This window comes from Desmodus rotundus, chromosome 8 (genome assembly GCF_022682495.2).
Source record: "Desmodus rotundus isolate HL8 chromosome 8, HLdesRot8A.1, whole genome shotgun sequence".
NCBI classification, from domain to species: Eukaryota; Metazoa; Chordata; class Mammalia; order Chiroptera; family Phyllostomidae; genus Desmodus; species Desmodus rotundus.
The window spans coordinates 132,486,805-132,626,399 of NC_071394.1; the positions used below are offsets into that span (position 1 = coordinate 132,486,805).

The 139,595-nt window shown below is 54.5% G+C and overlaps 2 protein-coding genes across 5 annotated transcripts; one reads left to right on the top strand and one right to left on the bottom strand.

Moving 5' to 3' along the window:
- Positions 1-1,901: 1,901 nt before the first annotated feature.
- Positions 1,902-64,458, top strand: SUMF1 (sulfatase modifying factor 1). Of its 3 annotated transcripts, none has more exons than XM_071222169.1 (9): positions 1,902-2,191; positions 9,879-10,052; positions 12,790-12,864; positions 25,199-25,281; positions 27,265-27,387; positions 28,065-28,179; positions 32,892-33,005; positions 36,364-36,423; positions 62,925-64,458. In XM_071222169.1, the coding sequence occupies exons 1-9, from the start codon at positions 1,940-1,942 to the stop codon at positions 62,934-62,936; spliced, it is 1,008 nt and encodes a 335-aa protein (XP_071078270.1). In that variant the 5' UTR covers positions 1,902-1,939; the 3' UTR covers positions 62,937-64,458. The 3 variants fall into 3 exon arrangements, with proteins under 3 accessions (XP_071078270.1, XP_024421571.2, XP_053785342.1); XM_024565803.3 differs by lacking the exon at positions 62,925-64,458 and adding an exon at positions 43,467-44,493 and having other exon boundaries at positions 1,903-2,191; XM_053929367.1 differs by lacking the exons at positions 27,265-27,387; positions 62,925-64,458 and adding an exon at positions 43,467-44,493 and having other exon boundaries at positions 1,903-2,191.
- Positions 53,788-59,255, bottom strand: LOC112309943 (histone-lysine N-methyltransferase SETMAR). Of its 2 annotated transcripts, none has more exons than XM_024566182.4 (2): positions 58,955-59,255; positions 53,788-54,894 (listed from the first exon to the last, which is right to left on the bottom strand). In XM_024566182.4, exons 1-2 carry the CDS (start codon positions 59,069-59,071, stop codon positions 54,040-54,042), a joined length of 972 nt encoding a protein of 323 aa, XP_024421950.2. In that variant the 5' UTR covers positions 59,072-59,255; the 3' UTR covers positions 53,788-54,039. The 2 variants fall into 2 exon arrangements, 1 of the variants encoding a protein (XP_024421950.2); XR_008427459.1 differs by lacking the exon at positions 53,788-54,894 and adding an exon at positions 55,350-58,325 and having other exon boundaries at positions 58,955-59,092.
- Positions 64,459-139,595: the final 75,137 nt, after the last annotated feature.

A 139,595-nucleotide genomic window follows, 5' to 3' on the forward strand; every position in this document is an offset into this window, starting at 1 on the left:
AGGGTGAACAAATAGACAGGGTCCTTGGGTTCACAGAGCTTATTGTCTAACAGCGTAGCAGGACCATGCATCCAAGGACTTCGGGTCTTGAATGGGAGCAGACACAGCAGGTGCTGACACTGAGCTTTTGCAGAGACTAGCAAAGATTATCTTTGACCTAGACCAGAAGTGTCAAACTCATTTATTTCACCGGGGCCACATCAGCCTCGTGGTTGCCTTCAAAGGGCCGAATGTAATTTTAGGGCCGTATAAATGTAACTAGTCCTTAACAGTTAAGTGAGAGCTCAGGGCTGCCGCTGGGTAGAAACAAGGTGTCTGGCTGGTTAAAACAAGGTGGAGGGCCGGATTCGGCCCGCAGGCCTTGTGTTTGCCACCTGTGCAAACCCTAGAGTGCACCTGTGGAGACCCTAGACTCTCCAGTAAACGTATAAAACCTGGGTTAAATCATTGACCTTTTAGCCCCATTGCTTGGGTATGGTAATTATAGATTTCTTGCCAAGTGGCTGTGATCTCAAATGAGAAAGCGTGTGAAAGCCCTTGGCAAACTGTAAAATAGTCAATATGGAGGAAATGTTTAATTTTTTTTTTCATTTTTCAAAAATTCAAGTATAATTGACTTATTATATTAGACTTAGGTGTACAAAATCATGATTATATTTGTATGTATTGCAAAATGATCACCACCAGATTTCTCTTTATATTAAAAAATTGAAACATAAAATTCAAACATAAACTAGAGAAAATAGTACAATAAACACTCAAATACCCATAAACGAGATTGAACAATAATCAACTGATGGCCGATCATTTCATTTCTAGCCAACCCCCACATCACCCTATATTTTGGGAAGCAAATCCTTGAGAGCATATATTTTTATCCATATATATATATTTAATTCCTCTATCTCAAAGAAAGAGATTCTTTTTGAAAAAACATAAATAACATGATCACTCTTAAAAAATTAAAAACAAAATCGACAGTAATTCCTTAATTTTATCAGATATCTTAATTTGAATCAGTGGTCACATTTCCCTGATTACCCTAAAAATGTTGAGGTCAGTAGGTTTGAATCAGTGTTAAATGAGGTTCATATATTGCACGTGACTGAGATATTTTTAATTTATACATTTCTGCCTTCATCTTTTTGCTTTCATCTTGCTCCCCTCACCCCCCTTTAAGAAATTGGATTCTGTAAAGCAGCGGTTCTCAGACTTCAGTGTGCACCAGCGTCATTAGAATCATCTGGAGAACTTGTTAACTTCCCGTCCTGGCGATTCGGACAGAGAGTTGCATTCCTAACAAGCTCCCACGTGCTGCAGCTGGTCTGGGACCACGCCTTGCTCGTCCGTGTCCTCACGTCCCACAGTCTGGATTCCTCTAACTATCCCTCGGTGACATGCCCTTCAACACGGTCATGTTCCGTTCTCATCTTCAGGGAAGTTCACTGAATTGCCAACAAACAGTACAGCCTGACGGTTACAACTCAGGGCTTGGAGTTTTGTGTTACAGACACCGACACCCAGTGCGGAGGGGTTTAAACCTATTTTTGACACTTCTGATTGCCATGTGACCTTCGGCAAGTCAATAGCTCTGTGTACCCAAGATGTCAGGGTCGTTGTGGGGATTACATGCGTTTTCAAAAAGTGAAGGGCTTACTTAGTATGGTGCCTGGCACATAGCAAATGCCAAATAAACGTGATGGCAGTGTTTTCAAACAAGAAATAATCATGGGCGCATAGTCTCTGGAAGGCCGGGAGTTTGAAGAGCTTTGTCAGGTTGTTAAGGGCGGCAGAGCCCGGGAGCAGGGCAGCTAAAAAGAAGCCTGGAGAGAAGCGGAGAGTGAGAAAGTCACGTCCAAGGCGTGTCCACTCGCGGCTCGGCCCCTTTAAGGAGGGCGGGGCCACGTGACCCGTAAGGTCACATGGCTCGCGGGACAAGATGGCTGCGCCCGCGCTGGGGTCGCTCGGTGGGCGCCGCGCAGCGCTCGCGTTCCTAGTCTTTTTGCCGCTGCTCGTGCCGCGGGGCGGGGCGGCGATGGTCGAAGAGGCCAGCGCGGGCGCGGGCTCATGCGGCTGCGGCGCCCCCCAGCGGCCCGGGGCCCCCAGTAGCTCAGCGGCCGCGCACCGGTACTCGCGGGAGGCGAACGCCCCGGGCCCGGGTCCCGGACAGCGGCCGCAAGCGCCCGCCAAGGTGCGCTCTCGGTCCTCGGGGGGGCGGTGGGGGGAGGGCGCCCCGCGGTGCTGCGGGGTCGGCCTGGTCCAGTCCATGGGTCGGCAGGAAGGCAGGTCACGGGGTCAACCACACCCCAGGGCGCGCACCAGCGGATCCGATCCGAGGACGAGTCCTCCCTCCCCGGGCCCTTCGTCTGCGGCGCGGCGTCCTTCCGAGCACTGGGAAGTTTGCCTGCAGGACAGTTGAGCCCCGTTCTTGCCTCTTACCTTCCATTTGCCCCCTTCACCCTACCTTGTTAATGAATTCTCAGACATGGAGTCGCATGGGTGGGGCTTTAAGCCAGCGCTCCGGGTCTCTGACTCTCGCGAGCTCCTCGGCAGCCTCTTCCCGAAGACTGCGCGTCGTCCCGCGGCCCCTGGCGCTCTAGCACCGGGCAGGTTCCGTCAATGGCGGGTGCTTGCTCACTGTTCCTGATGGCTGACTTGCGCAGGGCTCGCACGTGTTAGGTGCTAGGAGATAGAAATAACATCAACGACGATTGCTTCCTCCTGCCACTTTCCAGGCACTTAGAGCAACGCCAAGGTTGTGGAGGCAGCTTCTGGGGCTGGGACCAGGCCCTCTGACTCCCGGAGAAGGGCGCCTTCCTGCGTTTATCCAGGGCCACACCCGTTCTCCGTTTTCCATCCCAGTGTTCTTTCCTCCCGGCTACTCTGGGCCGATTTTCAGGCCTTACCCAACCGTCTCCCTTTCCTGCTACAGCAGCCCGGGCTTCCTCTGAGCTAACAGTCATTAGAGGTGCCTGTCTGTTAGTGTCTCTCCCCAGCCAGGCAGTGAGGGTGCTGGGGTCAGGGCCATTTTTGTGTCTCAGGTATAGATTGTTAGGAGGCTGGTAGCTTCTCCTGGTTCTCCGTCCTGTATGTTTATTGGCCTTTTAACTTTTTCTTCCCGTTGTTCAGAGGATGACCTGCTTTATTAGGGTCTAGCTGTTGTGGGGTGGGGAGCCCTGGCTCCTGCTGAGTGTGTTGCCACAATTGATTTCAGCTCCTCTCTCCCTTGCATGCTAGGGAATAACCAATTTCTCCCGCCTAAGGAAGAAGCCCTAGTGTCTGTTTATCCGCCTTGCAGCTAACAGCACGGCTGTTGTCTTCGCACGTGCACATTGGTCTGTCTCAGAATTTCACTTAGAACCTTCCGGCCAGTGCTGAGCACCGCTCATTTAAGTGCTCCATCTTCCTATTGGCTCCACATTTATAAGATGCATCTTTCATCTCTTTCGAGTGGTTTTGTGTCCTGGCTGGGCACTGCACGGATCATCTTTGGCTGCTTCTTGCGTTCACTTTCTATATTCTTCGCAGGCATCTCCAGCTGGTAGTGTACCAGCGGTTGCGACAGCTCCGTGCTCGAGCCCTCAAGGACTTGTAACCTAATGATTGTACCCGAGGCAGCCTTGTCACCAGGACAGGGTTCCACAGGTGGTGGTGCTTTGTCTCTGTTTCCCTTGGTTTCCTATAGTTCACTTCCTGTGCAGGTGACGTGGGTCTCATTCCGACTCGTAGCCATTTTTCCTAAGTTCAGAAAGTGCAGCATCACGGCGCAGGCGCTTGATCGTCTTGATGGCCCTTATTTCTTTTCTTTTTTTTTTAAGACTTTTGTTTGGAGCAGTTTTAGGGTCACAACAAAATCGAGAGGAAGGTACAGCAATTCCCCACATACACCCTGTGCGTGCTCACACATGCGTGGCCTCCCCCAGGGTCAACATCCCCCCCCAGAATGGTACGCGTCACCGCTGATGAACCCACGGAACGTGTCGTAATGTCTCCTCGTACCTTGTTCACGCATTTCTTTTCAGTGTTGAATAACATTCCATTGCATTATGTACCACAGTTTACTCAGTTACTTACTGAAGGCTTCTTGCTTCTGAGTTTTGCCAATTGTGAATAAAGCTGCTATAAACATTCGTGCGCAGGTTTTTGTGTGGGCATAAGCTTTCAGCTCCGTAGGGTAAATGCCAAGGAGCCTGGTTGCTGGATCAAAGGCCTGAGCGCGCTTAATTGGCTAGGAAACTGCTAACCTGACTTGCGAAGGGGCTGAGCACCTTGCATTCCTAGAGCGGCCTATGAGAGCCCCTGGTGCTTCACACCTTGCTGGTTTGGTGGTGTCAGTGCCAGGTTTTGGCCCCTCTAGTAGGTGTGAAGTGATGCACCATTGTTTGAATTTGCTTTTTTGTTTCCCCCTCTGGTTAACGTAGCATGTGGAGGTCCTTTGCCCTCTGTAAGGTGAGGTGTTTCTTAAGGTCCTTGGCCCTTTTTAAAAGGGTCGCTTGCTTTCTTACGGTTGCGTTTTAAGAGTTCTTTGTGTATGTGGGGTAACAGTCCTTCCTCAGGTGTGTGTTCTGCAAATGTTTCCCAGTCTCTCACTGGTCTTCTCACTCTCTTGATATTGTCTTTTGGAAAGAAGTTTTAAATTTTAATGAGGTCCAGCTGAGCAGTGTCTTTCATGGATGGTGCCTTTGAGGCTTTATCTAAAAAATCACCATACCCAAAGTCTCCTAGGTTTCCTCCTGTGGTGTCTTCTAGGGGTTTTACAGTTTTGTGCTGTGTTTAGGTGTATGAGTTAACTTTTGTGGAGGGCGTGAGGGCTGTGTCTAGAGTCACGTTTTTGCGTGTGCACGCCCAGGTGTTCCAGCACCACCTGCTGAAGAGGCTCTCTTTGCTCCACCTCGTTACCTGTTTGCTGCTGCTGCTGTTTTGTCAAAGGTGAATGGACTGCCCTTCGGTGGGTCTGTTTCTGGGCTCTGTGTTCTGTTCCATCCATCTCTCTGCTCTTTCTCTCAGACCACACTGTTTTGATTACTGTAGTTTTACAGCAGGTCTTGAAGTTGGGTAGAATTGGTTCTCCGCCTTTCTAATTCTTCTTCAACGTGTTGGCTCTTCTGGGTCTTTGCCTCCGTGTACACTTTAGAATCAGTTTGTTGATATCCAGAAAGTAACTTTCTGGAATTTTTAATGGGGTTGTATTGAATTTATTTTTTTCTTTGTTTTCTGTTTATTTAGTTTAATTCAACAGATGTGCATTTAGCACACCTGTAAGTATCCTATGTCCTGGGCATAAAGGCAATGAAAAGACCTTTGTCCTGCCCTCCAGGCCCCCACCCTCTGGTAGACCTGTTCCACCCTCCCCCTCGCCCCCAGCTGTCATGGAAGCCTGGCTTTCCTGTGGTGGCAACGCTGTAGGAGGAGAGCGCACAGAGCACTTGCAGAGGAAGGAAGAGTTCATTTCTTCCTGGACCCGCCAGGAAGTGCCTCAAAGAAAAAGGTTGCTTTGGAGCCAGGCCTTGGAGGAGCTCTGCCCCGGGGCTAGGATGGTGAGCAGGTTCTGAAGGGTTGGGCCCAAAGCAGGCGCCAGTGGAGGCCAGTGTGGTTTTGGGGGGGGGGTGTGAGTGTGAGAGAGAGATTTGTCACACTTTTAATGTAACACTTTTCAGGTGTGTCTTTTTGTAGGTTAATTTGCTTAATGAGCATTTAGAATCCTGGCAAGTTGAGGGATGCCAGGAAATGAATAGACCGGGCTTCCCTGGGGGATTTACTGATTGACTGCAGAGTTAGGGCCGTAGCAGTTGTCCCAGAAACAATGTAGATGTTTTCACATTGTAATTGAGTTCCCTGTGGTTAAAAAGTATTCAGTTCTCTTTGAGAAAATGATCCTGACAATTTTCTACACGGTGTATTTTGTGACAAAGTATCAGAATGTTTTAATCTCCATGTATTTTTCTGAACAGTTGATTGAAAGGCATGAGGCTGGTGATGATGCCATTGTATGTGGAGTCTCTGTGTGTTTGGGTGAGCTCCGTCCTGACTTCCTGTCTGAGGCGTCAGGGCGGGATTGAACACCCTCTCTTGGTGAAAGCCCTCCGCCAGGAGAACTAGCTTTGCCGCCCTGCACACCCCGCGGCATTTGGTTGGCGTGCAGGCACCTCGAGTCTTGTGATGTGGTGGTTGGGTGGTTCTATGACATCTTCTTCTGCGGGGGGCTGGGGGTGGGCGCTTTTGGACCTGTTTTCATCTCTGTGCCCTCCAGGTGCCTTACACTTTTAGGCATTCCATAACAATCTTTGAATGATCTGTTACCTTTTTTGATGGATACAATATTAGAAACTTTTAAAAGAAACCTTTGCAAAATATTCTTTTGTTGTAACTCACCCTCCCAAGATTCCAGTGAGAGATTATTTCCCCCTTCACTGTAGAGGCAACTGTGGCTTCATGGGATTAGAAATCCCAGGGCTTGAGGGGAGTCTAAAACCATTCCGGTGCCCTAGTCTGCGCAGGTGGGGAGCGGGGAGTGGGGAGTGGCGGGGAGGGGAGCCTGCGTGGACAGGTGGGCCGTGGTTCCGGACGGGGAGCTGGCTGCTCCTGTTACTCACCGGCTCTCTCCCAAGCCTCCAGTTTTTAGGTTCGGGTTTGAGGAGAGGAAGGACGGAACAGGGAGAGGAGCTACACAAGAGAGTCGCAGATACACTCACTCCATTTTTGTGCCAGAGTCAAAAATCTCAGGAGCAAATGCAAGGAAAGACAGAACGACTTCCGCAGAAACAAAGGTGGTGGAGGAGTCCACCCTTGGGGGCTCTGGTCATGGGAGTTTGGGGGTGGATCTGGCCGCAGGCAGGCACAGCTGGGGGCCAGGCCTGGGGTGGGTGGCCTCTCGGGTCTCCCTGGGCTCTCCTCCGTGCTGGCTTTGTTTTCAGGCAGTGTTCCTCCTACTGATTAAACAGCTGGAAGGGAGAGAAGTCCGTTTCCCCCGGAGCTCCAGCAGAGGTGCGGAGAATGCCTTTGGTCGGGTTGCGGGCCTGGCCCAGTCACAGCTCTGGTGAGAAGGATGCCGTGATGGGCCAGGCCTGCATCCCACGAGGTGGCCGCGAGCCACCTGCCTGAGCTGAGAGCTGTAGCTGGAGACGTGGTTCCCACAGGGGTGTCAGGGGCTGTTCAAAAGGACAAGGGGAACGGGTGCCAGGTGGGGAGAAGTAAGAGGTGCCTGCCGCACTTGCTGGAGTGCGTGGCCCACATGAGCTCGTAGTTATTCTGACGTCCCCTGAGCCTCTGGCTTCAGCAGTAGCAGCGGCAGAGACGGGGTGGCAGGGGGCAGGGGGAACTTGCTCTTAGGGAGGAAAGGACCGTCTGAACCTGGCCCGTCAGGGAAGACCTGATGCTGCCAGTTCTTTCGTTTGGCTCTGGGGCCGTCCGATAGAGTGGCCACCTCGCCCTCTGGGTTCAGCAGAGGGACGTTCTGCATCTGCGGCACAGAGCGCTGTGTCGGTGCGCCCTGGGGATTGCGGCCGCTCAGAGCACTGGGCTACTGTATCTCCAGCCTCCAGAATGGGAGCGTGGCCTGTTCAGGGCTGGCCGTCTCTGATGGTGGACGAAGGGAGAAAGAACGAGGCCAGGAATCCACAGTGGGAGTCGTGACTGGCTCTGCACGCGGGCGCTCGCCTTGCGGGTGGGCCGGGTGGAAACGAGGTCGCTGCGAGGCTTCATCAGGGACAGTGCGCAGGGCCTCCTTGGGCTCGTCTGTGCCCCGAGGGGTGGATGGCCGTCCCCGGAACAGGACCTGCCTGTCTGCGGTGGGAAGCCTTTTTCCCCCGTAACGCCCTCCGTGAAGCCTTTCGTCAGGTTGTTTAAGTAATCACTGTAGCTGCACTGGAAGCTGTGGTCCGAGGCCTTCTGTCTGTCTGTCGTCTGCAGAGCTGTGTGCAGCTCTGACCTCTCTCCTGCAGAGGAGCGGTCCTGGGTCCCGGGCGCCTGCGGGGGTGGCGAGCGCGCCGGGTGAACGCGGTGCGGGCTCCACGCTGAGTCTGGGGGACAGACCCTCAGTGTAGATGGGCTGTTGTGTCTGGGGTGGTGCTGGAGAAGAAATGGAGTGTTCACGTCATCGTTTTGAGTCATTCAGATGATGAAGTCTTCGTTACATCCACAATCTCTCTTGGTCCGTCAACAAAGAGGGATTTTTTTGTTTTGTTTTGTTTCGTTTTTAGTGTCTGCCATGAACTATGTGCCTCCACAGGTGCTGAGACAGAGACGCGGAAACTGCATTTCTGGTTCCCAGGGAGCCTGGGCGCTGGGGAAGGTGAAGACACGCTGCTAACGTCCTGTGTACACGTCACGTGTCAGGACGGGTGGAGGAGTTTCTCAGGGGAGCCACGTGAGGGGCGTGGGAGGGGGGTGCCCGTGGACGCAGACGCTGTTGCGGAGAGATGGGGTGCAGACGGGGTGCAGTGGCCTTTGCTTGGGTGCGACGGCGGGAAGTCGGGGTGACGTTGTGTCTTGCCCTGAGAGGCGGTGGGATGCGCGGGGCATTTGGGTGGGAAGGCGTTAACAGTGTGACTGCAGTGACACTTAACTTACTGTTGCTCTTTGAACAGTCAGGGCCTTCGAGTGGCTTAGAAATAAAGACCAGTAATGTAGGAGGGGCGTGGTGTGACATTTTCTGCTTGCTTAACACCCTTCCCCTCGAGCAACAGTGCAGAGTTGCTCGCGTGTCTTCCCAGGGCTGCGTCCGCAAACCTCGGCAGATACAAAAACGCGTGGCTGTGCGTCTCCCTCGCCCCCTTCTTGTTCAGGGAGCGCTTCGCCTTGGCGAGCTCCCTCCACGTCAGCATAAGGGCATCAGTTCTTTCTCTTGTTTGCTCACGGCGGCTTGGCGTTCCATTTTATGGATTGTGGATGGCCCGCGGTTCCCTTAACCAGTCCACGACTGGCGAACATTCAGGTGACTTCTCATCTCTTCTTCCCTCTTACAAACAGAGCTGCCGTAAATTGCGCTGGGTGCGGCAGACTGGCGTTTCAGAAAGTTCAGGAGGGCTTCTGTGGCGGGGTGAAGGGTGGGCGCGTGAGTGAGGTCGATGGCTCAGGACCAGGGAGCGGGGCCGGATGGGGGGCCAGGCCACCACAGTGTCTGGGAACGGAGAAGAGGGGGAGGCTGGAGGGTGGACGTTTGGGGGATCCAGTAGGACTGGGTGCCCTCTGTCGTGGCGGGATTAGGGGACGGGAGCAGTCAGGCGTGACTTCTCAGGACAAGTGATAGGACACTTGTACCACGTGTGGGTGAACGTGGCTCCTTGTCCGTTGGGAAGCGCAGGCGCAGCGCTGGAGGCAGCCACTGGCAAAGACGGTGGAGACACAGAAGGGATGTTGAAGGGACCCAAGGAGTTGCAATTAGAGTCTCAGTGAGGAATTAATTAAGGACAAGGACATAACAAGGACAAGATGTGGTCCCCTGGTAAATGCTTCAGATTTTCTGTGGCATTGATTTAAGACTTCCGTTCTCCCTGGAGGCCCATGTTCATTCGGTGGGTTTTAAAAGATACTGTGTGGGGACGACTTTTACTTTTGCTTTTAACCATAATCCAAGGAAACGTGATAACAAGCACACACGTGTGTGAAGCGGCCTGTCCTCCCTGCCCCTGCACCCGGCTGCTTTCCACGGCACACTCTTGTGTGCGTCCTGTGGAGTTTTGACCAAAGACACCCCTTTTCTAAAGAATCTGCCCTTCCTCTTGTGACCGGTCCCTCACTTCCTTTGGGAGGACGTGACTCATTAGACAGGGGGTCCCGTGTGGGGTTCGCTCCTGGGTGCTTGCTGTGTGCTGGGCGCTCCGCCCGTCCCTCAGGTTCACACTGATGGCCGGACCCCCGCGTGTCCCCTCTCACTGCAGATGGTCCCCATTCCTGCTGGCGTGTTTACGATGGGCACAGATGACCCTCAGATCAAGCAGGACGGGGAAGCGCCTGCGCGGAGAGTCACCCTGGACGCCTTTTACATGGATGCCTACGAAGTCAGTAACTCGGACTTTGAGAAGTTCGTGAACGCCACCGGCTACCTGACCGAGGTAACGGGTCCAGTGGGGAGGGAGAGCCCGCTCTGCACCACTTCCTGCTGCGTGCCCGTGCGTGCTAAGTAAGCACTTTGCATGTAGGGCATCTAATTTAGGTCTCCCAGCACCTCTGTGTGGCAGGCTACTGTTTAGGGGGCAGACCGAGGCTGGAAAGGTGGCATGCCCTGCGGCACAGGGCTGCGGGGCGGGTGGGGAGCAGGGCCCCAGCCTGGCAGTGAGACCGGCCGTGTCCTTCCCCGTTCAGCTCTGCTGAGTTAGTGCGTTAGCGGGCCCGACAGCGCCGCCGGCAGACACGGATGCGCAGGTTCTCATCTTCCTGCTCCGGTGTCGGTGGCGGGCAGTGCCAGCCTCCTGCGGCGGTCGCTGACCCAGGAGGCCCGGCTCTGGGAGGGGTGTTCGTTCTCACTGGGTCCAGGAAGAGAGGCTGTGAAGCTTAGAGTTCGGTGAGGGTCCGAACCACTCGTTTTGTAGGCTGCTGCTCTCCTTCTGCCAAAGGACTTTCCTGGCCCCCGTCTGTGGAGTCCCTGGCCCTCCGCTCCCCCAAACCCAAAACTTCTTTTTTTAAATGAAAAAAGTAGCCCAGAGTGTGTGCTGAGAGCAAGACAGCCTTTAGACGGGGTCTCAGGCTGCTCCATTCCTCGGGGATTCCCTAACAGGTGCGAAGCGGCTGTCTTTCTTTGTCTGTTTGCACAGCAGCACTGCAGAGCTGTCCCTCTCCTTCCTGTTTCCCAAGGACGCCCTCAGGTCAAGGTCATCCGCAGGCTGATTAAGGCAGCAGACGGCTTCTGAGGACAGCAGCTCAGACCAGGGTCCCCACGAAGATTGGATACGTGGGAGCAGGGTGCCAGGGGCGAGGGTGGGGAAACCGCATCCGGGCTCTTCTGCCCTCGGACTGAGGTTCCGCACTTCAGCTTCGAGGCCGACACGCAGCCGTAGCAGCAGCAGGACCCGTGGCCTCGTCACCGGCAGAACCAGGCACTGTGTCTCACTGCTGCTGCTGCAGACACTGTGACCCGACCTGCCTCTGGAAGTGAGGAGAGGCGGGAGGCCTGCCGCCCGCTGGCATTTAAATGTTGACGCAGAGCACGCACGTGTGGCTCCGGCACACATCGGTGTAGCGTTTTCATGCTGCAGTCGCACCGATTTCATTTCGTCCTGAGAAGGCGGCCCTCCCGGCGTCGCCGTTCTGCCAGAGGGCCCAGGGCACGGGCGCAGGACCCCTGTTCCGGATGGCGGACAGGCTTCCTCCGTGCGCCACCTCCCTGGACACCGCACTGCTCTTGCTCCCCGAGTCCCTGCCCTGCTGCTCCGGCTTCTTTCCCTGGAAAACTCGACGCTCTCTCCTCCGTGGGGCCCATGTTTCCCCCCTTCTTGGGGCCCCACTGGTCCCTCGTTGTGCAAAGCTGGTGTCCTCCGTGCGTCATCTCGGCTCAAGTGTCCCTGTCGCTCAGAGGTGTCCTCTGCTCACACTGGCCGAGGGGGCCTTTGCTCCACACTCGCCTTATGAGGGCAAGTGAAGCTGTGGTTACTTGCTGTCTTTGTCGCGTTGGTCTTCATCCGCGCCCCCATGAGCACTGTAAGGACAGGGGCCGTGTCTGTCATTGAGCCCAAAGCCGGCGCGTGGAGGAGTTGGAAAGGTGGCTTTGAGTGACGGTCCAGGCAGGTAGGCGGGGTGGGGCCAGGGACCCAGGAGGAGGAGCAGAGGGAAGGGAAGTCGGTGACCCCATTCAGGAGGAGGCCTGAAATGCAGGGCCCAGGCTGCAGGCAGTGCCCCGTGGGGATGGGGCTGGCGTGGAGGTGGAGACGTGGCGTTGCTGGCGCGCTGGCATGCATTAGCGCGATGAGATGGAGAGGTTGTCCCGAGGTCCCTGCCATGTCCCATGGGGTGGCCTCCTGGACGGCCTGCGGTAGAATCATAGGTGGGGCCGTTCTCCAGTGTGGGTTGCTGGCCTTGCCCTGACCTCTAGAACCCCGGGGTGCGGGGCAGTGATCTGTAAAAAGCCGGCCAGGCCAGCTCGGTGCACCAAGCCCGAGGGGCTGTGGGGCACAGCAGGAAAAGCAGGGCCAGGGCCAGAGCCCCCAGGGGGTGGCCATGTTTGGGGGCTGGAGGGGAAGCCTGTGCATTTCAGGAGGTGAGCAGCAGAGTCAGACATGAGGGAGGCATACGGGGGCGCCCCGGAGAGCCAGGTATGCGGATGGGGTCCGCACCCCACAGGGAGCCGGGGCTGAGGGCTCAAGGCAGTGGTGTCCAATAAAGATAACGGGGACGCAGGTGTCTGCCTGGGGCTTGGCGTCTGTGAGCACCGAGGACACCTTCACAGGGTTGGGAGGGGTCGGCGTCAGCGAGCAGTGTGTTTTAACTCTTTCGGTAGGCTCTGGGGCCAGAACGAGGGCAGTGATCGATTACGGAGTCGCTTGTGAACAGATGCTGTTACGTTGCAAAGTCACCTGTGGTGCTGGGGGGGGGGGGATGTCTCTCCTTCGTTCTCAAAAGCTACTGTCTTCCCGTCTGCAGACGCGTCGGCTAGACGCGTGGACGTGGTCCCTGTGAGTGACACTCTCCTTCCACGGGAAGCCAGGCGCTTTCGAGTCGCTTCTGAACCCTCTGGGCAGTCATCAGAGGACCTTGGGTTTCTCTGGCAGGAAGAGCCACTCCGACGATGCAGAGACAGTGGCACGTGGGGAGCGCGTCGCCGCAGCCTTTTCTGGACACTATCCCTTTTCCTTGCAGGCCGAGACGTTTGGCGACTCCTTTGTCTTCGAAGGCATGCTGAGCGAGCAGGTGAAGACCGGCATCCAGCAGGCAGTAAGTGACTCTTAGCAGGCTCCGTGGTCCTCCGCCCCTCCACGGAAGGGGCTCGGTGAAAAGCCACAGGCGAGTGCCCCTGCCCCTCCCCCCATCCTCACTGTGGATGTGCCCGGAAGAACTTGGGGCCAGGGTGGTGGCAGCCGTGCTGGGGCTGACTGGAGTGTCTGCCCGGCGCACCTGGGTAACACCCCGTGGTGCAGAGTGGGGCCCAGCCGGGCTGTAGGCAGTCCTGGGTCTTTTGCTCATGGCTGGGTCTAGAGCGGAGGATTCATGTGACACTTTTTTAACCTGTCCGTAAGGTCGTGATGTCATTAGGTGCAGTGTGGAGAGAGCTTCCTGTGTGATCGTGAACTCCCGAGAGCACAGTCGGGTTCTTCCTGGGGAACTGAGCCGCAGACCTGGCCCTTCCCTGGGGTGTGCCCTCTGTCTTGGGGGCAGGGAGCGGTCCTGGAATGGGGGATTGGTGTGTGTCCACAAGGACACTGTGGCAGCGGCGAGCTGCACCTCCGCCAGCTCCTGCATGGGAGCGGGCCGTGGGGTTTCTGTGGAGACAGTTGGCAGGGCCGTGCATGTGTGGGTTTTCACACGCCTCCCGAGGAAGCAGAGGAGGTGAGACCGGGAGGGGGAGTGGGTAAGCTGGGAAGGCAAGCGCTCACCAGACAGAGGGCCGAGAGTGCTGGTGCGGGCTGGCTGGCGACAGGGATGCAGTGGGTCAGCCCCTCGAGGGCGAGGATGGCAACATGGGCACCAGAGACAGGAACCCAGCCCCGTCTTCCTGTGCCCGCTCCCGCCTGAGCCCTGTCTCCCTGGGCGGCAGTCTCCCCCTGGTCCGTGCAACAGCTGTCCCGATGCACAGCCTCTTTGTCTCCGAATGAACGTAGCAGGATGTGGGGGGCAGGGGCCAGGGCAGGGACGGCCAGGTGGACCTGGACTTGCTCTCAAGTTGCTTGGAGGAGAACCCGGCCCCCTCCTTGTGTGCACTGTAGAGAAATGTTTAGAAACTGGCGGGCTCCATTCGAATGTCACAGTTTTCCTGACTTGCTACAAGCCCGTGTTACAGTCTATCACGTGTCTGATACAAGTGTTTTTTAAAGGGCTTCGAGGTCAGATTGGCCTCGCTCCCTCCCCGGGTGTGTCCCTGCCCTGTCCCCAAAGTAGCTTTTAAAGGGGACGCTTCCCCACAGTTCTTCACACGCGGTGCACACAGCTGCATATCCCAAGACGTCTGTGGTTTCGTCTTGTCCGATTCAGGGAAATCGGTGTCTTTTCAGACTCTTACCTTTAGGTTTCCCTTCCATTGCTCACCCCTCCCCCATTTTCCCCGCTAACGGTTTATCCCTGGGAGAGTCCAGGGCCGTGGCTGGCAGACTGCCCTCACCGTGACCTCTGCTGCCTGCCCTGTCAGGGTGCAGCTCGCCCGCTCCCTCTGTATTCCCACACACGGGTGGCTGGACCCCCAGGCCCGGCCAGGCTTGCGCCTGAGCCCCTGCAAGCCCTCGCGCCAGGGCAGCTCTCGCCCCAGCGGGCTCCTGGAGTCTGCCCCGTCTCTCTGGGGTGTTACCTGTTCCTCGCGCTCAGTGCTGGGTCCCTGCACTCACTGGGGGCTGCGAGATGCTGGTCGTTAATAGTCTTTCCCCTTATTAATTGAGGTACTTTTATACAGACACGGTTCCCTCCGTCCGCTGTTTTCCCACCTGTGGGTACAGGGCACGCAGGAAAGATAGGATGTGGCAGAAGCAAGGCCGGCCTGAGTGTGGTTGGGAGGGTAATGATGTGGGTGCGATGACTTACAGTTTTCATGTGAACGGTTCACCTGAAATGTCCTGTGCTGTGCTTGAGTGTGATGTTGTTATGTTACAGAATTACATACTCACGACTTTGTAATAAAAAAGGGGCTTTATTTGTGCCAGACCATGTATTTTCCAGCTTTTATGATTATGAATTAGTCCCCTACTGCTCTCCAGAAGTGACCAGTTAGATATATTTTAATTAACATTTTGTAGCCATGGCTGGTGTGGCTCAGTGGATTGAGCGCCGGCCTGCAAACCAAAGGGTCAGCGGTTAGATTCTCAGTCAGGGCACATGCCTGGGTTGCCGGCCAGGTACCCAGTAGGGGGCGCGCGAGAGGCAGCTACACACTGATGTTTCTCTCCCTCGCTTTTCTCCCTTTTCCTCTCTCTAAACATAAATAAATAAAATCTTTAAAAAAATAGAGATAGTTATAGGTTTACACACAGTTATGAGAAATAACACAGCAACCCTGCGCTCCCTTCCCCGCCCCTCCCGCGCTGACATCTTATGTAACAACGGTAGCTCCCAGCCAGGGGGCTGACCGTTGGTAGGGCCCACTTGTCTTTGTCTGATTTCACTAGTTTTATGTGTGGATTTGTATAATCGCCATTTTTAAAAAAATCTTTATTTATGGGTTTAAAAATATTTTATGGACCTTTTGATGGTCAAATTTTGCTATTTCTGGGGGAGTGCCTCTTCAAGTTCTTGTGAGTCTTTTTTCCACTTTATTTATTAATGATACTCATACACATTTTCCCCCACAGTCTCCTGTGGCAACTATTAGCTCGTTTGCTGTGTCTGTCTGTCTGTTTCCGCTTTGTTTATTCGTTTGTTTTGTTTTTTCAGATTCCACATGTAAATGGAGTCGTATGGTACTTGTCTTTCTCTGTCTGACCGACTGCACTTAGCACGGCACCCTGTAGGTGGTACGATACTGTATTACTCATGTTGTCGCAAATGGCCAGATTGCGTCCTTATCATGGCTGAGTAATATTTTGTGGTGTAACCACGGCTTCTTTGTCTGGGCCTCTGTCGATGGGCGCCGGGGCTGTGTCCCAGCCTGCATCCCAGCCTCGGCGGTTGAGGATCACGCTGCCGTGAGCACGGGGTGCACACGTGTTTTCGAATGAGTGTTTTGGGTTCCTTCGGATACATGCCCGGCAGTGGCATCGCTGGGTCATGAGGCGGCTCTGTTTTTAATGTTTTCAGGGACCTGCACCCTGTTTTCCACGGGGGCCCCCACGGTGCTCTCCCAGCCCACACCCTCACCAGCCCTTGCTGTTTGTGGACTTTTGAACGACGGACACTCTGGCAGGTGTGAGGTGGGATCTGCACTCACACTGCGTGTATATACAGTTCACTCTAGAGGTAACATTTTAACAGTTCAAGGACGTACAGCCACCTTGTAGCTGCCCGTGGGCTCCGTCCCCCGCCCGCGTGTTACAGTTGTCGTGGGTGGAACGTCTGCAGACACCGCAAAGGCCCAGGACAGTGTTATCTTTTTTGCTTGTCTCATTCCTGCTTTTTAAATGGAATTTAAAGATGAAAACTGTTTCCGCACACTCACCGGCGCCATCGCTGTTGCTCTGCTCGTTCCCAGGCCCCGTGTTGCCCTCTGGTGCCCGTTCTCTTCAGCCTAACCACTTGCCTCCGAGCAGCCTTGTGTCAGTGCGTTCCCATGGGTCCTCTTCCCCTGAGAAGGTCTCTGTGTCACCTGCGTCCCCGAGTGGCATCTGCACCGGGGACAGAGTTCTGGGGTGACCGCTCGCCACTCTGACATGTCCTCGGCCCTCTTCCGCGCTGGCGGTCTCCTCTGGGTTGCTGTGCTCTCCTGCGCATCGCGTCATTTTCGTCTGGCTTCTCTCAAGGTTAAAGAAGTCCTTCGTCTTTTTACTTTAGTTTCGGCAGCTTAATTTTGATGCGTTGGACGTTGTTTCCTTAGAGATTATCGTTTCAGGGTCCGTGGAGGCTCTTGTGTCTGTACATTTATGCCTGTGCCCACATTCAGGGGGTTTTCAGCCCTTATTCAGATGTTTCCTTTCAACAGCTGTCTCTCCTCCCTTTGGGGGCCCCGGTGCGTGGATGTCACATGTCTTGCCTGAGGCCTCTGAGGCTCTGCTCACTGTGTTGAAGTTGTTTTTCCCGTCGTTCCTGCCGATTGTCTGCGCTCTGTTGATGTGCCTCCAGTTTCCCAACTTTTCTCCGTCATTTTCATTCTGCTCTCGAGCCTGTCTAGCGCATTTTATTTCAGATGTTGTGTTTTGCAGCTCTCGCATTTTCTTTTTAAAAAATCGCTTGTGTTTCTCTGCCGAGGACTCCTGCCTTTCTCCCCCTCCCCCTGTAGCTTCAGAGCCTTCACCTGTTAACTCCAACGTCTGGGTCCCCCTGGGTGGCGCCTGTTCATTCTCTCTTCCCTTCAGCATTGCATCTGTTCCCTTTTTCTTTGTTTTAAGTTAGTCAGCCTGATCACCTGGTCGGGTTTAGACCCCAAGGTTGGTCTCACACCTGCTGGTGCCGATTTTGTGCCTGTTCGCTCACGCTCCCAGGCCAGCACAGCCGGTTTTTTCTTCATGGAGACTTGCGTTGTACTTGTTTCATCCACGTCTTACAGGGATGGCCATGCCCGCCTAGCGGAGTGCTGCACACCCCAGATGAAGAGTGCGTGAGAGCCACCTGCCGCATGAAATGCCCGTCACTGAGTGTCACTGTCCTGGCTCCTGCCAGTGTGCCTGCCTTTGCCCAGTCCGAGCGAAGCTGAGCGAATGTCCCTTGCCCTGCGCTCGCCCGTTTGGAGGAGCCCTCTGCCCCATCGCCCAGGGGTTTTAAAAGGGATCGCTGTGGCGCAGTAGATCCTCTCCAGGTGGCTGTGCCGAGCCCCAGGCTGGAGGAGCACACCAGTGGCACAGTGTGACTGTGTCTCGCCTGCACCGGGTGGAGGTGGCCAAGCACTCGTGACGCCAGAGTCACCATTTTCATCGCTGTTGGCGGGCACACCGCTGGCGTGAGCGCATCCCCGCGCTGTGCGGCTGTCACAGCGCCCATCTCCGGAGCTTGCTCGCTGTCCCAGACAGAACCTCTGTCCCGCTGCACAGTGATGCCCCTTGTCCGTCCCTCCGTCCCCTGGTAACTTGGTGTCTCCACACCTTTGCTGACTCTCGGTGCCCCACGGAGGTGGAGTCTCGCAGTGTCTGTCCTCCTGTGCCTGGTGTGTTCCAGTCGGCAGGGTGTCCTCCAGGCCCACCCGTGCCGCAGCCCGGGCCGGGCTCGCCTTCCTCCTCGAGGCTGAGTGCGGTTCCGTTGCCTCTGTGTCCGCATCTCGCACTGGAGGGGCAGCAGTGAGGGGTGGCTGGTGGCCGTGTGGGGTGTGTCAGTGGGCTGCAGTGGATACTGGGGCACAGCGTCTTCGCGGCCACCAGCCTTTGATCTGTCGTTTGGGTTTGTGCCTCCTGGATGCCCGCCACCACTTGGGGGCTTGTTCTTCTAGCTCCCTCCGTGTGAGGGTTTGCTCTCTGGCTGAGGCGGGGTCTGTCTGTTTAGCAAGCCCGCGGAGGTGCCTTGCCGCTCCTGAGAACACGGGGTGGGAGACCCCGCCCTGGCCTTCGGTGGCTCAGTGTCTGGGCAGTGCCGTGATGTCACTCTGAATCCAAATCAGGTGTATGTTTTTTACCTGACATACAAATATTTTATATCAAATGCGTTAGAGAAATGAAACAAAAATGAAAACTCATATGGCATCTGTTTGAAAGTCATTAAAAAGAGTATCTACCACCTGCAGCATCCCGGAGGCCCAGGAGGTGCGATGTGACAGCTGACAGGAGTGGAGCGGGTGCTTGGGAGACAGCACGGGCCAGGGGTGGGGCAGCACCCAGACAGCCGGGTCTGTGAGTCCTGGGAGGAGGAGGCAGGAAGGGGAGCCCTGCAGACCTGGAGGAGCTCCCTGTGGGGTCCCGAGGGCAGGGAGCTTGGTGGCTGGCAGGCTGTGGCCCTGGCCGCCGTGTGGTCAGGGCTCAGCCAGGTTCCCTCTGGCAGCCCTTCTGGTGTCCCAGGGTCCGGATTCAGGTGGTCCTGTCTGTCTGTGTATGGCTTCTCCTGCCTTCCTCCTGGGAATGTAGCGTGCTCACAGTGGCTTGTTGCCGTCGCCTTTACTGGACCCGCTCCACGGAGGGGGTGGGTTTGTGTGTGTCATTCCTCAGTGTCCCCAGCAGAGGACCTGTCACTCATGGTCACTTCGTGAGTGTTTGTCCAAAAATGAAAGGATGCTGGGGGGTGTTACCTGCTGGAGCCTTTAGGTTTGAAGCTGCAGGGCTCAGGGCTCAGACCTGGTGTGACCTGCCTGTGTTGGAAAAGCCAGCTTTTCCCTGGCACGGACGTGCTGGCCGCATCAGGGTTGGGGGTGAGCGAGAGACTGGGGAAGGGCGGTCCAGGGCAGGCTGATGGGATCAGATAAGAAGGGAGCTCGGGCCCAGCGCCGTATCTCACCTCCGTGTTTGAAAGGGGCCCGTTGTCCTCCTGACCCAGGAGCCGGGTGTGGCGCAGGCCCAGGAAGCCAGAGCATGATAACCCTGGACGGTGAGGAGCCAGGAGGCCCGTGGAGCAGGCCCGCTTGTCCCCACCTGCCCCCAGTGAGTGAGCGCGAGTCCATACGCTGGTCCCCAGGCTCCGATCTGCGCCATCTGCCCGGGTGGCCTCGAGTTCCTTTTCACGTCCCGGGTCTTGTGAGGTCTGACTTGGATTGAGAAATAACAATGATTCCGACATCCCTCCCTCCAAATGCTGGTGTGGGCATTGTGAACCCCTGTGGGGATTCAGGTAGACCGTGGAGTAGGGGTCATGTCCAGGGGTGGACAGCTTGAAGAGAAACTCATGCAAAAACGATAATTTAGAAGGGTGAGCCTTTCACCTGGCACAGTGCGGCCCCGCAGGGAGCCTCGGTGCCAGGTGGAGTGGAGGGGACACCTTTGCTGCCTGGGTCCCTGCCCCACTGCAGAGCTGTGGGAAACCCACCAGCCAGGCCGACTCTCTCTACAATGGGGATCCTCCTCCGAGACCCTGTTAAAGTAGTTTGTCCAGAAGAGGGTCTCCAGGGTGGGAAGGGGCTGGGACACGTGAGACCCCAGGGACAGGTGCCCCATTCCTTTCACAAATGCTTCTCCGGGGTGTGCTTCAGGCAGCGGCGGTCTGGGGGCACGAGGCGGTCGCCATCCATCTGCCACTGGCCGGAGTGAAGCAAAGCAGAGGAATGGGGTGGACAGTGCTCGGGGTGAGCTGGCCTGGGGATCTTCTTGCTCTTTTATTTGTGGGGTCTGGGGTGACTTCTCTGAGGAAGTGACCCCGAGCTGGAGCCCAAATGAGTAGGAGCCAGTGGGATCCGTGATGAGGAAGTGAGGACCTGGGATTTGTGGGGTTGGAGGCAGGCTGGAGGAGCAGGTGGCAGGGGTCGGGGGATGCAGGGCTCTGCAGGCCCCTGCAGACCCCAGGGGTTCGGGTCTCAGTCGTGTTTTAAAGAGCCCACTCCTGCCTCTGTGCAGTTGTGAGACGGGAGGGGCCTTGGCACTGAGTGGTGGGAGGAGAGACACCCCCAGCAGTCTGATACTGGAAGTTCATCTGAGAGCCCACGGGGAGCGGGGAGCGGGGCCGAGCATGCCTGCCTGCTCTGGGCTTGGCAGGTGGTGCAGGCCATGGGAGGGCCCGGGCAAGGTCCATGAGACACCCTGAGCCTCAGGAAGACTCGGCAGTGGGCACGTTGCGGTGTCCTACGGACGTCGGGAAGGCGACCCAAGAGGGAGTAGATTCGTTCCCTGTTCCTTGGGAGCGAATCAGTACTGGCTGGGTGTCTGGGTGTCGTGCAGTTTGGGGACTAGGAGCTTTCTCTGTGCTGGCGGCTGCCCCTGCAAACAGTCAGAAAGCAGGTCGCCCTGACTGAGGGCCGGGGCTGGGTCCTCAGCAGAGGGCCTGTCCCCTCTGGGGTGAGGCCGCGCCTCTTTTTTCTCTGTCTCAGAGATGACAGACAGGTGGGCTTGTTCCCGTGTGGGCCCCCCTCCCGGGAGAGCAGGTGGGAGAGGACTTCCCCCTCTCGGGGCCTCTTTCTGTGCTCTGTGTTCTGTTTGACCCTTTGTCAGAAGCTTCGGAGCTTGTAAGGGATGGAGAAAGCGCAGGGTGGACCCGACAGCACTCAGACTGTCGGTAACCCCCCGTCCTACCTGGGGACACAGAACAACCAAAGGCGCCTGGATGGAGTGGGGACGGCTGCAGTTGGTGCGCAGGCTCGCCTTCTGTCGGGGGCGGTGGGATCGCGCACTGTCGATCCACGCTGTGGGTTTTTATAGTGACAGTTTTCAGCAAGAGCTGCGGAGACCTCCTCTCGGGACACTCGGCTGCTTCTGGAGGGATCGCAGTAGCCAAAGGTAGAAATGAAGGTGTTTGAGGATGCTCACTGTAGTGTTACCTGAATAGCCAGAAAGACGCCCGAGTTGCATCTACCCTGAGAGGTTCGACGCTGGGGCATTGTTGGGTAAATTACGGCACAACCACGTGGCCAGATAACGTGCAGCCATGAAAAGTGTGTGTTGAGAGTCCAGATGAGACTTAGGGAAACAACGAATACAATCAAGGAAAATAGTACATGATCTGGTAAAACTGTGTAAAAATGTGCATGCTTATTGATGAACCTGGAAGGTGAATATAAAAATAAAGTTTGCAGTACAATGGTGAATATAAGCCATTTACAATTAAATTAATAAATATTTAACGTATTCACTGTTGCTTACTTTTATTTTTCCAATGTGAAATGAAGTCTCTTAGCTCCGTTAAGAGAAAAGACTTTGGACACCTGTGTAAAACCACGCTCCCTGTAGATCAGTGAGAAATTAAAAATGGCCCCAGAAAGACCACCACACGCCCCGTGGTCCCACCGCCGGGCACCCGCAGCAGACACCCCCGGGTGCGCACGCCCACTCGCCTCTCCTGGGGCCGCGTGCCTGTGTGCGTCTGGGCACAGACACCCTCGAACCAGCGTTTCCCACTTCTGTGGCGGGTGACCGTCTCTAAGCCGTCGCACGTTTTCCAGCACGTGACCTCGGTGGCTGCTGTGTTCCCTCTCAGGGGCTCAGCGGGCGGCTGGCTGTCGGGTGCTGTCCAGGCCCTTTCAGCACAGCTCACCCGGGTGCAGGCCGCCTCTTTGCCTGAGAAGGGAGAGGCGGTTTTCAAACGTGCTCTTCTGTTGTTTCTGTTGACAGTGCAGAAGCCCACACCCACTCTGCACGCGCTCATGCCGCTCTCCTCTGAGAACGAGAGAGCGGGGTCACCGGAGGGGTCCTGTGCGCACAGCGGTCCCTTGGCCGGCCTCCGGGCCTCTCGCAGGGACAGCCACCGGGTCTGACCCTACGGCCTGCGGGCCTGGGGGCGCGTCGTGTTCCAACGAGAGCTGTTTCACTAGGAGCAGGAGCAAAAAGTATTGGGAAATCTCGTATTTGCCTTGAGTTTTGTAAATATTTATTTACGCTGTATTTGAAAAGGCATGCGTTTTTTAAGTAGTCAAGGCGCCTGCGTTAGGGTGAATTTGGAATGATGAGCTGTCAGACCCGCTGCCTGCCTGCTCTGAGGCTGACTGTGTTTTCGCTCCGTGTTCGAGCCTTGACGTCTCCTTCCCACACTCGTACTGGGTGCTGCACAGAGGGTTTCCCCGACTGCGTCTGTTTTGTTTGATTCTGTCGGTGGCTCCATTCTCCTCCCGTTTCATTTAAATGTCATGGATTTGAACGGATCTTCAGTTTCGTTCTCCGTGTTCACTGGTGCCCGCTGAAAAGTCCGCCTAGGCTCTTCTTGTAGGCGTAACTGGTGTGTGTACTACGTTTCAGGAAACGTCCATCTTTGCCATCGGCTTGTCCGAGCGCATTTGACTCCTAAGAAGGTGGTAAGGCCGTGAACTTGCCGTTTTTACCCGTGCAAGTGCCCAGTCACACGGCGCTCTGTCCTCAGCCTGCGCCGCCCGTCCTCTAGACCAGTGTAGGAAGCGCCATCCACCACCTTGGCGGAATAACGGCACCTTGCCCTCTTCCCCTTTTCTCGAAGCTGTTACCGCAGGGCTGGCTGTGTCCCCAGGGAAGGGGGGAGCCCCCAGGTCCAGCCTGTTTCTCACCGGACAGTGCTGCTCACCCGGATCCTATTTACATTATAATTGGCCGCTGGCTGTCGGGTGCAGCTGTTTCAACTTAAACCCAAGACAGTTGCTATGGAGATGGGTGACTAAAAATAAGTCACTACAGTCCTTTCCCCCTGGATTTGAGGGAATGCCGTAATTCTGGAGGTGGCTCAGTTGAACAGAAAGTATGGGGGTGAGCAACCACACGGCCCCCAGATTTCCCTGTAGGCTTATCATAGACGCCAGGCAGTCTTGTTGCTGCCGGTCCCCCGCACACAGCGCACCTGAAGACTGCTCCATTACAGAAAAGGACAGACTGACGTCAGAACTGGCAACATGACCTCAAGGCCTAGCTCCTGTGCGACTCTCAAAGGCTGTCTCTCACTTCCCAAACGCAGTCGGCTAGCACTTACTTTCAAGGCACGGCCAGAAGTTCAAGAGCCCGTTCGTGGAAACACGCAGTTGGCAGTGGCAGGTGGAAGCGGAAGGCACCTCCTGACAGGTCTGCTATCAGTTCGGCCAGGAAATGTGGTGGCTTCCCCAGGGCGCCTGGCCGGGACGGGGGACGCCCCCCGTGGTTTCCTCCGTCCTCCGTTGTGGGGCGACTCCGGTTACTTGTCCTCCCTTCTTCATGTGTCAGCTGGGGACATGGCTCCTGGCCCTGCGTCTGCCATCGCCACGGGGACGTGCGGCGCTCCTCCGGGCCTGGGGCTCGGCGAGTGGGTGCCTCCTGCCTGCTTTTACCCGCCCCCCACTGCTGCCTCTCAGGGTCCTGCCTGCTTTGGGGGGCGTTACTTTACGTGCAGGTGAAGTAACACGTCTCGACAGGGCTGCACGGTGGCAAGCACGCGCTCCCCCTGAGAACCCTTTGGGAGCAGCCCGTGTTCTGACCCCCTGGGCCATCGGTCTCCGGAGAAGGGTGAGCTGGCGGCTGGCCGAGGCGGCTGCTGAAGGCGCGTCAGGGTAGATTCTCACCGACTAGAACATGTGTCCTCCGACGTTGCTAGGAGGACATCGCAACACGCAGTCACAGGCCAAACCAGCGATGGCAGCTCACTCTGGTGTAGCTCTTACCGGGCGCCAGGGACTGGTCCAAGCGCTAATTTATCTATCAGGTCGGCCAAAAGGTTAGTTTTTTTCCCGGAAGATGGATCTCGCAGCGCTTAGTGTCTTTAACTTCACTTGAAACAATTTCGCTGGATTGTATTGTGACAGCTGTCATATCAGTGTGCATTTTTTAAAAAAGCTTATCAAAATTGGTGAATTTTTTGCATTTTAATATGGAAGGTGGAGGAAAATATGCAACATTTTCAGCATATTATGTTTATTATTTCAAGAAAGGTGGAAACACAACTGAAATGCAGAAAAGGAATTGTGCGGTGTGTGGAGAAGGTCCTGTGACCGATCACATGCCCCCTTCCCTCTGCCCCTCACACTCGTTTGTCGACCACCCGGGGCAGCCTCGTGTCCACGTGGGCTCAGCCGGGAGAGCTGTCCGAGAGCATCTGCCCCTGAGCTGGTGTCAGTGGCCCTGCTGGAGCTGATTTGCAGTGGCTCTCTTGCCGCTGGCCTGTCCTGGGGCCGAGGGCGAACCCTGTGCCTTCTTTACCAAGGGCTTGCTCTGAGCCAAGCCAGGTTACTACCACTCCTTGTAATTGCCTGGGAGGTGGGCACGGTCCATCCCTGTCTCTGAAATTGAGGAAACAGGTTTGGACAGGGTGGTTAGGTGGCTGAGGGTCACGCTGTGGGTGGCAGAGCTATGGTTCAAATCTTTGGCTCCAAGGCCAGGTTCTTAGCCAGTCACTGACTGAGGACCGCTTGCTGCTGTGTCTGGGCTCACAGGGTCACAAAGCAGGGCTTCACGCTGTGGGAGCCGCTGGCCAGCACCTCAGGGCTGTCTCCTGTGGCCTCCTCCCTCCAAGGCAGGCGAGGCGGGGGCTGCCCCCATCACGGATGGGGCTCCATGGGGCTGGACTGCGGGTGCTGGGCTGGGTGCTGACCCGGGCTCTTTTGAAAACACTCCCCAGCCTCTGCCCTGTGCTGCACCGTGGGCTCTGCTTACCTTGGTTGACCGTCAGCCCGGCACCAGTTGTCAGGTTGACTGTCCCTGTCTGCCACCTGTTAGACATAGAGGCCGGCCTCGGAGCGCCTCTCCCACGGAGTCTTGGAGATGCACCCCATCCAAGCGCACGTGCATGTGGTCGCGGCAGGGCTCTAGGATATGAGTATACCTTTCTGGTAAGGGTTGTTTATACGGAGCCTTTGTTTCCGCTCTCCTGGCCAGGGGGTCTGTCCGGTGGCTGAATCGGAGCCCCGGGTGGGGCGTGTGGGCGCCGAGTCAGCCTTTCCCGGCGTCCTTGCAGCCAGCTGCTAACGTCAGCGTGTTCTGCTTGCTCTGAGGTGGCAGCTGCTCCCTGGTGGTTACCCGTGAAAGGTGCTGACTGGAGACACCCCGAAGGGCCCGACTCGACTGTCATGCACAGGTGAGCTGCCGGGTCCTTCCCCGGGCGATGAGTTTCATTCCAGGACAGACACTGAGAGGGAGCTCGGCGGCGTCCTCACCTGTAAAAGGGTGAGAATGGTAAATTCTGCCGGGGCGTCCAACCTTCGGTGTCTCTGCGCCACACTGGAAGAAGAGTCGTCTTGGACCACATGTTAAATACACTGCGACACGTAATCACGCACACAAAACCCCATAACGTTTTAGGTACATTTAGGGTCCTCTGTCGGGCCGCACTCACAGCCGTCTGGGGTGCAGGTGGGACAGCCCTGCGACTGGTGTGCAGGGAAATAAACTGGCAGGAAGCGACGTGTTTGCAAAAAGGCCCGCACGCTGCGCCTGGCTCGCAGAGGGCTCTTCCCAGTGGGCGCTCTCCTCGTTCGTCCTGTCAAAGAGCTGTCCCTTGTAGGTGTTCCTCCCCTTTGATGGGCCAGCTACCGATCTCATGCCACGTTTAGTCACGGCCACCTGTCCCTTGCTCCTCTCGTGATTGGCCAGTAAGAAGACTGTGGACAAGCAGTGTGTCCGGCCAGGTGGCCTCCGTGGAAGCTCTGGCCTGGGCCCCGGGTCCCAGTCCCCTTCAGCCCTGCGCTGACACACTTCGGAGCCGCCGTCCGGCTGCACACCCGTGGAGCGGCAAGTCGGTCAGCGCGTCTCGGGCGGCAGGGAGATAATTAGCACGAGCAGAAATGGAGTAGCACTCGCCCGGGGGGCAGGCGGGCAGGCGGGGGACAGGCGCAGCCTCTCCGCAGCCCAGGAAACTGTTCTGCTGACCTACTTCTTCAGGTGGGGCCTCGAGCCTTGCTTTTGCTGACGTTCCAGGCTCTGGCCCCCCTGCCAGGGAGCTGGGCGTCCGTGGAGCTCAGCTGCCCGCCGGAGCCCCTTGGCAAGTGGGGGCGGTCCTTCAGGGGCTGGCGGTGCCTGTGCCTTGGAATTGGACTGGGAGGGGCACCTCAGGGTGGGGTTGGGCCTCTTGGCTCCCGATGAACATCTTTCTGGAATTTAACAGTAGGAGACAAAGCTGAGGGGGAAGGGAAACCCGGAGGGGATGCATTTTGTCCCCTGAGTCTGTTCCTGAGAGACTGCACGTCTCCTCGTTCCCACGAACAGTGTCTGGCCCCAGCAGACACTCAGTGAGCCTTGTTGGAGGAACGCGGCCGAGTTCTGTCACTGTGGGGAGCTCAGAGGCGTCCCAGGGCCCGACGAGGGAGGTGGAGCCCCCTGGCGCCGAGCTGGCAGGGGTCAAGGTTATCTGGTGCTGGGTACTTGTGTGTATCCTCTTAATCTCAGACTCTCCTAGCCTTTCCTGCCCCTCCACGTCCTTAGAAAAGAGAAGGACTTGCTTGGACTCCACTAGAGTGAGGCAGAGTAGCTGCTAAGCTGTAGCACGAAGACACAAAGTCAAGGCCAAGTGTCACAGGTTGGGCTCTGTGGACACAGGTGCTGGGACAGCTCGGTGTGCAGAACCCTTGTCTGGGGCATGCCTATGAGGGGTCCAGGTGGGGGCGTGGGATTGGGTTGAGGGGGAACCCAAGGCTGTGTGGTGGGCCCAGGGGGTGGCCGGCATGGCTGGGTCTGCTGCTCCTGCTGTGGTGGGTTAGCCCTTGGTGGCTTTGAGCTGACCTATGGCTGCCGCGGGTGCCTGGAGGGGCCGATACCCCATCAGTGGGAGCCCTGCCTCCTTCATGGGGAGCTGGGGCACCTCCATACCCGCCACCCGGTGCGGGCATGCCGCCAGGTGAGGAAGTGTTTGGAGTGTGCGTCTCAGAGGGCTTGTCACCCCTTTGGGGGCCTGGGGTGTCAGGATCCCGTGGTTGAGGGTGACAGGTGTGGCTTGCCTAGGGCTCGAGGTGGGGACCAGGACCATGTCAGTGTCATCGAGGGAGCTGAGATGACCGGGCGCCTTGCTGAAGCTGGTTCCCAGGCCCTGACCCTGTCCGTGTTCCCCTCACTCCGCTGTCCCCAGGCCAGACCACCCGGTGCTCCACGTCTCCTGGAACGACGCCGCGGCCTACTGCGCGTGGGCCGGGAAGCGCCTGCCCACAGAGGCCGAGTGGGAGTACAGCTGCCGGGGGGGCCTGCGCGACAGGTACTGGGGGCCCGTCCTGCCTCGCCCTGTGCTGACCTTTTCCAAACCTGTGGGCTCGTTCTGGTTGGAAAGTCGATCTGACAACCACTGCTCTTCTGTCCTGGCCTTTCCTCCTGCCCACAGAGTTACTCAGCAAACGACCAGTGGGTCACCACGCGTCAGGCGGGGTGGGCTCCCTGTGGCCCCGAGGCGCCCCCAGCAGGTCGGGCCTGGGTGTAGCACGGCCTCCTTGGAGCTCTTGGTCGGTGGCCTTGCTTCTCTCTCTTCTTACTCTGGTCGCTCCTACTTCTCCACCTCTGGAGCCACGAGGCGGAAAACTTGGCGTTTGGGCCACGCCTAGGAAAGGCTCCTTAAAATAGTGAAGCCTTATAAGCATGTGCGGCCTGACGGTGGCCCATCTGCTGCCACCTGAGTCTGGACGAGGCCGCCTCCCCGGCCTCCTGGAAGCCCTGTGAGCACCGTGGCTTCCTCCAGCCCCTGAGCTCTCCAGAGACTGGGGCCCTGGGGAGCTCGACGTCCCGGTTGAAAGCTTTGATGTTTACACGTTTGTAGTTTAAAACCACATAGCTCGCTCAGGGCAAGTGAGCAGCGTCCCCGCGTCCACTCTGTCACTGCCCTCTTCTGCGGTCCGGAGGCCTGGGCCTGGGGGCGGGCTGACCCTGTGTCTCCTCCCACAGGCTGTTCCCCTGGGGCAACAAGCTGCAGCCCAGAGGCCGGCATTATGCCAACATTTGGCAGGGCGAGTTTCCTGTGACCGACACCGGCGAGGATGGCTTCCGAGGCACTGCGCCCGTGAGTAGTGGGGCTTCGGGCAGTGGTGGCAGCTCTGGGGACCAGGGCGAGGAGGGATGGATGGCCGCCTGGCTCCTCCTCCTTCCTATGCTGCGCCCGCCCCCCCCCCCCCCCGCCCCCCGGCCTCCACTGTGCACAAGGAGAGGATAAGGGAGGAAATCCAAAGGCCCTGAATTCGCCCACCTCACCCTGTTAGTCTCCGGGGCACCTCCTCCCGTTTCCTGTTAACCATGCCGACGGTGGCTAGGGGTCAGCGAGTGCTGGCCGACTGCTGGGCGTGGTGCTGAGCCATCGGCACGGGTGGTTTCTGGGGGGTGGGCGTCATTGCCCCTGCATTCCAGGTGAGCCGCTGGCATGCAGTGCAGGGCGGTTTGAGTCTGAAGCCCCTGCCCACCCCCGCCGTCGGGGCCGGCACAGGTGTCTCTGGACAGAGGTGCCACCCACTCTCCCCTGTTGCTCCTGGGTCAGACTGGACACCGTCCTCAGAGTCCTTTTCCTCCCTGGTTGCCAGCAGCAACACTTTACCTGTCGTGAACAGTCCCTCACCAACACAGGGTCTTTTAGCACCTGCCTCTGAATGGGCCCTCATTTATTCACCTCTTACTGTCGCGGGTCAGGCTGTGCCTTTTCTTCCTGCTGAACATGGCGACGATGAATATCGTGTTTATAAGCAGTCGGTTGTGCCTCTGGTACTATTTTTAAGATGGAGCCCAGCAGGGAAATCAGTGAGTCAGAGACTAGAATGCTTTCTTGGTGAGGCTCTTGGATCTACGGCCGAAGCCTCTTCCAGAGCGCGTGGGCACAGCTCCCTTGGCGCACGCGCTCGTGCTCCGTGTCCCTTCTCACTGTTGCTCCTTTGCCCGTAACACCGCGTGCCACGGAGGCGGGGTTAAAAGTGTCCCTTTTCTCTCCACGCAGTGAGGGGAGCAGCCTTGTGGCGGGAACAGCCGTTCCCGGGTTTGTTGTCGCCAAGAAGGATGTTCTTTCCCTGATCCTCAATCACTTGTCACTTCTTCATATTTGTATATTTGTTTCACACAAAAATGGCTCTTCCAACGTTTATTTGTGAATGTGACCCAGATGCGTTACTTGGAACATGACCAGCTGATTCCATAATTTCAGCTGAAGTAACAAATAATAAACGTGTATCTCGTGTTTCGTCATACACAAGGCATTTTGGAAAAGATGAAGAGCGAGGAGACCCTGGACCTACTCAGAAACTTAAAAACATCTTGTGCTGTAGTGCGTAAAGCATTACGGCTTCATGTCGGGCAGAACTGGTACAAAAAGGTAAATTGCACGAGGATGTGCAGCCCTTTACGCGGGGTGGGAGTGCACACACGTGTTCGTGTGAAGTTCCGCGTGGAGCGAGTGCAGGCCCTCGGGGGGGCTGCTCCGTCAGGGTGGGCCAAGACCCCTTAGGTCGTGCAGCGGTGGCGGGTGGGGGTGGCGGCCCTGCTGTGCCCTCGCAGCCGCATTGGTTCACTCCGAAATGCACGGGTGCGAGTCCTGGGCACCACAGGACCCCTCTCCGACTCCGCCTGGGCGAGAAGCTGGCCAGCGCCTCCTGGCGTCGCAGGGCGGGGAGCGCTTCAGCTAAGGTGCTGGCTGAGGGTGCTCACAGGACCCCAGGGGTGGGCGGCGGGACAGCGGCCATTGCCTGTCACCCATGTACTGGAACAGGCAGCAGCCCCCTGCGGCGCCCCAGCCTGTGCTGGGGGGTGCTGGCCTGTCGGGCCTGTCCCCGGCTTCCTGTGGCAGGGCGCGCTGCCAAGAGTCCGGTACGAGAAAGGCCGCAGCAGCCTGGATGCCCCTCCTGGGCGCCAGCTGGGAGGAGGCGGCTGCCGCAGGCGGCCTTGAAGCCCGAGGACCAGTCGAATGCCTGTCCGTGTTAGCAGAGGCCCTGAGCCGGCTGGTCCGGGCAGGTCTGATATTTGATGGCGCTCACCGCTGCAGTTTCATGTCACCGTTTGAGTGCGTGAGCCTCCAAGGAAAACAGCCCTGGCTTCTCAGGTCAGTGCCCCTTTCAGAAAACAACGTCACCCGTGAAATAAGGACCCTGTAGTGACGTTCGGAGCTGGAACATGTGACTGGGAGCCCAGCCAACGCCCCCGGGGAGGCATGCTGTAGAGCTCCCGGGACAGAAGGAGAGCAGTAACCCGGAGCCCTCGGAGGGCCGGCTTGAGGAACGGGACCCCAGGCGAAAGAAGCCTGCCAGCCCAAGAGGCGACGTCACCGGGTATGGAATGACCCTGACCCTCTGGGACTGGTCTCAGAGAAGAACCTCAGCGCCACGCCCGCAGTCCTGGGGTGCCCGCGTGCTCCAGTCCCTGAGGGCCGGACTTGGCAGACCCGGCAAAAGTGCTCCCTCACCTGCGGTTTCATGAACTTCGCGGTTTCCCATCTGACTTTAAACGGTGCAAACTGTCGTGGCCACGGTGGCCCCAAAGGGGGCTCGCATTCCACGAGGCCGCCGCTGCGTGGCCGTTACCGTGCGGGGCCTGTGCTGCCTCTAGGCCCACTTGCCCAAAACAGGCCTGTGTGAGGTGTTTCTCGTGTTCGCTTGCTTTCTTCAGAGGCCCCTGGAAGGAAGCTTGGCTACTGTGATGAATTTGACGAGCAGCTAAAATTTGTGTGCTTCTTGGTGGCACATCCCACAGGGTAATTTTGGGGGTGGGGACGTCCAGATTTTACCTTGCTTAAGCGTCCAGTTATTTAGAGGGGAGAACAGCGCGCACCTTCGCGTAGATGCCATCTTTCCTCATCGTGTGGTGAGCTGACCAGACGACTGAATTGCGGGCCATGGCAAGGCGCTGGCCGGCTGCTGGGAGCCCCTGCCCCTGCACTCTCCTGCCCCGGAGCTGAGCCCTTCCTCCAGGGTTTCCCATCTCATCGCTCAGGGCCTGGCTCCCTCCCTGCTCTCCCTGAACAAATGAATTTCTGTTTCCCTTCCTGCGCCTTCCAGCTGTTATCTTCGACTCTCTCTGATCTTCTCCAGGTCCCGGAAAGAACAGTCTGTGCCGGTGGCCTCTCCCCTTTACTTCCCTCTGACCTTTGAACTCTGGGCTCCAATTCCAGGTCTGCCTAGATAGCCCACCCTTGCAGAGGAGGGTGCACCCGCACCCAGAAACCGCTCCTGCTGGGGGTTCTGTGCCCTTCGCTTTCATTTTCTTCCCTCGTGTTTTCCCTGCTTGTCCCACTCTGCCTTTTAGAATAGATTAAAACAATTTTTTTGGTATAGTCGTCTTCTCTCCCTCACGAAGCCGCCTGAGGTCCGTGTCACTGAGCTCCTTCCTGCCTCTCGTGGACACGTGTGGAGTTAGCGAATGCACCACTGAGCAGGCGGGACCGTGTCCCGGCGAGGGCTGAGGACCCGGCTGGGCGGGAGCTCCTGCAGCCTCCCACCTCGCAGGATGAGTTCCCGGAGCAGCTTCCCACCTCCAATGGCCCGAGCTCCCCGTGCTTCCACTGCCACATGCAGACCCGGAACCCGAGGCCAAACAGAAAGGAGTTTTAATTTATTCCTTCCTTAGTCCTACTTCAGTAGTATAGGGAAAAGATCTAAAAAAACAAGGATAACTTGATTTTTTTTAGGTTAAGAAATGAAGATTTTTGTTTGATCTTTTTTTAACCTAAAAATGGTGAACAAAGTGATAAGTCACCAAAAGAGAAAAACCGTTCTGCACTTACGGTTGTTCGGTTAAAGGGGTTTCTCGCGCCCCCTCGCCTCCTCCCCCTGCAGAAGCGTCGTAGCTCTGAGCCTGTGACGGCGTGTGGCCGGTGTCCGGCCTGCCTGTCTCGCTGATGTTGGTGCTTGCTGCGGAACCTGGACAGTTTGCCCGTAACTCCAGAGACGGTGAACTCACAGTCTCCTTGTCGGGAGAAGCCCCGTCTGTGTGGACGATAATCGCCTAGGCTACAAATCAGCATCAGGGGCATCCAGCCTTGGGGCGTCTCGGCCACACTGGAAGAACACTTGTGTGGAGCCCACGCTAAGTACACTGTGGCACGTAATCACAGAAATCTCATACCGTTTTAAGTGAGCGTCCAGTTTTGTGTCGGGCTGCATGCACAGCCATCCTGGGCCGCCGGTTGGACACCCCTGGATTAGATGCCGAGCTGCAGGGTGGGCAGTGGGGGGACAGTGTCGGCGTGGGGTCTCGGTTCTAGGTGTCGTCTGCCCCGTCAGACGCAGCAGCGCTTTTGAACCACTGTCTCTCACGCACAAGTGAGCCAATTACCGAAACTGCGGCTCGCCAGCAAACACGTTATTTGCCAATCTGACCAAATAAAAAGCAGGTATAATTTCGATTCATTCACACCTTATGGCCAGTGTTGTGCTGGCCGTTGTCACTTTGTAACCTGACGACCTCAGGGAAGGAGGTCAGCGCCCCTGACTCAGTGGTGAGGCGCTGCGTGCTGAGGTACAAATTCGGTTTGTGATCAGTATTCCTGTTACGGATGATGTTGCTGGCTTCCCGACCACGTGGCATGTATGAACTCACCTTAGATCTCTAAGTGCTTCAAGAGCTCAAAGCCGAAAAGCGTCTGTGTGTGTTTTCTTATGTTTACCTGGGCCAGATTCTAGGTTGACTGCTGGGATGAAAATCAGCACCCAGACTTTGAAGTTACAGCTCTTAGTGCTTTTCTGCACCGATGAGGTTTCCCAGCGAGGTACGCGGCCTGACGGCGCTTTGCCCATGTGGTTTCAGGTTGCCTCCTTCCCCCCGAATGGTTACGGCTTGTATGACATGGTCGGCAACGCGTGGGAGTGGACCTCCGACTGGTGGGCCGTTCACCATTCCGCTGAAGACGCGCGCAACCCGGTGAGTAGTCCTCGGCGGTCCCGCCCCCGGGGCGAGGACTCCCTGTGTTTCTTGGGTACTTATGTGCTCTTGGAATTAACCTTGGAATTCCCCCAGAGGCATACTAAGTACATGTCTCTTAGTTCAGCCCGAAAGCAGCAGCGAGTGAAAGTATCGGAGCGTTCTGTGCTGCTGCATCGTGACGTGGTGACACTGTGAGGGACTCTGCCTATAGGAATGTCTGTTCCGTCTAAATAACTGTGCAGAATGCATCCGTGTTTTGTCAGTGCCTGGTGGGGTCTGCTGCATGGTGTCCGTCGTGGAGCAAGTCGCCTGGATTTTGACTGGTGGAGGTACTGATTCAGGACCCTTCTTTGGAGAACCGAGAGTGGGTGCTTCCTGGTGGAGGTTGAGTCACCCGGTGACGTTCTCCTGAACTTGGCCGAGTGTCAGTTCAGTTCATCGTGCACCTTGGGAATCTGAGACAACCTCGCGTGTCTGAGTTGCGCCTGCTTGGGGTGGGGGATGTTGAATGCAGCTGGTGTACCGCCCTGCTTCCAAAGCCGAGGTCTCTCAGTAGGACCAACAGAAAGCGAGACACTGCGTGGCTGTGTGTGTGGGAAGCACCTCTTTTAAAAAGAACGCGTCTGAATGTTCTTTTGCTGTGTGAACAGACCGGGGGAAAAATACCGTGTAAAAATCCTGTCTCTAGCAAACTAGATATTCGTAAGTCGGGTCGAAGACCGTATATTTATACCAAAGCCAGCTCATCTGGGAACTTGGTGTGCTTAGTTTAAACCTTACCCTTTTGAAAAAAGGCACAAGAGAGAACGATAAAGAAAATTAGTTGTTTCATCTCTTCTCGTCGGAGTGGGTGAACAGCTCAGAGCCATCGAAGCCTCTGTCCGGCTCTGTGCCTCAGGCCGTTGTTCAGAAAGTGGGAGCCTTCGCCTGGTGCGCTCGGCCGCCTCCTCACCGCATAACCGCAGGCGTGCACGTGTAATCCGGACCTCGGGCCTCCTTTTGAGGATGCCGAGCTCTTCCCAAACTGTCCTTTCTCCCTCCTTTTCCTCGTCCCCCTGGGCAGGGCCGGTGGAAAGAGGGGTCAAAGACGGCTCCCGTCTTTAAAACGAAAACAGGTGGGGAAAGTCTGGTGGGGGTGTGGCTGGGAGAGGCTGCTCTCGCCTGGCGCCATGTGACTTGGCCTCGGCTGCTGGAATCAGAAATGGCGCCTTCCCCCAGATAACGCGTCTGCCTGTTTGGAGGGGTGCCCCAGGCTCTGGGCTCTGGCTCGCTGTGAGTGCCGCTATCGGACCATCTGGTGTGGAGCGCGGCGCTCTCGGCTCTGGGCTTCGTGACTGCTGGAGTTTCCCGCTCTGTAGATCGCCCTCACGGGAGGTTGTGTCTCGTGGCCTCGTCTGCATCCTGCTCTGACTCGGACGGACCTCTGCAGTGCTGAGAACTCAACCCCAGCTCCCTGGGAAGCGCACACCCACCGCTCAGCTCCTTGCAGCTTCTCCTCGTTTCTGGGGCCGCCACTGCCAGCAGACGAGCCACCATTGTCCCTTGGCAGGGTCGCTGCGCCAGCCTCCTTGCCGGGCCTCTGCCTGCCTGCTCTCTGCTCTGTTGCAGCTGGAACTGCCTTCCTGGAGAGCAGGCCCGACCCTGTCCTGCCTCCGTGTAGGAGCTTCACAGGCTTCTTGTAGTCTGAAGAAGCAAGTACAAACTCTTGAACGTGACTTCTGAAGGCTACAATTATTCAGCCCTTGCTGATTTTTCTCCCCCCCCCAACATTTAGTTATCAAATGTCCTAAAAATTCAGAAAAGTACAGAAAATAGTAAAACATACCTACCATTTAGATTTCACATATCTTAACAGTTTACTGCATTTCTTTTAACCAAAGAAAGAGAACCAAAAAACCCTTCGAGTCAACCCTCGGCATTGTCAGAATTTTCAGTTTAATCTCCCCCAGTCAGCGTATCTCACCGTGGTTTCCAGCTGCCACATAGCTCTGGTGTTGTGCCATGCAGGCCGCTCCTGTCGCCCGCTGCTGCGCCGCCTCCAAAGCGGTGGGGGGCATTCAGTGCCTGCAGCTTCTCACCTTCCCGATCTTTTACTTTTACCCGATTGTTCTTCAAAGTTACTGATTTGGCGAGTCAGGTCTTGTGCTGAGCGTCTGCCTCGCTAGCGGCCTGCGAGGTTGTTGTCTGCTTCGGTAGCTTTTCCTTTGTGACCCTGTCACGGTGTGGCCCGTCTGTCCTTTCCCTGAGGGTCTGGGAGTAAAGCCGCGCTCCCGAGAAGAGAAATAACAGAACAGTGAAATCATCTCTTTTTACCAAGTTGCTCTGGGGATTCTTTAACGTGGAAGGTGGGCAGATTTATAACAGGTGTACATGTGTCCACACGCGTGATCTCCCTATGAGTGCGTTCTTTCGTCCAGGCAGCAGAATGTCCTGGCAGCCTGCTGGGCGCGGGCCGCCAACGGGCCCCCTGGGCTGGCGGCCGCACCACCCCGACCGCCGCCGCCACCGCCGCCGCCTCACGCGGCTCCCGGTGTCTCTGTGGCTTCTCCCCTGGTGCACGGACACTGGCCACCGGATTTGCGGCTCACCGTGATGCACTGTGGCCGCATACTAACCCAGAAGTACCCACCTGCCATGTCCCCATTTCCAAATAAGGTCACTTTCCGAGGCTCCGGGTGAGTGTGAATGTGGGGACTCTCTGACCCGCTACACCCTCCCAGTAATTTTCCCGTCTTTGGCAAAGTGGTAATCGTTTCCCACAGCGGTGTCTACTCCTGCCTTGTGGTGTTTTCTGGCAAGCGCAGCTTTACCCGTCAGGCCAGGCGCACAGCTCTGTGCTCGGAGTCTGCTCTGATGGGGGTCACGTGACCTTCCATTCGTCAACGCACCAGAAGTCTGCGTTGAAGAAGGTTGAGAAGTTTGCTGTATGTAATCATACGTCAGTGAACCTGACCTAAAATTGGTTTGAAGACACAAAGCAAATCCCTTCCTGCAGTCAGCAAAGGGTTTACAGGCGTCACACAGTAGGATGGCGAACGTGTAATCACGTAATTCAGAGCGGCTGGCCAGTGCAGTGGGGTGCTGGCCAGGACGCAGGGCAACTGCGGATCAGCAGGGGCAGGGGTGGGGGATATGCCGGGTGAGGAACGCTGTGGGGTAGAGGGGCAGGGCTGGGCCTCAGAGGGTGGTGGGAGTGAGGGGGTGGGCGTGGGGAGGGTGCCGGGTACAGGCGTGAGGCCTGGGAGGAAGTGCGCATGGGAGTCTGGGCCTCCACGGGGGCTGCTGGACTCGGTGGAGTTGGTCCCACCGTAGGGGCAGCTCGCGCGCTGGACTCACGTGCTCTCTTCCCCCACAGAAAGGGCCCCCCTCCGGGAAAGACCGGGTGAAGAAAGGCGGCTCCTACATGTGCCACAAGGTAAGCCAAGTCACTGCCCTCTGTCGGGGTTCTGGCAGCAGGCTGTGGGTCCACGGTGCCCTGTAGCTCTGTGGTGCCCCGTCTGCTTCTGCGACTACAGACCTAACCGCGCCGAAGCCGGGAAGAAAGTCTGGGCACCGGCATGCGGAGCAGTGGCTCCAGAGGCAGATGGCGGGAGTGGCCTGCTGTCAGCCTGATCCCACCTGTCGAATCCGGACCCTTGAGAGGCCGGGCCCCGTGAACTGGGGTGCAGCCTATGTCTCTTCTGGGAGCACAGCCTCGACCCGTGCCGGGCTCCCTGGCTGTCTGCCTCCTGCTCAGGTTAGGAGGCCGCTGTGAGTGGGGGGCCGGGCGTCCCTGGCACGGAGTGTATGCCTTGTGAAGTGCGTGTCACCCCTAGAGCGCTTCCGCTCCCTGGGCTCCGAGGCCGTGGCCAGAGCGGACTGCTGTTGCTCAGGCGGAGCGACTCGGAGTTTCGTCAGTGACCACTTGGAGGAGTTTGGAAGGCAAACACCCCTTCCTTCCCTTTTCTTTAAGTTACGTATTTTAGCGTCTCCAGCACTTCACCTTCTGTCTTCCTGCCTCTGCACGAGATGACATTTTGCAAATTGTTGTTACAGGAAGCCTCCCGTAGTAACTCAGTCAGTCCAGGCCGTTAGAGACTTAAAACAACCCGTAAAGGCTCCAAATTAAGTTACTGATTTGACGACGGCAGTGTTGACAAACTGCGCCCAAACACAGTGGCTCTCAGACTTCACTGCACGCTAGACTCATCTGGGGTCCATAGAAAGACTGACACCTGCTTTCCTTCTGCCTCGTTCTGATTTGGTTTCTTGGAACGTGCGGAGGGCACCAGGGTCTTCACGCTGTCAAGGTGATGCGGACGGGGAGGCGGAGCTGCGTCTGGGACCCGTGGGCGAGGGGGACCACTGGTGGAGAGGGTGTGTGCGTGTCTATGGGACTCTGAGTTTTTAGCCCACTTAGTGTGATGGGAGTTCGTGGAGTTGAGCTCATCACTTTCTGCTTTACACCTGCATTTATAGGGCGATGTGGGCAAATTTACCTTTGAAATTCTCATTTTAATTTTAAATGAAAAACATTGTCCCAGGTCATCCCAGTACTTTCAAATGTTTGTATATGCATCAGTCCTTAGTCCCAGATTTCTTCTCTAATTCAGTTACTGCGAGAATATCGGAATCCTCTTGCTGGGGGTGCAGACTTCCCTGAAAACTGGATGAATCTCTCTCCACACGATAGTATCTCCAAACCTTAATTGCCGCCCATTCTGTCTCTGACACATGGTACTTTTCTTAATTGGGAATCCAGTTACTCTGTACAAATTGAGGGCCAGAAGATTTTTTTCTCAAGAAACAATGGAGAGAATGAAGCTTGTAAAAGCAATTTAAGCATGAACACTAGCATATCCCCACACCGTGCATGGGAGTATGTCTGCTTTCACATTTTAGTTTCTTATTTTAAATTTGTATTTTAGAGGTTTTGTAGTTTATTCCTTTAAAATATATTTTAACTTAGTATTTGTTTTTATTTTTATTTTCTTATTTTTTTTAGAGAGGGGAAGGGAGGGAGAAAGAGGGAGAGAAACATCAATGTGTGGTTGCCCCTCGAGCGCCCCCTACTGGGGACCTGGCCCACAACCCAGGCATGTGTTCTGACTGGGAGTTGAACCAGCGACCCTTTGGTTCACAGGTCATTGCTCAACCACTAAGCCACACCAGCCAGGGCCAGTAATATTTGTTTCTAATAAGTACATTACATGGTACAGTCGGTTTTTGTATATTTATCTTGTGTCCTGAAGCCCTGTTAGACTCATCCATGCTAATACTGGTTTTGTAGATTCTCTTGGGTTTTGTGTATAGGTAGTGAATATGGCAGTTTTGCCTCTTCCTTTTAGTCTGGGTGTCCTGTATGGTTTTTCCTGCTGTGCGGTACTGTGTAGAACCTCCACCGAAGTGTTGAACGGCAGTGGTGATAGACATTCTTCCTCATTTCTGAAGCAAGAACCGTAGGGGGTGGACACTCAGCATTTTAAGTTAAATTCGATACTGGCTGTAGTGTCTTCAAGGTCGCCCTTTGTGAGTTTGAGGGAGTCTCTTTCTATTGCTAGTTTTTTGAACAGTTTTTAACAGAAACGGACGTGTATTTTATTTGGCCAGATCCTTTTTCTGTAGCTGTTGAGATATTTGTATGGTTTTCTTTCTGCCTGTTAATATGGTGAATTCCACTCATTGGTTTTAAGTTTTCTAACGTTAAACCATCCTTGCCTTCCTGGAATACACGCACTTACTTATGATGTGTTATCCTTTCTGTATATCTTGGCTTATTTTTGCGCTCGTGTTCACGCTGGGGGTTGGCCTGTTTCGTTTTCTAGTCTGGTTCGGTCTCAGTGAGTTGCTGAGTTCATGGATTGAGTGGGAAGATATCTCCTCATCTTCAATTTCCTGGAGGGGTTTATGTAGAATTGTCTGTTTCTTTCTTAAACAAAAGGTGGGGCAAAAGTAGGTTCCCGGTTGTTAGAGTGGAAAACAACACAATAGTTAATAAGTAATAAATAGTACCAGAGTAAACCCTCTGTTTTGCGCACTCACAACTGGAAACCTACTTTTCTGTCTGACAGACTCCCCGAGGGAAGTGGTTTGGGCCTCGGGTTACAGCCCTGAATTTCATTCAGGTAACGGCTGCAGGGTTATGCGATCATCTGTTTCTTGATTAGCATCTGGGAGTCTGTGTCTTTCGAGGGATCTGTCCGTTTCATCGGAGTCTGAATTCATCGGCTCAATCTCTGTCTTTTCATTGGCTGTCGAGACCCCTTACACTTAATGTAGTTATTGGTGCGGCTGGGTTTGATTTTGACGTCTTGATATTTATTTTTCTTTCTGTCTCATCTGTTTTTTCCTATTTTTCTCCCTCTCTTTATTTTTTTCTTTTTTTGACTTCGTGGGGATTAAGTATTTTTATCACTCGATTTCTCTCCTTTGGTGTATAAGCTATCCCTCTTTGTTTTACAGCTTTAGTGATTTATTTAGAGTGTTAATTTAGTCAAGACTGAGGGACAGAGAAGATGACATTCCAGGAAGGAGAGCACCAGGAGAAGGTCACAGGCTGGCTGGGAGCTACTCCTCAAGCCCTGGCCCCTCCCACTGGGTCAAAAGTGGCAGCCCTAGCTCTGTGATGGAGCTGCGGACCCCAGAACGAGGTCTGGGCTGGGGGCCTGTGACTGCTCCCTGCTCTCCGGGTTCTCCGGACCGAGCCTTTCTGAGCCTCAGTCCTCATGTCTGTTAGGTGCAAATTTGGTCACACCCGTGAGAGGTTTGGAGGAGGGACGGACGGATGAAGCACCTGGGGAAGTAGCGCCTCGCTCAGGGGAGGGTCTCAGTGACTGCTGCTGGGGACGCCAGTGTCCTGGGCGCCATCTCTGTTATAATCAGGCTGTTTCCCCTCCTTTTTTTGCATGTGGATCCAGCTAACGAATTCCTGGTGAGGTGGGGGAATCCTGGAGATGATTCCTAGGGCATAGGTGAAAAACACCAAAAGAAAGAAAATGAACTTTACAAAAAAGAGAGAATAATGTAACTCATTTAGAAAAAAACCACCTTGCTTCCACAGTGGCTGACGTTTGGCCGGAGGCCGGTACCACTGCATGACTGCGGTCAGTGTGATGGTGACTGGTGACCGGTGACTGGTGAGAGGCCCTCCCATGTCAGTGAGGTGGCAAGGCCCAGGAGGGGAAGCGAGGCCACGCGGCCTCTGGGCAGCGGCAAGGCTCTGGGGTGGGGTCCAGAGGGCTCTGGTTCTGCACGCGTCGCTCATCGGCTGTGGGGCCTGGGCACCCTGGGCCTCAGTTTCTCTGCGGGTGTACAAGTCAGAACCTGGCCACGCAGTGCCCGCCTGCCCGGTCACTGGGAGGGCGCCGTGAGTGCAAGCCCGGGACGCTCTTAGAGCCGTTCACCTAGTGAGTGCTCAGCAATACCAGCCGTCGTTGTCGAGTGGGTTCAGTTCATCTCGGTGGGGCCTCCGCTCAACCTGCAGCGGGGGAGACCCCCACTGTCCCCCTACCCCTTACACCAGGCTCTGGAGTCAGTGGCACCGGGAGGCCCGGCGGTCGAGGGTGGTTGTCTGTGATGAGGTTTATAATGAGTGTCTATAACGGGCTGCCGTTACCGGATGCCCTCCTCTGTCCCGGAAAGCCTCCCTCTCACAGAAGCCCCGCTGTGCCCCACTTGCCGTCGAAGCCCCAAGGCGGGTAGGTCATTGTCTCCAGTGGATTGTCCCCGAGTCCAGGATGACATTCTTAGCTCAGGTATTGAGATCAGTTTCACACATAATTAGCCACTTTGATGAAATGTTCTTAATTAGTAAAGTGACCCATATTTCAGCCGCTCAAAGATCTAACCGCGCTAATAATAACCATTTTCGGTTCTAAAAGTGGACTTGGGATAAGGGAGCAGCGAGGACGTTCAAATCAGGCCGCTTCCTCCTCGAGTGCGTGTCCCTTCGTGCCCCAGCCCTGGGGTTTAGACGGGCTGCTTGTTGGTGAGTGTTTGCTCAGGGAGCGCGTGCCCTTGAAATGGGGCCGTGTGCAGGGGTGGTCCGGGCCGCTCAGCCCTGGCCCGCACCGGGCCTTGCTGTCGGGGCTGAGCCCTTCCTCTCCGTCCGGGTGAGTGCCAGGTCTGGGGGGCTGCTGAGGTCCAACAACAGACCAGTTCTTCGTGCTGCTGCTGGTTTCAAGCTTTCCTGTTGTACAAACAAAACGTTTTCATTGCATTAAAAAGTATAAAGTAAATAATACACGTAAACTGAAAATAAAGGAAGGATTTTCTCTGCTTCCTACAGAGAACCGCTGTGGGTATCCTACCAGAGTTTTTGGTGTACTTTTATTTTTTCCTTCCCAGAATGGAATTACTCTGTGTGTACCCGGGGGCTTCAGCCTCTGCTGGGCTCTGTGGTCTCTCTGCTGCTGTCCACGTCCCAGCCTTGGGCCCCCTCAGGCCCCCGGCCATCAGAGTTGTCACGGGTGTGATGCGTGAACAGCATCTGACTTAGAACTGTGTGAGTTCCCTGGAGAATAAGGTGCTTGTGGAGATGCGGCAGCCAGCTGGCCCCCAGCCCTCCGCCTTGTCGCTGGGGGTCCCTCAGCCTCCCGTTTGTGTAGCAAGGCACTTCCCGGTGCAGGCAGCAACTGCATGTTCAGCTGGGGCGGGGACGCTGCCCTCCGGAGCGAGGCCGCCGAGGCCTGTGGGCGCTGGCCGGTGCTCCTGGTCAGTGAGGCGGCAGGTGGACCCGAAGCGCCCGGCGAGACTCAGCCCGGTTCTGCAAAGGCGAGCGCTCTGCCCACTGTAGCGGGGACAGCGCCTGCTGCGGGCCTGGCGCTTGGCTCTTTCCGTGTAAAGGTGAGGTGGGGCATTTTGAGGTTCCTCCACGCACAGCCCGCGTTGCCGGTCAGGGAGCAGGTTCGCAGAGGCCTTGCCCGGCATGAGGCAGCTACGGGTGCGAGCCCAGGGTTCTGCGCGTTCTGTAAGCAGGCCGGCCGGGTGCTGGCCGCGGTCTGCTCTCGCAGCGCGCTGCGCCTGCTCTCTGCTGGGACGCCTGCGGCGGGGTGCCTCCTGCCTGGGAGGGGGATCTTGCCAGGGAGGCAAGCGCTCCCATTAGGCCTGGGTTCGAATTCTACTTCCTCTCGCAAACTGTGTCGTCTCGGGTAGCGTTAGTGCCCCTGGGCTGCGATGACCAAACGGAACACCGGCCCGCACGGGCGGTCCGAGTCTGCGCCCGCGTGCTCGTGCCCCTGCTCCTGCGAAGTACGCATGCAGAACAAGTGCCACGCACAGACTTGTGCAGCTGTACCACTTACTGGGGTGTGAACTCCACAAGTGACGTGTTGAACACGCTTTCCACCGCCCTTCCTGCTCTTGATGGTCCTGGGCTTGCTGCTTAATCGTCACCGATCTGCCGGATGTTAAATAACATCTTGATGTTCTGAATATTTTCTCAATTGCCATTCGGGTTTATCACTTGGTCAAGTGCCAGATACTATTCTAACTGAACAAGTGACTCCTCAGATTACAGTGGTAACGTATACGAGGAGAGCATGCAGGTAGCCGGTGTGTATAATGGCGTCATTCTAACCAAGCTGCTGAAATCGGTGACAAGGTGCAGGCTGAGGCAGGAGGCAGGACGCTGTACTTGCTCTGACTCGAGTCTGGGAACTCAGATGTCTGGGAACTTCCCCTTCCTGGGCCAGGGCCTGCGTGCACGCCTGCACCCTGGGGGGCCCTCTGATCACCCCGCGGGGCTCAGGCACCCCTCCAGCTGGCATCCGTCATCCCCGCCGGGACTGGCCAGGCCCCCGCACCCACCCGCCTGCGGCCTGCCGTGTGACTGGTGACCATCCTGGACCAGTCCTGGGGCTGAGGGTGCAGGGCTGCCAATTCTGGAGAATGTGCTTTTCACTATCAGAACTTGTAACTGTTTTCCTTCTTTGGAACACTTCTGGGTTTTTGCCCAGCCCTGTTACCAGTCTGCGAACTCCGAGACCCTTCTCTGGTGTACTTGCAGCGTGGCCTGCAGACTCGCGGAGTGTGCACGCCACGCCCACTCAGTGCGGGAGACGCGGTGCGTTTGGAATCTCCGGGCTGCTTTTCTCCGCTGTGCGTCGTCACCCAGATTGAGATCGTAGCGCACGAGCAGTTTGGTGTTGCGGCTTGTTCATTTGCGGTTGCATCGCGGGAGTCTCCTGCCATGAAATGTTACCGAAAGACGTGGTTTTTAGTGGCTACTCACCGGTCTGACAGGTGGAGGCGCCCTGAGCCGGGAAACCGAAACCGAAACCGGTGCTGGTTCACGGTTCGTGCGCAGTCGCGCTCGCCGCCGCCATCTCTGTGTGGCGCCGGTCCCTGGCTGGTTGGGGCTGCACTCGGGTGTGCCGCGCTTGCTGCGCGTGCAGGAGGGCTGCTCGTGAGGGTGGCCCTGTCTGCGGGGCGTGGGCGCAGCCCGTGGGTGCGGAGCACTCACCTGCCCCCTCTGTACAGTCCTACTGCTACAGGTACCGCTGCGCAGCTCGGAGCCAGAACACGCCGGACAGCTCCGCCTCCAACCTGGGGTTCCGCTGCGCCGCCGACCGCCTGCCCACCGCCAGCTAAGCGCCAGGAACAGCCTTCCCGGGCCCAGGAGAAGTCGTGTCTAACCCGCGCTCAGCTCCCCGCAACAGGACGGGCCAGCCATGTGCAGATTCCCACCGAGGTGCGGCCGTGCCTGCCGCCCACCAGAGGAACTGCCTGCGAGACCAAATCGCTCACCTGCATCCGCGTGCGGGCTGTGTACTGCACTTCCAGAGCCCGGTGCCCTGTCTGACTTTGGGGGGTGGAGGGAACCGCAGCGAGGCTTCGGAGGCTGCGTGCCACCCAGGCTCTGGATGCGGGGGCAGGCAGACCCCAGGGTCCCACCCACGGTGTCCCGTCTGTCCAGGGAGGGGACACATGCAGGGCCTCGGGCTGCCACTTGCCAGCTCTGTGAGCATATCAGTCTATTGTGATTTCCCAGTGAGACTTTCCGACAGGTTACCTTTGAGCTATTTTTTCTCATCTGTGAACCTCGGGTGATTGTAATCATGTACAATAAGAGTTCTCGTAGGTATTTTCAGAAAAGGACGGGGTGGGAGTGGCCCTGGCCCCGGTCTCTATAGTCACGTGCACTTTGCTCTTCCAGGGAAATGCGTGTCTTTCTCGTTGTTGTGGGGACTCCCTCGGGCGGGACTGTGGGTTCCAGTTCAGCCTGTGAACTCGCAGGGAGGTCGTTGGGTGTTCCACTGTGCTTTATCTTTCAATGTTAAGTGCCTTTGGTTCAGGGGGCAGTCCCCAGCCCCATCTCCCCCTCTCCCCACAGCCTCCGGGGAATGTGAGACCTGCCAAGTTCTAGACGCGGGGGAGGGGAGTGGGGGCCGTGGACGAACTGTATCTGTCCCGGTGTCTGGTGGGGGGTTGGGACCCGGCAGCTGGGGGCTCAGACGCTTTGAGTCACGCACCCGTGGAATAAACCAGTGTCTGTGGCCGGCTTTCACTCCCGTGGAATAAACCAGTGTCTGTGGCCGGCTTTCACTCCTGTCGGCTCCTTTGTACACCCCGCCCCCCTGTGTTTTCTTGTAAAGAAACGACGGGGGACATGAGGCACTTGTTTGCCGGAAAACGTCCCTGTCCGTTGGCTACGTGGTAGCTTTTGGCATGTGAGACATGTGGGGGAACTGTTACTCCAAAGGGCAAGGCTGTCCTGCGGGGGCCTCCCTGTGGCCCTTCGTCTTCGTGCCCCAGGACAGGAGGGGACCCGAGGGGTGGTCCTGTAAACCCTTCTGCGGCAGGAGAGCCCCGTCTCAGAGGGATGGCTCTCCATCATGTGTTCCCATTGTCAGGGTCCCGTCCTGGCCCCCAGGACCCTGGAGACATGTCCACCTGTCACTCCAAAGAGATGGCCGGTCTCTGTTGGTCGTGGGGAGAGTCAGTCAGCGTCACTCAGCCCGCACGTGATTGCCACCTGGTGCCTCGCCTCCCAGCGTCCCGGCGTCCCGGCGTCTGTCTGGAGAAACAGCCGTGCTCCTGGGCGGTTTCCCCTTTATTAATCTGTCAGTTTGTGGATATAGAATGTTTCCCTACAAACCTTCACCAATTGATGATTCATTCCGAGCAAAACAAACAAAAAAAGCTTTTGCTTATTTGCAAAAACTAACGCAGGGAATAAGGTATTTTATTCTCGAAGCTGCTGCTTGTCAAGCGGAGCTTCTGTTTCACTGGTTCTCCCACCTGCTGGTATGTTTGCAGGGTTTTATTTCTGCCGCGCGCACTTTGGGCCCTCCTGTTAGTGAGTGTGGTACAGCATAAATATTTTGGACTGTGTTCTGGCCCAGTCTTTTGAATTGCATGCGGAGCAGCACATTATCAGAGAGTTTGTGAAACAAAACCTCCCCAAGCCCCCCCACCCGAGAGCCGCATCTGCAGGCTGCCAGCAAAGAGCGCACCCCACTGCGGACAGCTGTTGCCGCTCCCCCGTGGAGGGTCCCTACTGACACGGGGCGGACCGATGGGGTGGCAGCTTCAGTGCCAGAGATGCGCTCCTGGAAGACCTGCCCGTCTGCGAAACTGCACGTGAAGAACGGGACCCCGGGAAGAACAGGGCGGATGCTTACACTTCAGGCGTTTTTGTAAGTGGAGCAGGGACGAAAACAACAGTGGTCCCGGCAAGACCAGCAGCTCCGTTCAGTTTCCCGTGCATTTGCGGCTAGCGGCCAGCCAGTCGGCCCTTTGCAGCCGTGAGCCCTGGGTCCCTCTTCCTTCTCCAGGGTGCAGGTCCTCGAAGGCGTCGGCATCAAAGGCAAAAGTCAGGCCTGCAGACTTCAGACCCTTTTTAAAGCGCTCCGTATGGAGCCTTCGGCTCTGCCGCATCTGTATATGCTGCTCGGCTTTTCACCGTGTTTGGTTTGTACGGAGCTGTTCCCCGGGTCTGTGCCGCCAGCCCTTACTCCCTGCCACTGGAGCGGGGAGGGATTGGAGGTCTGCTTCAGACCTGCCCGGGTGCACAGTGTTGGTTTGTTGCCGGGGTGCGCAGATGGGCTGAGTGGGACGCAAGTCCTTTCTTCCTTTTTAAAGCCTCGTCCACATGATTAGAGGGGGTGGGCTGGGTGTGAAGGAGGTGGCCCTCAGGGTGACATTTCCCTGTTGGGAAACATCTAATCACTTCAGTGCCTCAAACTGCGTGTGGTTCAGCCCACAGCTGCAACTGCCATACGGACCTGCACCCGTTTAGCCAGTTTTTTCTTTCCTTCCTCCACCCCACCCCCTTTTTCCTTTTTTTTTTTTTTTTGACAAGGCACCTGTGTTGTTCCTAGGACGACCCTTCGGGAAAATGAGGCCTGGAAGGTGCTGTGTTTTCGTTCGTGTTGCTTGGGCACCGTGTGTGAGGTCACGGCTCCCCACTACTGCACGGGAGGGCTCGGTTTCCCCACCGTGCTCACGGAGAACCCCGTTGTCAGCACACCAGGCAGCGGGCCTTCCTCCGTGGGGCCTTCAGGGCTACTCCTCTCGCTACCACCTGTGGAGAGCAGGTCACGGGTTTCCAGGCTGCGCTGGTATTGTCGTCTGTGGGAAAACCCATGGCTGACTCAGTGGAAGGAGCATCCAGACGAAATGAAACATGGGGAAACAGGTGTTTTCCGTTCCGAGACTTCAGGAGCTGCGTGCAAGAGGCCCGTGGGATTTAGTTCTCTTTATAAAATGATACTGTGCACGCGTTTCTTCCTCCTCCCGTCCTCCCGTCCCACACGGACCTTACCAGGGCCACTATTTCTCCTGGGGCGCCAACCTGCAGGCAGCTCTGGGGAGGAAACGGGAGGCGTGGGGTGTTCTGGCCCTCTGGGGGATGGGGCTGGGGGTGAGGGGTGGGGACAGGACACGGGCCAAGTGTGTGTGTGTGTGTGTGTGTGTGTGTGTGTGAGAGAGAGAGAGAGAGAGAGAGAGAGAGACAGAGACAGAGAGAGCGAGGGAGAGAGAGAGAGCTCGCTGCTGCTCCCCTGTTCCCATGGCTGCCACACGGCAGTGGGCCCAGAGTTGCTGGCGTCTGCGTTTCCACGTGAAGCCTTCTGAGTTTTTAGTGCTGGTGACCAGCTCTGATGTGTGAACACAAGTGCTGTGAAGGCCTCCGAAGCTGCTGCTGCAGCCAGGCTGGGCCTGGGGCGCCGCCTTCAGCCTCGGTCCGGAAAAGCCGACTTGGTTCATGCAGCACAAAATCTCGAGTGTTCCTCTTGGAAAAAGTGACTGATGGGGTAAGTAATGTACCAGCTAGGAATGTCCAGTGTGGGGACGGGCAGGGGCTGCCCAGGGGCTTCATCCTACTGGAAATGCCCTCCCGGCCCCTCCCCTACCCCACCCCTGTCCTCAATCACTCAGCAGGCCCAGGGCACCTCAGTGGCACCATCGAGGACGGTTCAGGTTCATTAGCAGTAGCATTCTGACGAAGTTGGCACAGTGCTATCAGACAGCGGTGGAAGTGTCAGGTTCTCGACTACTGGTTTCATTTCTGTGTTAAAGTGAACTCTGCGATAAAGACCACCCCAGAGCAGGCTTGGTTTTGCAGGCTTGCAGAACCCGGCGGGCTGTGAGGGAAATGAGGCCTTTATTGTTTCAAATGCTTAAAGCCCAGTGGAAACGATGAACCCGAAGAGGCCACGGTGGTGCCGGCAGCCGGCCAGAGCTCCCTCCCTCCTCTCAGTCGAGAGTGGAGACCCCTAGAGCAGGACTTTGATTAATGTTTTGCTGACGCAAAAGCCGTTCCAGACAACACCCAGGGAGGCTGTGTGGGAGCAGAGCCCCTCTCTGATGCCGGCCCTGTTTGGGGGTCAGACAGTTCAGGGAATCAGCACCAAGGGTGGGGATTCCTGCCGGATTCTCCTCTGCCCCCAAATGCCCCCAGAGCCACCCTGCTGAGTGGGCAGTGGCCGCAGCCATCGGCCCCGTGACCGGCCCCAGCTGTGGGGCAGGAAGGGCCCCATGCCCCAGTGAGGGGGGCGGGAGTGTTGTCCTTGCGCCCCTGGGCCTGGGCCATACTTGACAAGCGCTGGTTTCTTTGCTGAGGAAATGGAAGGCCCATCAGAGCGGCTCTTTCCCACCTTGTCCGCGGGGCCGTCACCTGGGTAAGAGGAGCACCACCGAATAGGGAGGTGGGGGGGGGGCGGAACCAGCTGGGACTCTCAGAGGAAGAGAGAGATGCCAAGAGAGGAAGAGAGAGAAGCCAAGAGAGATAAGTGTCCTCCTCAGGTGGCACTGATAGGAGGGTTACCTGCTTGTTCACTTTGGTCCTTGTGGGGGTAGGGCCCTGTGGGGCTGCTTTCGGGAAGTCCGCAGTTTTGCCGCAGGCACTTGCCCAAACCCACTTCATTTACTTTTCAGTGACTGGAAGGAAGCCCCTGTAACCTCTCCAGTTGCTCTGCTGGAGCCGCTTTGATAGGGAGACTCCGCCAAAGGGCTTCGCACAGAGTGGGGGCACAGAGGGGGGGGTCCCCTATCGCAGACTCTGCAGGGAGGTGTGGGGGTGGGGGAGTGACCGAGGGGACCCCGCAGGTCACCCGCCTCTGCCCCCTTGGAAGGTGGTTGTGCCATTAAGCCTGTGAGAAAGGTCCAAGTTACTTTCATGCAGCAGCCGTCTTCCTCCTGGTGGGTTTCGTCTTCACCCTGCGGTTTTGCTCCCCTCGTCTCAGAAACTTGGACCACGAGTGTGCGCAAGGTGCCCAGGTGACACGTCTGCACGGGGCCGAACCAGGGCTGGCTGGGTGACTTCCGTTGTCCGCTGCACCAGTACCTCTGTGGTGTATTGTGAGTTTGGGGTGGGGAGGGATGGGTGGGAGGGGGAGAAGGTGGGGCCGGCCTCCAGGGAGAAGGGGCACAGAGCGCGGTGGTGGGTGCATTCGAGGTCAAGGACACGGGCTCGGGGGCCAGATGGCCTCAGTCTCAGTCCTCGTCCTACCACTTGCAACACTGTGACTTCGGGTGATTTACCGACCCTGTTTGCTGCTGTGGTTTTGGGAATTAAGTGGAAATACTTCTACAGAAGGCAGACCCGAGGCAGGAGGGTTGAGATCGTCAGCGTAGAATGGTCTGCGTGTAAGATGTCGACCTGCTTCATCACGGTCATTCCAAACTTCAAACGTCAGTGCCCTCGTGAATCTGATTGTGCTGGCGAGGTGGCCAAGGTCAACGCTCGGGTCCTAGGCTTTTCAAAAGGCCTGCTCCCGCCCCATTCCACTTCTCTTTGTAAAATGGTTGCCTTCATAAAGAGGTGGAATTCTTAGGGGCAAGGTGGGGAAGGCTGGGTAAATGGGAAATAATGAAGCTTGGAAGGTGCCTTATTAGCTCATTAGCACCAGGCTCGGACCCCTGGGAAGATGACCCCTGACAGCTGAGATCGTGTGTGAAGAGTGAAAAAAAAAAGGGTCCTGCATGGGGCTTGTTAAATAGCGTCTGAGAAGCATGGGGAGGCCTCCCGGTCTCTGTGGAACCGGCTGCAGGTCCTCGCCCTCTGCCCTGACGCTGCCGCCCGCTGAGGACTGGGGGCTGCAGCGAAGGTGCCGTTCAGGGCAGCTCCGGAGGCGGCCGTAGTCTCTGTTCTGGGACATTTGTGGATATTCGGTTCGGCCGGGAGGAAAAAGCCGCATTCCCCTCGGTGACTTTATCCTTATTACTGAACCGTTTTGCTGCAGGACATACTCGGCAAGCCAGAGGCTGAGTCACAGCGATGATTCCGGAGGGCTGACGGCTCTGGACACTCTCTACTGGAGCGGGCCCTACGCCTCCCGCTGCGGAACAGAACAGGTTTTTCCGTGAAATGGCACCTGGAATGGTTTCGTGTGTGATGTCCCCCTCTAGTGGCCAGATTGCTTTCCGCGGTGTTTGTACAAGCCATACCTGGAGTTGAAGAACCTTCTGTCCAGGGGCGATGCGGGCTTGGGAGGGCTCACGTAGCAGAAAGCGGTCCTAAAGTATGTCAGCTCTACTCTCTGGGTTTTTAAAGAGCGGGTGGAGCTGGAGAATGACCTGCGGAGGGGAGGAGAGGCCCGGGAACGAATGTGTTCATACTCTGATTATTTTCTGCATTTCTACTGCCTTTATTAATAATTATTAACTGTCAAGCATCATTACAAAACCTTTGCTCTTTTTATTGTAAGAATAAAATACATAAGGTCAACCCAGAAACTCTAAAACATGTGCACACTATCCTTAGAAGCCCTTTCATCCTGTGACTGGTGTGTCTGCTCCCAGATCTTTGCCAGCAGGTAACGACTCGCCAGTTGGTGTGTCTTCCCAGACTTTTCCCTGTGTGTTCGCAAACATATGGTATACACGTATGTATTGGTACACAGTACAGATCGTGTGTAAGTGTATACATAGACACACAGGAGCCAGGGGAGAAAGCACCCTTTTCAAACAGCTAAAGGGGCTGCCCGCGAGAGCCAGCAGGTGTCGGCCGTCACGGTGTCCTCTGGCGGCCCCGCCTAAGCCGGCTCTGCCTTGACCTCGCCACTGCCCACCGGCACCTCCCAGGATGGCGCTTACACCCTCAGCTGGAGCCCCAGTTTCTGTAACTGCCGCCCGGAGTCACCTACAGGTTGCCTGGTCTGGAGGCCGGTGGGTTGATCGCAGTCCCACGGGAATGAATGGATACATATCTCCAAGTACGCACACACATGTGCAGACTTCAAAGCCGTTGCTTGAGTGCCTCACTCCCAGTCTCGGCACACCTCCAATGCGGGGACCCATCCGGAATAAATCAGGCCACTCTGACAATGACAGGAGAGGGAGGAGCCAGGGCCAAGGTGGAGAACAAGGTGTTTCTGCGCACCAGCCCTCCTACAGGACTGGGAGAGTGGCTGTTTGACCCACCGGAAACAAACAGGGTCAGGCAAGATGAGGGAAGAGAGGACTGCATTCCAGACGCAAGGACAAGGTAACACCTTAGGAGAACACCCTTACCCCACAGAGTTCGAAGTAATGGTTGTGAAGTAATGGCTTACCAAACTCGGGAGAGGCAGAGGGACACAGAACTTCAGCGAAGACAGAGAGAACGTAAGAAAGTGTCGCTCAGAAGTCTCAGAGCCAAAGAACACAGTGACAGAACTGAGAAATGCACCGGGAGGTTTAACGGGCTGGGTGAAGCTGAAGAGGGGATTGGCGACCTGGAAGCCTGGGCAGTGGGCCTCTCCCAAGCTGAGCTGCAAGAAGAATTTCAGAAAGTGAAGGTGGCTTGAGGGGCCTATTTGACATCAGGAAGAATAACGTGGGTGGTTTCCAGTATTTATTGTTAAAAAATATTCCAATAAACTTGTATGTACCTACTTACATCTTTGCCAGCTTATGCAGAAATTTCGGTAGGACAAATTCCTGGGAGTGGAACTCCTGTAGCAAAGCATGTGGTTATTTTAGTTGGTGATGGATATCGACAGCCCTCCACAAAGGCTGTACCAAGTCACGTCCCCCACACAGTGAACGCTTTTCGACTTTTTAAAAAAAATTCTAAAATGAATCTGAGAACAGCCACGGTAGCGCAGCACGGGGGAAATTCTGCAGGATTCAGGAGTAGCTGTCAGGGGAGGTGAGTGGAGAGGCTCAGGCTGCTGCCTGGACTCGGCCCGGGAGCCCTCCCAACCTTCTGTGGCTGAGATACAGCCCGGGGGGGGGGGGGGGGCGGGGGGTGCCAACGGCACATGACTGTGGCCTGCAGAGGCGATTCGCTGTTAATGAAACCAGCCTTCCGGAGTCGACTGTTTCCCCTCGCCAGCCCGGCCCACAACCCGCCATGACTGGTGATTACCATCTTATTTTTGCCCTTGGGGTGGGGAGGTCCGGAGCCCCTCTTTGAACTAAGAACTCTGACCGTTCCTGTGTGTAGCTTGGTTGGGGGTGCTTCACACGCCCCCGAAGTTAAAAAACGTATCTACATCCTAGTCCGAAGGTCAGCAGCGGAATAAGGCTTAAACGAGGCTGGGGATTAGGTCCCTCTCAAAGTCCCTCGTTATCTGAGCTCTGGGACTGGTGGCCGGTTGGGGGCTTTAGTGACCTCATCTGCAAAGGCAGGGGCCGAGCAACGTGAGTTCTCTGTAGAAAGAGGAGGGGGCGGGGCTGTCGGGCCGTTCCACCTGCAGACGTGGACTAGCGCGGCTGCTCCCGGGAGTGAGTGAGTGTGTGAGTGTGTGTGTGTGTGTCGAGGGCCCCGTTCCTGTGGGGCTGCTTCCGCTGCTGTGGGCTCTCTTGGTTGACCCCCTTTGGGGATGGCCCAAACCAGCTGGGCAGGTGAGACCGAAAGCAGCGGTGTGCTGCCCTGGGCACAGGCCTGTGGTGGGCCCTTACTTCACAGTCTTCGAGGACCCCTTCCCTCCGGAAGGCTGTCCCTGGTGTCCCCGGGTAAAGTGCCCAAAGGTGACACCAACCAAATAAAACTAAGGAGCAGCCTTTGCTTTGTCGTACCTTTAAACAGCAGCACCACCAGAAGCTGACCGAGCCCCACAACACCTAAGTGACAGCAGGTCTGTCGCGAGCACTGTGACTGTTGGCCACGAGACCTGAGTGGCTGGCGTGTGTGGGAACTATGGACCTGGAGCCCCCGGCTTGCAGTTTTCTGGGGGCGTGTGGCCTTTGGGTTACTCGTGGCTCGTGCTTTCTCTGGTGAGACCGTGGGTTTGGCACTGGGAGCTTGGAGCTTGGGAACTTTCATGTCCCATAAGACCCACAGGGCTCTTAGAATTGGGTTGGCTTTGTAGCAAGGGACTCATCACTTATTGCCGTGTTTGTCCTCTGAGGGGTACTGTTTATTAACGAGTACTGTTTACTAATGCTGAATCTGCAGTGGAGGGTCCCACTCGAGTCTCTTCTCAGTTGGAAAGAAGTGGGAGGAGCATTCGTTGGCAGTGTTGGGGCGGCGGTGAACTAGGTGTGCAGTCAGCCCCCAGACCAGAGGCAGCAAGCGGACGTAACACGAACCCCGACGATGGAACTTTGAAAGCGCAGGGCCTCCTGGTGCTAGGGGCTAAATGTTCTCAAGGTATTAATTGATTTAAGTTACTAAATAACACTGTGGTGTAGGGCCCAAACAATTATTTTAGCTTTCAAAGGGCCTAATAAACCTCCATAAGTAACTTGTTTTTGCAACGGCCTTGCTTCGAAAAAGGAGCTGAGACACGTCTGCCCCCCAGGAGTTGGACTGGGACGCTAAGACTCTGTCCCCGCCGGGGCCGTGGCGGGCCCGTGGGGTTTTCACGTCACTGACTCGGGAGGAAGTGAGGGTGTGTGGAGGCTTGACGTGCATGGCACACATTTCACAGCTGCTTCCTCTTGTGATTTTCGGTTGTGTGCCTGGTGGGAGGGCCTAGAGGTTTCCAGGTGGCATTGGCTGTGCCCTTCCCTGCTGCCTGCTTAGAGACAGATGGAACTAAGACGCGGACACGAGCCAGGCGGAAATCCAGCCGTCAGCTTTATTACTGACACAGCTGGTCGGGAGGCAGGTGTGTGGCCACCGGGGTTCCCTTGGGTCATTCTGACTCTGCACTGGAGCCGGAAGCCGGCGTACCAATGGCATATGTGGTAGAGGGACCGTTTCTCACCCGGAAGCCCAGAGGTGTTACACCAGCACTGCTGGCGTGTCCCCCCACACCTGGCAGCCACACACCTTCCGACTGTGTTCATGTGCTCAGAGTGGCTTCTGTTTCCATGGCGACCCCAGCGTAGGGTGGGTGCTCCAGCCCCAGTGGCCACATAGCCATCCCAGTCAGCAGGAGGGAGGAGGGGTTAGGGGAAGGGGCCTCCTCACCATTTTTGCTTACCCCTCGTTATCTAGAAGCCAGTCGGCCACACCCACCTAGGACAAGTGCCCATTTCAGCCTGGCGGCCAGACAAAGACGAGAAAGCCATCATGCTTGGGGAGCAGGGCCAGCTGGGCGGCCTGTGGCCTCTGCCACGTTCCCGGGCTGAGGTCACCCGCTGGGCAGAGGGGAACAGACAGTCTGGCCTCCCTGTGGGTGGTGGTACCGGCCCAGAGCTCACTTGGAGGGAATCGCCGGGGCCGCCCCTGACAGGCTCACTCCCTCCCCTCACTCCCTCCTACCGGGGGAGAGCAGGAATGCGTCTCCTGCGCTTTTTCTCCCCGACCCATGCACGGCGGCTCCGGGGCGCAGTACAGAGCCCCGTCATAGGGCAGGAAGGTGGAGCACGCTTTGGAGCCACAGTAACAAGGTTTTCGCAGTTTCCCGTCGTCGGGCCTTTGTCTGTCTTCGCCGTCCACGCGGTTAAGAAATCTGCCTGAATAGTCGTAAGAGAGCTCTTCTTCGGGCAAGATGTCTCTGGCTGCAAAAAGTGCCAACTTGGGCACCATGGAGTCCACGCGGACAGGGACCATGAGCAGGTTGGGCTCACAGGAATGGTTGAGGAATCTTCCCACGTTTCCGATGCGGGCAGGGTCCACAAACGTCTCCATCACCGGCCCGCTGCACACGTGCTCCCGGACGGCTATGATGTAATTCGCATCCAGTGGTGTTTGCAGCTGAGTTCTTCTCTGCGCTTCCGAGAACCCTAACACCTCGCCGGCATACTCGCAGACGAAGCGGCCTCGGGGGATGAACTCCAGGGTGCGCAGCCCCCAGCCCTTGCTACGTGTCCTGAACACCTGCAGGCGGAGCTGCACGCCCCGCTGGACCACGCGGTTGGCACAGTGCTCTGGGCACGGGCACAGGGCGTTGCACTCGAAGACAGGCTGGGCACACCCGGCTGCCGAGCCCAGGGGTCTGAGGCGGGCATCCGCGTCGTAGTTCTCCACGTGGCGGAGGCAGGAGCAGGAGCCGGGGACGCAGGCATGGTGCAGGCATAGGCACCCGGGGAAGGTGACCTCAGAGGGGTCCACGTCCGCTCCTGGCCCAGCCACGAGCTCAGGAGTGTACTGCAAAACCGGAGACAGTGTGTCAGCCTGGTGGGCGGGGCCTCCCGCGCCTCACAAGCATTTGGGGGGGTGCTACTCTTACTCCTACACAGATAGAAACCGACCAAAGAACTGACAAACACAGCGTGTTAAAACACTGTCTGAAAGCAAAACTCTCCAATTTAAAAATTATGTTAGTTGTAAGTTTTCAAATTCTGTGGTTTCACTTTAGGTATAGGAAAAACAAGAAAAGCAATTTTTAAACCAGAAACCGAATGCTTTGTAACCCATTTTGTTTCCCTCAGCCTTGGAAGTCAGGAGCCCAGCTGGATTCAGGCTTTGGATGCAGTCAAGTGTCTGTCCTTGGCTTTGGTCTTTCACAGTCCTCTCTGATGCAGATGCATGTATGTGTATACGTATGCATATGTATGTATAAGGACTTCCACTGTGAGTCGCCTCGGGTCCTTTTTGGAGATAAGAAAGTCAAGATGAGAAAGAAATCAATGAAAAATGGCCTTGGGAGGGTCTTCCATTGATTTTTTTAAAAGGAATTTTTTAATTCAAAGACTATCTAAATTCTTAAATATTCTGATATCTTAAAGACACTTTACAGTTGTATCTGAATCTTCATAATGTTAAACACAGGCACTTGGCACAGAAATTACAGACGGATTTCCAAAAATTGTACTTGTTGCATAGATATTAATAGATACTTAAATTTACTGTAGAAGTAAACACATCAAGACATCCTCTTAGAAAGGGACAATATGAAAGTTTCTTGGTCTTTTAAAATGCACCTGCATTTTCAAAGTGTCCTATTTATAAAGTGTAACAGAGAAAGGAGAAAGTCCTAAGTCTCGGGTCTCCCTGCGAAGCCTGGGTCTCTGGTGACTTCTGGGTCCGGGAGGGCCCTCTGTGCTCAGCGCCAGGCACTCCATCCTTGGAACGCAGAAGCCTCCTTCAGTTCCTGATGCTGCGCCTGGATTTCGTGTTAAAACATCACATATTTCCGGCACAATACTGAGGCTCCCCAGACACGCCCTTTCTGTCTCGCAGGCTGCTATGAGAATCCGCGTACAAAGCTCGCTCTGGCGGCCGGCCCCCGAGTGCTCACTGTGAATTATGCAGGCCGTCTAAGAGGGTGGTGAAAAGCCAGGTGTGGAGTTAAACTTACTCAGACATACTCAAGCCAGAGTCGCGACTAGGAAACGGTACGGTTACATTCCCACTTCCCGGCCTCTGTCACTTGCCCAGCTCCGTGGCGGGGCCCAAGCGCTGGACCAGCCCGGACGCATCTCATTCTCCCACAGACATGGCTACTGCCCGGGCCGTGCACGTGCCGGCACTTCGGAAGCGGCACTCAGAAGAGTACAAAAGGGGGCATTTTAAAAGTCCCCTTTAGAATGGTCACAACATGGGCTCTGCTTCTTCCTGTTACGTGTCAAAGTGTGAGATGGACCACGCGAGAGCTGGGAACAGCAAAACACTCGGTGCACAGCGATGTACTCGAAACCAGATCCTTGAGATCTGGGTAGAGATTTCAAGTTTTCTGTCAGAAAATATAAGAGGATTTAAAAATTTTTCTTATAATCCATGGTCACCCAAGAAGCCAAAATGGACACATGTTGAAGAGCAAATATACCCCCTCGGCTCTTCTCACATGCTATTTCTCCCTTCTCTGAACTGACCCGCACTTGAGCATGGACTCCAGGAACAAAGTGGCATAGACTGCAGGGCTCTCTGGCTGGACTGGATGTGGGCCCTTGACTTTGAGAGGAATCTATGTCTCACGGAGAGGCATGGTCCTGAGGTTTGGGGTGGCACGGTGAGGGGTCAGGCTCCTGTCCCAGCACCAGCCATGCAGCAGGTGACCCAGCAACTATCTTTTGATGTCTTGACTGAAGCTTTTGATAACTTCTGGCTGGAGGTCTGACCTTTCTGAGTCACATTCTGTGCTGAGACCCCAGAATATGAAGTATGACTCCACAGTATCCTGAGCTGAAAACCTGGCCTTCATCTTGAATTTTAAGGAAGTGCTGTGAAAATCTTCATTCCTTTTTTGGTTGTTTGAAACACCAGCTACAAGAATCTTTGTACTTGGCCTCCAGCCCCATGAGTTTGTTTTTGCTCCAAGCAGCTATTAGGAGACTGTGTGCCAGATAATTCTTTTCAAGGCCAAGTTAAGATCTTAAGACGGATGTTTGAAGCTGGTTTCAGGAATCCCCCAAATGGCTAGAACCAACTCTTAGTTCAAGAAAATCAGTTAGTTTTTCTTCTACTTAGGTGTCAGTTCCCCTGGCATTACGATATGCTTGTTTCCAATCTGAACGTGGGAATGTTCTTTTGCCTTTTCATACTGTACTCAAAGCTAACTAGACACAAGGCTATTTTTAACCCGAGTTTTCATGCCTGAATTCTTATGTGTACATGTGCCTGTGAAGGCAGGGTTTGGGGCAAGCGAGCTGTGACCTTTTATGCGACTGGTGTTTGTGCTGCATGAATACATGCAGGCAAACTAGTCGAAGGCGCTGCCAGGCTTGTCACTGAAGCGTTTTGTCAGGCCTTATCTTCTTGGTGAGACTGTGAGCTCCCGGAGGAAGGGACCTGGTCCCCTTTCTGTGACTGTCACTCCGCCCAGAGCCGCGCACAGAGCAGGCCGCGGAGCACTGTGCAGCTGAGTCTGTCTCCGGGTTTCCATTTCTGCCCGGCCGCTGTAGGTGACGGATCAATCACAAGGCTGCTCCCCTCCCCCCCTTTTGTAGCGATGAAGTGCCTTCTGTCCTCTCTTGTAAACTGAAGGGCAGGAACTCTGTTGTCACCATCTTACATGCCTAGCTTACAGGTGCCTGGCCCCTTACAGGCACTTAGTTATCTGGTGAACGAAGAAAACTTATTCATCAGTGTTTCTGACCAGGCAGTCTGCAATGTTTGGTTATGAATAAACGTTTGGGATCAGTGTTTAATGTGGTGCCAGCCAACTGTGTCGTAACCGTAACAGCCTAAGGTAGTTCAAGGCAAAACCACCATTTCTGCTACTGACATTCTGCTGTACTCTTTGAAAACTGCTACTGAGACTGCAGTCCTTTGATCCTCAAACAACTCGAGGAAGCAGGGGGACAGGCAGGGTTCTGTACTGATGATGGGGGTGACAAGGGCTACACATTTTAAAATTATTTTCCTTTTGCAGATGAAGGAACACAGAATCGGAGAAATAGCTGAGAGGCTAAGCCCTGACCCTAGCCTTCCTACCGCCAGGTCCAGAGCTCTATCCACTCCAACATCCTTGTCTTTTTATTTTCTTTGTCGGCCGTTCCTTATTCCTTAGGCAACATGCAGGCCGAGGTCAGAGGGGTGCGAAAGGCAGAAAGGGCTTTGAGGCAGTCATAGTGAATGTTTACTGAGTGCTTTCAGCAAACCGGGAGCAGTGTTTTCGTTGCGATGCTCCAAGCAACCTGGGAGAGAGGTGCCATTGTTTTAATTGTACACGGGAGGGCTCTGAGGCTCAACCGAGGCCAGTTTATTTTTCGCCCAAGAACTCACAGCACGGGGGGAGTCTCAGCTAAGTTTGACTCAAGGGGCCAGGTCACGTTTAACCACGACACTTGGCTGAGGTCCATTAATAGGACCTTTGCCTCACCTTACATATGACACCTGCGACTCAATGAGTTCTAGGGACAAAATCAGGACAGAAAGTCAGGTCCTCAGGCTCTTTCTGGGAGACCTCATGACACCTCTGCTGCTGCCCTTCAGGGCCCTGCCAGTCTAGGGGCAGAAAAGAGGAATACTCCCGTTAAGGTCACTGTGGAATGGTAACAGAGATGGACCGAGACCTGTGCTTTTGAGAGCTGTTCCTGCCGGCAAACAGCTGTGCGACGGGGTAAAATCGTGAGTCTGGAGAGCACCTGGCACAAGAGTCATCCACAAAAGTACGACCACGTGGGAATCTACTCCCGCCCTCTACCTGCAGGGCTCCACCCCCACCCCAGTGGCTGCGCGCGCAGCGCTGTGGCCGTCAAGTCCCGCCCCATGGAGGAGGATGAGTTCCCGGCGGCACTCTGGGAGGCAGAGCCCCACCCCCTACCTGGAAGGGCTCTGGCACCGCCCCCGGGGGCCACACGGTCACAGGCAAGTTCTCCAGGCCGCAGGCGATGTCCAGGGGCTCCATGGGGGCTTCAGGCTCCTCCTCGGATGCGGCCATTCCGCAAAGCTGCTTCGACCCGACACTGAGCGCTTGCGCCCAGAGGAGCCGGAGCCTCGCGGAGCCTGCTGGGAGTCGTGGTCCCGCAGCCCCACTGCCTCATGGGAGATGTAGTTTTCTGTTACAAGTAGCTTGTGAATTCAGGCCCTCCCTTTGTTTTGAGCCAAATGCACAACAAATAACACCAAACCGTTAAGGTACGGACAAAGCTTTGGGGACACAAAATGAAGTACTTGAGATTTCCCAGTGAGCCTCAGGGCGGGCTTCAGAGGTGAGGCCCTGGGTCCGGGTGTCGGAGGGCCCCGAGATTTGAGCTGGGCAGGGGTCGTCGCGTTCAGCGGGGAGGACCGCACCCCGGGGCGCCCGAACAACCGGACCAGGCGAGGCGCTCGGGCGGCGGAACTGCCTGGTGGGGCCTCCCCGGAACGAGGAGAGCGCGCCCTGTCGCCCCGCCCGAGGCCTAGCCTTGCTGCTCCGCCCGCAGCGCCCAGTGCCCCTTCCTCCTCCCGCTGCTGCAGTCTCCCCGCGGTTTGTCGGGAGGCCCGCGGCCGGCCCCTTGCTCACCTCCGGCAGCCCCGGTGACCGCACCCACTCCCGCGGCCTCGGACCCTGTTGTGGAGCCCTGGGTCTCGGGCCTGCCGCCCCGACGGCGGCTCCGACGGTTCTCGGGCGCTTCTGCCTCCTGACCCTCAGGGGCCCCGAGCCCAGGCCCGGGGTCCGGCGGCTCTCACTCCGCGCATCTGCCCTTTCTCCACCGTAAGCCGGGGCAGAGATTCGTCCCGGATCCCGGGGCGCCGGGGCCTTCCCTGCAGCCCTCCCCTCCCTTGCTGAGAATGCGGAGCGCGTCCGGCGGATTCTCCTCTCATAATGGGTTTCATTTTCGTTGCTTTGTACTTAGTCTTTCCTTTGCTGCTTGGGCTCTTGAAATAATTTTATTTTTGAGGTCACACCGTCCCCATGCCCCCCAACCCCCTTACCGCTGCTGTCACCAGGCTCTTGGGAGGAGGCACGTGCAGTGACCAGACCCCGTTGCTTGAAATCCTGCGTGTCCCCGCGTGTCTCTCCTGTTTCCTCGCCAGGCCCAGGAAGATCCAGACCCGACCTGTCTCTCTGGGCTCCTGCTCTGTTTACCTTTTTCTCCACAAGCCATGTGCCTGGGCCTCGGGGCCTTTGCTCCTGCCGCGGTGCTCGTGTCTTGGTGGCCCGTGTCCGTGTCTGGCAGCACGGTCACCCACGGTCACCCTTTGCTCCGTGCACCCACGTCACATTTACTCCCAGACAAAGCCCAGTGAAGTCATAAAGATGATAGAGGGGAAGAAACAGGGAGCGGGAGGGAGACACACATTTGTTTGAACTTAAAACACTTGGGTCCATTCATTTGGAAGTCGTTTGATGCAGGGCCCGGACCTTTGGCTGCTGATTTTTGGGTGTGAGTTTGCTGATTCGGTTCCAGTCCCAGTGTCTTCAAAGTGCAGCAGGAACTGAGAGACGGAACATTTTTCAATGCCTTGTGGCTTTTTTTTCTGTCTTTCCAGAGCGTCTCTCCAAGGGGAGGGGGAGCTCTTCCCATGAGTCCTTCTGCATTGTGTGCTCAGGTGAATCCTAAGGAGGCACCCTGTGGTCACTAGTGTCTCGGCACCTGCTGTTGTCCGGGACACCACAGGCTGGGTGGCTTGAACAGAGACCCTGCGTTCTCACGGCACTGGAGGCCGGCAGCCTGGGGCCGGGGTGATCTCAGGGCCAGGGCCCAGAGGGGCTGTCCTTCTGGTGGACAGACGGCCTCCCCTCCTTTACCTGCATGTGGAGGAGACGAGGCGGCAAGCGCTCTTCCAATCCTGACGAGGACACCGGTCCCATCTTGGGGCTCCCCCCTCACGACCTAGTGACCTCCCAAAGGCCCCAGGGCCAAACGCCATTGCAGCAGGGTGTGGACAGGCGAACTTCAGAGCGATGCCGTCAGCCTGTAGCCTGTAGGTCTGGAGACAGACCCTCAGGTCAGGCTGATCCTGTGTCCGTGGGCTGACAAGATGGTGGCTTGGGTCGGCGTGAAATGCACGTGTCCGATACGAACCCCGTTTTTGAGAGCAGGTTTGGAAGGAAGGCAGTAAGTCTTCCGAGGAGGAGAAAAGTGCCGGAGGACATGGGACAACACGCCTGAGTTCACAGCTCTCCTCGGCCAGCCTCCGACCTTGGGCACCGCCAGCTGACCCTCACGGGGTCACCACTGTGGGCCAGACACTGTTTGAGAACATTACAGGCAGCCATTCATTTAGTTTCCACCGTAAGCTGCTTGAAACCTTCCTGTGCTGACCTACCAAGGGTCGTTTGGTTTCAACTACACGTGCAGACTCACAGGACTCTGGTGGGCCGTGCGTGGCATTCGGGTCCTTGGGAAGGTCACAGGCTGCCAGCAGAGGCTGCAGGTGTTTTGCGGGGATGACACACAGCAGGCCACAGGGCTGCCCCGAGTGGCCTCCGTCCCCCGAGTGGCCTCCGTCCCCCCAGAGGACGCCCACGTATGAGGAACAGAGGTGCTCACGAGGAGGGTGCTGCTGAGAAGCCGCACACCGTGTGGGAGCCAAGGGCCCGAGGGTCGTCACCCAGCAACTGTTTTATCAGACGTGCTGTGCACGAGCCTGTCCTTAGGAGAGAGCCGCTCACGCAGTGCAGTGGGCTTCAGCGTCATTCGGGGTGGTGCAAGGAGGGGTTGGGGGGAGCACTGTGGAGCTTCAGCAGAGGGAAACGTCACTGCTGGCTGGGGAGACCGGCGGAGCCTCCCCAGAAGCAGCTGTTTGCCATGGCCTGGAGGATTGGACAGGGTTTCGGGGGACAGGGAAAGGGCATTCCATGCAGAAGGAGCAGCAGGGGACGGAACTGAGATAAAGGGGTGCATATAGGGGAGACTCATTTTAGATCGGCTGCAGCTCAGATCACCTCTGGGGTTGTAAATAATGAAAGATTTCGCAGGCATGAAGAACACGCTCCTCTCTCAGGTTAAGAGAGGTCTTTGAGCACCGGTTACATGCCCGGTGCCGTGTTCACCAGTTTGGGACCTGTGCCCGTTAGGAAGACAGGGTGCCCGAGGAGCCCCTCCGGGCCAGGCAGCCCCTGGACACCCCAAGCTCACGAGGAGCGCCGCGCTCTATGCTTGTAGGTTACCGTGCTGCTTTCGTTCCCCGACTCTTTCCTGTCCTGTCGTCTGCCCTGTGGAGAAATGTTCTGAAGGATCCATTTTATTTTATTTTTTCTGCACAGTGATGGTGCTCCCAGAATAAGATCTTCAGTCCATATCAGACCTTCAGTTTAATTTTTTCTATCTTGCTGGCAAAAACGTCTGGAAGTATTTTACGTCGTGCGAGATCACAGGGAGGAGAGGCTGCCCGCAGGCCGACAGACGTGGCCTGCAGGGTGATGCAGTCACATCTGCGTCCTCCCCAGGCCGCAGCTGTGTCCCCCCCCCCTCCCCCAGGCACTGCTCGGCGCTGGGTGGGAGCCTGGCTGCTCGCAGTTTGCTCCGAGAGCCGGCCCAGCTACACGTTGAGAAATGTGTTTCCCTGGACTTTAACGAAGTGTCTGAACTGACAGCTGTGAGTAAGCGTTGGACCTGAGTGTTACATGGGTCGTTCACGTTTCTTTCAGCTTTTTCACTGATGGGAGAGGAACTAATTTGATCAGTAACAAAGGAAAAAAATTAAAGAAAAAAAGCAGTACAGTACAACTCTTAACGTTTCACAGGTTCAGTTACCTTTGGCTGAACGACGGGTATGACTGCATGACGTTGCCTTTTTTAAAAAACAAAAATGGCCTTAAATTGTAATGATTTCCTTTGGCTTTTTTTTTTTTTTTTTGCCAGTGTTTTCTGTGAAGCCTCACTGGCGTGATCGAGCATCATCTGGGCCCACGTCACAGCCAGCGAGCAGACGTTGTGCATTTGTTGGAGTTGACGACGAGGGTCGTCAGGGACATCTCAGCTCTTCGGGGATGGCGGTCGCTGCTCCATATTAAGTGGGCACAGCGTGAGCCCCGCGTCCTCTCATCGAAGAACCGTGCGTGAAGGGCATCGTTTTGCAGAGAACAAAGCACGGTGGTTGGTGCTTTTGGGGGTTTCAGGCCAACTGGTTGACTGTTTCTCTTCCAAAACCAGGCCAGCCCCCACACGGCCCATCACGGGGGGCGAGCTCACAGACAGCCCTGTTTGTGTTACACAGCAGCCCCCCCCCCCTTGGTCCGTCGGTGCCCTTGAGCCCTGGATGCACACCCGAGCCCAGCGAGGCCAGTGAGTCTCTAGACGAGCAATCGAGGCCAAAGAACAGTTCACAACTGTGCGCACAGTTTGGGAGCTGAGAGGTGGCTTTACTCAGTAACTGCTGGAGACGCAGGGAGAAGGCAGTCTTCCGAGAGGAAGACGAAACAGACAGCTGACAAGGAGAGAGGACTTCTCAGTTCCTGACACCTGCCCGTTTTCGGCTCCGGTCCCCTTCTGACTCAATGACATATTTGTATTCTTGTAAGAAAATTTTCCCTTGGGTTTAGGTTAAGTCAGTGTGATTTCTGTTCTTTAGTCAAAGAATTTTGACAAGTGCAAATGATGGAATTATTACCATTTTATTATTAGAAAGTGTGGGCTGGATAATCAGCTCCTGTGCAGAGTTAGTTGATGTCTACGAATTTTTGTTCCTCTTAAAAGTTGGTAAGTTATTATGTCTTTAAAAGTTGGTAAGGGTTTTTTTTTTTTTTTTAGCACTTTTCCTTCTAATGCATCTTCACTAAAGAATGCTTCCTCAAAATAATAGGACGATGACCTGGCTGGTGTGGCTCAGTGGATTGAACACCGGCCTGCAAACCAAAGGGCCGCTGGTTTGCTTCCCAGTCAGGGCACAGGCCTGGGTTGCGGGGCCAGGTCCCCAGTGGGGGGCCTTCACAAGGCAACCACATGTTGATGTTTCTCTCCCTCTCTTCCCCCCTTCTCCTCTCTAAAAGTGAAATAAATAAAATCTTTTAAAAAATAATAGGAAGAGAAATTTACATCAAAAGATAGTAAACATAGGAAATTTCTTTTGGTGGAAAAAATAATACTCTAGTGATAATAAATAACAGTTATATTACACATGATATGTGCCTGATTTATAAAAAGATAGCCACGTAGAAGTTAATGGGACAGGAAAATGTCTTTTTAGTGGCTGAAATTTTATGTCAGTGTTTGGCATGTGGACCACTTTGCAGTAACAAAAAATGCATGGCGGTTGGTTACAGTAGCTTGAGAGTTGTATTTTACAAAACTATGACCCTTATTCTTTACACTTTCCAAAAGCAGTAGTTTATGTTTTTGTGTTTGACCGCTAATAAATACATGTGTTCGGCAGAATAAAAAACAAGATTGCAACGTGTCCTATGTTTTATTGCGTTGTGGTTTGATGAAATTCACAATCTTCCTTGTCGCTATGATGACAAAAAGCATCACGATAGAATCTCATTGAGAATACTGGTAGGGGACGTACTTGCGTTGTGACGAAAGACCCAGGACTGGTGATCACAGAGTGACACCTCACACTGGCATGCAGGCAAAAGGGGTGTCGACCGCCGCTGGAGGGGTGGAAGAAGAGGATGATGTGTTCGTGTAGCCCGAAGTGTCACCAACAAGGAATTAATTTCCCTCCCCAGAGACATACGATCGAGTTCATTACCAGGTGTATTCAAACACGGTCACCAAGACTCTGCGAGCAGACCCGCCCTGCTGGCAGCTCGACCTTGAAAGGCACAGTCCCTCACACACTTTCACCTGAACTTGGGAAAGAGGCTTTGCATATTCCCCGGAAAGGGCACTGCCTATACGCAGCACTAGGTGATTTTACAAAGGACTGGATATCCCTTCTCCTCATTTCTAACAAGGCAGGTGGGCCCGCCTCCTCCGCACGAAACGTCGACAGCAAAGATGTGCGTCCTTTGAGGTCTGGCTCCTCAAATACCTTGTTTTGGAGAAGTCTTGTTTGAGAACATGTAAGCCCAGTCTACAGGGGTCTACAGAACAACTTCACCGGATACCCCGACTGTTGTCTGAGACCGCAATTATTCTTAGGGATCACGTTAAATTTCAGCCTCTTAGAATTCTACGTCCCCCCAACTTTGTAGACCCCTATCGGCATTTTCACTCTGGGCCCCGATTCTGGTGTTTGGGAGGAGAAAGGAGATGGAACCAAACAACACTGGTCCCCTCCCACCCCCACCCCCACCCCCACCCCGTGCCCAAGCCACCACAGACAATGCAAAGAATTCTACTCAAGGGTCCACAACTCACTTGGTTAAAGTATCTGGGGACATGTTGATGATTCATATGTATGATTAGATGTTTCATCCAGGGTGAATCGGGTATGAAATAGAAAGAAAAAGGCCCGTTTGTCTTCCATCATCTCCGTGGCAAGGTGTCACAGTTGGTGCTGGGAGGAGGGGGCTCTCCAGGGGTGCACTGGGGAGTGCTGTGGATGCTGCTTATCTCTCGGTCCAAGACGCCCCTCCCCAGGGCCCGGCGGCCGAGTCGTGAGAACTCCTCCGCGCTGTGACCTCCCAGAACCCCAGGACTCCCGGCGGCGGTGGAAAGGGACAGCTCTGCATTGCCATGTGGCTTTCCTCCTTGGTAGGGACACACCTGGGGCAACCAGAATGTAGAGGAACAGGTGAGGAGGACGGAAAAAAAGGCCACTGAACGTTTATTGAGCACACCCTACCTTCCAAGCCACATCCAGAATCGTCCATGGTGACGGACGTGCTGTGCACGCAAGCTGTTCACCAGCCGCGTGTGACTGCTGATTGCTTGGAACACGGCGAGTGTGACTGAAGAGCTAAAGTCGGAATTTGAACGAATTTAAATTTGACTGAAACAGCCACACATAGTTAGTGGCTACCATATTGGAGAACGCATTTTTGGGCACTGCACTAAACACCGTGTAGATTTCTTACTTAATCTTCTCCACAGCTCCTTAAAGCAGGCAATGTTACCTCTGTCGCACAAGATCAGGGAGCGGAAGTGTGAATTAAGCGATCTTTTCCACGTGTCGCACCTGCGTGAGTGGTAGCACGGGACTGGGCTCGGTCTCAGCCACGATCAAAGACTGCTGTGGAGGAAGCAAAGGGTTACAGGAGATTAAAGATACAAACACTATTTCATCTTATTTGAAAGCATAGTAATCTAAGTAGGGAAGGGCATTATGTAACGAGATTTTGTTTCTTTTTTTTAAGGTCTGTGTCCTCAGGCTTTGAGTAAACAATCAGTTACTTAATCAGTCCGCCTCAAAAGAGACCTTGATCTCCTTGCTGGGAGTCCCTGCCCTGGAGTCTGGCTGCTGAGAACAGTCTCCTAGGCTCCCGCGGGCTCTCCGCCTGCGACGGTCAACTGCCATTACTGTGAGTCTGAGCTACCTGTCCTCTGTCTGTCCATCCATCCATCCGTCCGTCCATCCATCCATCAGTTATACTGTATATATAGATCTGAGAGAAGGGGCTGAATCATAGAAATCTAGTGCATATATAATTCTGTCTCCAGTGGTAATGAACATGCAGAGAAGGTCAACAATTTATGAATGGCCATAGCAGCAATTTCTAGTTCTACTCTCTTCATCCGCTAGTTATTTTAATAAGCGAATGGCAGCCGCAAAGCGCTCTGTTCCTGGGGCCGCTGGGAGAGGCATGGCGGGGCATCTTGGACCCTGGAACCTTTCAGCTTCGGAATGGGAGGCCAGAGGTTATTTCTGTGGGAGATCAAACTTCCGTGGCAGGCGTGGGAGGGAGTTTTCCAGGGCCACTGGTCTTCCAGTCTTGGTTGGCGTTACAAGGACGCTCTGGGATTAAGGGATGATGGATGAATGTCGGAGCATCCCGCAGCCCTGAGTCCCCTCCTCGGACCCCTGGTCCAGCTCTAATCCCCACACTCGAAATTTTAACTTGCGGGGTTTTTCAAGTCAGCTATTTTTCAAGCCTATTTGCTTTAGTAAAGTTTCAGCTTTGGAAGAAAAAATATCATTTTGTGGAATTTACCTGTGAGTTCAGCTTAGGAAAGCATTACATCTAATTTGTTTTTTTTCCAGAGCCTGGACATTACCGGTTGGTGACTCAGGAAACCACTTCTCACCAAAGACGAAATCTGTGCATTTTCTCATCACCTCTCAGCAAAATTAATGAAAGCTTTCCCTGAGAGTGGGTTTTTGTTTTCAAGCCAGGAAATTAAACAGGAAGTTCAGACTGTTCTCTCCGGAGCCCAGATTTTGCAGGTATTTTTTGCTGGGACCTTTGTCATAGTAAAGCCTGGCAGTACCCCGCCAGGTGAGACAACTGTTTTTACTCTGCTCGGGCACTGGGTCCTCCCACCTGCTCCAGGCCTGGCTGTCAAACGCAGAGGGGAGATCCGAAGCATCGCCAAGCCGGTGGCAAGAGCTGGGGGGAAAAGCATCGTCGTGTTGGGCAGTGCCCTTTGGAAACAGACCAGGAGGTGAATCGAGTACAGCGTGTCGCCTCATCTTCTGGACGCCTGCAGGTTCACTCGCGTTTCAACTTCTGACTCACCCGCCTCGTTCCCGCTTGGGCCCACGCTGGGTCTTCCACCTGCCCCTGGGTAAGGAAGGGTCCGTGTAGACCAGGATCAAAGCAGAGTGTCCAGAGTGGCTTCAGCCGTGCCTTGCGGCCATGCTCTCTGTTTCCACCTGTGTGTGTTTGCAACTCAGAAATGACCACGGGCCGAACCTGTAACCTCTGAGAGCTATTACTAGGCCAATAATTCATTTTCTCCTCCGTTCAAAAGTCCATGCTAATTACTAATCGGTAAGGAAGGAAACACTTCCTCTCGATGACTGAATTTACGTCGGAGCCATTGGAATTTCGGTCTTACCACCTGGAGCAAGTCACAGTCTGCCTGCTTTTGCAGGGAATTGGTTGTTTCCCTGTTTTGGAGTTGTTTCCCAGCAGGCAAATGAAGCCGCGGCAGGTCCTTCAGTATAGTTACTGGAAGCAGCCTCGTCTCTCAGGAAACGCTGTACTCGGACTGGGAGGGGGCAGGTGAGATTTTGAGAGCCCCATCGACCTTAAAAGACAGGGACATTTCTTGCTTCCTTTTTGGGAAAAGTGTCTGGCAGTCACAGTAATTCAGGGTTCAGCTTTGTGCTTGGAAGCTTAATTTTGTCTTTCCCCAAAGGTCAGTATAAAAACCCATTTTCCGCCTAGGGCCCATCACACGGGAGCGTGGGATCAATGAGAGGCGGTAAAAAGTGACTTCGTCTCCTTCCCTGGTAGAAATAGCAACTGCTTATTCACTAAAATGAACCCAAGTCATCTATTATTCACCAGGGACCTTTTCTGGAACAAAGTGAGGCATGAATTATTAATTCTGCATTATGAAATAAAGGGACAAGAGGAAGGGCAGGAAGACATTTTGGAGGGGATCAGAACGGGGGAGACATGCAGACAAGGATCTGTGTGTGTGTGTGTGTGTGTGTGTGTGTAGAGAGAGAGAGACAGAGAGAGAGAGAGAGAGAGAGAGAGAGAGAGAGAGAGAGAGAGAGAGAAAGAGAGATTGATTTAGGGCAGGACAAGGGAAAGAAAGAAAATCTCTGGGTTATTTGCAGGCACAGAGCTTACATTCCCGCACTGATTTGTCCCATTGTTAACCTGGGACTATTCATGTCACCGTATCTTAAACCCCTCCCCCCCCCACGTTGACATTGTTTATTTCCTGTGCCCTTGAATAACCCAGTGCTCACTCGGTTCCTGCTCGCACAGCCTGGGACGGGGCGTAGGGGACAGTGATCGTGTGTCGGGAGCACACTCTCCATGCCAGGCACTCCATGAAGCCTGCGATGCGGGTCTGCCTAGTTGTCCCCATGACAGACCTGTGAGGTGGGAGCTGCCGCCGCCTGGCCCGGCCCCCTACAGATTGCGTGCAGGGGAAGTGAGGAGCGGAGGAGATGGAGCTGATACATTTTTTTTGTTGGAAGTGTTCCGATGTGCAGTGTTTTCTGCCATCACTGTGTCAGCAGACTCTCCATGGCTGATTCCAGCCTGCGGACAGTTTAGCAGCTGGCTTGCAGAATGGCCGAGTCTACACCTCTCGTGGACAGTGGGTGTGGGCTGCTGCTACTAGTAGCCACGGAAGGCGGTTGCCTGCCTGTCCTCAAAATACAGTCCAGAGGGGCGACGAGACCGTGACTCGCCAACTCGAACCCGAGAGGACCTGGGCGGCGTGGACGTTTAGCGTGGAGATCACTTCTGTTAGCTGTTTTCCCGTGATTTTAATTTGCTGTGAGAGGGGGCTCTGCCGCGGGCCCCTCGCGCTGTGTTTTGAGGAGAGGGTGAGACTGGAGGAGGTGTGGTTGGGGGCAGAAGTGCTGGAGAGGGTGGCAAAGCGCCAGCAGCCGCTGTTCACTGGTGTTCCGTGTGGTCTCATTTATCTGAAGTTCGCAGGGAAGCCGCAGTACCTCAATGGCCCACCAGGCGGCGGGACAACTCCATCCTTTCCTGCGTTTGAGGCTGAGGATAAAATACACAATGTATCAACCCAGCAGCTGGACGGGAAGGTTTCTCTGCGGAAATGAGGAAGGAGTTTGAAAATACTCACGGATTGTGATGAGCAATTTCAGAGAAATGCTTTTTTTTTTTTTTTGCTATGATAAGTTCAGATTCACCGTTACATAGAATCGAAGAGCAATTCATGTTCGAGGGGTAGTTCGAGTAAGTACGGGGTTCTACGGTGACCGAGTGAATACATTTGACAGAGATAGGAAATGGTGTTCGGAGATATGAAACCTGGGGACGGGTTTCGTCTGCCTGAGAGTTGACCGCTGGGTTTGCCCGAGTCTCACTGCGGTCAGAAAACCGAGACGCAGTGTGAATCCGTCCACCAGGCCTGGGTGGCTGCAGGCTCCCAGCCATCGAGCCGCGGGGGACTTGTCCTCACGCCCTCCGCTGGATCTCGTTCTGTCCAGATCCGCCAACAGTTGCGAACGGCAGTTCCCCCAGTTGTGGACACGTGCTGAGATGCGCTGTTTTTAGTGATGGCGAGTGCGTTTGATGTGAACGTCATTTACAACGAGAGCTAGTAATCTTTAGCATTTTTCACGCGGTTATCCCACACACACGTTTACCGAGCACCTGCCATGCCTCGGCCATGGTGCTGGCCGCTGCTCGCAAAGGTCATTTGATTCCCGGGGCCCTCCGGCCAGAAGTTGTACAGCCGGGCACTGCCTCCGTATGGACCACCGCACCAAAGTGAACGGGGGTGCCTCAGAGGGGGCTTTAGGGTGATGTAGTCCACAGCAGCAACACCGGTGTGGGTGACGGAGGGAGGGGGTGTGGGGGCGGAGCCTCCTGGGGAATCTTCCAGAAGGGAAGTGGTGTAATTGCGGTGTGTCCTTGCTTGCAGGCAGGAGCGTGAGCCCCATCTCGTAGGTTCCGTCCAGCCTTACGTCGTGTCTAAATGTCGGAGCGGTCGTGGGAAGACTTGCCCACCGCCCACCGTCTGTGAGCGGCCGGTTTCCCCGCCGTGGCCTGGCGTGGTCCTGGCTCTCACGCGGTGTTTCCTCACCTGGTGATAGTACCGGTCTCCTAGGACAGGCCTGCAGGTCACATTAGGCAGGACCCTCCGGACCTGTGTTAGGAACTGGACACAGCTTCCAAGGGCCACGCAGGGAAGGAGGCCCTGAATTGCCACCCGTGCCCCCAGGAGAAACCTGTGCAGGACACTGTGGCAGAACAGGCAGCGGCAGTGACTGAGGAGGGCCTTCTTGACTTTCACAGATAGACAAGGAGCCCGACAGGACTCAAGGGCAGGGAAGTTCGCAAACCTGAGCAGGCGAGCGCCTACCTGCTAACCCCACACCTCAGCCCGCAGGGAGGCCGGCTAGAGTCCTCTGGCTGCGTTCTCCCACACCCACCGCATGCTTCGAATACTTATTTTTTTAAGGGGAAGACACGCAAAACAGTAACTGCTGTTTCTTCGTCCTTTGCCCAAGTCCGATGACGTTTCTGTGTGGTGCCGAGAGGGAAACCCTGTCCACGGACAGTCCGTCCACGCCAGTCCGTTGGCATCTGCTCCGATGCGCCCCCCGAGGGGGGCTCCTGGCGTCCGGGCGGGACGAGGCAGCGAGCAAGACTCGGCTGTGTCACTGCGTGTCCTCCGCCTTGCCGAGGAGCTTTCTGGTGAGGTGGCTCCGGGTCACAGACCTGTATCAAGGAGAGCAGGTGCCTGGACTCTCGGGGGTCAGGATTTCGCTCTTACGTGGCATCACCTTTAAGTTTTCCATGCCACTGTCATGCTGGAGAGGGACGCTCGGAGGAGGAGCAGAGAAGGAAGCGCGCTGGGCGGCAGCGTGGGTGCCCCCGACCCGTGTGGGGTCGGAAATGCCTCAGAGACCTTTCCCCTGTGGTGGAAGATTTGCTAATCTGTTTGAGGCTGTGCTTGGTTTATCCTGATGGAATTTTCTAAGCACAAAGGACTGGTTAGTGCAAAGCTGACAGGACATAAAAAATACACGAAAAAGTGGCTGTGTATTAATTCATCCAAAGGCAGGTGAAAGTGAGAGAGTGAGGGTTACAACAGGCAACTTAAACTGAAACACTGTTATGAAAACAACTCTGACCTGTAATGGACTCAGAGACCCCGGGGGGCCTGGGTCACGCTTTCAGAACATTCGCAATGCACATGGGTCGACTCACAATGTCTTGAGTCCACGATGGTGCCATACTTGGAATTTTGATCTTCTCTGGGGCCAGCGACACGCGGTGTGATGCTCTCTCGGGATGCTGGGGGCCTGGGCTCCCGGACAGCCACCGGTCCCGGCGGGCAACCCACGGCACCCTGTCCACCGGCGCTGTTTTCACTCTGTGTCCCGAGCACGTTAAGGCCGGCCAGGCTGAGCCGCAGTGCTCGGTAGGCTAGGGGCATTAAACGCATTTAGACTGAGGGTGTTTTCAACCTCGGGTGGGTTTATCGGGGAGTTACCCAACTGCAGGCCAAGGAACATCGGTATCTGTGTGTTTGCAATAAGTGAAAACTAAATCGGAATTGTGGTGATACACCTATGACACTGTCCTTTTCTGTCTTTTTTCTTTTTTAAGTTTTGTGTGAAAATGCTTGATGATTTTTCTTGTATGTGCCCTGACCGGGGATCGAACCCCCGACCTCAGCACGCTGAGACGATGCTCCAACCGAGGGAGCTGCCTGGCCAGGGCCTGCGATGTGTGTTCAGTGTCGTGATGGGATTTGCAAATACTTTTCCTTTGCTTTATGGACACCGACAAATACCTCTGGAACTGCCCACTGTTTTAAATGCTTCCCAGTGCGATGCACACGCAGCACCTCCTGCATCTTCCTCGCGGACTGCATTTCCTCTTTTGGGGCCTTAGGGTTTTAACAGAACACGATCGAACTGTTCTGCTAAGAAATTATACACAACAACAGTTTTAACCTTCCTTTGTGCTCAGCATTTTTGTTAAGAAAATAAGCCAGTCATACTCTCTGTTCAATGAGGTTATTTTTCATCCCAGAAGTAGAATCGGTTTCCACTCAGCATCCGCAGACCTTCTGGTCTGTCTGTGGTCTCTTTGCACAGTATTGGAGGGTGTCCCCAGCTTCGGTTCTTTATTGTTAGGGTTTCTGCTTTGTTTCCCTGTAGATTAAGAAAATCCATGTTTATAATATTCAAAAGGAGCATTAAGAAACTATCCTAACTTTATGTAGTCTTTTTATTTTGAGTGTTTGTTTTTAATTTGTTATTGTAAAGTCTCGCATTGATACATGCCAAGAAACTGTAACTTATCACTTACACAAGAATTATAATGCGCTGACCCCAAAACCGAAGGAAAAGGAAACCATGTAGCAGCTTGAAGCAGCTGCGTAACTTGGGGACCCTGGGCTGGTGGCACTCTGGGTGCGCCATAAAGAAGGTGCAGTGTCTCCTTGCTGCGCACTGTGGGGGTCACACAGGTGGGCACGGCGAATATTTCTTCTCTCTCACTGGTGTGGGAGGCCCGCTGGGGTTTATTTTTATGACAAGCCTTGACGATTGGCTTGAATGAATGAATTGAAGTTATCATTCATATTTCTGGTTCATCTTTCTGCCCATTACATTATTCTTCTAGTATTCACTGATCACTACGGAAGTATTTCCACGTTCTCGCAGTTCTGGTGGACGTGCCTTGACCGCGTCCACCCTAACGTTTGCATTCTTAGAAGTAGTCTTCCTTCCCCAAACAGCTCCTGTCCAATGCGAGGCCTGATGTGAGGGTTCTGGGCTTTCAGACGTGTCTGCAGGGGGCTCGTGAGCTCTGGTGCAGCTGGGTAAGGAAATAGAACACACGGAAGGAATGCTAAATGCCAGAAAAGTATCAATAATGTACAATTTGCCTTCATGGAGAGATGCTAGTTGTGTTTGGGAAATTCCATTGTCAGAGACCGAAACGAGACATCTCTGTTTTCCCTTATTACGATCATGCATCCTTGTTGTGAAAAATTCATAAACTCCAGACAGCTGCAGAGGAGAAGCAACACTTGTAATTTCACGTAACAATTACCGTCATTAATACTTGGGTGTTCGGCTGCAGTCGCTTCATTGTTTTAAGTGGAGCCTTTGGAAAAGTATTTTGTCAAGCTCCTCCTCCTGGGCACAGCTCTAGGGAAAATGCGGATGTGACCCACCTGTCCCCGCTGGGAGTGGTTCTGGAAGACAGATGCTATCAGGTCGAGCTATGTGAAGTGTACAATGTTTCATGGGCCCTGGCGATTTGGCTGTGAAGGTGGGTGCAACGTGGGCCACAGCCACGCCCAAGAGACGGAAAGCAGCCGTGCAGCACCCTCACTTGGCGGCTGAGGGACAGGGCTGGCCCAGCTGAGGAGCTCCAGGGGCGGCGGCGTCTGCTGAGAAGCAGCGGCCAGCCTCAGTCTCCTTCGGAGCAGACAGGGACCGCCCGCTGAGGCTCGGAGACCGCACTGCCCAGGGAGGTGAAGCCCGGCCAGTCGGAAGTGCGTCCACATGAAAGTTACCGGCCACATCTTTGTATTTGAATTACCATCACTTAATAAGATACTTATTCCATTTACGGAACAATCCATGTATTAAACAATCCCTTTCTCTTGCCTTTTTTTTTTTTTTCGTGGAAAAGCGCCACGGCACACGTAACCGAAATAACAAATGACCACGGGCTTCTTTCTACTTCTACTTGGTGCTGGAATCTGTTTTTTTTTCTCCCCTTCCCTAGATTCGTCTCTCCTCTCTGCTTTTTCAAAGTTTAAGTACTTGTTGAGACTAGTGTGAATTTCCGGAGGACCCAGCCGAAAGACATTTTGGGTGGTGAGGAGAATGTCACACTCGAGTGGAAAATATGTCAGGAACAGATGGCTCGCAGGCAGGGAGCAGAGAGTTGCCTGCAGGCCACCTGTGCGCAGGTTGCAGATGCGAAGCTGGCCCAGGTCTGGGTGCCTCCCCTCCCTCTCTGTCCGCACTCCCTGTTTCCCAGGATGCCTTTCTGCTGGGGGACACATGCCCTCCCTCGTTACGGGTGCCCAGAGTTTTGCTTTGCTCACGCTGTGTCCATCATTTCCTCTGTTGTCACGTTGGGGATAAGCCAGTGGACTGATCTCCCCCAAAGATGTTAGTTATTTAAGGTATTTTAATGTGTTCATCTTTCACTCCCATTTGTGTTTTGCTGGAGGATTTCGAGAGATGCAAAGCCAAAAAAGAACAAATATTTCGTGTGACACCTTCAGATGGGTTTCAGGTGGATTTTCAAAGGTTAAAGTTCAGAAGGCATTTGGAGGCGGGGTTCACATTACAGGCCCCTGAGTTTTCCTCCGGACAGACGGTGCCAGCTGAACACATTCCTCGGTGCGGCCGGAATGGAAGGAGCAGAGAACGCTGTTTGCTTTGTCCAGTGCAGAGCCACGTGGGAAGTCCCTTTCCGCAAACCTTACAGACCCCACTGTAAGGGAGTCACATGTGGGGGCTCCCCTCCTAAAGAGGCTTCCACTGAACGGAACAGACTTCTGAGGTTTCTGCATCTAAAGGCCCTCAGGGGAAAGGCACCAAAGCCAGGGCGTCCATGCCTCTGGGACCCACAGCCTGAGCGCCTGACCAGGCACCGTGGGAGATCCGAAACGGAGGCAGCCGACTCGTTCATCTGGTTCCCACAGGAGAGGAGCGCCGCCCGTGATCACAAATGGAGCAGTAACAATAGCCCTGAAGGCCGCTTCCAGTGAAACATTTCTCACTGGGCAAAGTATCGAATCGGTAAATGCATTTTGGAGGTCTTGTTTGGCAGTGTCTTTGGATACTATGTCTCCAGACAGGCGTGGGCGACAGGGAGCCACGGCGGATGCAGGACAAAACACACTTTATTTTTAGAGAAGTGCTTTATGACCTTTGAATTTCAAAATAAGGTTTTATTTTAAGCCCTTTTTCTGATAGAACTGACCAGTTCTTTCCCCTCCCACTGTGCTGGGCTACCGCTGTTTTCACTGGGAGGGCCGTTTAGCACGAAAGGGTCGAAATTGCAGCCACTGCCCCAGGAGCCGCTCCGGCTGCCAGGAGGGTTGTTTCCAACTCTCTGTACCAAGTGGGTCTGTTTCTTTGCGCTGAGAAAGCAAGGACTGGGGAGGAGAGGAATTGTGGAAGGCTTGTGTGAATCGATTTTGATTCTAATTAATGACTGCAGAAATTATACCGAAGCAGCAGTGTATGAACTCTACATTCTTCCCCGGTGAATGTTTCTTCACTTAAGAAAACGAGATTTTGAATTATTAACATTGTATCTCATTTGGGACCGGGTACCGTTTCTGGCAAAACTGTGATGAAGCTCCTCCCTTCCATTCACGTGAATGTGATTTTTCCTTCGGTTAGATAACCACACAGATTTTGCGTTTCACGGAGTTTAGTGGTTTAACAGGATGTGAATAGGGGTTACTGATTCTGCCCTTTTCTACGTTGTTATTGGGTTAGTTGTCTTTTGAACCCCCGCAGAGACTTTCCAGATGTTTTCTCTTTGCCCCAAACACCATGAAATGTCTAGTGATAATGACAAATCAGGCATGTTACAGAAACACAGTTAAGACTGTGGGCTTTTACCAAAAGGCCAAAGCCAGATTCTAAGCGCCTGTATGGTCTGCATTCTGGCTTGCCTTTCCGTTCCACTAACTTGTTTTTTCTTTGTAAGATGCTCTCATGCTGCTTTTTGAAAAGGAGGTATGTTCATGAGGATAAAAAAATCAAAACAATAGAAAAAGCGTGTGGTAGGGATTCTCCGTGCCACTCTCTGCGGCCTGCCCCGAGCCCTCCAGGTAGATGGGGACGCAGGCAAGGCTCTCACTTGACCTGCAGTCGCCCCCTCTGCACCCCACCTCGGGAGTAGTGCCGGATACTCGGTCCGCGGCAGAGGTGGGCGCTCTCCTGAAGGGCCTGTCACTTACCGGCATTTTCTCTCCATTTCTCATGTGACCTATTTTTTTTAAGTTTACACGATTTACTTGATAAAATTAATTAGCTTAAAAACAAAAACAAATGCACAGGCTAAATACAGAGAACAAGTGAGCACGCAGCAAAAGGAAGTCTTCCCGTTCGAAAGCCCGCGGCCCCCCAGCCTTTCAGCACCCTTCCGGAGCAACCTCTGCAGGTTAGCCTAGCACTGCACACTCTCCCCTGCCCCCCACCCCGTCCCCCCTTCTCTCTGGTATGAACGGGGTTGAAGCACAGGCTTTTCTGCGAGTTGTCCTGCTTTCTGCTGTATCTCGGAGACGGCTGAACGCCTGCCCTCACAGAACTGCCGCCTGCTGCTCCAGGGCTCCGCGGTTGCCTGTCGTGCGGATGGGTCAGGATTCACCTCGTCGTCATTGGACAGGTACGTGGTTTCCATTCTCTGTGCTATTAAAAACAAGTATTTGACCTCTTAGAGGGACTAGACCTTTAAAATTTTGACATTTGAAACCGTGAATTAACAGAATAAAAGGTTAAGGGCATTTAGACGATGCTTTCACACGCCTGGTTTTAATGAGCTGTTTTAGGACTTCCACAAAGTGCTTCAGTGTGATACCGATAAACTTCATCTGTCAAATGGCGCGGCTGATGAGTCACTCAGGGTTAAAATAGAAATGCTTAATATCGTCATGCAGGGTCGAATAGCAGCCTATTTGTGGGGAAGATTCAGATTCTTTAAAAGCTTCCAATCCTTTGTAGACCAAAACTTTTGTAAAATGCAGTAAAAACAAATTATCAGCCCTGACTGGTGTGGCTCACTGGATTGAGCGCCAACCTGCGAACCAAAGGGTCGCTGGTTCGATTCCCAGTCAGGGCACATGCCTGGGTTGTGGCCCAGGTGCCCAGTAGGGGGCGCACGAGAGGCAACCACACATTGACATTTCCCTCTCTTTCTCCCCCCCTTCTCTTCTCTAAAAATAAATAAATAAAATCTTTAAATAAGACCCGCATTATCAGGGAAGAGCTGACCCAGGGAATTTCTACTATATCTATAATTTTTTATTGCTCCACCATCACAGCTACACGAAAGGTTAGGAGCGAGACAGGGTTTCCTTGCTTTAAAGGCCCGCATTTGCCCACTTTGAAAGGTTCCCATGTGTGTGAGAACATCGTCGACGTGACCTGCTTTCTGCTGGTAGTTTATTCAGTCTGGGTAGAGTGGACGGTGCTGCTGCTCCACAGGAGACCACGTCTCTCCGACCCGATGCTGCGGGCTGTCTTCGTGGCTGACGCGCTGGTGGAGAAAGCAGCCGTGGGAGTGTTGGGTGGTTATGTGAGAAGAGATTTCCCACATGCGTCAAGCTCAGGGTATTTATTGTTAAAACTTTACCTAAAATTAAGCAAATGATCCTATATTTTCAAAATTCATTTTCGATTTCTCATTAGGAGTTCATCCTAACAATTTATTATCGAAAGTTATCACTAAATCAATGGAAGTAATAGATCCCAAACACATGAATTTTGAAAGAGAAGACTTGAGCGAATTAGCTTTTATGACGACTCACTGTTTTTGCTCTGTCTCTGGAGTTCTGGTGACCCCTTTTTGCAGTAAAGGACGTTCTCCGTGAGGCAGAGGTGTGATGACCCACATTTTGGCTGAAACGCCTTCACCAGAGTGGCCTTTCTGGAGCCCTTGCTGCCGGCGCAGCTGGGCCGCCAGGACACGCTCATACTATGTTGACGACTTGGAATCTCACACAGTTCTGAGCTGCTTGAGTTTATCAGCAGCAAGGCTGGAAAAAATCGCAAATGTAGTTCGAGGTTTCCACGTGAACAACGGAAACACCCCACCGGCCCCACCTGCTCTGTGGGTGGGGCTCTCCCCATCTCCAGCCAGTGCCTGGCTCTATCGGGCTGACGTGCCCTTGAAAAGTGGCATTTAAGCCACTTTCTTTGCCTTAGGTTCACCTAAATTTCTAAGCAAACGTTTTTGTATGAGTTTCTTAGTCCTAGCAACCCAAAGTGCTACATATGTAAATATTAGGGCTCCTCCGCCTTTTTAAATGTAGCCGTTCAGGCTGTTAGGACTAAAAAAACATCCACTGTATCTCATGTAATCCTCACCGCAATCCAGCGAGATTCTGCTAGTGTCTCATGCTGGACTCACAGATAAAACTATGGTGCGGACAAACTCGGGACATTTCCGAGGGCACACAGTCGTCCCGGCTGTGAGGGGTCTGAGCCCAGGCCTGTGGACTCTGGAACCCGAACCCCGAGTCTCCAAACCCGATGGTGGTAAACAGTGTCCAAACTCGGAGGGCGAGTTATCTCGGGGAGAGCAAGGGGGTGGGCTCTGCTCTTGGTTTTGGCACGACTTGGTTGGTGGCCTTCCGGTCTCTATCTGGGGAGAACAGAGGCCCCGGTTATGTGGCCGTTAGAGGTGGCGTGCTGGGGACACCTGGACCAGCCCACATCCATGGATCCTTCGTCAGCTGGCTGCCGTCATCCTGGCAGCTGGAGCCTAGCTACCTTGGGGGCGCTGCGCCATGGGAGTGGGAGTCCTGGAAATTGGTGGACACTGTGAGTCAACGCTGTCCCTGGTTATGACACAGTCGCCGGCACAGCACGGCCTTCAGGTCCCTTTGGGCTAATTATGCTGCTTTCCAGCCTTTCCTTCCAGACGGGGGGCAAGGCCTCTGCTCCTTTGTCTCTAGTACCCAGCGGAGTGAGTGGGCAGCCAGTACCTGTGACGATGATGGTGAAGATGATGATGCAGATGATGATGGTGATGAAGGTGATGATAGTGATGGTTCAATAGCCACGTCGATACCTGGAACCTCTGTCTGGAAGTGAGAAGCTCAGGGGAAACCCTTCCCGTGGCCCCACTGACCTGCCCTCGGCCGCCTTCCTGCCTCTCGCCTCTGCCCCTGCAGCTCCCTCTGTCCCCAGTGGCATGGCCGGGCCTGTGCGCTCCAGCCTCCGTCCTGCGGTGGTTTGCGCACCCTCGTTTCCGTGCTCCCCCTCTCGGGCAGTCTCCTCGGCTCTGGAGAGTCACAGCTGGTTCTCAATCTTACGTGAAGCGCACTATTTTATATAATTATGACTATTTATATAATTATATAATTATGATTTTATATAATTATTTTATATAATTATGATATATAATTATGAATGAGGTGATAGAGAGAACCTCAGGCTTTTGACAAAGGGGACCTTGGTGTTTTGCTTTTGATTCTGTTCTTTCACTATTTGAATTTTAACTGTAAAGTCACTTATTATGTGATGCATTTGGGTTATTTCAGTGGTTCCCAAACCTGCCGGGCTTCAGCCTCGGCTTCCTGGTTCATTGAGTTGAAACCGTCTCCCGTCCCCCCAGACTGTAGTTAAGCAGACGGTCCAAAGTGTGAGGGGTGTCTAGGACAGGGTTGCAATAGCACATCCCCACCAGAGGGGGGCTCTCTCCCCACTCTCACTCCCGCCCTGGCCCCCTGCGAATTGTGTATCTTGGTGAAGTCAAGTTCAAATGAACAGAAATGAGTCACATGCAGCATTATGAAATACACACACTTACATATAAGTGTACATAATTACCAATCAGGGTAAAGCTTAGTTCACCCGATTATAATTCACTGAGCACACACAGGGGAGCGGCACCCTTGGTTGGTGTGGGCGAAGAGGGAGACCCCAGGGCCACCTGGCTTGTGCGTGTCTCAGAGCTCCCCTCCCAGTGCTGGTTTTCAGTGTGACCCACAGGCCAGTCCCCTCCCAGCGGCCCAGGAGGGGCTGTCATACTGCGTGTGAGCCCTGGTCTGTGCTGAGTGCTCCCCAAAATGAGCTTGGTTACTGATGGCGAGGTTCACGGCTGTGTTGACCTGACGTACCCTGATGGACGGGCGAGGCTGTTATTTTAACCACACGGTGCTGTGTTTAGAGAAAAACCCCACTAATCAGGCCAAGCTACCTAGTGCTCAATAATGACTTCCGCTTCCTCTCCCCTCCCCTCCCCTCTCCTCCTCTCCCTCCCCTCCCCTCCTCCCCCTCCCCTCCCCTCTCCTCCCCCTCCCTTTCCCTCTCCCTCCCCCCTCCCTCCTGCTTCACTGAGTGTAACCCACGTGATATAAGACAGACATCTCAGTACACAGTTCGAAGGTTTCAGTAAGTGTGAGTGCTGGCGTCACCGCCACAGTGCGGTGTGGCATGTCCACATCACTGCTGACACTCTGGGCTGGACCCTCTGCGGTCACTCCCTGTCCCACCTGCGGCCTTGGGCCACCCTCGACCTGCTTCCTCTCCCTGGGTTCGCCTTTTCTAGGCATCTCACACAGGGCCTCACGTAACATGCGGTCTGTCGCGTTGGCTTCCGTCGCCGAGCATCACGTTTTTGAGAGCCGTGCACACTGTGGCACGCGTCGGGACTCCGTGCCTCCGACCAGGAGCATCGGTCCCCCTCGTGGGTGCCACACGCCGTGCTTGGCCAGCCACCCGCCGAGGGACAGTGAGTTGTTTCCGCTTTTGTCTGCTGTGCGGGAAGCTGTGGGGGCATTCCTGCACACGCCTCTGTGGACGCGGGTTTGTTTCCCTCCCGCCTGGGGGTGGGCGACCTGGGTCGCGTGGTGGATTGATGGTTATGTTTTAAAGGGACCACCAACTGTGTCCCAAAGGGGCCGCTCTGCTCCCTGTTTTTATTACCTTCGGGCTCTGGGATGGCGTGAGACTGGGTGCACGGTGTCTGTTAGGAAATCGTGCCAAATATACAGCAGATGCTGTGAAGGGCCACCCAGAGCCTCCCTCAGGACCAAGCGTGCTGCTGGCAGATGTCCTCAGACGTCAGCCCTGTCCGGAAATTGGCGAAAGAGTCACCTTTCTCAGGGTCAGGGGCCCTTCTGGGGCAGCCAGTGTCCAGGGACTGGCTGGTGAGAGGCTGTGAAGGCCTAGTGTTGGCTCCGAAGGGCATCCGGTGTCAGCCCACAGCAGGCAGCCCAGGCACTCGCGGGAGGTGCACCCCTGCCCCGCTCGGCCTCTGCTCCCCGTCCATCCATGGGAGGGCTGGTCGGTGGGGCCCTACCTGTTCTCCCTCTTGAGGCTGGCTCCAGGAGAGAGTCAGCCTGGAAGGCAACAAGCTACCACCTTTTCAACAGTGTAGATTCCAGTCACACTGGTCTGATAAGTAGATCCCTCTACTGGCAGAAGAAGAGTATTTTCTTGAAGCCTGAAGCCAGATTCCAGTCCCTGCCTGGAAGCCACGTCTGCTTCCCCAGCACCTACCAAGAGAGGGCGTGGGAGACCAGTTAAACCAGGGGCCCTGTGCTGCCAGCGGAGGGGATCTCAGCAGCCCAGGAATCCCTGGCACCTTGTTCTCCAAAACCCCTTCTGTGGTTGTCTCTTCCTCTCAGACAGAACCCTGCAGGCTGTGTGGGATCAAACTTCACTTCTTGTACTCTGAACAGGGCAGAGTCCCCAGGAGCCTCTTTGCAGGACACGCCTGAGCACATTCCCGTTCGAGTGGGTGGTGTGGAAGCATTGGGACAAAGAGGACCGTTTAGAAAGTTCCAGGGTGACCCGTATAGTCAGAGGATGTTAGATGGCCGAGTTTGCCCAGCTCAGCCCGTGGTGGTGGCGGGGGCACGGGGCGGGAAAGCCCGAGAGGTGGGTTCACAGGCAGCGAGCACAGACGGGGCTAGAGTGCGGTGGAGTGTGTGTGCGCTCCACCCTGCTCCCCTCCTGCTGTTGGAGGGCTGATTCCGTGTCTGGTCCTTCAGGGAGGTAAAGCCATTTATCCACAAGGAACACGCATGGCAGAGGGCCTGGGGCCTGGGGCCGGGCGGGTCGGGCCAAGGACGCTGTGACTTCGAGTCCAGCGTCTGCAGGTGCCGTTCCTTTCTCGGCACTCCAGTCCCTCTCAGGAGCGCCCGTCCTTCCAGTTTCCACCTGTGTGACTCCTCAGACAGAACTGTGTCTACTGTTCGCTCTCCCGACAACTCACAGCGCCAGTGCGGCCGGAGCCAGCCGACCCGTTTCCATTCGCGGGGTTTGGTCCCGCTATGCGGTGCCCGGTAGTCTTCCCCGGGGTGAAATGCTGTTGTTTAAGCCTAGAAAACCCGCTGGGGGAGCCTGAACAGAGCCAAAATCTAAGAACCACTCCCTCGACTTTTGTGAGTATCAGTGTTAAATTATGTAGTGTCGTTGCTTGGCCGAACCGGGAAGCAGCCTGCTGCCCGATCCAATGACGGTAATTTTACTTATTTATTATTATTATTATTTTGATCACGGTAATTTTAAGTACCAGTTACATTTAGGGAGCGTCCCACATGCCGGAGTCCTCTGTGAAAATCAGAGGGGGTGGGGAGGTAGGGCCACTTACTTTTCCCATGACCTTCTTCCTACCGTGAATTAAAATTCCCCTCACACTCCATCCCCTTTGTCCCAGTGAACAGCCCCCCCCCCCCCCCGTTGTTGGGCAGAATTAGGAAGCGTGATCGCACGTGTGATGCTGTGTGATGGCACAAGTTTTCCACCCAGTCAGCAGCGTGCTGTGGGTCTGAGTGGGGTGGGTGTGCGAGAGAGAGGGGGGAGGAGGGGAAGAGACCCTTTCTTGGCCAAGGCCCCCGCTGCTTCCCCCAGACCCAGACCAGGGACCACCTGGTTACCGGCACAGTCCGACACGTTTTGGTGATTAACTCATTCGACACGGAGGTTTTTCTTTTTAAAAATGAATGTACAATTGACTCAGCATCAGATTTGTTCCAAGTGTGCCAAGGAATGACTCGATATTTGCCTCGGTTTCCTTGTACACGAGCGGGTGCGGCTAGGAGTTCCGCACTCAGTGTTGACGTGAGGCGGGACGAGAAGGCAGCGGAGCACACAGCCGTCCCTTAGTACGCGGGGTCTCCCCCTCGCCCTCGGCCCTTCACCTCCCAAGTTTCCCTCCTTCCACTGCCCGTTACCGAGCCCATTGGTGATGAGGAGCTGCTCGTGTTGTGCGCCCCGTGTCTCCCATTGCGTCCCCAGGAGGATGGAAATGGGTCAGGCCTGCTCTTCCAACAGAAGGGACGCGTCTCCGGTGGCTCTCAGGCCATGGCCAGGTGAACGGAAGGATGCGGGCATGTCTGTGAGCGTCTCCACGGCTCCGAAATTATCCCACAGGGCGAGTGGCCGGTTTTGCCTTTGGGCATGAAGTTTTGATGGTCAAGGTGACTCCTTTACCCGTTCACTCTTCCCTTCCTCTCGTTCTGGCTGTTGTCTGTGCCCCTCTCTCTGGTGAGTGATGCCCTATCTTCCGCAGACACAAACTGATTTAAAATACGGCCCTTTTGGTAAAATTGCTTTATGTGTGCATGTAGCCGCTGAACACCCTTTAATTATGATTCGTGCGGCTCGCCGACGGGCTCCGGCGAGCACCCGATTCCTGAAACGGGGCTCTGTAATTCTCCCGTTCTTTCAGGGAAGAAAATCATAGTTCACCACTTGGAAATCAATTGGGAATTGAAAACATGTTTGTCTACGAAGTATCCCTCTTTGGGGGTGGCTGGTGAGCCTGGGACGATGAACAGAAATGCCGCCACCTCTTTGGTGAACAAGTGGTTTGCACGGTCTTCGGTGTTGTTTACATGTGAGGACTCGTAACCGTTATCGCCGAAAGATGGAGAAACCACCCTGGAGTCGCTGCTAAAACCACTGTGGGGATTTTAAAGGAATAACAATATAGGCCAGGGAGTCTGTGCCCCCCGACCCCCCGCCAGGCTAAAGGGTGGTCTCGGTTACCGTTCAGGTCGTCGACCTCGAGGTTCCCTGAAACCGCAGGCAGGGACTCAGAAGTAGCGAGAAAATCCACACAGCTGACGCAGGGGACTCATTTCTCCCGAAGTATTAACGGGTGGGGGGCGGGGTCAGCACCGGCTGCTGCTGCGCTGTCTCTGAAGCGTGGCTTTTGGGGTCTGAGGGAGTCGGGGCCCTGCTTCTCTCACACACCCCTGCGTCTGCAGGGGGGCCGCTTTCTGAAGCCCCGAGTTTGTGCACAGGGACGGGGTACCTGGTAACAGTTTCCACTTGACGAGGCACTTAGTAACAGCACCCGGCTCGTCACCCAGGGAATCGGGCTGGATGGGGAACCTACGTGGGGCGTTAGTGCCCTGCAAGAAGGGCACCCGGAGGAAGTCAGAGGGCAGCTGAGGTGGACGTTTGCAAGTCACCCCCACGGGAGACTAAAACGCGTGGTTTCCCTGGCTCTTTTCCTCGAAGACAAGGGGACGCTTGCTGGCAGGAAGGGGCTGGGGCACTTTGAAGAGGCGCGACACCCCTTCTGAAAGTCTCCCCGTTCTTTCCCGGGGGCTCCCGAATGGGCTCAGGCTGCGCCCTGGGGCCTGTGTGCGCCGTGCTCACCACCTGGGAAGATGCTGGCGCGGCGTCCGCAGCTGGGCCGGACCCTGGCTGTCTTCTGGGACAGAGCTTTCTTTGTCACTCGCCTCCCTGTTTCCACGATTGCCGAAGTCAGCTCAGAGAGAGGAGAGCTTGGTTTCCGTCCCGAGGCCTTTTTTCCTGTTTGGTGGGGTTCATGACCGACTTCCTCTTCCCTTTTGCCTCTGGGAAAAGGGAACAAAATGAGAGATTTCTCTGGAAAGTGGTAGGGACACAACACTAAAGATTTGCTATGTTTTCCTGTCTGTGGTTTGTGGAGGAACAGCTCTTCTTTGGATCTTCTGTCACTCAGTGATAAAATAAATTAAAAAGTACGCAATCCAGTTGCAATCTTCGGGGTGGGAAATGACGTAGCCGCGCCCACTGAGGGCGCAGAGCATCTGTGATAGAAGGCAGACTGGAATAGAGGAGGCGGGTTCATCATAGTTTTTGATTGCTCGGAGAACTTAATAAGGGGATTGGGACTGCTCCCCAGAAAATGTGGGGTGTGGGCGGGGTCTTTAAAGATGAGGAGGGTTTTCTAGGCGAAGAGTCGGCGGGGGCATTTCCCGGCCAGTGAACGGAGTGGAAGAAGACAGGAGCCTCAGGGTGCTGGGTGAGCGGCTGGGACAGAAACGGGCCCTTGGTGAGGAGTGTCTGGCATGCAGCTGGTGACGAGGAGACAGCACAGAGACAGAGGCTGGGGCTGGATCGAGGGGCGTCTTGGGTCTCGGCGAAGGACCCCACAGTCCCGGACCACATCCCACAGTGCCGGGAATCAGCTGAAACATCGTCTGCTTTGCTTTTGAAAGCGGCTGCCACCTGTCCCCCGCGCGGGTTCGGAGCCTGCTCTTGGTTTCAGCGCTGTGGGTTGTAGCGGAGCGGACGCCACCGGGAGACTAGTTCATGACAGCCTTTGTCTCATTTAGTCGTCTTCGGAAGGAGTGACTCTGAAAAATGATCAAATGCGGTAATACACCGGGAGCGGCTTTGGAAAGGATCACCTTCGGCTCCGGCTGGTGTGGCTCAGTGGACCGAGTGCCAGCCTGTGAACCAAAGGGTCGCCGGTTCGATTCCCAGTCAGGGCACACGCCTGGGTTGTGGGCCAGGTCCTCAGTAGGGGGCGTGTCAGAGGCAACCACACACTGATGTTTCTCTCTCTCTCTTTCTCTCTCCCTTCCCCTCTCTCTAAAAATAAATAAAGAAAATCTTTAGAAGAAAAAGAAAGGATCACCTTCTATGACAGGTGGGAAACTCTCTCTCTCATCCCGAGGGAAGCCCTTTTCCGTTGCCTGATCTCATCATGTCCACTCACTCACGCCTTAGCACCCTCTGCTTTTCCTCCACTCCAGGCGCCCCTCCCTCCTCTGAAAAATAGGGGCAACATAGTAACGTTACTGGCAGTTTGGAAACAGAGGGGAAACACACCCACGCGTCCCCTCCTGGTCCAGAGCTCGGGGATCATCTCCCCACGTCCAGGTCCTTAACTGAGTCACATGCACAGAGTCCCTTTTGTCATAGAAGGTTCTAGACCACCTTCGGGTGGGGAGCACCTGCCGGTTAGTTAAGTCTCCGTCAACGTTAAATTCTGTTTTGGGAGCTGCTGTCTCCCCAGCGTGGTCCTGCAAGTCGAGCACAGGAGGGAGGCCTGACCGGAGTTGCCCCGTCTCTGGGCTGCTCACGGCCCCCGACAGGCCTGGTCGGGCTCACAGGCGTGCAGCCTGGCCCACCCGCCTGCAAAGTGTCTGTTTAACTGAATGTTTTTACACAGGGCGATGTCAGTTAAAGACAGACATTTCCAGCTTCTCGAAAGAACAACAACAGAAACAGGAGATTTTGATAACACGAGGGCTTTTTTTTGGTTGTTTTTTGCTTTTTCACGGCAGCAATGAGCTGGAGTCGAGTTGTGCCTGTTGACCGTCTCTTACTTACATCACTTGCTTGGGCGCCGAGGAGGCGTTTGGATTTCCAAGCTCTGCTCCATCCCATGCGGGACTTCACCCTAAAATTCAGTCTAAAATGGATTTTCACCCTGGTGACCCAGAGATGCTACAGGTACCTGAGCCATTGATAACAATTTACTCATTGATTAGGGAGCCAGACGGACAGATGGCCGTATTTCATCGCTACTGTTTTTCTGGTTTGAAAAACATGCACATATTCTGGCATTTCAGGGAACTGTTGAATGTACTGCAACCACACCCTGCCGGGAGCCTTTCGGGTCGTGGAAGTTCTCAACAATAGGGGCTTCATTCTATTTTTAAACACACATATATTAAAAAGGTAGCCCTTTCCCAGCTACCCTAAGTGCAAGTGATACTTTGAAAAACTTTTATACTCTGGAAAACTTAACGGCCATTATTTATTTCAAACACACCCTTCAGCCCCCAGGCTCCGTGCCACCGCTGCGGAGCCCAGGCTGAGAGCGCCGTGTGGAAAGTCACTCAGTGCTCGGGATGCAGCCCCCTTCCTAGATTATCCGGAGTCGTTTATGACCCAACGGCCAGGTGCTGAGATCTGCTGAGAGAAAAAGCAAAGTAGAAATAAAAACCAACCCGTAGTTCAAGAAGCCAGGTAGCCCACGTCGACTGGACATACTGCTCTGTGGGACGGACAGAAATGGGTAAGTAACTCACACTCGAGATGCTCGTATTACGTTGAATGAGCACATTGCCCTGAACGATTACAGAGTGCTCTGAGGGCCGTGGTTTTGCCTTCTGTTTTATAGAGGTCAAGTGGGGCGCTCTTAGTGTTGGTTAAAGTTTCGGTAGCTGTGAAGGTGCAGGAACGATGAGAGAGACTTTGACGGGAGGGGCAAGCGGGGACGGAGGGTGGACCGAGAATTAGCCACGTGGACTGAACGCATGCCGTACACCCCTGTACCAGTGCCTCTTAGCTTGTTATCAACTACAACCCACTGGACACATAAAATGTAGCGGGATTTAAAAAAAATTGAAAGCCTTAATGGAAAAGCTCACAATAGAGTCCAATTGGCGATGGGTTACATTGGGAGTCGGATGGTCTAAATTGACGGCTTCCTCGTTCTGGTGTCGGAGGAGCAACGAGCCAGCGGAGAAGCTGGCATTTTGGGTAAGAACGCGCCACGAACACCTTTGTTCTGGGTGATTCTCGCCTTTGAATACGAAGAAGTGGGGGTGCAGGTTAAGGTTGTCTATTGCCTGAATTCTCACCGAGTCAGGCAGTTTGCAGGCTTCTCTCCTCGAGGCGGAGTCCTGTGACTTCCCATCGTGCCTGGGTAGAGAGCAGGCTGTCCCCTCCGGCAGGGGCCGGCTGGGCCCACGGGCAAACTGGGCAGACAGCAGTGTGACGGAAGCTGCCGGAGGCCATGATCCCGTTTCCCTAGCTGGTCTCTGCTCCCCAGGAGCTTCGGGCCCATCACGCCTGTCGGAAAGGCAACTGGGCAGGCTGGCCATGGGCCGGCTGTGGGTGCGCCCCGCTGGCCATGCAGGGTCCCGTTTTTCAGTATGTGAAGGTTCAGCAGTTTCAAAAAGGAGAGTCATTTAGGGCCGACTTCATTTTTGTATTCGGGGATGGTAGATGTGGGTAGGTGGGGCAGAGTTCTTAAACACTCACTGTGTGTGCACGTGGGTGCGTGTGTGTGGGTGTGCATGTGGGTGCGTGTGCACATCTGGAGGCGAGCCCAACACCTGCAGAACTGCCTTTGCTGTGTTCTTGTTGACCTTTCGGGGGACTTGCTTGCCCGGGAAATGGCACTTCTGTAGCCGAAGGGGGAAAAAAAGCACATAGTTCAAACATTTAATTCTATCTCCACTTTGCAGGTACTTTATATTTGGTAGATTAGGATCTTTGCTACAAAAACTCACTGGAGTTTCCTGATGAAACCGCCCAAACCCCCTCCTTCTCTTGCTCTGTCAGCGGAGGGACAAAAAATAAAGGTCGGAGGGTAGCCACCAAAACACCTTTACAATTAATCTTCTTCTGTTCAGTCCTCCATCCTGTGTGTGTCTCTGATGCTGTCCGCCACCGGCTTGGCCCTGGGGCTCTGTGTGATGTGGGTGTGTCTCCCTTTGGGGACATTTAATTCAGGTCGGGAGCGGTTTAAGGTTGTTTTTAAAAAAGCAGCAGGGATTTAGGGTTGATATACTTCAGCTGCTTCTTTTGCCCATCACTTGAGCAAGAGGTGTGAGTTTGGAAGGAAAGACTGCACAGGAGGGAAAGGGGCATCATGTGAGACACAGGGAGGGTCACAGGGATGTGCAGACCAGGCAGCCTGGCGTGTGCTGTGTGGGGGACCGAAGCCGGAGGTGCCCCTGGGTGGAGGGAGCAGGCGTTGGCAGAGAGAGACACGGGGGGAGCAGAAGTGCGTGGGCATTCGGCCAGGATCCACGTCCCTTCCTTCCCACTGCCCTTGAGCACCATTGCCGGCCCAGCTGTGAGAAGTGGCCTGTGTGTCCTGTGTCCAGAAGGCTGCGGAAGGTGCAGAGGCCAAATCGCTGGCCTCAGCTGAGCTGTGGGTAACAGCGGCAGGAACTGAACTCGGGGTGATTCCTTGTTCCCCCATCTGGAGCTTTCCCCGTTGATCTCTCACTTTGTAGCTCCCCCTGCCTGAGTTTCGTGGAGTCTCGAGGTCAGGTCTCCTGAGAAGGGTGAACTCCAGTCATGGAAACTCATGCTCCTCGGTGGCTACCTGCACCCCCTTTGTCCTCCCGTCCTGCGCCAGGCGCGCCATGCAGGCTGGCGGCTCCCTCGCTCTGTTCTTCAGTCCAGTTGTGTACAGTCGCCCTACAGCCTGCGAAGTCCTGCGTTCCGCACTCTCGTGTGGGCGGGGGGCGCCTGGAGTCTGCGTGTCGTTGGGGTCACCACCGCCGCATCCCCTGGACGCTCTCGCCTCTTGCTTCTTGACCCTCACCATGTCTCCCTGCCTGTGCTGTGCTAGAAGCCAGCTGCCGAGACCCCAGGGGCCCCTGCCCCTTCTCACCTGGGCTGGCTGCCGCCTCTCCCCACCGGCTGCCCACTTCCCTTCGCCTGCCTGGGCCTGGGACACCAGGTTCCCTGACCTGGCCTGCTTAGCCTGGGACAGGTGCTGGTCCCATGGCCATCACCCTTCTGCACGTGCACCCAGATTTGATTACAAAGAGTCAGTGAGCGAATAGAACCACCAAGGTGTATGGGTTTGGCACGGCCTTCAGGAAGAAACCGCGCTGGCATGTCATCAGTGAGACAGCTCACCAGCTTTATAATCTCAGCATTAATTTCCCTGGGACAATCAATTAACGTGACTAATCCGACCTTCATCTTCACTGCCAGAGTTGTGTTCTGGTCGGTCATGGAGGGAGCACAAGCCACCCAAGGGCAAGCGGAGTGCTCTATTTATGGTGGTGCTTGTAAGGCCGATGACTTCAAGATGCTCAGCGTTAGCGTGTGACGCGTGTCGCTGCGGAGCGCGCTTACGCTGTCTCGTGTCTGTGACCTCCACGGCGCGGTGGTCGCCTTGTGATTAGCAGGCCTGTTTTCGGCGTCGTGGCCGATCACGCTCCAGGGAAAGCTGTGGGTGCACATATGTTTTCTTAATCTGTGCTTTTGTTAGTATTAACAAGAAAAATAAAAAGAAAAAATAAAACTTATCATTATAGCCTTTGGTGCAATAATTTTGAAAATGGTTTCAACCACCAATTACATTATCAGGGAAGAGATTTGTTACGGGAATGGGTCCGTGTGGCCGTGGAGAAGCCCTGGATCTGCTGTCTGTCCACAGGGGAACCAGGAGGATGCATGGGGACAGAGGCCTGAGGATCGGGGGGCTGATAGTGTCAGCCTGGATCTGAGTACCAAATTCAGAGGCCAGGAGCACCGCAGAGCCAGGGCGGGAGAAGATGGGTGTCCCAGCTGGAGCAGAGAAGGGCTTCCCCTCCCTCAGCTGGTTTGTTCCACTGGGGCCACGGCTGGCTGGGCGATGCCCACTGACATGGGGAGGCGCTGCCTTCCTCAGCCTGCTGATTCCAACGCCCATCAGAGAAACACCCAGAAATCTCGCTCCACCACCTCTGGGGCCCGCCTCTGCCCAGGCACATTGGCACAGGGAGCGAGCCATCACTCTGCGAGTATGCATGTGTGCACATTACCCCGGCGGGCACACGTTACCCCGGTGGCCACACATGTTACCCAGGTGCACATGCACACGGTACCCAGGCAAGCGCTTGTTACCCTGGAGACCTCTGCCCGCTGGCCCCAGGAGCCTCGACCCTTGCTAGAAGAACCCCTTTCTCCCCCCTCGCCAGGCCAGGCTGTCATTAGCCTCCGGAATGTCACGCAGGCTGTTTCTGTTGTATCCCTCCGGCCTCTCTGTAGTTCATTGGTAACTTAGTCTCACATTGTGTTTCAACTTGGCTTCTGTGGCTCCTTCTCCCCAAATCCTCCCCTGGCTGCTGAAGTCTGGAACAGGCACCAGCCATAGGTGCTCCCAGGGAACCGTTTCCCTTTTCCACCGCGGCAGGCTGCATAGTCATTCCTGTGCCACCCTAGGAGGCTGTGGCTTCTGGGCCTATATGATCATACGCAGCATTTACACACCTGTCTGTTGAACGAGTGCATGGATGAGTGTGGGAAATGGAAAGTTTCCATCTGGCACCTACTTTGGGCTTGGTGTTACAAAGAAGTCTGCGGGAGGAGGTGAAAGAAAAGCAGGAATGTGGGGGGAAAAAAACCCCATGCTTAACACCTGAAGGCAAACTTTCCAATCGCTGCTTCTCCTTGAAGTGAAAAGATGTGTAATAACTTACATTCCCTTTGACCTTTGCTAAATTGATTCCTTTCCCCGAGCAATACAAAATAACACAAATATGTAACATAGAAACCGTTGCTGTGGTCCGCCCCAGGCTCTCACACGTGAGCGAACAGAGCATTGGAAAGATTAAGGGGCACGTTTTAGAGACAGAGCCAGGCCCAGGCCCCTGCTCTCTGTACTCTCAGGTATGTGTGTGAATTACACGCCCATAAAATGCCCAGCCCGTGCTTCCTGTACAGAATGGTCCATGTGGACACTTCAGCTGCTATAGAAAAACGGCCATAAGGTTTCAGGCCGGGAGATAACCCCTTCAGGACAGGGTATGCAGGTGGACAGCAAAGCGTCAGTGACTGATTAGGTGGGAGTGAGAGTCAGTCGCTGGGAGAACAGGCAAGTGTCGGCACCCCTGGGGGTGGTGGGGGATTTACCGGCACGTCAGTGGGGATGCTGGTGATCCTGTGTTGCGGAAGGGGACAGCAATTGCTCCATTTTCCCACACTCCCTCTTTCATGGGCTCGTTTTGTTCGGACTCCAGCTTCACGACCCAAGTTCTCGCCTCACACGTGCAGGTTCCAGAAACGTGCATTTCCTGCCTGCGCCTCTGTGCCGGCTCGCTCATGACTCACACCTTCCCAAAGGGCAGGGTGGGGGTTTCAGTTTTTGCGGGACTGCACACCTTGTAGTAAGGGACTCAGATGGCGGGGAGTGTGTTCTGTGAGTAGAACAGGGTAGTCTCTCGCAGGTGTTAAGCGATGAGCCGAATTAAATCGGCGTTGTTCTGGAGGTCTGTGATCACTGACCAAAAACATCCACACTGACCACCGTCACCGTGGAGTAGGAAGAACAGCTTGTGGTCATTTTATATTAAAAAGTGGAAATGGGCTATAAAAATAAGAAAATTGCCCTCTGTGGGTAAAATGTCCCTACAAGGAGTCTTATTGGGAGACTGGAAGCAGGTGGATTTTGAAGCTCACCACCTCGCGTTGCTGTGGTGGGGCGTAGTGATGTCCCTCGCGATGCCACCAGCAGATCTGAGAGTTAACTCCGGCCAGGCTCCCACGGGAGCTGCAGAGGGCCAGCTGCTAGCCATCAAGCACCCACTGGGGCCTGGGTCTGAGGAGCAATCTTCCTAAGTCCTGGCCATTTGTTTGGGATTTGATGCTGAAACCTGGCTTAGGAGAGGAGACAGGTATTTGCCTCACTTAAACCTACCGGCTTCCGCTCCCTGCATCTGCACGTCTGAAGGAACGTAGCATGCAAGTCAGGGGCACCTGCATTTCCGTCCTTCCTTAGGTGGAGGTGGAAAGGCCTGACGGCGACCCACAGACCCACCTGGGGTGGGGGTGGTGCTGGGATCGGGGCGGGGGGCGGGGAGCAGGGGGTTGGCCCGCAGCCGAGGGCTTGGACGAGCCTGTTCTGAGACAGGCATGGTGGCCGGCTGGGAGTCTCTTTCCTTCTCTGCGCACCACAGCCCAGGGATCCGAGGCAGTGAAAGGGTTTCAGAGGTGGCACCTTTAGGCTGGCGAGACCGTCTGTGCCCTGGGATTGTCCTCTTTGTGACACCCTGTGGCCTTAGAGGATTTATTAAAGGATAAACCAGCAAACACCAGCAAGCACTTCCAAATACCGCCCCCGCCCCCCGTTTCCTTTGGGAGAGCCGGCCCCCATCGCTCTGTGTGTATGGACTGCTGGGACCGCGTGTTTCCAGGGGTCCGTCCCCCTCCGTGGAATCCACAGGGCACAGAGCTTCTGCTCTCTGCTCCCCAAGAGCTGATGGGCCACCTCGCCCCAGGAATCAGGTGCCGGCTTTCCCTTTCAGGTGACTCGGGGGCCCAGAGGACGGCTGGAAGTCACTTGTCACAGGAGCAGCTGCGGTAGCATCCTGCCCCAGCTAAAGCTGTGCTCTTGCTGTGCCCCCACTTCTTGGCTTCGGGGTCCCCTCTGCGCCCAGGGCAAACCTGCTCCTCAGGCCCCGTGGGCCCACGGCCCTCCCCAAGCCTGATCTGTTTGCTTTGGTGAAGCTAGTCCATGTCCATTCTGGTGCCGCCAGTCCAGGACTCTGGCCTCGCTAGGGTTACTGCGTCAAAAGGCCAGAAGGGGCCTAACAATCCACCTGTGTGCGGCTGTCTCCTTTCCTCAGCGAGGAGGCTGACGTCTGTGACGGTGACGTGACCAGCCGGGGTGATCTGGCCGGTCACTCCTCTTGCTCAGTTTCTCGTGATAACGCGTTCTCATCTCTCAAAACTGGGCAAGGCCTGCGATGAACAGGCCGTTTCTCTGGTCGGCTCCGGGGTTGAAGGCTGAGCTTTCTGTCGCTCTCTTGCCTGCTGAGTTGTTTGAGAAGATCTCTTTGCTGGCTCGATCTTTCCATAAACAGGCAGGCCTTTCTTGGTAACATTCTTACCCCTTCTAGGAATCTCCTGTGAGCAAAGGGTTATTAAACCTTGTAGATCAGACGCCCCTCCCTTTACCGCGCAGGCCTCCGGGGCAGCTGTGGTCGGCTGAGCTTTTGCGGGCCCAGGTGTGATGCAGTAAGAAGTGTATGTATTTGGTTTCTGTGCAGGTTCCTGGCACATAGCTCCTACAGCCCTGGTAGCCTGCGGGGAGGACTGGTGGCTGGGGGCCCCGGGGAGGGCAAGGTATGGTTAGGGGGTTGAACCCTGGGTCTAACTGCCTCCTCCAGGGAAAGGAGAGGGCGGCTGGAGATGGACTACAAGTGCCGCTGGCTAGTGACTTAACCAACTACGCCTGCGTGATGAAACTTCCATAAAACCCCAAACTTCGGGGTCTGGGGAGCTTCTGGGGTGGGAAATTCATCGAGGCATTGGGATGGGGGTGGGGGGCAGAACTGTGGGGTTCTGCCCCCCACCCCCTGCCCCCAGCATCTCTTCCACCTGGCTGGTCTGGACTTGTATTCCTACAGTGAACTACTATCGTCAGCAGTGTGTTCCCTGAGTTCTGTGGACCATTCTAGCAAATCACTAAGCCCGAGAGGGGGTGCTGTGGGGCCCTCCAGTTCGTAGCAAGTTGGACAGAAGTGCGGGTCCCCTGGGCGTCTGACGAGGGGCTGTCTCGTGGGACTGAGCCCTTGAGCCTGGGAGTCTGATGCTCACCGTGGATCGTGGGGGCCAGAGTGGAGTTAGTTGTAGGGCCCTCGGGTTGTGGTCTGGAGAGTCGGAGAAAGGGGGGGCGGTGAGGAGAAACCCCTCACGTTTGGTGTCAGCAGCGCAGGAGCAGAAGCAGCGCAGACCAAGGCCCATACGTTACACTCTCGGAGTTTTGTCTCGAGGGAAAAGTTCTTGTGGGAAATCCAATGCTTGTAATGAAGAGTCTTTTAATGTTGTTAGTAATCGCTAACTAGTTTATCTACTGGGTTGGCCAAAAAGGTCATTTGCTTTTTCCTGTAAGACGGCTCTAGCAGCCCTTAGTTGTCTGTAACTTCATTCGAACAATCTGGTTAGACTGTGATGTGACAGCTGTCCCATCAGCGCACATGTAAAAAAACTTGTCAAATTGATGAATTTTTGTGCAGCCATTTTAATCTTGAAGATAGAAGAAAATGGGCAACATTTTCGGCATATTATGCTTTATTATTTCAAGAAAGGTAAAAACAGAACTGAAATGCAAAAAAAAAAAAGATGTGTGCAGTGTGCGGAGAGGGTGCTGTGGCTGATCACACGCGTCAAACGTGGCTGGAGATTCCGCACCGGACGATGCTCCGTGGTCGGGTACAGCAGGCGCAGTTGACAGCGATGAAGTCGAGACGTTAATTGAGAACAATCAGCGTTCTGCCAGGCAGGAGACGGCTGACACACTGAAAATATCCAAATCAATAAAGTTATTGGTGAAAATGAAAAATGTGTCTTTTAGTTTAGGGAAAAAACGAAACAGAATTTTTGGTCAACCCCATGTTTGGAATTTTCGATGGTCGTATATTTTCTTAGAAGAGACCATCCATAGCAAGGTGGCCAACAATAGCCGGAATGTTGTAAATGTTTACTGTGTGCCAGGCACGATGCTGACTGCCCAACGCCATCCTCCCCGCGACTCCAGAAGGAAGGCGGCTTCCCAGAACCAAGGCTCAGAGGGGTTCCGTGACTGGCCTCGTTACCCTGCTGGAAAGGAGAGGTGCCGAGACGCCTAGGAAAAATGGGGTGATTCAGACAGACCAGAGTGGCTTCTCTTGCTGAGTCTTGGGGCAGCAGGTGTGGAAAGCAAAGGTGGGTTGTCGGAGGCCCACCAGAGGGTCCCCAGGGAGCACACGTGTGTGGCCAGACGCCCGCCCACTGATGGCAGAGGACGACCGTGTCGGGGTCAGTGCCCCATCTGACAGCAGAGAGGCATGCAGGAGGAGGGGGCTTCCCTGGCCTATGTAGACCGGCCCTGGGGGAGGCTGGCCGCAGCACGGGTTCATTTGTCTGGCATTTTACGTCTCTCTCAGAACGTCCTTGTTCGATGTCACTTGGAGTCGACCTTCCCGAGGCTCCTTGTTGTCTTGACCTAAATTCCTTTGCGCACCAGTCTGCACACCGGCGTCTCCGTGGTGAAGGGCACGTGACCCAGCGGTTACGGGCATGCGCTTCGCACCTGGGTTCGATTCGCCTCGTCTCCCTTGACCGGCCGGGCATGCCTCAGTTTCCCTACTTGTAATTGGGGAAACTTGTCGCGTCCCCCTCGTGGGCTCCCGAGAGGAAGGATGTAGGGCCCACTGGCTGCCTGGTGCATGGTGAGGGCTTTGGGCAGCGTCTGCAGTTGCTGCCCTCACTGGCACTTCCCTGGTGACTGCGTGGTCCGTGGAAAAGAATCAGTAAGTCAGGGTTCTGAGAATTTAGGGCCCTGTGATTTTTCAGGATGCAGAACCTTGGACAGCAGGAGGGAAGACTATGGGGTGCCCGTCCCTTCGAGGGGGCGGGTGTTCGAACTTGTCAGAAACCACACTTTCCACCGTCCCTGCACCTCCTCCATCTGAGCAGGAGGAGGGGGCAGAGCTGGGGGAAGCGGAGGGCGGGGCAGAGAGCCAGCACTGCTGCCAGTCAGAGCTGGGTGTCGCCTCTGATTGGCCTCCCAGGGCCCGTCCTGAAACCTGGTTATAGCAACAGCAGGTTACCTTGGCCTCCGGCCCCTGGTTTTGCTCCAGGGAAGGTGAGCTCTGTTCTAGCTCAGGATGAGAGGGACCTGGATCTGGAATGAACTGGATGCAGCAGGTTGGAAGGGTCAGGGACTCAAGGTGGGGCAGCTCCATGTGGGGAGCTCTGTGTGTTGAGTTGGAGCAGGCCTCTGGCAATGAGCGTCGGCTTCGTCGGCTTGAGTAATTGCCGTTTAAAGCACGCTATTACGTGTGGATTTACAGCCATGGCTAACACACTACACTGAGTTACCACGTGCTCCGGAGATCCGCCCCCTCCTGCCTCTCCCGGCACCAGGTCTTCACGCCTCCCCTTCCGACTGCCCTTTCCCGCCTCAGGCTTTGGCCTCCTTTGTTCTCTCTGCCTTGGCCTTGAACCCGGACCTCTAGCTCTTCACCTGGCTATCCTTCTCGCTCAAATGTTGCTTCTTCAAAGAAGCCTCTCCCTCAGATATAACTTAGGTTTGTGTACTTGGAATGGTAATTCCTGATAAAATAGTGCAAAGTAGGCCGGAAAAGGAGTTTGTTGGCCCCTGGACCAGGGAGCCCAGGGATGGCGCTGGTCTCAGGCGTGACTGGACTGGGGGGACTCCACAGCAGTGCCCCCTGGACTCTGGCTCAGATCTGCCTCTCCCTTCTCTCCCTGCGGGGTGCGGGTGCATGCCTTGGTTTGTTGCAAACACGAGAGGTGGGGGAGAAGGTGCTGGGGAGCTGGAACCTACCCCCATTGTGACATGCATCAAACGTCGTGTTGGTGGGTTCAATAGAAACAGCCCCTGGTTCCACGGCTCGTACCCACGCATCCATGTATCGGCTGTCTGCTGATACCTGGAAGGCCAAACGCTTGCCCTCCTTGCCTCTTTCTAGACCTTTCCCTAGCCGACGCCCAGCTCACCGGCTCAGCTCTCTGGTAGAAACTATCATCCTCAGCCATCGGGAGGCACAAGGCCCCTCCGACTCTGCCCGTGGGGGTCATCGTTCCCCCCAGGTGAGCTCTGGCCCCTCCATCGGCCTTCATCGCCCCCCACTGCCAGTCCTTCCCGCCCCCGATTCTTCTTCCTTTTTCCTCCTGTTTTTTTGGCTTGCGCTCATTGTTAAAGCTTTTCTGTATCAGCCTGTTGGGATGGCAGGAATGATGGGAGAGATGATGAGGAAGAAGTGAAGGCTCACAGGTGTCAGATGATTGGTTCAAGGTCACACAGCTGGAAGTTGGGGGATCAGCAATTTTTGGCCAGAGCCTCCTGACTCCAAAGCTCGGGGTCCCCCCGTCCGTGTCCTCTTACTGCGAGTGCTTATGACCGTGAAATATACTGCCAGCCCCCAAGTACGCAATCCTGATTTGGGGAGGGGATTTCTTCGTGACAGTGACTTAGGGATGGTTTGGGGGATGACTCTCGAGTGGAGTCTGGGAGAAAATCCAGGTTTTGATGTGCAGAGGGAGAAAGGTCATTCCAGGGGACAACAGCTATCCGGGCAAAGTGGTGGGATGAGAAGTGACTTCTGCCCCTGTCACAGAACTGGTCTGGGCCAGTGACAGTGAGAACAGTGGCCTCCAGAAGCATGAGGATGAAAGACGAGGAGGCAGAGTGGGCCTCGGCTGGGGGTGGGGTGGGGGGGCTCAGGTCTGCACACCTGCAGGTGCCGCCCCGTTTAACTGTGGGAGCTAAGGAGCAGGATCGTCACCGTTGTCCTGCCGAGGAGACAGGGCCGCACGGAGGAGGTTGGCTGCTCCCGGGTCACATGGCTACTAAGAAGCCATGCTGGCCTGCAAACGCAAACCCGCTGGATCCCAGAGTCCTTCCCTCACCGCACGGCTCCCGTCGGGAGAACTGGACCAGGAGCCCGGAGCTCTGTCCAGAGAGCCTGCCTCAGCTGTCAGCACAAACCGTTCCGTCAGACGCTTAGTAATCAATTCAGAAAACCGCGCAGTCTCCTTGTGCAAGATTCAAGTGATGGAGGACCAGACCAACGTGACGTTCCCTTTGCCATGATGGCCCCTTCTCTGTGCCCGTGACCTTGTGCTTTCACTTGGTCCCAGGCCCTGCAGTGGAGGCAGAGCCTCTGCCCTGCCTGGGTGTGGTACCCAGGGCCTGTCACCTGCCCCTGGCGCAGCCGCTGCTTCATCCGTGAGCCTCGCTTCCCGCCAGCCTCCCTCCCAGGTTTGTGCGTCTCTGAATCATGATTTCCTGGCCCAGTGGTGGCGACTCAGGACTCCTATGGGTAATAAATTGTGCTCTCAATGATGAGCCTGTTCCGTCGGCTGCTTCTCCTCTTCCCAGGGAATCTCGATGGGTTGAGCAGGAAAATTCACACTCTGGAAATGAGCCCCAACCCCTGTTTCTGAGAGAAGATGGCGAGCACTCAGGGTGGGTGGGGGAGCGGAGAGCTAGGAACCAGGGTGGGGTGGCCGGTGCTGCGCTCCCATCCGCAGGGCTCACGTGTCACCCAGGCCTCCCCGCAGGGGCGATGCGGCCTGGCAGGGTGCCAGAGCAATCAGCGACAAGCTCAGGGCTTCCTGACCGTGACCGATGGAGTGCAGGTGGAAGGAGCCAAATGCCCGGGGCCTCCCTCCCGAGAGAAGCGATTGTGGGCGGCGTTTCATGCTCGGCGTTGCAGTGGCATTCGATTCCCAGGCTCCTAGATGTCCGGCGGGGGACGCCACGTGGGCCGTGCTTGCTGACGGTCAGAGAAGGCTTCCCAGCAGGGGCCAGATTCCAAGGGCCAGAGAAGGCTTCCCAGCAGGGGCCAGATTCCAAGGGCCAGAGAAGGCTTCCCAGCAGGGGCCAGATTCCAAGGGCCGGAATCAAAAGTGAGTACACGGTGTGGGAAGCTCGGGCAGTGTGTGAAAAGCGGAAAAGACGAAATGATCTATTATCCCACCGAAGATAATTGCCATTAGCGTTGCTGACTCTGTCTCTCTGGTTTGTTATTATTGATTACGCAATCCAAACGAAAGCTTATTATACAGGCTGTTTTGCAGCTTCAATTGTTAGCAATAGATGACATTTTCCTGTGTAAATAAATCTTTAAAAGCATGACAGTTTTACAATGAAATGGATTTTTTTATTTTAAAAGTAATGCTCACCCCCCCCCCCAAAAAAAAATCAGAGGGTATATAAGACATTATAAGGAAGAAAAGAAAAGCAAGAACCTACCCCCAGCAATTACCACTATTAACATTTGAGTATATACACTTCTTGACTTTTTCCAATTATATGTGTTTGTATGTAAAATATACATGTACAATGCATATTACATCTTATTCCTAAGACGCTTGATTAATGTCTTTCAGCACCCCAACTTTTTAAAAATAATTTTTAATTGATTTTAGAGTGAAAGAGAGAGAGAGAGACATCGATTTGTTGTTCCACTTACTGATGTGTTCATGGCTGATTCTTGCGTGTGCCCTGACTGGGGGTCGAACCCACAACCTTGGAGGATCGGGATGATGCTCTAACCAACTGAGCTATTTGGCCAGCCCCCCACCCCCAAATTTTAAAGACAGAGACAGTACCTGTTCACTCACCAGAGTATTCCTAGCTCCTTCCCGGTGCCTGGCACACAACAGGCGATTAGTAAACGTGTACTAAGTGGACACGCGAGGGAAAGCAGGCCCGTGTATCTCCTTGACTCGGGAGGTAGCAGGAGTGCTGTCCAGTCCCTGGGAAGTGGGGCAGGGCTTCCGCAGCCATGGACGCCAGGATGTCCAGCTTGCACGTGGTTAACACCAGCGCGTTTTCTGAAAAGCCAAAGCTGGAACAAACAAGTAACAAACAGACACCACCCCCAATCCAAGCCAAACCACAAATACCGCGGCTTCTACCTGGATGAGAAGGCCGCCGAAACCACCCCCTTCAGGCCTCTTGTCCCCATCGCCCTTGGGGGCTCGGGAAGGCGGGGTACGTGCTCGGTGGCTCACCTGAGCTGCGCTGAGTGGGCCCTGCGTGTCCTTGGCAGCAGCATGTCAAGTTTCTTGGGGAGTGTGACGGGACGCGGATGCTGATGGCACATGGTCCACGCAGAGGCCTTGGGGTGAGTAGCTGGCCGGTGACACGTCCCTGATGGGCTCAGGTGGACAGATGCCGAGGTGACCGTTTGTTCCGTTAGGACCCCCTTTCCTCGCCTAGCGGCCAGAGCTGAGGGAAGGAGCCGTGTGAGAGGCTGGGGCGGGGCAGACGGGCAAGCTGCTAACCAGTGCTGTGGCGGCCACGCTGCCAGGGAGCCAGACTCCGCGGTGCACTCAGACGTAAGGGCTCGGTCGTAAGGGCTCGGACCTCGAGTGAACCGTGGATCAACTTGGATCTGGGGAGAGTAAACGTTCACGTTGCCGGGAGCGGTGCGGAGCGGGCAGCCCAGGGCGGCAGACCGTTTGGGTTGGGGGCCCTGGGGCGGCCGCTCAGGACGTCTTCTCACCTACAGACGCAGTGACTGGGCTCTGGGGGTGGGGGCAGGGAGGGTGGAAGTCCCCTGGGCCCTGCAGCAAGTCCGCGGGCGACTGGGCAGAGAGCTCGGGCGTCCTGACTGCAGGCTGGCGGGTTTCCATCTGCTGCCAGAAAGACCAGACCTGCCCAGCAGCACTCAGCTACCATTTGCATGTTTTATATCTGCACACAGAGAGAAAGTGGGAGAGAGGGAGAAGAGGGACAAAGGACAGAGGGGACAAGTGAAAATGAGAGGTCCCTAGGTGACGGGTTCTGTGGTCCCCACTCCCGGGGACACACCAAGAGTCACACAGGAGGCGCGGAACGCGATGTCCCCAGGATCCGCTCCAGCACGCTGGGAAAGCATCTGGAGATAGGGGTGAGCCCGTGCGCTTCGGATGTGCTTCGGAGCAGTGTGGCCTTCCGGCCAGCCTCTCGACGTCCCCGAGCCCAGGCGTCCCTCCCCTGTAAAATGGGAACGTAAAACGCCCCGCCTCCTCGCCGGGTCGCAGGACTCCGCTGTGTGAAGGCGCTTTGAAACTCGGAGCAGTGCTGAATAACATAAGGCGTTTTGTCTCGATTTACGTTAAAAGCCTGTTCTCCATCACGCTCCTGCTCTCCTCTGCCAAGTGACAGGAAGAACCGTGCTCAGGAGGGTGACCGCAGTCACACAGGCGCAGCCCGTGGGGGAGTGTGCGTTCACGCTGATCCTGCGGCTGCTGTTTGCAGGAGGAAAGAGAAGAGCCGCCGGGCGGCCGACACAACGTTTTGATTACCCCGTGGGTTCGGGCAGCTCAGAGAGCGGCGTGCTGGAATCTGGCCTCCTCGGCGAGTGTGACTTTAGCGGAGTTTTATGGTGAGAAAAGCTTAACAGAATGCACACATGCCGAAACCCAGAGGGCTAACGAGGGGAAGGAACAGCTCGTGGAATGAGACTCCTGCGTTTCTCTAAAAAGAGACCGTATAGTGTGTATGAAACATGGACTCTGAAGGATTCGCGGCGGCTCCGCCTGGTGTTCAGTGTGGGACCCGGGCCCAGCACCTGCAGGAATGACCAGGATGGTGGGCTGTGGGTCGTTTGTGGATTGATGGCCTCATGGAAGGTGGCACTGGACACCCTGGCCTCGGCCGGCTCCCGGCAGCGGGCACTGGGGCACGCCGGGGGCCCTTCGGCGGCCTTATGCTGGCTTCACGCGGAGCCCAAGTCCTCCGCGTTTTTTTGGCTTCAAACGTTTTTATTCCTGCCTGGATTATCACTTGTTCACGGAGAACCATGAAAGGCTGTGTGTCCCACGAGTCTATTGTCCTTCTCTGGGGCCGTGTGTCTTCCATACAGAGGGCACGACTGAACGTTTCCCCCAAACGCCCAAGTTTGTCACATCTTTGCATTTTCCCACTTTCCGCTTCGTGTGTTTCATTATGTGATCTATCTATCTATCTATTATTTTATTTTATTTATTTTTTTATTCAGTTACAATTGTCTGCGTTTTCTCCCCATCCCTCCACCCCACCCCAGCCAGTCCCACCTCCCTCCCCCACCTCTACCCTCCCCCTTGATTTTGTCCTTGGGTCCTTTATAGTAGCTCCTGTAGACCCCTCTCCCCACTGTCCCCTCCCCACTCCCCTCTGGCTATTGTTACATTGTTCTTAATTTTGATCTATATATTTTTAAAAGAAGTAAAATGGGGGTGTGGTCAAGCTCCTCTGAGATTCTCCCCACCCCATCCCGGTTCCTCTCCCACTCTTTCCAGAAGCCACCACGAGGCTGATAGAAGAGAGCCACGTGCTGTGCAGTGGGACGTTTTGATGAGGTGACGTGCTTTCAGCGTGAAGCAGTCCACTGTGGACATGTGGAAGTGATGTCCCAAAGCTGGCCCGATGGAGACTGTCACTTCTCGGTGGGTGTGAGCCTTCGTTTCCCAGCTGGGTTTTAGCAGCTGTCCCTGTGGCTGCACCTCCTTTTTAATTTTCTTTTTTTTAGGTAGGTAAGCCATCTACATAGGTCAAAAATCAGAATTATTGGCAAACAGTACGCACGGAAATTTCTCTCATATGCTGTGTTCCCCTCCCCCAACCTTGTGGCTAACAGTTTGTATTAGTTTCTGGTTTATATCTCCAGTGTTTTTTTATTATGCATATAAAAGAAATTGCGACTATATATTCTCATTCTCCTGCTTCGTTTACTCAGAACACTATATTTCATGTTCATTGTTTTCCACTGAATTTCCCACCTAATAATATATCCTGGAGGTCTCTCTGTATCACTCCACAGGTAGCTCCCCCTTATTTTTTTTACAATTTCATTGTTCACAGCTGCATAATATTCTACCCAGCACATCCTAATCATGCACAGGACTCTATTTATTTATTTTTACAGCCACAGAGTATCCCAGCGTGGGGGCCTGAGATATTGTTTCAGTGGTTACAATTGGCCGCTATTGTAACCACCGGGTCACTGGCACCTGTTTCCTGTTTCACACCATGTTGTGAAGATTGCCCTTGCCACGTGCGCAGGTGTGTGTGTGGGATTCGGGAAGCGAGGCCGTCAAAGGGTGGATGCGGCGCTCCCCGGGGGTGGCCGCATCGTCCTCCCCGAGCCAGCGTCACCTTGCGCTCCTCCACAGCTTCGCTACGGATGCGTGTGAATAACTGGATTGGGGGGGCCACTCTAACAGGGAGAAATGCTACCTCAAGGTAGTTTTAAACTACACGTATCTGAAGTGTAGATTCCGCACGCTCACACGATTGCAACGTGGGACATACAGGCACACAGCACGGCAACGTTAAGCCTGCTCGCAGCTCGGGAACGTTTGAGTCTGTGGACGTCCCCGTAACCCCCAAGCAGAGACAGCGCAAACGTTTCCAGCCCCCCCGGGAAGTTGCGTCGTGCCCCTTTCTTCCCAGTGCTGCCCCTCTTGCCGAAGGCTGTCCTCGGGCGAGTCCGGAAACTTCCTGTGCCTGCGGTCACACGGTGCCTGCCCTTTCGTGTCTGGCGCCTTCGCTAGGCGTTGTGTCTGTGGGATTTGTCCGTGCTCGTACGTGTAAGCAGCAGTTCATTCCTTTTGGTCGTTGTTGATGTACTCTGCTTCGTATTACTGTGCAACCATTCACTCACAACAGCGTTCTGGGAAACAGACATTTTAGCTGTGTCTAGATTTTGGCCACAGTGAACCGGGCTGCTCTCAGCGTTTCTGACGTGTTTGAGAAGGCACACGGCGCTCGTTTTCTCTGGGCTGCGACCTCGGGCTGGGAGCTGCTGCTGGTGCTGGTGCGCGCTCAGCTTCAGCAGACACCGCAGCTCTCCGAGGAGGTTGCACCCACGTGTGCCGCCAGCAGCAGCCCCCGAGCGTCCCAGGGGCTCTGTGTTCTCATCGAGACTCGGTGTGCTGGTGTTCAAATGCACAGCGACATTTCCCAGTGGTTTTCACTTGTATTTTCCCAATAACTAATGATGCTGAGTACTATTCATGTGTTTATTGGTCTTCCGAGAGTTCTCTTTTATGAAGAGTCTTTCAAACCTTTTGCTTATTTTTTATTGGGCCGTCTACTTCATATTGACTTGTAGGAGTTTGTTATATATTCTGTACGAGTCCAGCTTTTATATTATTTATATATAAACGATTTTATAGGTATACCTATACCAAAACGCTTCTGGTTCATACTTTGCCTTTTCCCTCTCTTAATGGTATCTTTTGGAAAGAATCGAAGGCCTTAATTTAAATGAAGTTGAACTTAACCATCTTTTTTTAAAAAATTTTTAATGGTTGGTGTTTTCTGAGTCCTGTTTACGAAGCCTCTGCTGGTGCCAAGGTCATGCAGATGTCCTCTGTGTCTTCCTCGAGAAGCTTTACTGTTTCATCTTTCACGTTCAGGTCTGACCGTTCTCAGGCTAATTTGTGCGCACTGTGGGATTCAAAGGCCAGCGTTCTTCTCTTCTCTGTGCGGCTAGTTACCCAGCGGCCCCGTGGGGCTGCAGCGGCGGGTTTGCCGTGAGTGGCTGGCCATGCGCACGTGCGGCTGCCTTTCTGGGCCCTGGATTCTGTTCCGTCGGTATAGGTAGCACGTGGCCTCAATTATCGCGGGTTTTCTTTTTAAAGTGTTGGCACCTGGCTGTATGAACTCCCCAGTTTTATTCAAGCGTGTATTTGCTTTTCTCTAGGTCCTTTGTATTTTGGAATGTGTGGTAGATCCCACCTGAAATCCTGATCTGAACTGCACCGAATTTGTGGCTACCTCTGGGGGGAGATTGACATGTCCACATCTCTCAGGTTTTCAACGCATGAATATTTATTTAGGCCTTTGATGTCTCTCAGCGCCCCTTGGTAGTTTTCAGTGTGAAGTTCTGACACAAAATTTATTAGGCGAATTCCTAGTATTTGATGTATTTCATTGCTATCTAAATGTTTGTCTTTTGAAAAGGACATTTTGGACTTGGTTGTCCTCGGTGGACCATTGGTTTTGATCTACTGAAGACCTTTTCATGTGTTTAAAGTCCGTTTGTGATTCCTTTTCTGGTAACTGGATGTTCATTTTCGGAGTTTCTTCTTCCCGATTTCCAGCGTCTCCTCATAGAGTATCTGTGCTGTGAGCTATGACGTTTTCCTCAGATTGTCGTTTGTGGTGTAATTCTTTTTTATGTTCTCATCCTAGACCGACACCTGAAACCTGGGAGGGTCTCGGACGCCCTCTGCTCCGAGTCGCGCACTTACAAGGAGGGCGCTGTGGTTTAGGGTGCCTGAGCGGTCCGGTTAAACTCGCAGGTAACGACAGCAGCTGAATTTCACCCACGTCTCAGCTCGGAGGTCCGTCCCCACGGTGCCGGCGCCCAGTCGACAGTGTTTGTGTCACGGCAGCGGTGACTCTGGATGCGGGACTTCCTTCCTTGTATTGGGTCATCAACCCCACGAAAAATAGGGAGTTACGCTTCCTCAAAGGCCACTGAAGGGCTACGCAGGTCATAGGCGCCCGAAAAAGATTTATTAAGTTGAATCATCCGAAGAATAACATCCCACGAAGAGGAGCCCAGGCCTCGATGGCTTCCCGGGGGGGGATGCCATCACACCCACGAGGGAGACACAACACGCATTCTGCCCAAACTCACTCAGAAAGGAGACCGAGAGAACCTCTCCCAGCTCATTTACTGAATCCCGTGTCGCCGGGACACGAGCCCAGAGATATCACAGGACGGCCGGTGACGACCGTCTCTCCTGAGCAGGAAGAGGGTCTTTCATGAAACGTCAGCACCCTGAATCTAGCGCCGCGTACGGAGGGCACCCCTATGACCGGGTGGCCCCCACCCCCCTACCAGAGGGGGTGTGCGAGGGCCGAGCAGCAGAATTCTGGTGTCCCTCTCCTCCCGGAGTCCCTCCCCGTGCCCGCCACACCTTCACAGGTGCCCGCCCCACAGCTCTTGGATATTCTGTTCTGGGTTTTTCTCAGTCTTTTGTTTTCTCTCTGCTCTTCAGTGTTGGAAGTTTCCATTGTCCTGTCCTGCATCTCGGGGAGCCTTCCTTCGTCTGTGTCCAGTCCACAATGAGCCCATGTGAGGCGGACCCCATTTCTGTCACTGTATCGCTGTGTATCGCTGTGCTTGTATCGCTGGCATTTCTTTTTCATTTTGCCTTAGAAGTGCCGTCTCCCTGCTCACACGGTCCATGTAATCAACGCATGCGTCCTTTATCCATCGTTTAAAAAAAACCCCGATGGGACCATGCCGGCCTTCCCGCTGCATCTGCCCGGTTCTGACGCTCGTTCTGTGCAGTGAACCTGCGCCCTTGCCTTTGAATAAAGTTCCCGTGGAAGCAGACCGGGTGTGCTGGGTAAAGGAACTGGGGGAAGCGGGCTGGCAAGGTGGTGGTGGCTGTGGGGGAGGGGAGCGCTCTCTAGGTCCGTGGTGTGTCCGCGGCCCTGAATCCCCGCAGTGCATCCTAGTTCTCCCTTCCTCTGGGGGACAGCCTGGCTGGGGGGAGCTGGAGTGCGGTGCTTTCCTTCCAGCAGGTAGGTTACGCTCTGGGTAAACCTGGACCAGATATGTTCTGGGAAAGAGGACTCACCTGAGGCAGCCTCATTAAGTGGAACTAGATCATCCGGTGTATTTAAGTGGTTCTGTTCCCGTTCCCCCTGACAGGAGTGGTGAGAAGCTGCTGGAGCTTCTGGGGGTAAAACTCACAGAAGTGTGGGGGCCCCTGACGCCTGGGACACCCTAGAGCTTTTGTCTCTCGGTGTTGGCCACACCGCACGCCAGCGCTGGCCAGTTCCAGCTCGGGTCTGCCTGCCGGGTTCGGCTCCTGCAGGGTTCGGCTCTGGTGAGTTCTGGTTCTCCGTGTTCGCCTGTCTGGGCCCCCGGTCCTGGGGCTGCAGCTGGTCCCAGTTTGTTTTTTACTTGTAAGGATGGAGTTGTGACTTTCAAGCTCCTTAGTCTGCCAGGTTGATTTATTATCAAAAATAAATTTGTGTAACAGACCAAACTGTTAGAATAAAGGACAAAATCTATAGGATTATCTCTGTAGATGTACAAAACACCTGGAAATATCCAAATATCCAACATGCATTTATGAGACAAGTTCTCAACAAATTAGGAGCAGGTGAGAGTTTCCTCCGCCTGGTCAGGGGCCGCAGTGAAGAGCGTGCTTCAGCCTAGAAGCCGGATGCTTTCTCCCCTTCAGCTCTGAAAGGAGACCAGGGTGTCCGCACTTGCCGTTTCCACTGAAAATTGCCCCTGAGATTCCAGTCAGCGCAGCAAGGCAAGAGGAGGAAGCGGGAGGTAGACCGAGTAGAAGGTAAGAAGTAAGATTATCTTTGTTTATAGACAATGTGATTTGCTCCTAGAAAACCTTAAAGAATCTACCAAAAAGCTACCAGGATTAAAAGGGAGTGTAGCAAGGTCATAGGTGTAAGAACAATATGCCAGAAGAAGTGTTTCTGTACATTAGCCATTAATGATTCAAAAACAGAATTAAGGGAAGAATGCCACAGCCAAACCGAGGGAGAACGAAGAGAAGGGAGACCAAATCAGGGATGATTTTTCCTTTGATTCGTTCTGGCTAAGGGCCTCACCGAGTTTCTGCTTTTGGAAGTTATTAGGAGTTAAGATGTGAACTGTGCTGTGTATATTTTATAACTGTTATAATTTTATAAATCATCGCACAGCTTCTGTGCGATACAGAATAAATGAAGTCCTGTTGAAAACAGACGGGCTGGTCAGGAAGTTCAGTTGATGGTTTCCACCGAGACTCCGGGGGTCGGGGACCACTTGCTGTTGAGGTGTGTGGCGTGCCAATACGGTGCACACACTAGCCTACACGAGAGAGATGCTACTAACCCACCTTCCTAGCCACGGAGGTACTTCGGCCTAACGGGGCAATGTAATGAAAATGGCAGCAGCCTCAAGAAATCGTTTATCATGGAATGAAAAGAGAGTGAAACACTGGAAGGTGTGGGCGTCGGGTGTAAGAACCTCATGCAGCATCCACAAAGCATGGCTGATCGAAAGTGATGAGGGCCTACGCGAGTCTTCACGAAGAAGAGAATGTGTGTCATGTGATTGCATTCGTAGGAAATGTCTAGAAAAGACAACAGAGGCAGAAAGCGAGTTGCCTGGGGCTGGAGAGGGAGCAGGGACCATGGCAAAGGACACGCGGGGATTTGGGGGTGACCAGGGTGTTCCGAAGATCGAGTGCGGCTCAGGTTACAAAACCAGGTAACTTGCCTGAAGCTCATTGGCTCTGCACTCCAGAGGGGCGGGTTTTCCGGTGTGATGAAGGGGACTTCGAAAGTTGTGAAGGAAGCAGCAGTCTCTAAAGAGGAAGTTGTGTCTGATGCTGGTAGCTTGGACGTCATCTTCCCTAAATGAGTGTTTCTTGTTTTTCCCTTTCAAGTGAGCCGGGTTTTATGTTTTTAATTTCTTGGGCTTTGAATGGGACTACTTCCCGGTGGCTCTCAGAGGGACTGGTCCCCAGAGCAGATGCACTTGGCTGCCCCTGCCGCATCTCCGCCCAGGGGTGGAGGCTGCAGCTCTGCCGGGGAGGCGCTGAGGCTGCTGGGGTCCCCCGCCTCCAGACTTTCCCCTATTCACTCCAGCCGAGCTTGCAGAAGAAAGGCAAGGCCACAGGGCAGCACATTCATTAAAACGGCTCCTCTCCCTGTTGGTCCTTTGCCGTTCTCCTCCCTTTGAGGAGGTTCTGCTGTGGGCCTGGTTGCGGGATGAAAGAATCCCGCCGCTCCGTATGGGGTAGATTAATGAGCAGGAATATCGGATTACCAATGGGGGTCAGGGGAGAGGAAGTATCTGCTCTCAGAATGAGACCAGAGGGACCCATCTCGAAGGGCTGCTCTCACCCCCCACTCCCCAGGGTGCAGCTGGATGGGACTGGGCAGGAAAGATCTGGCCCTGGGAGACGCCTCCCCCTGCTGGTGTTATTGCCCCTGTTTGTGGAGGTCTCTGAGGCCATTCCCGGGAGCAGGAGGCAGGGCCCTACCTCCCCATCTCCCCCCAGGGACACAGAAAATGCGGCTGCATCTGGTCTGCTGTGGCTTTGGAATACATTTCCCCTCCTCTTAGAGGTGACCCTGTTTGCGGTGAGATCAGAGGCCTGTGTTCCCAGGGCCGTGGCTCCCTGACGGGCTCGGGAGGGTCCCAGTGGGAGTGAATGCAGGGGTGGGTGCAGCGCCGTGCACAGGGGCCCTTTTTCTTGGATTTCCTGGAGAGCGTTCTCTGCGAGGGTTGCGCTGACCTGTTCGGCACCGCTGTTCTCGGCTGTGCCCGACAGGCAACCGCACGGCTTCGTAGGCGTTTCTTAGTGGCCTTGTCAGCACCCACCTGCTCAAGCGCCTCCCACAGGGCCCTTCCCTATCCCCTCGGGGGGTGGGGGGCAGTTATTCTGTTTCCTGAGTCAAAACACACTCGTCCCTTCTTCTGGGGAAGAGCAGCGTGCCCCTTCCTCTGCCCCAGAATCTCGGGGCTCCCTCAGAGTCCCCCCAGAGCCCGTTCGCTCCGTCTGCCGCCCTCTGTCTGCAGACCTCATCTGCCTTCCAGGGCACAGTTTAAAGTGTCACCTCCTCTGTGTGCCGTCTCTGTGGCTCCGCTACCGCTTCTCCCATGTCTGACTCCTAAGCCTCTGTTTTCCCCACAGAACTCATTTCCCCGTTAGGTCAGGCCTTGGCCGAGGGTCGGCCAGCCCTGTCCCAGAGGGGAGAAGTGTGCTGTGGGGTCCCTGGGAAGTTTCGTTTTCCTGCTATAGGTGTCCGCCTGCCAGGTGTCGGGGACAGTGAGCCACATTGAAAGTCACAGCCGAGTCTGTGTTTTCTGTGACAATGTGACAGAGAGGCCCCATCTCCCTCCTGGTCCATTCTCTGCCTGAGCTCAGCGCTGCGCAGGGATGGCCTGCAGACGGGGTGGGGGTAGGGGGCAGTGATTAATGCCGAGCTCAGAACAGAAGGTTCCTGCCTTCTCATGGGTCTGGGGGTCTTCGAGAGGGAGAGGGGACAGCTAAGGGGTAGAGAAGTACCGAGTCAGAGGAGGGAAGGCCTCGGCCAAGGCCTGGGGTCACCAGGTCTTAGGGGAGGAGCCTGTGGTGGGGAGGCCTCTGGATTCAAGAATCTGGGCAGAGCTGGCCTGGGGGTGGGGGCAGCTGAGTCCCTGACTGTAACTCCCTCTGAACAGGGCGATGTGCTGGCTGTGCCGCCATGAGGTCTGCCAGGCAAAGCCTTGGGCTTGTCTTCGGTCCCACCAAGGACTTGGGTTTGCAGCAAGAGTCGACCTTGGGAGCCCCCTCTTCCCCTTTCTGTTTTCTTTAAGCTGAAACGTCACCTGGTGGCTGGAACGGCAGCAGACAGCCTGGGTCCATGAGAGAAGGAGCCAGGGATTCAGGGACTCTGGGGGCTGCTGGGCCAGAACAACACCTGCATGGGACTCTTTTTTTTTTTTTTTTAAATATATTTATTGATTATGCTATTACAGTTGTCCCATTTCCCCCCCCCACTCCACTCCATCCTGCCCACCCCCCTCCCTCCCACATTCCCCCCCTATAGTTCATGTCCATAGGTCATACTTATAAGTTCTTTGGCTTCTACATTTCCTACACTATTTTTACCCTCCCCCTGTCTATTTTCCACCTATCATCTATGCTACTTATTCTCTGTACCTTTCCCCCTCTCTCCCCCTCCCACTCCCTTAATGACAACCCTCATGTTCTAGTTGTTTGCCTAGTTTGCTCTCGTTTTTGTTTTATGTGTGGCCGTTAATAACTGTGAGTTTGCTGTCATTTTTACTGTTCCTATTTTTCATCTTCTTTTTCTTAGGTAACTCCCTTTAACATTTCATATAATAAGGGCTTGGTGATGATGAACTTCTTTAACTTGACCTTATCTGAGAAGCACTTTATCTTCCCTTCCATTCTAAGTGATAGCTTTGCTGGATACAGTAATCTTGGATGTAGGTCCTTGCATTTAATCTTGGGTAATGTAATTATGATGTGCCTTGGCGTGTTCCTCCTTGGGTCCAGCTTCTTTGGGACTCTCTGAGCTTCCTGGACTTCCCGGAAGACTATTTCCTTTGCCAGATTAGGGAAGTTCTCCTTCATTATTTGTTCAAATAAGTTTTCAATTTTTTCTTCTTCCTCTTCTCCTTCTGGTACCCCTATAATTCGGATGTTGGAACGTTTCATGGCGTCTGGGAGGTTCCTACGCCTCTCCTCATTTTTCCAAGTTCTTGTTTCTTCATTCTTTTCTGGTTGGATATTTGTTTCTTCCTTCTGGTCCACACCATTGATTTGAGTCCCAGTTTCCTTCTCATCACTATTGGTTCCCTGTACATTTTCCTTTGTTTCTCTTAGCATAGGCTTCATTTTTTCATCTGTTTTTCGAATAGATTCAACCAAGTCTGTGAGCATATTGATAACCAGTGCTTTGAACTGTGCATCCGATAGGTTGGCTATCTCTTCGTCGCTTAGTTGTATTTTTTCTGGAGCTTTGAAGTGTTCTGTCATTTGGGCCATTTTTTTTTTTTTTTTTTTGGTCTTGGCGCAACTGTTACTTTAAGGGGCGGAGCCTTAGGTGTTCACCGGGGGCGGGGTAATGCTGGTCGCTGCGCTGTGACGCTGTACGAGGGGGAGGGGCCGAGTGGGAGCAATGGCGCCCACCTCACTCTCCTCCGGATTTCAATCTTTCACTCCGCTACCCACAATCAAACTGGGCCACTCTGGTGCTGGTTCCCGAGTAAGTGGGCCTGTGCACTCTCTAGGCCCCTGTGGGTCTCTCCAACAACCTCTCCTGTGAGGCTGGGAGTCTCTCCTGCTGCCGCCCCAACCCCCAGGGGCGCTTTCAATCAGAGGTTTGAGGCTTTATTTCCCTGAGCTGGAGCCCTGGGTTACGCGATCTGCTTCGCTCCCTGCCGTTTGTCCGGTTTATCTGTGGGCGAATGTGGTGCCTCGGGGTGCTACCCGCTGCTCTGCCTGCCCCGTTCTCCGCCACTCTGAGTCCGGCCCTCTCGGTTTATCTGTGCAAATGTGGGGCTGGTCCGGGGAACACCACAGGGTCTGCTAGTGCTCAGACTGCCTGCGCCATTTGTCCCACACTCTGCCAGTCTCAGTCCCGCCACAGCCACGCGAGTCCTCTCCACCCCGGTGCCCGTCTCTGCCCCTCCTACCAGTCTGGATGAATGGTTATTTTCTATTTTCTTGGTGTTGGTCCCCCTTGCTGTTCGATTCTCTGTCAGTTCTGGTTGTGCGAGGAGGCGCAGTGTGTCTACCTACGCCGCCATCTTGGTTCTCCTGCATGGGACTCTTGTGACGTCCCCCTGGGTGGGGAAAATCATTCCTCATATTCAGCTCACTGCGGTTGCGCTTTCTGCCCCCTGCAGCAGCGGGTGCTGTGAACAGATGCACTGAGTCGCAGCACGGTTTTGTTGTCAGGTGACTGACCTCGACCTAAGTCATCCCATGTGGTTGGAGGCTCCACAAGGACCGATCCCAGCCACACTCTGCGGCCACCCCACTCCCTGGCAGTCTCGTGGCAAAGCAGAGCTGCCGGCCAGCGGGCTGGGTGGGAGCTGCGGCACTTGAGGTGACAGCACCGGAGGTTTCGTTTCTTTGCCAGGGGGGCCCCTGGAGGAGGGACGTGCGCAGAGCTCCGTGCTGACAGCCTTGAAATGGAGGACAGCCCTGGGCGAGGCGCTTCCCGTTGGGACCGTCTGCGGAGCTCTCTGGGTGCACTTGGGTTCTTGTGTGCGGTTACTCCCTTCACCCGGGGGAAACAGGCCTGGGGTGGCATATGGGAGACTGCCCCTTCGAGGTTATTCCACGGGGGAGGAGCCCGGCTCCTCACTGATGAGGTGGGCCGGTTTCTCAGGCCGAGGAGGGGGTTTTAGCCACCTCCTCTGAGCCCCGCCAGTTTGGGAGTGAGTTTCTTGGGAACCTTAACGAAGTTGACTTCAGGCCCCTTCCGTCGGCCCTCGGCTCATGTAAAGGACTTGGTTACGCCCTTGAGAGGCCCTGAGACTTACGGGAGCCCTGGAGCGCCCCTGCCTGGACTCCGGGTCATTAGAGGCAGCCTCTTGACACATCAGGTGATTTCAAGGGAGACAAAATAGATGCCTCAGAACCTCCTGCTCAGTGAGCGTCTCACTGACTCGGTGTCATTCCCGGACAAGACAAGTCCACGCCTCCCTGCTGCGGAGAGCAGACAGTTCAGTGTTTGCTAAATGCCAATGGTGTGGTTTTGTTCTCTCAGACTCAGACAGTGGTCCTCCCGGCGAGTTACTTTGCTTTAAATCCCTTCATTCAAAAGCCAGTCATGGGCTCTGGCAGAGGAACGCTCCCCCCCCACTGACATGGTCCAGCTCTAAAACCACCGAAGGTTGGCCTGTTGGTTCCCATAGGCTGAATTTCACCACCAGCTTGCCTGAAGTATTCACCAGCAATAACACTGCTTTTAATTTAATAAAATATGGGCACTAGATCGAGATGATTAGTATCTGCTTGCAGCCCTGGCTGGTGTGGCTCAGTGGATTGAGTGCAGGCCTGCGAACTAAAGGGTCACCGGTTTGATTCCCAGTCAGGGCACAGGCCTGGGTTGCAGGCCAGGTCCCCAGTGGGGGGCATGTGAGAGGCAACCACACTGATGTTTCTCTCCCTCTCTTTCTCCTTCCCTTCCCCTTTCTCTAAAAATAAATAAATAAAACGTTAAAAAAATCTGCTTGCGTACTTGTTCAGGTTGGAATTATCACAAGCATATTTTACAGCACAGAATGATTTTGAAAATGGTGACAAAAAGAGCTAAAACGGGCTGAATATTTGCTGGGCGAGGCAGCATGCCAAGCGACTCTGCCATTTCCTGGTGGAAGAGGTGGGACTTCAGGGCCGCTTGTGAGTGTGAGTGGCAGTGAACTGTGCCGTGTGTTCGGAGGAAGCCGTCCGCAAACACTGCTCTGGCTCACCCCCGCGGGGCGGTCCGTGGGCTTCCCCCCGGGCCCAGCCTGCTACACGTAGCCTTGGAGACTCTCAGAGCGAAGGTTAACCTCCTGTGTCCTTGGGTGCACATTGGACGCTCGGCTCTGCCTCTCGCTAGTCACGTAGGGTTAAGTGGACGTGCCAGGAGCTCGGCGTGAGGAATGCTGTTGACGAAAGAGCAGTAAGGGTGTGTGGCCTGTCCTGTGCGCCCTTGACCTCTCCGCTGTCCAGTACGTGGTAGTCACTCATCTCGTGTGGCCATTTAAATTTCCATAAGTTAAAAATGAAAATGTAAGGTTCACTTCCTCAGTCAAAATACCCCTCTGGTGTTCAGCAGCCACCTGTGGCCAGTGGCTCTCATAGGGGACAGCACACGGTGACCCCTGTGGGGAGTTTCATCGGACGGCCATGTGACGGATGGGGACAGAGTTTCACATCTGGGCTGTACCTTTAAAAAAAAAAAAAAAAGATTTCCATTGAATTGTCCTTTGGCATGTCGACAACGGCCTGCCTGCACCGTGGCCTATTCTGATGAGGTGTCCTTCGGGGTCTGACCTCGTGACTGTCTCCACTGTGACCGTTTCCACTGCACAGATAATGACGGAGGGGCTGGTGACGCTGCAGGTGGAGGGAGGACTGTGTGCTTGGCCTAACCCTGGGCTCTCGACCACCACCTCTGAGGCCGCCCTGGCGTTCCTTCCCAGGGTGTGTGCCTAGTCCCCCGCCCCACCCCGGTTCCGTGCCCCTGCTCCTCCTGGCTGTCACTCTTCATCGCCTTCCTTCTGATGTAGTGACAGCGATGGGGGGGGCCATCCGAACCAGCCCCCTGGAATGAGAAGGCTCCATGAGTGTGGGGCAATTCCCCAAAAGACTGCCCTCACTTCTGCCCCCTGTCACAGTCTCAGGGGTCCCCAGGCCCCCTGCACTTCTGGCCAAGCACACACACTTGGGGGTCCCTGTGACCCTCTCGGGTCTGAGCGTTGGCTGGGACAGCTCATGGAACCCAGGAAAGCACCGTGCTGCGATCTCAGTGCTCTCGCTCAGGCTACCGGTCAGACAGCCACGCGAAAGGCTGTTCACACGGGGACTGGGAGGTATGTATCACCTCCCCGTGTGCTCTCCGTGCAGGAGCTCACCCCAGGGCTGGTGTTCCAAGTCTTTGTTGGGGGCTCCTTACACAGGTGCACGATTAACTGACTCGTTCGCCTTGGGATTGAACTCCAACTTAGCTCCCCTCTGGTCTCTGGAGGTGGGGCTGGCTCAGCGCCCCTCCCTCCCATCCCGGGGCGGGTCTTCGGGTCCTCGTGGTGCCAACCCTATCCTGATTAGCATAAATCAGGTGTGAGGCGGGGACCACGCCCCAACAACTTCTGGATTCCACGATGGTCTGTATTTCTTCAGGGCTGCCTGAAATCCATTTAGAACTGAAATGGAGGGCTTGTGTGTGTGTGTGTGTGTGTGTAAAAATAAAAATATAAACTCGTATGTATGTATGTGTAAACATGTGCATTTTTAACATAGGTGCAGGGGGACATGAGCCACAGTTTTCTAGATTTCCAGAAATCTAGGCAGTCAGTCGGTGTGAGAGTCTTACTTCACTGATGAAGGCCTGAGCCTGGCGGACGGGCCACGAGCTGGGACTGGGACGCAGGGCGTGTTCAACCTGGCACTTCATACCCTTCTAGTTGTCACCATCTCGAGCTCCTCCCCCACCTCAGACTTTGCTCGCCACCTGGGAACCTCAGGCTGCCCTTGGGTCGGCTTTGGCCAGAGACGCTCCGCACAAACTACTTTTGTACCTCCTGCCTTTGCACACGAGCTGTTCCTTCTGCCTCAAATGCCATGCTCAGCCACTGGTCACGTCCGAGGGGTTTTAAGACACACTCGCTTGGGCTCGCCTCCTCCATGCAGCCTTCCCCGACTTCTCTCACAGCTCACCCCTCCCTCCTCTGTGTTTTTACATGGTTCAGAATGTGCTGTTATCCGTGGAAGGTATCGCACTGTATTTAAACTCTTTCTACACCTTAGACCTTCAGAGTTCTGGGTTTCACCCTTGTGGCCACTCTCCCGTCTCTTGTCTTTCCAGTTCTGATGCAGCCTCATCAGTGGCTCCGCTGCTCCCCTCTACCCCGAAGGCTAGGGGTCCCCTGACTTCCTCTCTCCCTCAGCTGGCACCTCTAATCAACAGGGAGCCCTGTGCTTCTACAGCTTGCATGTGCCCTAGAGCTTGCACCTGACCTCCAAGCTGCTCTAGCCGCCTCCACTGCGGCTCCCTTCCACCTGCTCCCCACACCCAGGCCCGAGCACTCTCGACATGTACAGCAGGCCACACCGAGTCTGGCTGGAGATCCTCCGCTGGCCTCCCTGTTCAGCGATGTGAAACCCCAGCTTTACCGTGTGCCTGGTGAGACCCTGGGTGACGCAGCCGACCCCCTTCCTGTTTCACCAGGCTCTCTGCCCACTGGGCTCCGGCCTCTCCGGTTCTGGCTCGTTTTCAGACACAGCAGGCTGTTCTTCCCTCAAGGCCCCACCAAGGCGTGGCCTGTGTGTGAGTGGGTGGGAGGGAGGGGATGGGGCTCTGTCCCCCTTCACGTCCTCTGGCACCTTCCCGAGGTCACGCCAAGTACAGCCACCAGCTGAGTGTGAAGAGCTGGCTCTAGGATCTACAGCCTCCTCCATTCCAGGGTCCCCTCAGAGAGCGCCCTCCTATGGTGCCACTTTGTTTTGTGAGCCGGTGCGCACTCCATAAATTGTCTTGTGTATTTTATAAATTCCCTGCTGCCTGGGTCCCCGAGTATGCACGCCCCGGGGTAGCAGGCACCTCGTGGCTTTGTGCAACACCCACTTCCCTGCCCCCTGTCACCCCAGGCACACAGGGACTGCAGCCACCAACCGGGAGTTGCTGAGCGAATGGCTCCCCGCTGCTGTCTGCAGCTGGCTGTGCATTCCTGGCGGCAGCCTTGTGACTTCTTTTCTGCTGTGTCACCTGGGTAGGATATCAGCAATACTGCGTAGAGTGACATTGAATATAATTTGGCCTCTGGTCGTTTGTCACCTGTGTGACTTTGGACAAGGCGCAGCCTCTTTGGACCACATTGATGGCGCTCACTTCTTCGGGTGGCCAGGGTTCCAGGCGCTCAGGGGGTTACGGTGTTTTACACATGTGGGGCTGTTATTGCTCCCCCTGGTCATGTGCCCGCTACCGTGCCCGCGGGGCTCACGGTCACAGGGCCACCGTGCGTTCCTCAGGCAGCCCGAGTTGCTGCTCGCGACCTTCATGGGCTGGAGCTGCTCCCGTGAGACGTTCTCCAGAGGCTGCGAGGATGCGATGGTGTCAGCGGTTCCGCTTCTGTGCAGTTCATTGTGGCGCCTGCAGCCTCCTGGGCAGCCTGCGGCCGCCTGCTGCTGGGACCCCCCACCCAGCCCCTACGCGTCCCCTTGTTTCCATTAGCCATCCAGCGGCATGTGCTCCCGCGGAACGCTGACCTCCCAGCTGTCCCTGTCTTAATGCTCGAGTGCAGGCCATTAAAATGCACAGACTCCAGGCTTCTTTGTTCATTCGAAAACTGCTTAAAGCTCAGGGAGTACTTGTTTCTCATTAAAAAGAAAATAGGGGGCCCTGGCTGGTGTGGCTCAGTGGATTGAGCGCCAACCTGCAAACCAAAGGGTCGCCGGTTCGATTCCCAGTCAGGGCACATGCCTGGGTTGCGGGCCAGGTCCCCAGTAGGGGGCGTGTGAGAGGCAACTGCACATTGATGTTTCTCTCCCTCTCTTTCTCCCTCCCTTCCCTTCCGCCTAAGAAAAAAAAAAGAAATAAAAAAAGGATAGTCATTCAGCTCAGGGACTTTTTGAGGGTGGGGCTCAGATATCCAGGGTTATTTGGGAAGGTGAAATCGGGGTGCCGTTCACTGGTGCTGCTAAGCACAGCAACCACAGGAGCTGTGTTTAAGAACGCACCCCAAGGTGAGGGGCAGGCAAACGGATGTTGCAGAGGCTGCGATGGAAGCAGACACTTCGTGTGAGACGGTGCGAGGTCGTCTCTGTTTGAGGGAAGTGTGATGTTAGGCCCGCCGCCCAGGACAGGTACTGCCCACGGTGTTCTCGCTGCTCTCCCAGAGGCACAGGGGTCCAGGAGGGCGTGGGGGCCTGCCCTCCCAGGTGAGGCCAGAGCGGCCTCTTCCAGTTTCCTCCCCCGCTCGAGTTCCGAGACACCCCATGTCTCTTACCCGGGGCTCCTGCTCTGCTGTCCGGTGGGTGCAGATGGGCCTTTTCCGTCACCGGCCTGGTCACATCACAACACAGGCACACCCCCAACCCCTGCCCCACCAGCAGCCCGCGGGCTGAGCAAGGCAGGAGCTCGTTCAGGTAGTGTGGGGGCGAGTGCGTCAGGGCCCTCGGGGGATGTCGTGACTGACCCCAAGAGGATGGTTACCCCTAGTTTGAATTTTAGGCATTTTACTTTAAGATACCTATCTTTCCAAATTTTCCTGGGATCACTTCCCATAGGCAGTCACGCACTCCACCCAAAGGGACCGAGTCGGCCTCGGGCTGGGCCGGTGGGCGGCTCGCTGAGGGTGGCGATCGTGTGGACCAGCCGCTTTCCGCCAGCGCACAGCAGGGGCTTTCAAAGCGCGTGCTGCCCGACTGTCCAGTCAGGGGCCCGACCTCTTCTCCCTTAGACTTAGACGGTGAAAAAGCGACCACAGCCAACATGACAATGGCCATCCGGCGTGAACAAATCAAAACTACACCTATTTTCTTTTTGTCAGATCGGCAAAAAGTACATTGCTGCAGGATTTTAGTCGCTGGTTTACGTGTGCCGTGAGAGCAAGGAGGCTGGAAGTGCTGGTGCAGACCCATGCTGGTGGGGAGCATGCAGCTTTCCTCCTCCCAGAGCTCCAATTGCCCCGAACGGGCTGGCGTCCCTCCACCGGGGACCGGGACACCAGTACAGTGTGACCCAGCTTGTCCCCCGCGCTGGAGACTAGCAGTAATGAAGCGATGTTTTGCATTTGATTGCGCCCACAGCTGGTTTACCTTTTTCTCCCATTTCCTGATTCAACGGAACTAACTTGACGAAATCACCGATGTGTCTAAGCGTGGAGAACACCAGACCGAACCCACGGCCTTGTCTTCACGGGCCAACATGCTAACGCTCCGGTAACCTCACACAGCCCGACCTAGTGGAAATAGCTGGCAATCGCTAACATTTATGATGCGTAACGTGTGTTATTTGTGGTGTTTATTCAAACCCATACAAGCGGAGCCCTTACGGCGGCCACTGACGTACACAGTAGGGCTGTCCTCTTGCCTTACGGCGGCCACTGACGTACATAGTAGGGCTGTCCTCTTGCGTTATTCCAAGTGCTTCGACGGATGACCCCACTTAATCCTCACAAGTGCTCTTGGAGGTAACTGTTTTCATTCCCCTTGTTTATATGTACAGAAAATGAGGCTCGGAGAGGCCACCCAAGGTCCCACTGGCGAGACGCCGCTGAGCGGTGAGCCGGGGTCTGACCCCGAGCGGTGTGTCTCCTGGCCGCTCTCCCAGTGCTGGGCACGCGGTCTCGGAGCCGGGAGTGTGCCTGCGGTCCCCTCAGCACACAGGTGTTTTGTGGGAAACCTGCTGCCCAGAATTCTGCCCCACGTGGGCAGAGAGAGCAGGTGCCTAAACACATTTTATCTGAGGGTTCAAGTTCAGTGCCAGCACCAGGCAGCAACATGGGAGATGCCACCAGAAAGCACTGTGGAATAGATTGAAGATTATTCTGGGATTGGGAGGTCCCGAGGAAGTTTAAGACAAGTACCAGTGGACACTAAATTCAGAAGTAGAAGAAATGGATTCATCTATGGTTTTCAGTCATCACTGTTCACATCACTGCTGTACCCACGCGCTAATGAGCAGCAGCTGGTGAGTAAGACGTGTGATTACCCACACTCACTGCGCTGGAGGTGGCTGTGACTTTCACGTGTTGGGAACCCTCCCTGCCCCGACCAAATTCTGTGGGCTTCCATTTTCAGTGCTCAGCTGTGTTCCTTCGCTCGCCGAACACTTCCTGAGCGTCTGTAACGCTCCAGGCACCGGTATTCTCTACCCGGGAGCCGGGCAACTGACCTCCTCCGGCGGTCCTGAAGGCCCGGCACCTACCGCACGGCCAGAGCTCACCAGGTCCCGCCGGCAGGGGCTGTGCGTCACCTGCCGGGGGATTTTCAGTAGATGTCTGATTCTGCGGGAGATCCAAGTACAATCACACGGAGGTAACACGGAGAAGAGAGAGGAGTCCGGTTTCCTCGCCCTTTCAGAAACTGTGCTGACCTCGTGAATGTCTGACATGGGGGGGGGACAGTCTAACTTCTCTGGTTTTCTTCAAGGGATTTCTGAAAGCTCATGGATTTCTATCTTCCATGCAATCTACCTTCTTCAGGGAGTGTGTAAGGCAGAGTTCGAGCATAATAAATATGACTCCTGAACAGTCAATAAAATCGGTCTGACTCATAGGGACATTCTTATTTTTTGGCACAAAGGACCTGGGGTTGGTTAAAGCACAGTAGATTCACTTATTTCCCTTTGCGCCCGCTCTTGGCCGTGGAGTTACTAGTGAAATGGCAGCAGCGTTGCCCTCATCGCCCTCGTGGCTGAAGTTATTTTTGTACCGAGCATATCTGGATTTGTATTTTTGAATGTGTATTTGAGTGTTGTGGCTTTAAGAGCACAGGGTGATAATTCACTGCCTTGGCTATGCTCCTCTTCCTCAGTATTTAACTCTTCCTGTTCACCCCCCCCCCATTACTGAAACAACCCACATGAATAGAGCCTTACAGGAAAAAATGAGAAGACCAACCCCCCAAACTCAAACTCAAACTGGACCCCCGCTTGGAGGTGTTGGTCCCAGGATCTGCTCGTCTTCCTGTGGGAATGCGGTGGCAACTGCCCACACGCGTGAGCCCGCAGGGGACGGCAGACCATCCTAACGTCTCCCAGCAGGGAGCGCCCCCCGTGTTCGGTACACGCAGAATGTGCCACAGGTCGAGTGCACTTGAAGCCACCCCATCACAAATGATGACACCTTGGCCACTTCAAGGTGTCATCCCTGGACAAGTAGAATACAGGACCTGAGATCAGGTGGATTTGGGATACCCAGGGCGAGACGTTTGAGTCTGGTGCGTCCAGCGAGGCTGAACCCCAGCGGAGTTGGGGAACTCCCCTTTTTTAGTCCTCCTCACCTTAAACGACTTTGCGCACGGAGACACACTCCCAAATAAACAAGAAGCAAGTGCCATTTAAGCCAGAGTCGTTGGCAACCATGTATCTGCAGGGACCCACTGATACACAAATGCTTGGTCTTCTCTTTCCCTATCAGTCTTTTACTCTACAGTTGTGCTCCAACTTCCTATGGAAACATTTGTTACACTTTATTGATTTATAATAGCAGCAATCATGGCTGCAGTTATTAGCTGCGGCATTCCTCGTGGTTACTGTTGCTGTCGGTTCCGTGGCCCCAGTTTTCCTCATTGGTAACGTGGAAGTGGCCCTCAGCATGGGCTGTCCCAGTCAGGAAGAGGGAGACGTTTCTGTCTGCTGTGCCCAAGGCTCAGAACGTGGCAGACCCTCAGCAGATACCTGCCGGGCACAGGAGACGGGGAGGCTTTCGGGCACAGATGGCACTGGCGGAGGATGATGTATCTTGCATTAAAGCAACTCAGCAGCATCTGTCGTTGTCATTAGCTTCAAAGACACAATGAAATATAAAATAAGCCCATCATCATCTTCTGCAGCTGAAAATCGTTACTCACCCATTATTGGTTATTTTGAGTGTGCGTGCTGACATTTGGAACATATAAAAAACCTGTCTTTCAGTGGGAGAAGGTTATGCGTGATGTAGACAGCCTCTTGGAAGTGGCTGTGGACTTTTCAGTAAGCAGGGACCGCGTCTTTTGAAGTCTGCACGCAGCAGGATTTCTCTAGGGAAACGCGTAGACAAGAAAGGGGTGTGCGAACAACCCCCCAGCTCCGTGCTGCCAGGGCCGGTGCAGAGGGTGGCCGTCTCCCAGCCGGACGCGACCCACAAAGCTCCCTCGTGTGTGGTGTGAGGTGACCGAGCCTTATTTTAAGTCAGAGGGAAGTTTACAGAACATTTCAGGTATGTTTTTAAAAGTGTGTGGAAAAAGTGTCTAGCACATTTTAAACCAGGAGGTCTTTTTTGGTAAACACCTCTCGAGGTGGAATGGGATTTAATTAATTAATTATGATCTGAGATCACAGCACAGAAAAGTCGAGGTGACCTTCAAAACTGTCTGGAGAGCCAGTGTCTGGGGGTACGAGTCTGCTCTCTCCCCTTTTTCTTCCATTCTTTTTTTTTTTGGCTGGGCTTCTCACTACTTGTAAGGTAGCCCGTGGCATTGTGGGCCAACTCCCAATTCTTTGCTTTAGTTAATGAGAATCCTATTTCCTTCCAACATTCCCCAGGGGGGTTTGGATATTTTGATTATGCAGGCAACCCTAAGGAGAATCAGAAAGTCACATTGGTCCCAGCTTGCAGTGTGGACACTGATTTCATTGCGAATCTATTTCGTCATTAACGACATAAGTTCTTCCTGTGGGAGTTGTACCAAAGAAGAGCGTCTGTAACCCTGTTCCCTCTAGATACGGCCCTAAGGCGCGAACAATACTGGGTCTGAACCAGCAGTCGATACATTAAGGTGATTATTTGGCGAGTGGTATCCATTCCACTTCTGTCTCCGAACCGTTCGTCCGTGTTACAAATTCAGCAGGAGTGGTTCTGTAATGGGAAAATGATGCTGTCCCTTTAAATCAACTGCTTGGGGACGGAAGCATCAGGACGATAATTAAAGGCATCACTCACAGCCTCCGTCTTCATATGCAAATGAGAAGGACACGATTAGATTTTAATGAACTCACTTATGTTTTAACTACATTACTGTTTCATTCCAGGCTGCGTGTGGTGGTTTCAAAACACCCCCGAATGTTAGCAGGCATCCTTCATCCCGTCCGCGCTGGCCGCAGGGACTGTGACTCCCCTCGCCTCCCGCTCTAACCCGCTTCCTTCCAGAGCCCGGAACACACGACCCTCCATGGTGCTTTGGGCAAGGGCCCAGGCCAACAGAGTCCCTCCGGCCCAGGGGACCGTGGCAGACAGCATGTGGTCACACGCTGAGACCTCATGCCCACGTCCCCTGTGCCCTGGGACCCGGAGTCCACGACACGCCCCGGGGCCACGTCCACTGAGGAAGAGCTCCTGTCCTGACTCGAGTTATAGGACCTTGGAGATCAGGTGGTGAAAGTCTTCCACGTGGGCTCTGGTCTGCGGCTGTGTGGGGCAGTGCCCACTTTCCAGTTCCCTTCTGCTCCCAAATCGTGTTTAGCCTGGGGACAGGGTGGAAGTGGTTGGTGCTGGAGCTTGGTCCGTTGTCACGAGAGCAATTACTTGGTGCCTGTGTCACTAGTGTGAGTGGGACTTAGAGTCCTGGCGGCCTCCTGCTGGACAAGGGAGCGGCGAGCAGCGCACCCAACGGGACTCCTGTCACCAGCCTGTCTGTGCTGCCGGCTTCTTTGCAAGAGGAAACAGTGAATGGACACCTTGTTGTCTGGGTGGTGCAGTCAGATCGGGGACCGTGGGCAAGCATCTTCTCGACCTGAGCTCCAAGTTCCTTGGAAGTAGGATGAGGACAGGGCCGGACCTCTCTGGCTCCCACCAGGGTTGGGAGGGTCAGCTGTGACTGTGATGTGACCAAACAAGGCCCGAGAGCTCGCCCGGGGCGTTTAGCAGAGCAGGGTTGGCCAAGCACCCGGTTTTCGCTTCGCTCGCACCATGTGACTGGCTGTTATTGTGTCGGGAGGGGATTGCAAGCTAGCAGGGTTTTCAGTGTCTCTGGGGAAGAGGTAAGCTGGAGAAACTGGGGCAGCTGTCAGGGAGCGAGACTAGGGATCTAGAGAGAGTTCTAGAAACATTTCCTGTCTTCCCATGAAAGCATCTGTAGCAAGGACATTAAAGTTGAGTGTCTGGGGTTTTATTTCAGGGAGTGGGGACAGGGCAGGGTCAGGGACTGCTGCTCCTGGCTCAGAGCCCCCCACCCCCACCCTGCCCCCGGTCAAGCCCCCGAGAGGGGCAGGCGGTTTCATCTGCACATGTAAGGGGACCCGTGTTGAAGTGTTCTGAGCTGGGTCCTGGAGTGGACCCACAGCCTGCTGCTTCCGTTCTGGAAATCAGATGACTCTTCCAGACCACCTGGGCAGTGACCAAAGGCCCACTCGGGTCAAATCTCTCCTTTCCTTCTTTTCTCTCCCGCATGTGGCCCAGGTGAGTCTGGGGATGGGCTCAGGTTATTTTAAGCAACCAGACTCCTCCCGTTCTTGTCCTTGTCCCAGCTTGGGGCCTCTGTAGGGCCCCTGTTCACTCGCCTTTATAGTCCAGAGGCTGGTCTCAGGAGCTTCCTCAGCTGTGCAGATCCCTACGCGGCCACAGACCGTGAGTGCTGGCATTTACGTGGTACTAATCCCCGAACCGGTCGGGGAACCGAGGGCCCTGCTTCCTGTTAGCAGGGGCTCAGAAGCCGCCTGCTGGGTAGAGGAGAGTTTCGTGGGTGGCAGGTGCTAGAAGGAGCCTGTCCCCCTGCCCCCCCGGGAAGGGCAGGTGCGCCCGGAGAGGTCCAGGTCCGGTCCTGGAGCATCTTTCCCCCGGGCAGAGAGGCCTGCTGCCATGCCTGCTTTGTTTCCTTCTCGGAAATAAAGCGGAGGTTATTGTAAGAGCAATTCCCGCTGACAGCTATTTGTCTCACTGCGCAAGGCGCGGCAGGCTTTGTATCGAAACCTATAAATCAGTAAAGCAAATCTCCAGAGGCTACGGTTTAAACGTCTAAGCCATCCAGATGCAATCCAGTGCTTCACACGAGAGCCTGTGGAAGGGATGAGCTTCTCGTCGCAAAGAAACAGAAGGTTCCGACTTAGCACCGGCTGACGCAGACGCAGCCTTTGTGGCCTCTCTCTACCACCACCTTGCTTGGCCTCTGCACCGTGTGGGCCTGCACACCCCGCTGGGGGGGGGGCCCAACTGTGGGGCACTCATCTCCCTCGCCCCCAACTGCCGTGGCAGTGACATTTGGAAAGGGAAGGGGTGCCACCTGGGGCACAGTGGCTTCTGGTTTGGGGGTTACCCATTACTGCATGCAACTCTTTGGAGAGAGAGTGCTATGTTAGATTCATCCGAGGAAGGAATTCTTAGTGGAGAGGCTCAGAGAAGGAACGTGTCACCTCCCAGAGTCACCAGCTTGCTTTATGGTGGTGACGTCATCCCAGGCCAAGGGTTGAACCTACCGTGCAGGGGTGGCGGAGGGTTTCGGGCACTGAGTGCAATGGAGGAGGCATGCGGGCCTTGCCCCTCACGCTGAGGTGAGACGGGGAGGTCATCAGTCACAGTGGCCCGTGAGGATCCATCTGGGGAGCCGCCGTTCTCTCAGCAGATGCCACGCTGCCTCCTCCCGCCCCCGCCGTGGGTGCGATTGCTCTTTCTTTAGCTGGTGCCAGGTTCCGTGGCTTACAAGGCCTTGGTGAGAATGTAGTAAGGCAGCTCCAACAGCCCCACCAGGCATCGCTGGGTAGGGCGCGGTGCCTTGGGACGGAAGGGGGCAGCCGGGTCGGGAGAGGGGATGCAGAGGCAGCACAAGCGAGGTCTCATCCCTCTCACCCCAGTCTCTGGACCATCCCCACAGACCTGTTGACTCCCACCTAACTGCAGTCCACACCGCGCTTCCTGAGGGCCACCTCCAGGCGAGGGGGAAGCAGGCGGCAGGCCGGGCAGTCCTCCCGCTTCCCAGAACGCAGCTCATACTGCCCTGTGAATACCGTGAACCCGATGAAAACGTGTGGTCACTAACTTGACCTATTCGCTTAGCCGTCTCTAAACACTCCCCTCATGTCGTAACTCTAATGCCACGCGGGAGGGCGGTGCTTTTAAAGGTCAACGAGGGAATGTATTAACCTGTCTCTGAGTGGCTTCCCTGCGGATAGTTCAAGAAGTGCAAGCTTTTTCTATCATCTGTGGATTTTTCTCTTCCCTATTTCTAGTGCGTTTCTTGACCCCTTGACAGATTACTAACAGTCTCAGTTCTTCGAATGCTTTGTGATCGTCGACAAAATAAAACTCTCTGTTTTTCACTTAGAGAGGGAGTTCATTCCTGTTCTGAAGGGATTGGTTTACTCTGAGGGCAACTTACGCTATTCTGTGCCGATGGGGCAGTGACACGAAATATTACGTAGGGGTGGGGATATAGGACCTAGTGCCCAAACCGCAGAAGAGAGAAACGTTTCCTCTTTATCTGAGGAGGAAACGCAGCGAAGAACAGGAGATCCCAAAGTGCACCGAGTTTTCATGCTTGGCGAAACGCTCGACTCTGCTCTGGATCCCGGAACAGACCAAGGACAGCTTTCTAAGCTGGGACGGCAGGGGGTCACGCACGAGCAGAGGAAGAGACAGTCTTCCGACTCCTTTTAAAAATGATGTTCAAAGAAATTTTGTTGGGGGAGAAGAGAGAGAAACCCCAGGCCTTGGGAAAGCTCAAAAGCGCACCAGATGCGTAAGCAGGACACGTTCAAGTCGGGGTCCAGATTAGGGAGAAGTGGCCAGGAGTTCGTCCTTGAAGGGGAGCCGAGGAACAAGTTCACGCCAGGTGTCCTATGGAGAATTAAGTCACCTGCAGGTGGAAATAAGGATGTATTCAGGTCTAGGATCAGCATTAGAATTAGGTTATAGAGCCAAAGAATTAAAAAAAAAAATTTAAATTATTTTTAGAGAGGGGGAAGGGAGGGAGAAAGAGAGGGAGAGAGTGACATCAATCAGTTGCCTCTCACATGGTTGCAAATGGGGACCAAACCTGCAAGCCAGGCATGTGCCCAGACCAGGAATCAAACCAGTGACCTTTCAGTTTGCGGGATGACACCCAACCCACGGAGCCACACAGGTCAGGGCTGGAGCCAAGAGCTTTAAGCCAGGTGGAAACAGTGGCCCAGCAGGAGCTGGGAGGGGTTCAGAGATTTTAGAGGTGGCCCAGGGAACTTAGGACTCACCTGTATTGGGTCACTGCCATGGATGTGAGGTCCTTTAGGGTGTCTGAGTGGCTCAGGGAGAACAGTTCTGTCCTGAAGCACGCACACCAAATACACTCTAGTGCCTCCAGTAGACCAAGTGCACCCTATTCTGCCTGTGGAGTGGGCTGGGCCTGTCGCACAAGTGGTCCCTGTCCCTTTTTCAGAAAAAATGGAGACCTCAGAGGTAGAAAGAGGGGATGTTTTACTTGTCCATCCCTCTTCCGTGCCTAGAAATTATTAAACCCACTTGTGCAATTAGACTCCCGGTGCAATTATTTGTCGAGTAAATGACTAGACCCGTTTCTCTGAGGGAAATGGTGCTCACATCAGTGGTGTGCAGGTAAATGAACTACAACCGGCTCTCAGAAAAGAGGTCCTTCATCCGTCTCACTGACCTGGGAGAGGGCGGCCCACAGCTCTCGATCAATAACACAACGAACAGGACTCTGCGCGGCCAAGTCCGAACAGCCAGTTCGTGCTCACAGAACGCTGTCCTGGCTCGCCTGTCTCCGAGTCCCTGTGTCCACGCCGCTGACGCGAGCGCAGTCTCACATGAGTGGTGCTTGATGGTCTTGCTCACTAATGAGCGAGGAGAAGGACACGTGCTGAAGTCGACTCTGTTGCTGCTGATGTCAGCAGTTTCTTTGCTGAACTGGGTCGTGATTTTTAAGCAGTTGGCAGAATGGGGCGTCAGCTTTTTGTGCTATTTATTCACCGTGGAAGAACCGTAGACACAATCCGCTTTTATGTTTGGTCTGTATTGTTAATCGTTTCAGTATCAACAAAACAACGCATTAAGCCCTGATTCGTAGCATCTGCGGTACCAATACTCCCACCGTGGTCAGTTTCAAAGCACCAGTGGGAATTCGGGAAGAGGCGTCCATTGGCACACTGTGATGCAGTGAATCCAGCTCCCACAGCAAATACACAGAAATTGCGTCAAGGACGTCAGGCCAGCTGGCTGCAAACTGAGGGTTCCCACGACCCCCCTCGGGTTCGACAGAAGCTCTGCTGATGGTCAGAGTTTCACTAGAGCCAAAGCAGACAGATAAGAACCAGCCAAAGGAACAGGGGTATAAGGTCGAGTCTGGCTGGGTCCCAGTGTGAAGCTCTGGTTCTCTTTTCCTTGTGGAGTCCTGGACAGCACGCTCCTCCTGGCTATGCTTGTGATGACGCTGCAAACCCCTCAAAACCCCCCACCAGGGCAGCTCCCCGGAGCCTGCGGTGCCCCGACTTAGTACTGACGCTTGGCCGCACCCTGCTCACGAGGCTGGCCTCCAGCCTCCGGCCCCTCCTGAGGATTCCGGCTGTTCCTTTCGCGCCGCTCCTGCGCAGGCTGGGGCTGAGACAGCGCTTTTAGAGTTGCAGGCCCTCAGCACAGGCTTAGACTGTCCCCCGGCCACAGGGCTCAGGGCCACTCCGGGCAGGACTTCCACGTCGGCCTGTTTTGCTTGCAGGCTCTCTCCTGCTGGTGGTTTCTCCTTCCCTGAGAGCCCCAGGGTCTCACGCTGCCCTTTAGCAGATTTGGGATTTCTGCTTCCCGCAGAAATTCAGAATTCCACAAATACTGTGCGGATGCAGGCAGGGCCTCTTCATTCTCCAGTTTCCCAGTCCACCACCCTTGCACCGCTGCTAAAACACGCCATTCATTCCTTCCCCCCAGTAGCATGTGGGCCCAGGCCCAAGCTGGATACGCAGTCGGTGCTCAGCGTCGGCAAAGGCCTGGGGTGGGGGGGGGCAACATATCTGCCACAGTCTTTCATGTGCCTGTAAACAGCTCTCTTCCGGCTGGAGTTTTAGCCCCTCTCTCTAATCCTCACTGTCTTTGTGGTTTCGTGTGGTTCCTTGCGATTAACGTGGTTTTTCATTCGTCGTTGTCAGGAGGAGTGCTGGGCTCACGTGACCGGCCACCTCCGCCTAGAACCGGAAATCTGGGCTGCCGACCTCGTGATCAGAAAGGGCTGCTTGGTGGTCCCGGAACTCGTCTCCCCAGCTCGTTGCCTACAGATTCTGGCTTTCTGAGACTGGGTTTGTCTTCTGATAAGGGACGTGCTCTGAATTTACGTGGCACGAAGTGTGTAACTCATGCCGTTGCCTTGCTGTTGTTAGCCAGCAATGTGTATTTATGACAATCTGTGGTGATGAGTGCAATGCACTGTAATTAGGGGTTTCATTCCCTGGGAGGGAAAGATGCGATTATGTGTCATTTTCTTGTTTCTGTGGACATTTGGGGAGTCGTTTGGGCGGCACACGCACTGTTGTGAGGACTAATGAACTGCAGGCTTTCGTCCCACCGGCTCATTCCAGGGAGGCATGGGGGCTCGATCCGCTGGCCTCGCCTCAGGTGCTACTCTCCCTGGGGCTCTCGGGCTCACCTGTGCGGGCCCACGCTCTCCTTCGGATGGCACAGTGAGCCTGGTGCACACCTGTGTTCCGTAGACGTCCGTGTGCTTCTCAGATGAAGAAAATATCCATCTTCATTATTTTTCTCTTGTTCAAATCAATACGACAATCTATTTTATTCACTGTAGGTTCGTATCACTGCATTTTGGCTTCCTGTACATCAATTTTTCTCCTGGGAGCATCCTGATGGGCTCATGGCTTTTCATACTTTCAACTTCTTCCAGTTAGTCGTTATCATTTGCTCAGATAGACACTTGGTCTGTGAGAGGCCTCTAAATAGACTCCTTTGTCCTCTGGAATTCTTGGAGACAATCCTTGTTTTTTGGGAAACAGTGGGTTCCTAGCCCTATTGTAAGTTTGGTCTTCCCTGAGACCTGGAATTAAGTATTGGTGACATCCTAGGGACAAACACCAGACATCGGGGTCTGTGTGCACTTGACCTTGAAGGTGGATAAGAGTGTTGCTACGGTCACGGAGCCGTTCCTGAGAGGGACAGAGCTGAAAAGAATCTTTTGTGATTATGAGTTCAAATACATCTTCTCCACTTAACTTTTTGTTGTTCTCTACTTGCATTGTGAGCTCTATCAGCCTCGGGTACTTGTGCTGTCCTTGAGTCCTCACCCCTTCCACCCGCCGTGTTCAGACCTTCCTGAGAAGCGGCTGCGTTCACACCCTTGTCTGGGTGGCTCGTCCCATTGTTAGAGTTCGCTCGAGTGAAGTCCCATTTCTTTGTTCTTCATGTCTCTTGCCCTTGGAGATACTGCGGCCAAAAATTGCTGTGTGGGATATCTGGAATTTTCCTGCCTATGATTTCTGCTAGGACTTTATGTATGGCATCACAACTTATATTTAAGTCTTTTATCCACTTTGAGTTTATTCTGGTGTGTGGTATCAATTTGTGGTTGAGTTTCATTTTTTTTCATGTACCAGTCCAGTGCTCCCAACACCACTTATTGAAGAGACTGTCTTTACTCCATTGTGTGCTTATGTGCCCCCTCTGTCAAGTATTAACTGATCATAGAGACGTGGCTTTATTTCTGGGCTCCTATTCTGTTCCATTGATCTGTGTGTCTGTGCTTATGCCAGTACCAGGCTGGTTTGATTACCACAGCCTTGTAGTAGAGTTTGATATCAGGTGTTGTGATCCTTCCTACTTTGTTCTTCTTTCTCAAGATTGCTGAGGGTATTTGGGGTCTTTCTGGGCTCCGTCTAAATTTTTGAAATATTTGTTCTAGATCTGTGATATATGCCATTGGTGTTTTAATAAGAATTGCCTTGCATGCACAGATTGCTTTGGGCAGTGTGGACATTTTACTGATGTTAATTCTTCCTATCCATGGACACGGTATACGCTTCTACTTATTTGTATCTTCCTCAATTTTTTTCTTCAGTGTTCTGTAGTTTTATGAGTACAGGTCTTTTACCTCCTTGGTTAAGTTTATTCCTAGGTACTGATCGACCATGTGGGGTGGGTGGGCTGGGTGGAGGAGGGCAAAGGGGGAACATTCGGACAACTGTAACAGAATAATAATAATAAAATAAAAATGAAAGTACATTAATTAAAAAAGGAATTAGCCCAAGTGAGTGTCCTCTTCTTACAGCCAAAGGTCTTAACAAACACAAGCTCACTGACTGAGGAGAGATGTAATCAACTTGGCAGATAGGCCAGAAACTAAGAGTTACTGAAGTCTGCAAAAAAAAAGTTCTAAGAATAAAATGAACAAAATTCTATGCACAATTGTGTATAAAAATGAGCCCAGCAGGGGCTAGTAATGGTGCAACACTCAGAAAAAACGAGGAAAAGTGAAACTAACAGAGGAAAGAGAGAAAGCTGTCAGGGAAGGTTTTTGCAGACTGGAGTAAGTAGGGCAGTCGTGGAGAAGAAAGCTGACAGCCGTGGGGAACCTGTCGTTCTGACCAGGCCAAAAACGATCTGGCATGCACCCACGCGGCGTCCACGGGCACAAAACATGGCCGGACCCTGGTCAGCAGTCTTTGGGGGGTCCTGGGACGCAGAGGGACTCTAGACATGGAAGAGGAGCGGCTGAAGTTCTGACCGTTTTTAACTGAAAGGAGACCGATTAGCAGGACGCGGGTTGTAGGCGAGTCCGTGGAAGACGTCATTCTGGGAATGGCTGGTTCACGCTTGGAAAAGGCAGCGCGAGCTGCCGGCCTGGGTTCCAGAATAATAAGTGAGTGTGGCGGGGGGAAGGGCCCCTTTCCTGTTTCCTGAGACAGGGTTCAGATGTCTGGCGCCGCCGACACGGCGCGAGTGCGTGACGGTGGGTCCCTTCACATCGCACGACATCCTTATGACTGAGACAGAGAAAGCTGGTGGGTTCAAAGCAGGCACATCTGTAACTGGTTGAAAATTGTACCCATGGGTGTTGACGTACGGGCTGGTAACTCTTGGAGTTATCAGTTGAAAGAGTGAAGGAAATATTTCTTTTAGAGCTGAATAAAGATAATACAACCTGTGCAAAATAATCGTGGGCATGTAAAGTCCAGCACCGTCAATGACATTGCGGTAACCGCGTACGGTGCCCGTGGGCATTAGACTTGTGCGGGGGTGACTTTGTAAGGTACATAGGTGTCCGAGCTCTACGCTGTACGCCTGCAGCTAGTAGAATATGGAACGCCGCCTGTAACGGAAAGAAGAAGCGAGTACAGCCCAGCGTCCTTCCTGTCGCCGCCCTGGCGCTGCCCTGGAGCACTCGTGGGGACGACGGAAATGCTCCTTGTCTGTGCTGTCCAGTGGAGTGGCCGCTGGCCCACAGGCCACACACAGTTTCCTGAGCATTGGAAGTGTGGCTAGTACCACCCAGATGCTGGATTTACTCCATCTTTAATCATTTAAAATTAAAATAGCCCAATGTCGAGAGTGGCAACTGTATTGTACAGCCCAGATTTACGCTGTCTCCAAGTTTTAGTGAAACTTGTGTAAAATATGTTTTTGTGAAGATGTATTTAAAGATTCATCTTACGGGATCATGAAGTGGTTTTACTGATGTGGGAGAGATGAGGCCCAAAGGAATTAAGTGACTTACTCAGGATCACACAGTTATCAGCTGAACAGGGACCGAACAGAGGCTCTCGGACCCTGAGCCACTGCGTTTTCCTCCGGTGCCCTGTGACAGGAAACAGCCTTTTGTAGGCAGGCGAGTGTGTATTCCATGTGGGCTTCCGGTGGCCAGACAATTAAAGGCTTCCTTCGGATTTTTAAGACAAGCTTTTCCGTCACGATAAACAGGCTGCTCCGGTCAGTATGCGGGCTCTTTGCAGATAGGGGTCCTACCACGGGGTCTCGAAATCGTGTTTCTCCGCAGTGGGGTGGGGGTGGGAGGGAGACGGCCACCGCTATTAGCTTCTGGTGAGGAAATGCGCATCCTTTTAGGGAAGATTCTTTTTAGGTCCCTGAACTTCGGAGTTGATTTCCTATTTTCTTCTCCACTCAATCAAAAACTGTTTAGGACGGTGGCCTGTGCCAGCCTATGTCTGGGACCACGAAGAGGTGACCTGCGGCTGGGTGCGCCTGTAGCCAGACACCAAGAGGGGCGGTGTCAGAACCATCGAAACCTGGCAGTCACAGGGAGCAAGGAGGCTGATTACCAAGACTCACCATCAACACTCGTAGGAAGGAGAGCAGCCTTGTGTTTCAAACACTGTTTGCCTCAAACTGGACTCACGATTTTCTCTCCACAAGATACAGGAAAATTCCTGCTGGTATCAAATGGAATGGGCATGTACACGCTTGTATAATTTCTAAAGAGTAGAATTGGATTGCCTTGATGCAATTTTAGAGAAAAGCCTATTCATTCTATCTCCCCAAGTGCAGGGAGGGAGGTAACGTGTAAAGCTAAGTTGCTCATAAGTGGGATTTGTATTTTTCAGAGAGGAAAAAAAAAAAACCCGGAAAAGAAATCGATGCCGTCTTTGACCCTGGGGGTCGGTATATGCAGGCCCTGTTTTCTGTGTCACAGGGGAGTTATAATCCCTCTGGTAGGCAGAGGGAGGGAGGGGAGGGGGAGGTGTGTGGGGTGAGGGGGTACCCCAGAAAGACCACCTCCCACACCAGTGAGTCCCCGCTCCTGATCCATGTCTGCGGTGCCCCGGCTGCACCCCTTTTCTGAGCCCCCTTCCTGTGCCCCGAATGCACCAGAGACCGGAAGAAGGCCTCCAAGGCCATGGATTCTGATTTTCCCTCCGTGTAGGGGAGGTAGAGCTGTAGGTCGCTGAAGAGACTTTTCCTGCTAGGACCCAGCTGGGACCAGGCGCAGGCCTCCCAGCCCCCAGCTTGGGGGTCCTTTCTCTCCACTGTGCTTCTGCTGAAGCCTTGATGTTGGCCTCCAGCTGTTGGGTCTATGCAGCAAGTTCCATGCATGTGGTTCCTCTGGCCCTTGTCGGAAATGGTACCCAAGGAGGAGAAAAGATGTTTTAGGGCCAATGGTTTTCTTCCTACACAGAAAATTGAAAACACGCCCCCACCAGACAAAACTTCCAGTTGCCACCTAGCCTGTCCCTCTCGTTCTGATGCTCGGCGGTGGCTGTGCGTCCATTGCTCCCCCAGCGTGACCGTGGCTCCAGGCGGGGTCAGGCTGTGTGCCGAAGTGCCTGTATTAGGAAAGCCCCTTTCTGCCGCGTACCCAAACCAGCACCTCCTCAGAGACGCCTCGTCCCCGCCTGAGCTGACGCGGCGCCTCTCATGTTCTCTACTCACCTCGGCGTTCCTTTTCCTCCTCCTCTTCATAGCTGTGATCTCACCTGAATTTCAGCTCTTTTTGTTCTTGTCTCTTGTGTTTCTTCCTCAATATTATCTTAGTCCCATGAAAACAGGGGTTGTTCTGCCTGGTGCTAAGGGGCCGGGTGCTCAGGGCTGCAAGGGTTAGAAATCATTACCTTTTACGCAGAGTGGCACGCAGCAAGCCTGTGATTGACGGACAGCGAGGTGGATCCAGATTCCGCGGGCTAGCGGGCACGGCCAGAGCCTCGGGAGCTATGTGGTTTGTCGGTGACCACCTGCAGGCTCGCTGCATGGCCTTGCGGCTTGCTCTCCCTGTATCGGGTGGTGGCGTGGTGCACGCGGTAGGACATCTGGAGTTCGCTGTTGGGCTCTCGCCAGCTGTTCCTACTCTGGCCGGTCACAGCCCTGTCACTCCGTTTTCTGCTCCCTTGCCTTCCCTGTCAGGCCCCAAGCTTAGCCTCTTCTCACCCAAAGTGACTCTGTATTCACTAGGTAGCTTTATGTTGGCCACTTAAAATGTCCTTAGAAAACACAGCCGGAGAACCAAGATGGCGGCGTAGGTAGACACACTGCGCCTCCTCGCACAACCAGAACTGACAGAGAATCGAACAGCAAGGGGGACCAACACCAAGAAAATAGAAAATGGCCATTCATCCAGACTGGTAGGAGGGGCGGAGATGGGCACCGGGGTGGAGAGGACTCGCGTGGCTGTGGCGGGACTGAGACTGGCGGAGTGTGGGACAAATGGCGCAGGCAGTCTGAGCACTAGCAGACCCTGCAGCCCCACATTTGCACAGATAAACCGAGAGGGCCGGACTCAGAGTGGCGGAGAGTGGGGCAGGCAGAGTGGCGGGTAGCACCCCGCGGCACCAAATTTGCCCACAGATAAACCTGACCAACGGCGGGCTGCGAAGCAGAACGCGCAACCCAGGGCTCCAGCTCCGGGAAATAAAGCCTCAAACCTCTGATTGAAAACGCCCCTGGGGGTTGGGGCGGCAGCAGGAGAGACTCCCAGCCTCACAGAAGAGGTTGTTGGAGACCCACAGCGGCCTAGAGTGTGCACAGGCCCACTTACTCGGGAACCAGCACCAAAGTGGCCCAGTTTGATTGTGGGTAGCGGAGTGAAGGATTGAAATCCGGAGGAGAGTGAGGCGGGCGCCATTGCTCCCACTCGGCCCCTCCCCCTCGTACAGCATCACAGCTCAGCGACCAGCGTTACCCCACCCTGGTGAACACCTAAGGCTCCGCCCCTTAAAGTAACAGACACGCCAAGACCAAAAAAAAAAAAAAAAAAAAAATGGCCCAAATGACAGAACACTTCAAAGCTCCAGAAAAAATACAACTAAGCGAGGAAGAGATAGCCAACCTATCGGATGCACAGTTCAAAGCACTGGTTATCAATATGCTCACAGACTTGGTTGAATCTATTCAAAAAACAGATGAAAAAATGAAGCCTATGCTAAGAGAAACAAAGGAAAATGTACAGGGAACCAATAGTGATGAGAAGGAAACTGGGACTCAAATCAATGGTGTGGACCAGAAGGAAGAAACAAACATCCAAACAGAAAAGAATGAAGAAACAAGAACTTGGAAAAATGAGGAGAGGCTTAGGAACCTCCCGGACGCCTTGAAACGTTCCCACATCCGAATTATAGGGGTGCCAGAAGGAGAAGAGGAAGAACAAAAAATTGAAAACTTATTTGAACAAATAATGAAGGAGAACTTCCCTAATCTGGCAAAGGAAATAGACTTCCGGGAAGTCCAGGAAGCTCAGAGAGTCCCAAAGAAGCTGGACCCAAGGAGGAACACACCAAAGCACATCATAATTACATTACCCAAGATTAAACACAAGGACCTACATCCAAGATTACTGTATCCAGCAAAGCTATCACTTAGAATGGAAGGGAAGATAAAGTGCTTCTCAGATAAGGTCAAGTTAAAGAAGCTCATCATCACCAAGCCCTTATTATATGAAATGTTAAAGGGAGTTACCTAAGAAAAAGAAGATCAAAAATTGGAACAGTAAAAATGACAGCAAACTCACAGTTATTAACGGCCACACATAAAACAAAAACGAGAGCAAACTAGGCAAACAACTAGAACATGAGGGTTGTCATTAAGGGAGTGGGAGGGGGAGAGAGGGGGAAAGGTACAGAGAATAAGTAGCATAGATGATAGGTGGAAAATAGACAGGGGGAGGGTAAAAATAGTGTAGGAAATGTAGAAGCCAAAGAACCTATAAGTATGACCTATGGACATGAACTATAGCGGGGGAATGTGGGAGGGAGGGGGGTGGGCAGGATGGAGTGGAGTGGGGGGGGAAATGGGACAACTGTAATAGCATAATCAATAAATATATTAAAAAAAAAAAAAAGAAAACACAGCCAACTTTAAGCAAAATCAAGGAAGAAAACTGAATGGAAAGGAGGTACAAGAAGGTGCTGAAGACAAATACCTGGCCACCTTCTAATGCCTCTTCAGCAGGTCTTCTCACCTTGTTGGTGACCATTAGCGGTTTTATCTGTTCTTGACCCTTGTGTGGGAAGTGGCCAGGCGCGCAGGCGCGCTGACACTAAGGTGTCAGTGAACCGCAGCCGCCTGCGTCCCCTCCCCCACAGGCGTGGGTGTGACGAAACGTGTCCCTGGTCCTAGAAATGTTCCATCCGCCAGACGCATTTTACGTGCCTTGCGTTCTAGTTTTACTTGTAAGCTCCTTAGTAGACCGGCTCCTGCTTGCTTGGCGTGCATCTTGATTTGTTTTATTTACTAGAGTTATTGACCGAGTCGGAGGCAAGTGTGGGCTGGAGTTAATTGCAGAATAGATCTGTTTGTCTCCGATCAGAAATGAGGAGTAACGCCAGGGGTGCCCACCGTGCGTCTCCCGAGGCAGCTCCTCCTTTTTCGCTCCTGTCTTGCCCGGCTCTTACGTACAGTCAGTCACATTTTCTAAAATTTCCACCCGAACATGGGTACCGCTCTGTGGCCTGCTTTTCCCTCAGCACTGTTATAAACATTATCCGGGATTTCTTGCAAGTACATTTTAATGAACGAATAATAACCGAGGCCAGTACATTTCACATTTTTGGACCATGCCCCGCACTAAGAAATAGATTTTACAGTGTACGTGGAATACATACATAGGTGTACACGCATGAACACATGCACATACATGTTTACCCAGAAATAAAGGTCTCACGAGGCAGTTCTTACCCTCACGAGGGGGGATGTCCTCTGATATTTTCTACTCCATTGTATTCCATTTCCTATTTTCTTTTTACTTGGGTCATTACAAAATACTTACTTCCATCACTCCCTGTGGTTTAAAACTCACCATCCCAGCCTTTGATACGCTACAGTTTACTCCCCTATCGTTGGGTATTTGGGTTATTTTCATAAGTTTTCTTTCTTCCTTCCATCCCTTCCTGCTTCTTTCTCCTTTTTACAAGATTTTATTTATTTATTTTTAGACAGAGGGGAATGGAGGGAGAAAGAGAGGGAGAGAAACATCAATGTGTGGCTGCCTCTCGCATGCCCCCTACTGGGGACCTGGCCTGCAACCCGGGTCTGTGACCTGACTGGGAATTGAACCTGTGATCTTTTGCTTCACAGGCCCACGCTCAATCCACTGAGCCACCCCAGCCAGGGCCTCTTTTCCTTTTTGTTATCGCAGAATATACTACACCAAGTAGCTCACGTATTTAGTGGTTTGCTTTTGTTGAGTTATTCCCAAGAATGCAATTACTAGGTCAAAGATTTTTTAAAAGTATGCACTTTAATGAAGAATAATGCATTCTAACAGCGGACTGACTACCTGAGCTGTAGGGGCATACAACACAGAGAGACCTTAGTTACAGAAGGCCGCTCGACACCCTCCAGGAGCCAGGGGGACGAGGAAGAGGCCCTGGGCGGCAGTCTCCACATGGTTACGGGACACTGCAGCTCAGTTCTGTGATCCTCAGTGTCAGCTGCCTCTCCGGGCTGTCGCAAGGGGCAAATAAACTCGGAATGCCACTGTTTATGCCCTGCCCCCATTCCTGAGGCTGACTGTTAGCAGCTCTCGTCGACTCGGCTGGGGCATCAGTAGAGTCTTAGCAGCTGGTCCTGCTGGAAGCCGAGTGGCCTCACGCAGAGAGGGACAGCTCCTGGCCAGATCCTGGTTCCTGGATGGCCTTTTCTCTATCTACGGAAGCAGGGTGACCTCAATTCAGATTTTGGTGACAGCAGCGGTGCTGGCGTCTGCAGCTTGTCCCCAAAGCTCCTTTTGGCCTCTCTGGGGCATTGCCCTGAAGAGCTGGCGGAGAATGCCATTGGAGGGGAAACAGCGCAGAGAACAAAAGGAAGCCCACAGAGCCCCTAGGGGTTCCACCCGTCCTTTCTCAGGGGTCGGAGCAACACCGGGATTCTTTCCTTTCCTTTCTCACATTTTGCCTTTGTTCTAAAACTGCCACGGAAAAATGCAGTTCGCCTACGGGGTAGCTTTATTGTTAAGATTTTAACAGATAGGGCCCCGTTTACCTGAAGTGAACCCTAATTTATTTCACCTCCTGTAGTCCCTGAGGGCTCCGAGGCAAGTCAGGTTCTCATCGAATTTGAGAATAGGTCTTTTTGCCCCCGATCAGGGAGCCCTCATTGGGAAGACAAATGAGTTTTACGAGTTCAAGTGGAGTCGATTCCTGACTCCCCCTC

What these genes read in the sequence shown, in the direction of transcription:
- SUMF1 (XM_024565803.3), top strand. Translation starts at nt 1,940, where the DNA reads ATGGCTGCGCCCGCGCTGGGGTCGCTCGGTGGGCGCCGCGCAGCGCTC. An exon ending in CCACCGGCTACCTGACCGAG is followed by an intron (nt 10,053 to 12,789) that starts GTAACGGGTCCA and finishes TTTTCCTTGCAG; the next exon opens with GCCGAGACGTTTGGCGACTC. An exon ending in CTGAAGACGCGCGCAACCCG is followed by an intron (nt 33,006 to 36,363) that starts GTGAGTAGTCCT and finishes CTTCCCCCACAG; the next exon opens with AAAGGGCCCCCCTCCGGGAA.
- LOC112309943 (XM_024566182.4), bottom strand. Translation starts at nt 59,071, where the DNA reads ATGGCCGCATCCGAGGAGGAGCCTGAAGCCCCCATGGAGCCCCTGGAC. An exon ending in CGGTGCCAGAGCCCTTCCAG is followed by an intron (nt 54,895 to 58,954) that starts GTAGGGGGTGGG and finishes CCGGTTTTGCAG; the next exon opens with TACACTCCTGAGCTCGTGGC.